The sequence below is a fragment of the Elephas maximus genome, chromosome 2 (genome assembly GCF_024166365.1).
Source record: "Elephas maximus indicus isolate mEleMax1 chromosome 2, mEleMax1 primary haplotype, whole genome shotgun sequence".
NCBI classification, from domain to species: Eukaryota; Metazoa; Chordata; class Mammalia; order Proboscidea; family Elephantidae; genus Elephas; species Elephas maximus.
In genome coordinates, this window is record NC_064820.1 from 27,608,628 (window position 1) to 27,752,806 (window position 144,179).

Consider the following 144,179-nt stretch of genomic DNA (forward strand, 5'->3'; position numbering starts at 1 on the left):
GAACCAAATGTGATATTGACAATCTCCTATTTATATCTGTTCTGGTGGCACAGTGGTTAAAGCACACTGTTGCTAACCAAAAGGTCAGTGGTTGGAACCCACCAGGTGTTTTGGGAGAGAGAAATGGCAGTCTGCTTCCTTAGAGATCTTGGCTTGGAAACCCTATGGGACAGTTCTACTCTGTCCTATAGGGTAGCTAAGAGTTGGCATCAACTTGACGGCAATGGGATTTTTTATGTTAACAAGGCAAACTATTAGGAAGTCTAACTACCAAGATTAGAAAGAAGACGCTGACAGTGGTAATAATAATAGAATTTTACTTTAAAATCAAGTAGGTAGTGAAAGATAATCTTAAACTTGGAGAAGTAAAACTTGAGTTTAATGGTATTTGTAGAAAAACATGTCTTCCAAGTATAAATCCATAAGGACTATGCTTCTGGATCAAAGTTGATTAAAACAATAGAAGGAAGCCAAGAAACTTCAGGGTAAGAATGATAACATTGCCTTGAGATTTTCAAAAATTTTTATAATACACTTATTTATGAATAATAGGAACAAAGCATGCTACAGCTGAACATGACCACCAAAATGTCAGTGTCTCCCAGAAGCAATGTAGTTGACTGTGGTTAAATACATAAGTGGTTTTCTTTCCTGGGAAGGAATTAGATGAGCAAGGAACTAATGGGACCCTATCTCCTTTTCCTGATTAAGTAACTTTTATTTTTTATCTTTTTTTACTTTATTTCAATTAACCCAATACACCTAAAAAACCTTAGGACTTGATATGGGGAAAATACTCCCATCACTGCCTCTTTAAAATGACTATTCCATGTAATATCCAGGGGTTCTGAAATGTGGGTAGATAAGACATTAACTAAATTGTAATGGAAAATATTTCATACACTAAGCAAAGATTTTACCTGTGGTAGTTAACCTCCAAAATAGCTTTCCATCATTCCTGATGTCCGGTATCACACCCTGGGTAGTGTGTTCCCTTCCAGTGTTGTGCTAGGGTTAGTATATGTGGTCAGTAGAATACAATAGGAATGGTGGTATGTTCCTTCTGAAATTAGGTTATAAAACAAACTGCTGCTCCATTCATTCTCTTTCTCTTTTATCCTCTACCAGGCCAGCTGACATGTAATAAGCAGGCCTATGGAGAGACCAATGTGGTTAGAGATTGACATCTTTTTCATCAACCATGGGAGTGACTTCGAATGTTGATCCTTCAACACAGTTGGAACTTCACGATTGCAGCCATCAGCAACATCTTGACCGCAACTTCATGAAGGGCACTGATGCAGAACCACCCATCTGAACCATTCTAGATGTCTAACACTCAGAAACTGTGTGATATAATAAGCATTTGAGATTTTAAAATACTAAGTTTTGAGGCAATTTGTTATGCAGCAAGAGATAACTAACTACAGATTTTGGAATTGATAAGTATTGATAAGGGGGTCTGTTGTAACAAGAGCCTAAATATGGGAATAGCTTTGTAACCAAGCAGTGGGCTTTAAGGATAGTGTCACTAAAGCTTAAACGTTTTTGAAAAAGACTATTAATAGAAGCTTCATACTCTTTGAAAAAGCTATAGGTGAGGGCTTGCAAGAAAGTGTGGCAAATGTTATTGGAAACTGGAAGAAAGGAGACCCTTGCAATGTAGTGCCAGAAAGTTTGGTGACAATATCACTTGAAATTGTATGTAAAGTAGAAACTATGTCTAATGAATTTAGTAATCTAGCAAAGATTTCCAATGAGAGTGTTGAAGATGATGCCTGTTTTCTTTTGTTACTTATAAGAAGTTGTGGAGCACAGAGACAAGCTAAAGGAAAAACTGTTAAAAAGGAGCAAGCACATGCTGCTTTAGAAGATTCTAAATCTTTCATAAAGCAAATGATGCTAATATTTATAAATGGCTTTTGAATAATGATCAAACCCAAGCAACTCTCAGAAAGGATGTTCTATATGTGAAGCAGACGGTCTGACTATAAAATCCTTTTTTATGATCTTAGAGAGATCAAAGCTGCTGGTTAAGAGTGTTGTTCAGTCAGACAAAGGCTGTCTTATGAATTTAAGAGTACCCCACAGAACCATATAACATAACATATAACAGAATTTCTAAGAAATTAGAAGCTTTGTCACTTGGCAGTCTCAACAGAAACCCACGGTAAAGAAGGGGATAGATCAAAGCAATTTTGAGGTGTGGCTTCAGTATGAGAAAAAAAAAAAAAAAACATTAGAGAACATTTTAAGAAAATTGTATCAGCAGAAACATTGCCAGATTAGACTGAAAAATGTGGGAGAGTAGAAAACTTTGGGGTCCCCTAAGTTCCCCAGGCAGGAAGCAAACTGGGAAGACTACAATTCAGACTCCATCGTGTATTACCTATAATGTCAAAGGAAGGATGGCTCAGAGAACAAATCAAAGCCCACAGTGTGGAGCCAAAAGCCATGGAATATCATTAGTTAGCCTAGAGGCCTAATCAAAGGACTTCTGTCATTTGCCTGGGTGGTTTTAAGAATTGCTGTAGATAAGCTGGAAACCCTGGTGGCGTAGTGGTTAAGTGCTACGGCTGCTAACCAAAGGGTTGGCAGTTCAAATCCACCAGGCGCTCCTTGAAAACTCTATGGGGCAGTTCTACTCTGTCCTACAGGGTTGCTATGAGTCGCAATCGACTCGACAGCACTGTGTTTGGTTTTGGTATAGATAAGCCACCCCTGTGTACCACTCATTTTCCTTCTGTTTAAAGAGGGGTATTTAGGGCAGGCATCTTATGCCTTTCTACCTTTACATGTTGGATGGTGGGAAGGAGGGGTGGTAACCTATCTCTTCAGTTTATTGCTCTTCAGATCAAGAGAAACTGTAACTGAGGAGCTATACTTAAGAAGGAGTCTCCGGGATGTGTAAATGTTACTGCAAATCATGGATTTGAGCCACCTGCTGCGAAACCAATACTGAGACAGGAGGGAGGTAAACAGCAAGAGGGCTTGATTGAATACAGGTATCCAAGAGACAGAGGGGATAGGTTCCTCCCAAATACTGCCTGCCCCAAAAAGGCCAACTGGAGGGTTTTATAGGGAAAGAAAAGCTAAGTTCGAGCAATCTGGAGAATTTTTAATTCCCCTTTGACGTGGTCTTGCAAAACACCTGCTAGAAGTGATGATCTTTTCAAGGTGTTCTTAGGGTCCATTCTGAGGTCATTGAAGTTTGGTCTTCTGATACCACCATCTCCTTACTCCTCAGTTCCCAGAGCCTATCACTTTTTTTCATCTCTAGAGAGAAAACACGGGTGAATCTTAAACCTTTACAACTTTAAGAGAGAAAAATCAGAGAGAAAAGAATCACAAGGCATGCTATAACGCACAGGTGTTTCATCAGTTCCCATAAACATTAACTATTCTACCACCTGGATGTTCAAACAGTATTTTCCCATTTCATATGCCTACTAACTAAGAGGTTGGCCGTTCAAACCCACCCAGAGGCATCTCCAAAGAAAGGCCTGGTGATCTGCTTCTGACAGTTCCCAGCCTTGAAAATCCTATGGAGAGCGTTTCTACTCTGACATATGGTGTCACCGTGAGTCAGATCAGAATTGACTCAAGAGCAGCTGGTTTTTTACTTAAGGAATGGCAATCAAGGAGTCTTTTCCATATCTGACCAAAATTAGATGATTAGACTCTAGATTTTGAGCTGACGAGATAATGGGATGAGACATGAGACTTTTGGGGACCCTAAAGGGGAGTGAGTATATTTTGCATATGGGAAGGATATGATTCACTGGTGATCTAAAGGAGGATAATTGTAACCAGCCTCCAAGGTTACTACCAACGATCCCTGGAATCTGGTATCCAAGCACTTCTCTGTTGCCCTGTAACCGATATACCACAGCAGTAGTGATGGCTTGTCACCTCAGAGAAGAAATCCCAGAAGAGACTCTAAGCCAGAAAAGCCAAATAAGTTTCAACAGATTTTCTGAGCTTCCAAGATTGTCTGAGGTAATAAATGTCTGCTGTTTTAAGCTGGTACTTTCTGAAATAATTTATTACGCCGCAATAGAAAACTCCCCTTCTCAGTCTCATTCTGTGCCCCAACTAAAATTTGACTTAATTCTAATTCCCACTGATATCCATAACACAGCTTTAGAAAACAATTTTGTGATATTAATACTCTTCATGATACATAAAGTTCCCCAAAATGTGAACTGGAGCAATATAGAACCCTTCTCTTTGTCAAGACTTCATTTTTCAAGGAAAAGACAAGGTCTCAGAGAACAATTAAAATTCATCAAGTGAAAACTTATTTTCTTTTTCCTAAAGAAAATCATAACAAAGCATGAAAGCTCCTCTCAGTTTCAGATGTATTCAAGTTTAGGGAAAAAAAAAAAAAATTCTCTCTCTCCTACATTTTTAATTCAGCCCGAAAATGGAGGAATTTTCTTCAAGGCCTCCACAGTCCTATATATTCTAATTCAAATCTCTCATGTGCCCTACATTTCTAAATTTCTGGAGCACTGATAGCATAAACAACATTATCACGGATAAGCCTTGTAGTCATAATGTTATAAAAAGAAAAATTCCAGGGCGACTGCAGCAGCTATAGCTTAAAACTAAGGCAAAAAATGTCCTTAATCAATATCATTTCTTGAGATAAAGCAGTATCCCCAGAGTGTTACACGTGTTATAACCTAGGCCCACGTTGCTCTTACCTGACTTTTACTAGAGTAGATACATGGGAATATTCAAAGAAAGGAAATAGACTGATGAAAACAGAACATCAAATACTTCAAAAGGAGCACAAAAGAAAAGTGCTTTGTTTCAGCTTTGTTAGAAGGCTGAAAGAAATAAATCCATTCTATTTATTCTTGGGTCTGTGACTTCTGTTCTTAAAATCCCCAGGCAAAGTTCCTTTATAAAGTAAATAAGGGAAATTTTAAAATTATTTAGAGTAACCCTATTTGCTGTAACCAACCCAAAATGTCACTGGATTAACACAGTGGAGAGTTATTTCCCATCATATTATAGTTCAATGGCTGCTAACCAAAAGTTCAGCAGTTTGAGCCCACCAGGTGCTCCTTGGAAACCCTGTGGGTTAGTTCTACTCTGTTCTGTAGGGTGACTATGAGTCAGAATCAACTCGACAGCAACCGGTTTGGTTTTTTTGATTTTATATTCTAATGTCGTTGTTTCTAATCCACAGACAGCTTTTCCTTCCATGGTGATTTGGCGATCTAGGCTCTTTACATCCTATAACAACATAGCACCATGAAACCTCAAAGTATAAGTCAAAAACGGAAATATGACAGTGGAGAGGGGTAACTCAGTTTTTATCTGTCTGGTTTGTAAAGAGACACAATTCATTTCCAGCCACATGACCCCATCTAGATGCCATTAAGGACTGGGAAAAATATTCTCTACTCCTTAGCTGGGCAACTTTTTTCTCAATGACAGTACTTAGGTGTGGAAAGGGAAGCATTAATATTGGTAAATATTTGCCATTCTCTGCTTCTCTATGCTTCTCATGTTGTAGTAAGAGGTGACCAGATGTTCACAATTGCCAGTTTTTTAACCTCTGCTTTGTCTTGACCAAATTTCAGTCAGGCTTCTCCCTTCCTGCATGCACCTGAACTCTGCTTCCCCTAAGACTGTACATTTTCTACCTAGCAGTTTACCCTGACCACAGGGAAACCCTTGTCCTGTCAGGTCTCATTGGCCATTTCCACTGCTTCTTCCCCTTAGAACTTTCTGCTAATCTTTGCTAATCCTTCTTTATCTAATGGATAAAAAGCCTGTTCATGTTTGATTTTGAGAAGCTTCCAGATATATGAGATCAGAGCAGTCTCCCTATTGCAGTTGTCTTTAATCTAAATCAAGTCTCTTTCTAAGTCATATTTATTTTCACTTGGCATAGTAAAGAGGGACTTTCTTTATTCAAAGGATTATTGCGAAGGGTAGGGAGAAACTGTTGTAATAGGAGAGGAAGACTATCTTGCTGTTGTTAGGAGCTGTCAAGTTGCTTTCCACTCACAGCAACCCTATATACAACAGAATGAAACACTGCCGTTTCTGTGCCATTCTCAAGGCTGTTGTTGTTTGAGCCCCTTATTGCAGCCACTGAGTCAATTCATCTCATTGAGGGTTTTCCTCTCTTTTGCTGACCCTCTACCTTACCAAGCATGATGTTTTTCTCCAGGGACTGGTCCGCCTTATAACATGTCCAAACTATGTAAGATGAAGTCTTACCATTCTCACTTCCAAGGAGCACTCTGGCTGTACTTCTTCCAAGACTTGTTGTGTACTTCTGGCAGTCCGTGGTACATTTGATAGTCTTTGCCAACACCACAATTCAAACTCATCAATTCTTTTTCTGTTTTCCTTTATTCATTGTCCATTTTTTGCATGCATAGGAGGCAATTGAAAATACCATGGCTTGGGTCAAGCACACTTTAGTCCTCAAAGTGACATCTTTGCTTTTCAACACTTTAAATAGGTTCTTTGCAGCAGATTTATCCAATGCAACACTTCATTTTATTTCTTGACTGATGCTTCCATGGGCGTTGATTGAGGACCCAAGTAAAATGAAATCCTCGACAACTTCAATCTTTTCTCCATTTATCATGATGTTGCTTATTGGTCCAGCTGTGGGGATTTTTTTCTTTATATTCAGTTGTAATCCATTCTGAGTATTGTAATCTTTGATCTTCATCGGTAAATACTTTAAGCTCTCTCTTCATCTTTAGCAAGCAAGGTTGTTTCATCTGCATATCACAGATGGTTAATGAGTCTTCCTCTTACCTTGATGCCGGGTTCTTCTTCATATAGTCCAGCTTTTTGGATTATTTGCTCAGCATACAGATTGAATAAATATGGTGAAAGTGTACAACTCTGATGCACACCTTTCCTGATTTTAAACCATGTAGTATCCCCTTGTTCTGTAATAGGGGGAGTGAGACTATAGCAATAGGGAAACACTCTGACTTAAGATCATGAAGCACCTCAAGGGTTAGAAAAAAAAATTTTTTTTTTTTTTTTAAATAATGACAAGGGTAAATGAAACTAGAAAGAACAGGTGTGGAAAAATGATGAATGGGTGGCATGATCGAATAGTAAACCTGAGAAAGGTTTACACGGAGACCCGTCTATTTTCAGGAATGGCTCTAACTCAGGGGTTGTGTGCTGGCTCAGGCTGAGGATGAGCCAACCTTCAGGGGTTTGGAGGAAAGGGAAGAGCTTAACCAAGTTTGATTAACAAATATTATTTTCTGATTTATCCGTTGGGACAAACATGTCAGCTAATCATTTATGAGGCAAAGAATGGGTATTTGAAGAATCTATTTCTTGTCATAGGTAAGCAAAGAGCTTTCTAGAATCTTATCTAAATCATATAGGAAAATGTGGCTCTTTGCAGTAAGCCATTTTCCGTAACACAAAATGGAGGGAAGTTTTCTTAGCCCTTGCTGTTTTCCAGGAGCATATATGTCTTAGTTATCTAGTGCTGCTGTAACAGAAATGCTACTGTTGGATGGCTCCAAGGAACAGAAGTTTACATTCTCATAGTTTAGGAGACTAGAAGTCCAAATTCAGGACAACGGTTCTAAGGGAAAGTTTCTTCTCTGCCTGGTAGGCGAGAAGGTCCTTGTCTCTTTTCAGCTTCTCTTCCTAGGTTCCTTGGCAATCTTGGTGTGTATTTTCCTTTCCCTTTGTGCTTGCTTGTTTAATCTGCTCTTTCTTATCTCAACAGAGATTAATTTATATTACACCTACACTAATACTTCCTCATTAACATAACAAAGAAAGCCCATCCCCAAATGGGATTATAACCACAGGTATAGGGGCTAGGACTTACAACATATATTTTTGGGGAACATAGTATGGTTGGGGTAAAATTCAACAGTGTCAGAGGTAATGTTTACTGAACACATATTTTGTTAAATGTTATATATTTTAACTAAGTTAATGCTCATAACAACCTCAGAAGTTTTCACATATTATACTTGTAAATAAACTACAGCACAGAAAAATTATGTAAACTACCTAATGGTCAATGTCTTGTAGATGGAAGAGCTGGGAGTCCAAACCCTGCAGGGTTCCAGAGGGAAAACTTCCCTTACTGTCCAATCTATATAATTAAAATTTGATGTCTGTTTCTCTTTGTATCATCATCTTTCTAGAATCTCAGGGTGGTGTAAAGAGTTAAGTATTTGACTACTAGCTGAAAGGTTGGCAGTTTGAAACCACTCAGCTGCACCTCAGAAGACAGGCCTGGTGATCTGAAAAGTCAAAGCATTGAAAGCCCTACGGAGTAGTTCCACTCTGCACACATGGGATAATCATGAGTCGAAACTGACTCCAGGTCAACTAACAATAACAACAACGTTTAATTAAGACTGGCCTACTTAAGGACAATCTCTCCTCTTACATTTGTGAGTTGTGTGCTCCATATTTGTAAGGGAGAAACTCTTCAAGCAAAGTTCACATATGCGTTATCTATCATGTCAGTCTTTCAACTATTATTTTCTGCATCACTTGAAAGATTGTATAGGATTTGCTATTATAACTTTTTTCTAATTCCTTCCAGTGGGAGATTCTCCCTTAATCGATTCCTAAAGTTGAGCAGCCTTTGTTGTTGCTCCCAAAACATTCTTCACGTACCCAGTAAGAGCAAAGAAACCTCAGCTCTGAATCTTCTTGGTTCTTAAAAAAAAAAAAATTTCAGAAATGTTTTTCACTTTGTTTATTCAAGGACTGGGTTCAGGTTTTGAATTTTTCTTTCATGTTTGTTTATGTTATTTTAAGCCCACAAGAGTTTTAAAATTCCATGTATTTTGCATTGGTTCTATTGCTTCTGAAATAAAGGTTGTTGTTGTAACCTGGCATTAAGTCAGTTTCTCCTCAGCAACCCTATCTGTGTGTTATAGAGCAGAACTGTCCCATAGGGTTTTCTAGGCTGAATCTTCACAGGAGCAGATCCCTAGGCCTTTTTTCTCAAAGCTGCTGGAAGGGTTTGAACCCTTTCAGTTAGCATCTCAGTACTTAATCATTATGCCACCAGGGTAGGTCTAAGATTTTTGTTTACTCTGGAGGTTGTCCTCCATTCTTTCAGTTTCCTTTTCTTCCCCTTCACATTTTTTTTTTTTTCACTTCTACACTCTTACAAAATTTGCCTTGTGGGTTTTCATTGTGAGTCAGAGGAGGTCAATGAATATTGGGTTCGTTTTTTTAAAAAAATCCATTGTTCTAGCAAACCTGGCCCATTTTCAATCCCTTTTATAGGGTAAAATTCAGCCTGGAGGAATTCTTTTCACATTAGTGATTTTTTTTTTTTTTTAAATGCCAATCTTATCACATGAATCTATGCTTCCTATTGCCTTAAGATTTTTAATACAAGTTTAAAATTTTCATGATTAGGTCTCTGCCTACTTCTCCCGCAATGCTCTGTTATTTTCTTCTCTCTTGGTCACTCACTGTGCTTCAGTCACAATGACTATGTCTAAGTTCATGGAACTTACAACAATTGTCATACATCAGGGCCTTCTTATCTGTGGTTACTTCTGAAAAGAATTCTTCCTCCACACCCTCCAACAAAGACACACATGCACACACATACACGCTAATGCATGCAATCACACATTTTTACACAGTTAAATCCCACCTAATGTTCTCTTTTCAGCTTGAACATGTCTTTCAAATTTGACCAGTCTTCTACCATGCACGATCTAAATCAGAAACTTTTATTATAATCTTTTCACACTATAATGAAAATTAAAAAAAAAAAAAATCCCTTTTTCATGTGATAAATATCTCTGTCCTCAGTATTCCACATGCTTTATGAGGCTATGAGCCATGGCTATTGGGTTCCTCACATGTAACATCGTACCAGGCCTGAGTGAAAAACTGTATTAAAAGAACTATTTCATAAATACAGTACACTGTCTTTATGAGTTGGTGTGGACTGTTTCTTCAACAAACCCACTTCAATGAGATGGCCACAGATGGAAATGATAGAGCTGGAGTTCAGCAGAAGTCTTTACTGAAGTCCCATCATAGCATCACTTGGTGAAATGCTGGGATTGGATTTGCACACCCAGAAGATAGGAGAAATTGAAAGCAGTACTGAGGAAGTTACCATAAAACAAGATAAAGCAAGAGTAATAATAAGGACAGAAGGAAAGTCAGAAACAATTACTTGGGTGGAAAAAAACCTGTGAAGAGTGTGGAGAGTGATATAGGGAGGCAATTGAGATGAAGAGTGAAAACGACCATGGGTACTAGCAATTTGAATATTAAATGTGAACTTTGTAAAAACAATATTGGTGGACAGAACTGGGGGTGCAAAAGCCAGAGGTAAAGAACTTTTAATCGTAAATATTAACATAAATGCATATTTTAGAGTGTAAAATCATTTCCACTCATCTACATATATACTTTCACCAAGGAAGCTTGTGTCATCTGCATATCACAGGTTGTTAATAAATCTTTCTCCAATCCTGGTGCCACGTTCTTCTTATAGTCCAGCTTCTCAGATTATTTGCTTAACATATTGATTAAATAAGTGTGGTGAAAGGATACAACCCCAATGCATACCTTTCCTGACTTTAAACCTCACAGTATTCTCTTGCTCTGTGGGAACAACTGCCTTATGAACTGTTCCTTGTGAGCACAATTAAATGTCCTGGAATTCTGATTATTCTTAATATTATCCATAATTTGTTATGATCCACAGAATCGATGCCTTTGCATAGTCAATAAAACATAGGTAAACATCTTTCTAGTATTCTCTGCTTTTGGAACAGACTGCTCAGCCATATCTTGAACAGAACCTGTGTCATTTTTCCTTCCCTAGGCTGTCTCTATCTTCAAGTATGATTTTGCTGTTTTTGTAGTTCAGTTCCTCTAAAAGTTAAAAATTAATGGACGGTCCCCTTAGGACTGTGGAAAGACAAGTGATATCGATCTAAGTCTGTCAGACAGGACGATGCACCCATCTTGTGACTAAGAACCAGGATGGTGCCAATCACCCCCTGGGCTGATGAGATAATGATGGAAATAGGTCAACATGTCTGAGATGTGACCACTGCAACCACACAGAAGGAGAATGGACATTCCACAAGTTCCTAAAACCCATGGCCCCTTTCCTATAAAGCCTTAAGCTGGCCGCCAGTTCAGAGAGGCAGGTTTTAGGAGGAGATCATTCCCCTCTGTCTCCTATATAATAAAGTTCTTGCTATCCACCTCACCCATATCTCAAGAACTGGCTGTTTGCAGCAGGCAGCTCTAATTGTAGTAACACTTTCAGCCAGGATCCAGCTGACATCAGCAATGATATCCCTGGTTTCACATCCTCTTCTGAATTTCTGGCAGTTCCCTGTCAATATACTGCTGTAGCTGCTTTTGGGTGACCTTCCACAAAATTTTATGTGTGTGTTATATTAGTTATATTGTTCAATAATTTCTACATTCTGTGGTATGATCTTTCTTGGGAATAGGTATAAAAACATATCACTTCCAGTTGGTTTGCCACGTAACCGTCTTCCAAATTTTTATGCGTGGATGTATGAGCACTTCCAGACCTGTATCCATTTGTTGAAACATCTCAGTTGGTATTCTTTCAATTCCTGGAGTCTTGTTTTTTGCCAATGCCTTTAGAACAGCTTGAACTTCTTCCTTCAGTGCCATGGGTTCCTTATCATATGCTATTTCCTGAAATTTTCGAGCATCGATCAATTCTTTTTGGTATAGTGACTCTGTGTATTCCTTCCATTTTCTTTTCATGCTTCCTGCAGCATTTAATATTTTCCACATGGAATCCTTCAGTACTGCAACTCGAGGCTTGAATTTTTTCTTCAGTTCTTTCCACTTGAGAAATGCAGAACATGTTCTTCCCTTTTGATATTCTATCTCCAGGTCTTTGCACACGTCATTATAATACTTTACCTTGCTTGCTAAAAGAGGATATGAAGCTCTTACTGATGCAGATCAAAGACCACAGGCTTCAGCATGGGTTACACCTCAACATAAAACAAAATTCCTTACAACTGGGCCAATAAACAACATCATGATAAATGGAGAAAAGAATGAAGTTGTCAAGGATTTCGTTTTACTTGAATCCACAATCCAAACCTGTGGAAGTAGCAGTCAAGAAATCAAAGGACACGTTGCATTGGGCAAATCTGCTGCAAAAGACTGCTTTAAATTGTTGTTAAAAAGCAAACATGTCACTTTAAAGACCAAGGTACAGCTGACCCAAGCCATGATGTTTTCAGTTGCCTCATATGCATGGGTAAGCTGGACAATGAATAAGAATGACCAAAGAAGAATTGATGCCTTTGAATCATGGTGTTGGTGAAGAATACTGAATATACCATGAACTGCCAAAAGAATGAACAAATCTGTCTCGGACAATGTACAATTAGACTGGTCCTTAGAAGCAAGGATGGAGATAGCATGTCTTACATATTTTGGACGTGTTATCAGGAGGGATCAGTCCCTGGAGAAGGACACCATCCTTGCTAAAGTAGAGGATCAGTGAAAAAGAAGAAGATCCTCAATGAAATGGATTGACCCAGTGGCTGCATGAATGGGCTCAAGCCTAACAAAGATTGTGAGGATGGCACAGGGCTGGACAGTGTTTCATTCTGCTGTATATAGGGTTACCATAAGTTGGAACTGACTTGACACTATCTAACAACAACAAAAGCAACATGTATACTCATGTCCAGAAACACTTTGTGGAATCTTTGATCATTTTTTTAAGACATCCTTGTGTCTGTTCGGAGTTAATTGACAAAGCCTTCATTGTGTCTGTTAAGTGCTAATTTGCCCCTTGTGTTTGGAAACACTTATTACCCCAGACTCTCCCTTGACCATTTCAAATGTTATTAGGTCATCAAGCAGAACTCTTCCTCTTGAGTCATATTCCCCAAACCTTGGCACCATAATTATACAAAAGCCCTATGCCACCTAAAGAGGAAGACCCTCAGCCAGATGGATTGGCACAGTGGCTGCAACAATGGGCTCAGTCATAATAATTATCATGAGGATGGTGCAGAACTGGACAGTGTTTCGTGTTCTGTTGTATATAGGGTTGCTATGAGTTGGAACTGACTGGACAGCACCTAACAACAACATGCCACCTTTAACTTTCTTTTACAGCCAGTTAAGACATTTATATAGTGCATTGAATTTATCATTTTTAGTGATATAAGCAAATAACATTGATTTCCTCAAAACACAATGTGCGGAGTAAATAGAAACTGATATTGAGAATTATAAAACTGTTTAAAAGCATACCTGCATGTGAACTGAAGACTATCCATCCTCACAGGTCAATTTTGAAAACATAATTGAGGCCAAAATATGGGATATATTAACATTTCACCTACTTGATTTCCTTCATAAACTCTCATTTTCTCATATAAACCATGGAGATATTAGCTGTTGACTTTTATCTTGTAAAAATATTAGCTTTCTAAAACTGATCTTGTAAAAATGCACTAAAAATCAATTCAAAACTCTTGAATAATTCTCATCAAAGACATGCAACTTTTGAAATTTTATGTTGTCTAAAGGATATTTCTAGCATCTGCTCTCTCATGCAATAAATACATTGCAACGACTCATTTCTTTGTTTTTAAATATCCCTTCAGATGAAATTCTGTATTATTGTAATAGTAATTTCCTGGCTAAGGTATTTTAATGGAAAGAGAGAAAGCAAATGGCTAAAGGGCCTGTCTTAAACTAGTGAATAAAATAGTCTGTCAGTGGTCTAAATTATTTTCACGTATTTTGGCAGGTCTCTCTGTAAAAAAAAAGAAAAAAATGATTCTGGTCCAGAGAGTTTCGGCAGATAGAATCATTTGTCAAAATGTAAGAAAACTGTTTCACTTTTTATTACAAAAATTATGATGCTGAACTTCAGGAGTCACTTGCACTAATCTGTTGGTTAAGAGAGATCTGGGGGAGTGAATGCCTTCTTCTCTCTGTGCAAATGTAAGCATACGCTCAGGAATGCATTTTAAGCACCATTAATGCCGATACAAGATGGCACTGCAGTCATTTTTCATGAGCGGTGGTTTCATTGACGCAGTCCCTCTGAACAACCCTCTTTGGCTCTCACTGTTCATCTGTCTTACAAAAATGGCTCAGTATGTACATTCATCATTTGAATGATGGGTGATAAAGTCTTCACTCTTTGTTTTCTCCCATAGAGGACAAGTATAATTTTATGAACTGTGTTTTTTTAAGCTCATTAATGATAATGATGTTATACAGTTCACTCAAGTTCTTTCCATGGGCTGATGATCACATGACAGAGAGCAGCAAAAAAGGGTGGTAGAATAAGGAAAAGGATGGGAATCTTGGTGGGGGGGGCGTTGAATGAGGAACAACCACCACTTCACATTATTAATAAGCCAAGAAATACACAAAGAAAGGATGAACCAACTTTTGGAAACAGACAAATACAAGTAAAATTCTCTCTCTTTATCTCTCTCTCTCTCGCTTTAGCGTACTGTATAGCTACCCTGAGTAGTTTTTTGTGGCACAGAAATCATTGCAGGTGGGACATTATTTTCAGCACTCCAGACTAGATAGCTGCAATATGCTCTATTTGGAGTTCCCTTGGAAGACCTCCCAGAAGCCTCAGATAATGCAGAGTGCAGCTGTTGGAGATCGTTAGCATAAATAGATTTGGCTTAACTGCGAGCCTAAAGCCTGGAACTGAAATGCATAGCTGAGCTCCATGCTTAACTTAAATGCTCTAAAACAAAAAATAAAAATCATAATAAATAATTAAAAATTTTAGAGAGTATATTTTGTTGATAGAAGGCTTATGTTGTGCCGCTGAGTCAATTCAAATTCATAACGACCTATGGGACAGAGTAAAACTGTCCCATAGAGTTTTCTAGGCTGTAATTATTAAAAGACCGGATCCCCAGGTCTTTTCTTCCGTGTAGTGGCGGGTGGGTTTAAATCACTGTCTTTTCAATTAGCAGCCAAGCACTTACCCATTGTGCTACCAGAGCTCCTTGATAAAGGCTTAAAAAAATTGCCTTCAAGTAGATTTCAGGTCTTAGTGACCCTATAGGACAGAGTAGAACGGCCTCCATGTGGTTTCCTAGGCTGCAAATCTTTAGGAAAGCAGACTACCACATCTTTCTCCTGCAGAATGGCTGGTGGGTTCCAATCACTTACTTTTCAATTAGTAGTCAATAGCACCTGTGTAACCATAGCTCCTGGTAAAATGTTTAGGGACTATGAACTTTGTTTCTAAAATATACAGTAGAATTCCTTGGTAAAGATGGCAGTTTTATCCAGTGGGTTCAGTCAGGTTGAACATTCTTCCAAATTGTAATCCTTTGTGTCATATGTGTATACGTATATAGTTTTAGATTTGAGTAAAACATGTATACACATAGATATGCATAGAAATTGTCAAAAAATGATAATTGTAATAACATTCTTACTGAAAAAAGAATAAGTATTTTCTTATTCTTTTAATTACTCTAAAACTGATAATATTTATGTTAAAAAAATCACAAAGAACATTCTGTTGTGCTTTTGAGTTTTAAGCCTTTTAAAAAGATCTCATGGAATGAAATAATTCTACAATAAAAAGAGCATAACGAGGTCTTTAAGGTGAAATACAGAATCCTTAAGATCCTAATGCCATCAATTCCTTTACACTAAATTAATAAGAACAAATATTATTTAAATACTATTTAGTGCTGAGGATGCATTAAAGTGATTAAAAGCAGGAGTTTAAAAACAGACAAAGCAGGACCCAACAAAATATCCAGGTCTTGTTCTTAAATTGCTGAGATAAGGAAAAAAAAGTGGACTTCTTGTTGTGTTAGGTGCCGGTGGAGTTGATTTTTGATTCATAGCGACCCGTGTGACATAATAAAACTGCCCCACAGGGTTTTCTAGGCTGTAATCTCTGCAGTGGTAGATTGCCAGGTCTTTCTCCTGTAGAGCCACTGAGTGGATTTGAACCTCCAACCTTTTTGTTAGCAGCCAAGTGCTTAACCACTGCCCCACGAGGGCCCTTTGAAAGTGGAGTTAGTATTGTGAAATTCCAAAGCCTAATTTGAAACATCTATAATTATGTGGAAACGTACAGAAAACTAATTGATGCTTACTTTCTCACTGTTTGCAAAATCTGTACTAAAGTTTCTCTCCTCTCTATAGCCCAGACTTATTTTGTTATTTTACGAGTCTATCCAGTCCATGAAAAGGGCCTAGGTGGCACAAACAGATAAGTGCTTGACTACCAGCCAAAATGTTCGAGGTGCAAATCCACCCAGAGGAACCTCGGAAGACAGTCCTGGTGATCTGTTTCCAAAAGGTCACAGCTTTGAAAACCCAATGGGGCAGTTCTACTCTGCACACATGATATTGCTATGAGTCGAAACTGATTCCATAGCAACTAACAACAAAATAATAATAATCCAGTTCATTATCTTGTGACTATTTTGAGAAAGAAAACAGTTTTTTAAATCAATACTTAATAATTAGCACATACAATTAAAACTGGAAAAAAAAAGTGTTTAAATAAGCTTATTTTCTGCAACGTAGAAGCTGTATATTTATAAATATATAAGTAGCCACTCACAGTCAGTTTCTTCTACTGTGGTGGTTTGGGTGTTGCTACGATGCTAGAAGCTATGCCACTGGTATTTCAAATACCAGCAATGTCACTCAGGCTGGACCTGTTTCAGTGGAGCTTCCAGACTAAAACAGACTAGGAAGAAGGAACTAGCAGTCTACTTCTGAAAAAAAATTAGCCAGAGAAAGCCATATGGATAGCAGCAGAACATTGTCTGATACATTGCCTGAAGATGATCCTCTCAGTTTGGAAGGCACTGAATAACACCAGGGAAGAGCTTCCTCTTCAAAGCTGGGTATATCGTATTGATGTGGATGGAGTAAATTTTCCTGGACCTTCATTTGCAGTTGTGGCACAACTCAAAACGAGAAGAAACAGCTGCAAACTTTTATTAGTAATTGCAACATGGAATGCACAAAGCATGTACCAAAAAAAAAATTGGCAGTCATCAAAAATGAGAAAGAACACATGAAGATCAATACCCTAGGAATTAGTGAGCTGAAATGTACTGTTTTCCATTGTAAATCAGACAATTGTATGGTCTACTATGCAGGGAATGAAAAATTGAAGAAAAATGGCAAGGCATTCATTGTTAAAAAGATCATATCAAGATTTATCCTGAAGTATAACACTGTCAGTGATAGGATAATAAATATATTCTTATAAGGAAGCCCAATTAACATGGTTATTATTCAAATTTATGCAACAACCACTAATGCCAAATATGAAGAAATTGAAGATTTTTACCAACTTCTGCAGTTTTAAATTGATCAAACATGCAATCGGTATGCACTGAAAATTACTGCTGATTGGGATGAAAAGTAGAAATCAAAGGAGAAAGATAAATAGTTACAAAAATACGGCCTTGATGATACCAAAAAAACACTGGAGATCACACAATAGAATTCTGGAAGACCAACAGCTCATTCATCAGAAATACATTTTCTCAATAACATAAATAATGACTATACATGTGGACTTCACCAGATGGAATACACAGGAATAAAATTGACTACATATGTGGAAGGAGATGTTGGAGAAGCTCAGTAACATCAGCCGGAACAAGGCCAAGTGCAAAGTGCGAAACAGATGATCAATTTCTCATATGCAAGTTCAAGGTGAAGAAGAAGTAAAAGGAGTCCACTAAACCAAAGTATGGCCATAAATATACTCTGCCTGAATTTAGAGAATGTCTCAAGGACAGATTTGATCCACTGAACACTGATGACTGAAGACCAGATGAGTTGTGGGATGACATTAAGGACATCATACATGAAGAAAGAAAAGACAAGAAGGAAAGAAAAAAAAAAAAAAGGATGTCAGAAGAGATTCTGAAACTTGTTCTTGAACATAGAGTAGCTAAATTAAAAGGAAGAAATGATGAAGTAAAGGAGCTGAATGAATATTTCAAAGGGCAGCTCAGGAATACAAAGCAAGGTGTTATAATGAATGTGAAACAATTATTTTTAGCACAATGGCTCTGTATGTTTCTTCCATCTTCATTTGATGGTTACTGCGTGGTTCAATATTTTGCCCATATTAGTCGATGTTCAACCATTTCAGGAGGTAGCATATAATCAAGGACCAATGGTACTAAAAGAAGTCCAAGCTTCACTGAAGGCATTGGTGAAAAATAAGACCCCAGACATTCATTGAATACCAATTGGAATGTTTCCACAAATGTATTCAATGCTGGCTGCAATGCTCATAGGCTCAAGGGCACCCAACAACACCAATAAATTTGGAAGACAGTTACTTGGTCAACTGATTGGAAGAGATCCGTACTAGCACCATTCCAAAGAAAAGCCATCCAATGGAATGTGGAAATTATCTAACAATATCATTAATATCACATAAAAGCACAATTTTGCTAAAGATAATTCAGAAAAAGCTACAGCTGTACATCAACAGAAGATTGCCAGAAATTCAAGCCATATTTGGAAGAGGGGGTGAAAAGAAGGATATCACTGCTGTTGTCAATTGGATCTTGGCTGAGAGCAGAGAATATCAGAAAGATGTTTCCTCATGTTTTATTGGCTAGAAAAAGACATTAGACTGTGTGAAACATAACAAATTATGGATAACATTATGAAAAATGGGAATTATTAAACAATTGCACTCATGAGGAACCTGTACATAGACCAAGAGGCAGTCATTTGAACAGAACGATGGGTCACTGCATGGTTTAAAATTGGAAAAGGTGTAAGCCATGACTGTATCCTTTCACCATACTTATTCATTCTGTATGCTAAGCAAATAATCTGAGAAGCTAGACTATATGAAGAAGAATGCAGCATCAAGATTAGAGAAAGATTAATTAACTGCTTGCTATATGCACTTCCTGATGAAGATCAAAGACTACAACTGTCAGTGTAGAGTGCACCTCTACAACATAAAGAAAACAAAAATCCTCAGCAACTGGACCAATAAGCAACATCATAATAAATGGAGAATGTGTTGTGTTTCTCATGGATTTCATGTTACTTGGATCAACAACCAATGTCCATGGATGTAGCAGTCAGGACAACAAATGATGTCTTATAATGGGCAAATCTGCTGCAAAAGACTTCTGTAAAGTGTTAAAAAGCAAAGAAGTCACGTTGATGATTAAGGTGAATCTGACCCAAGTCACGGTATTTTTAATTGTGTCATACACATGTGAAAGCTGGAGAATGAAAAAGGAAGACTGAAGAGTTGACACATTTGAATTATGGTACTCAGGGAGAATACTGAATACACGATGGACTGCAAGAATAAGGAGCAAATTTGTTTTGGAAGGAGTAGGGACAGAATGCTCCTTAGAAGCACAGATGACAAGGCTTTGTCTGGCTTATTTTGGATATGTCATCAGGACTGCCATATGCCTGGAGAAGCATGTCATACTTTGGAAAGTAGTGGGTCAGAAAAAAAAGGAAGAGCCTCAGTGAGATGAACTGACACACTGAGCAACAATGTGCTCAAACATACCTACTATACTGAGGATGGCGTTCTTTCTGTTATACGTGGGGGTGCTCTGAGTTATAACAGATTCAATGCCACCTAAAAATAACAACATATAGGGTGGGGCCAAGATGGCAAAATAGCCAGAGGCTTCCTGCAATCCCCCTAACAACAAAGACCCCAAAAATCAAGTGAAATGATAATATTTATTACAAGCTTGGAGCCCTGAACATCAAAGGCAAAGTTAGAAAACAGACTGAGTGAAAGGGAGAGACAGATGGTTCAGAAGCGGAGAGGAGTTGCCGGGATCCATCAGGCACCATTCCCTGGAGTAGCTATGGCAGGCTGGTAGTAGCATTTGGCTACTGTTTCCTTAGGAAGTAGCAGCAGCTGCATAGCCAACTCACACCTCTGAACCAAAGAAGAACAGTGCTCTTGCAAAAGCTAAGAACTTGCACATATGTTAATGTGCCCCAGACCCCAAGCTGGCTTCAGTGGCTGTTGATTTCCCTGGGCCTGAGATAGGCCGAATTCAGTGCCTTGAGCCATCCTCTCGGCCTCGGTATAGGAATAAATTCATATCTGTGGGAAAAGAAAATTTGCCAGATCCACTAACTGGGGGACCTCAGCACAGAGGTGGCACCTGTCCAGGCATAAATGGTCTGTAGACTCTGAATACCTTTCCTCCCTGCATGGACCTACGTGGGCCTATTTCAGGAGAATAGACCCTTGTTGACAGACTGTAATAATTTCAGCTGTGCAATAAACAGGTGGGTGTTTGATATTTGACATCCCTTTGCCTATTAAACAGGGTCCTCACCTACCCACATCAGGGGCCTAAGGACTGGTGGCTCCACTCAGGTCACCCAGTCACCCCCACCAGGGGTCCAAGGATAACTGGTACCTCTCAGTCCTTACAGCCAAAACCATTCAGTGCCCATGATCCCTCTGCAGAACCCATCCACCTGTATGCTCTAGGGAATAGGGCCACGCTGTACTCACAGCTCCCTGATCTTTACAGAGCATGACCCCCTGCTGCAACCAGATACCGGTACCTACACCAATCATGCCTGCCCCTCTAAGACTGTAGGACAGAGCCTGTACCACACGCTTGATGATCAGCTAACTGGACCCACGAGCTGACTTCATACAAGAAAACTGAATGGACTCCTAGACTGATATACTTGAAAACAGCTCTAGCCTTCTGGTGACAGGACTTCAGAGCTTCAAAGGTGAAAACAATCAAGCTAGCTCACTCAAGCAACCTTTTTGGGCATATCAAAACAAAAAAAGCAATAAGCCAAGATACAGTAAGCAAACATAAAATAAACTAATATAATAACTTATAGATGGCTCAGAGAAACAGTTGATATAAACTCACATAAAGAAAAAGACCATGGTTGCCTTAACAAACTCTCAAAACAGAGAATCAACAGATCTTTGGGATGAAGGTGTCTTCCTGGAATTACTAGATGCAGAATTCAAAAGATTAATTTGCCAGAACTCTTCAAGACATCAGGAACGAGATTAGGAAGGAGATCAGGCAATATGCAGAACAAGCCAAGGAACACACAGATAAAGTAGTTGAAGAAATTAAAAAGGATATTCAAGAACATAATGAAAAATTTAATCAGCTGCAAGAATCCATAGAGAGACACCAAGCAGAAATTCAGAAGATTAACAATAAAATTACAGAAGTAGACAACTCAATAGAAAGTCAGAGGAGCAGAATTGAGCAAGTGGAAGGCAGAATTGGTGATCTTGGAGATAAAGCATTTGGCACTAATATATTTGAAGAAAAATCAGATAAAAGAATTAAAAACAAAAACAAAGAAACTTACGAATCATGTAGGACTCTATCAAGAGAAATAACTTACAAGTGATTGGAGTACCAGAACAGGGATGGACAACAGAAAAGGCAAAGGGAATTGTTGAAGATTTGTTGGCAGAAAACTTCCCTGATATCATGAAAGATGAGAAGATATCTATCCAAGATGCTCATTGAACTCCACATAAAGTAGATAGTAAAAGAAAGTCACCCAGGCATATTATAATCAAATGTGACAAAACCAAAGATAAAGAGAGAATTTTAAGAGCAGCTAGGGATAAATGAAAAGTCACCTACAAAAGAGAGCCAATAAGAATAAGTTTGGACTACTTGACAGAAACAATGCAGGCAAGAAGGCAATGGGATGACTTACATAAAGCAGTGAAGGAAAAAAAAAATTACCAGCCAAGAATCATATATCCAGCAAAACTGTCTCTCAAATACGAAGGTGAAATTAGGACATTTCCTGATAAACAGAAGTGTAGAGAATTTGTAAAAACCAAACCCGAACTACAAGAAATACTAAAGGGATTCTTTGGTTAGAAGATCAATAACATCAGTTATCAACTCAAGACTGGAACAATGGACAAAGCAATCAGAGGTCAACCCAGACAGGGAAATCACAAAAACAAATCAAGATAAAAAAAAATGCTCAAAACAGGGAAACAGTGATGTTACTATGTAAAAGAAGACAACATGGAAACAATAAAGAGGGACTAAAAAATGTAGCCATAGATCTTTCATATGGAGAGGAAGACAAGGCGATATAAAGGAACGAAAGTTAGGTTTCAACTTAAAAAAATGGGGTATATATTAAGGTAACCACAAAGGAGACTAACTATACTACCACTAAAAAAAAAAAAAAAAAAAAAAAGAGAGAGAAAAATAGAGACTCAGCAGAAACAAAACCACTAACAAGGAATAAGAGGAAAAGACAATATATGAAGATAAACTACTCAGCACAAAAACTTATGGGGGGAAAAAAACTGTCAGCAACACACAAAAAAAGACATCAAAATGACAGCACTAAACCTATCCATAATTATGCTGAATGTAAATGGACTAAATGCACCAATAAAGAGACAGAAAGTGGAAGAATGGATTAAAAAAACATAAACTGTCTATATGCTGCCTATAAGAGACACACCCTAGAACTAAAGACACAAACAAAATAACACTCAAAGGATGGGAAAAAAAAAAAAAAAAAAAACACATATTAAGCAAACAACAATCAAAAAAGAGCAAGAGTGGAAGTATTATTTTCCGACAAAATAGACTTTAAAGTTAAATCTACTACAAACGACAAGGAAGGACACTATATGATGATTAAAGGGACAATACACCTGGAAGATGTAACCATATTAAATATTTATGGACCCAATGTCAGGGTTGCAAGACACATAAACTCTAACAACACTGAAAAGTGAGATAGCTCCACAATCGTAGCAGGAGACTTTAATACACCACTTTCGGTAAAGGACAGGACATCCAGAAAAAACCTCAATAAAGACAAGGAAGTACTTACTAATGAAGATCAAAGACCACAGACTTCAGTATGGATTGCACTTCAACATAAAGAAAACAAAAATCCTCACAACTGGACAAATGACCAACATTGTGATAAGCGGAGAAAAGATTGAAGTTGTCAAGGATTTCATTTTACTTGGATCCACAATCAACAGCCATGGAAGCAGCAGTCAAGAAATCAAAAGACACATTGCATTGGGTAAATCTGCTGCAAAGGACCTCTTTAAAGTGTTGAAGAGCAAAGATGTTGCATTGAAGGCTAAGGTGCACCTGACCCAAGCCGTGGTATTTTCAATAGCATCATATGCATATGAAAAGTGGACAATGAATAAGGAAGACTGAAGAAGAATTGATGCCTTTGAATTGTGCTGTTGGCGAAGAATATTGAATATACCATGGACTGCCAAAAGAACAAAAAAAATCTGTCTTGGAAGAAGTACAACCAGAATGCCCCTTAGAAGCAAGGATGGTGAGACTGCATCTTACATACTTTGGACATGTTTTCAGGAAGGATCAGTCTCTGGAGAAGGACGTTACGCTTGGTGAAGTACAGGGTCAGCAGAAAAGAGGAAGACCCTTAAAGGGGGGGAATGACACAGTGGCTGCAATAATGGGCTCAAGCATAACAACAATTGTAAGGATGGTGCAGGACCAGGGAGTATTTCAGTCTGTTGTGCTTAGGGTCGCTATGAGTCGGAACCGACTCTTATTAAACCACTCTTATTAAACATTGTGCTGGAAGTCCTAGCCAGAGCAATTAGGCTAGATAAAGAAATAAAGGTATCCATTTGGTAAGGAAGAAGAAAGAGTATCTCTATTTGCAGATGACATGATCTTAGAAAACCGTAAAGAATCCACAAGAAAACTTCTGAAATTAACATAAGAGTTCAGCAAAGTATCAGGATACAAGATAAACATACAGAAATCAGTTGGATTCCTCTATAACAACAAAAAGAAAATTGAGTAGGAGATCACCAAATCGATACCATTTCCAGTAACCCCCCCCAAAAATAAAATACTTAAGAGTGAATCTTACCAGGGATATAAAAGAACTATAAAAAGAAAACTACAAGACACTGCTGCCAGAAACCAAAAGAGACCTACATAAGTGGAAAAACATACCTTGCTCATAGATAGGACAACTTAACATTGTAAAAATGTCTATTCCACCAAAAGCCATCTATAGATACAATGCACTTCCAATCCAAATTCCAATGACAGTTTTTAATGAGTTGGAGAAACAAATCACCAAATTCATATGGAAAAGAAAGAGGCCCCAGATAAGTAAAGCATTACTGAGAAAGAGGAATATAGTGGGAGGCCTCACTCTGCTTGATTTTAGAACCTATTATACCTCCAGAGTAGTCAAAACAGCCTGGTACTGGTACAACAACAGATACATAGACCTATGGAACAGAATTGAGAATCCAGACATAAACCCATCCACATATGAGCAGCTGATATTTGACTAAGGCCCAAAGTCAGTTAAAAGGGGGAAAAGACAGTCTCTTTAACAAATGATGCTGACATAACTGGATATCCATCTGCAAAAAAATGAAACAAGACCCATACCTCACACCAAGCACAAAAACTTACTCAAAATGAATTAAAGGCCTAAATATAAAATCTAAAATGTTAAAGATCATGGAAGAAAAAATAGAGACAACGTTAGGAGCCCTCATACATGGCATAAAGAGTATACAATGCATTACTAACAATGCAGAAGAGAAGCTAGATAACTGGGAGCTCCTAAAAATCAAATACCTATACTCATCCAAAGACTCTTTCCAAAAGAGTGAAAAAATTACCTACAGACTGGAAAAAAGTTTTTAGCTATGACTTCTCCGAACAGAGTCTGATCTCTAAAATGTACATGATACTGCAAAAACTCAACTACAAAAAGACAAATAACTAAAAAATGGGCAAATGTCACTAAAGAAGACATTCAGGTAGCTACGAGGTACATGAGGAAATGTTCATGATCATTAGCCATTAGAGAAATGCAAATCAAAACTACAATGAGGTTCCATCTCACTCCAACAAGGCTGAGATTAATTCAAAAACACAAAAGAACAAATGTTGGAGAGATTGGAACATTTATACACAGCTGGTGGTAATGTAAAATGGTACAATCACTTTGGAAATTGATTTGGCACTTCCTTAAAAAGCTAGAAATAGAACTACCATACTATCCAGCAATCCCACTCCTTGGAATATATCCTAGAGAAATAAGAGCTTTTACACAAACAAATATATGCACACCCATGTTCATTGCAGCACTGTTTACAACGGCAAAAAAAAATGGAAGTAACCAAGGTGACCATCAAGGGATGAATGGACATATAAATTATGGTATATTCATTCAATGGAATACTAGGCATCAATAAAGAACAATGATGAATCTGTGAAATATTTCATAACATGGAGGAATACAGAAGGCATTATGGTGAGTGAAATTAGTTGCAAAAGGACAAATATTCTATAAGACCACCATTATAATACTGGAGAAAAAGTTTAAACAGAGAAGAAAATATTCTTTGATGTTTACAAGTTGGGAAAGGGAGGGAGGGAGTGAGAGGGGTTTTCACTAATTAGATAGTAGATAAGAATTATTTTAGGTGAAAGGAAGGACAACACACAATACAGGCGAGGTCAGCACAACTGGACTAAGCTAAAAACAAAGAAGTTTCCTGAATAAACTGAATGCTTCAAAGGTCAGTGTAACAGGGATGGGGGTTTGAGTACCATGGTTTCAGGGAACATCTAAGTCAACTGGCATAATAAAACCTATTAAGAAAACATTCTACATCCACTTTGGAGAGCGGCGTCTGGGGTCTTAAATGCTAGCAAGCGGCCATCTAAGATGCATCAATGGGTCTCAACCCCCCTGGAGCAAAGGAAAATGAACAACACCAAAGACACAAGGTAATTATGAGCCCAATAGACAGAAAGGACCACATAAACCAGAGAGTGCATCAGCCCGAGACCAAAAGAGCTAAATAGCGCCTGGCTACAATGGATGAGTGCCCTGACAGGCAGCGCAATGGAGAGCCCATGAGGGAGCAGGAGAGCAGTGGGATGCAGACCCCAAATTCTCGTAAAGAGGCCAGGCTTAATGGTCTGACTGAGGCTAGAAGGACCCCAGAGGTCATGGTTCCCAGACCTTCTGTTAGCCCAAGACAGGAGCCATTCCCAAAGCCAACTCTTCAGACAGGGATTGGACTGGACTATGTGATGGAAATGATATTGGTAAAGAATGAGCTTCTTGGATCAAGTAGACACATGAGACTATGTTGGCATCTCCTGTCTGGAGGGGAGATGAGAGAGCAGTGAGGGTCAGAGGTTAGCAGAATGGAGACAAAAATAGAGATTGGAGGGAAGGAGTGTGCTGTCTCATTTGGGGGAGAGCAATTAGGAGTATATAGCAAAGCATATATAAATTTTTGTATGAGATACTGACTTGATTTGGAAACTTTCACTCAAAGCACAAAAAAATAAGATAAAATACCAGTAGAGTCACCCATGGTGGACAGGTTTCAGCAGAGCTTCCAGACTGTGACAGACTAGGAAGAGAGTCCTGGTAATCTACTTCCAGAAATTAGCCAATGAAAATCTTATGATCACAATAGAAAATTGTCCGACTCTCTCGCTTTGAACACATCATCAGGAGGGATCAATCGCTGGAGGAGGACATCGTGTGTGGTGAAGTAGAGCGCCAGCGAGGGCAAAGAAGTCCTTTAGTGAGGTGGACTGGCACAATAGCTGCAAGCATGGACTTGAACATGCTGGTGATCATGAGGATGACACAGGGCCAAGCAATGATTTGTTCTGTTGTATATAAGGTCACCATGAGTCAAAGCCTACTTGACAACAGCTGTTTAATCTATGTTTAAATAACTATATATAATTATGTAACTTAATTATGTAATGAATTTCTATACAATTATTCACACAATCTAAAAATCATATGCATCATAATATACACAGTAGAGTGGTAAAAAAATAAATAAATAACAACATATATCTGAGTAAGAGATAGAAGCCCTGGTGGTGGAGGGTTAAGCATTTTGCTGCTAACCAAATGTTTGATGATTTGAACCCACAGCCACTCTGCAGGATAAAGAGCCAGTAATCTGTTTCTGTGAAGACTAACAATAAACCCTGTGGAGCAGTTTTACTCTGTCACAAAAACCCTGTTGGACAGCTCTACTCGTTCCATTTGATTGCTGTAAGTCAAAATCAACTCAGTGACACCCAAGAACACCAACAATAACTAGTAAATGCATACAAAAACAAACAAACAAAAAGACTCAGGGAATCTGTGTTCAATTTGTTTATCTGACTGATCAAAATTGTGGGTAATATTGTAATCACATCTGTGTGGGTTATGAATTGATGTACAGGCTAGCAGTGTGGGGAATTAGAGTTATTAAACTAATCTTATGATATTTAGGTTAGAATAAACCCAAAAAAACCAAACCCACTGATGTCTAGTCGATTCCAGTTCATAGTGACCCTGTATGTGGAGTAGAGTAGAACTGCCCCGCAAGATAGTTCCTGTTATATTGTTATTGATTAACAACAACAAGATAAAAACCAACAAAAAATTGACTAGTATATTGTGTTTCAGAAACTGTAAAAATGATATATTTCACTTGCATCAAAAATTTTGGGGGAATTTTAGGAATTATTTTCCTTTCAAATGTCTTCAAAGCTTTCATACAGTCTTTTTCTAAAAGCTTGCTATCATTATTCAATATGTATTAAGGGAAAAGAGATATTTTCAGGGGATCTTTATTAACTAGTATTTTGATACAGATACTTCAGTGACTGATGAAAAAACATCTTCCTAAACCTTATGAATAGCAGCAGAACACTGATTTTATTTAAAAAAAAAAAAAAAAAATTTTTTTTTGTAATGAAAATCGGTGTTCTGCTGCTATTCATAAGGTTTTCAATGGCTAATGCTTTTCCAAAGTAGACTTCCAGGTCCTTCTTCCGTAATGCATGCTGAAAGTGAAAAGGACTTGAACCACTTACTAATGAAGATCAAAGACCACAGACTTCAGTATGGATTGCACCTCAACATAAAGAAAACAAAAATCCTCATAACTGGACCAATGAGCAACATCATGATAAATGAAGAAAAGATTGAATTTGTCAAGGATTTCATTTTACTTAGATCCACAATCAACAGCCATGGAAGCAGCAGTCAAGAAATCAAAAGACACATTGCATTGGGTAAATCTGCTGCAAAGGACCTCTTTAAAGTGTTGAAGAGCAAAGAAGTCACCTTGAAGACTAAGGTATGCCTGACCCAAGCCATGTTTTTTCAATCACATCATATGCTTGAGAAAGCTGGACAATGAATAAGGAAGACTGAAGAAGAATTGATGCCTTTGAATTGTGGTGTTGGCAAAGAATATTGAATATCCCATGGACTGCCAAAAGAATGAACAAATCTGTCTCGGAAGAAGTACAACTAGAATGCTCCTTAGAAGCAAGGACAGCGAGACTATGTCTTACATACTTTGGACATACTGTCAGAAGGGATCAGTCCCTGGAGAAGGACGTCATGCTTGGCAAAATACAGGGTCAGCAGAAAAGAGGAAGACCCTCAATGAGGTGGATTGATACAGTAGCAGCAACAATGAGCTCAAGCACAGCAATGATTGTAAGGATGGGGCAGGACCTGGCAGTGCTTTGTTCTGTTGTGCGTAGTGTCGCTGAGTTGGAACCAACACGATGGCACCTAACAATGACATTAAAATTAAAACTTAAATCTTATTTTTTGTAACTTCTTAAGTAACTAAATTCCAGTCAGCTTAACCTACCATCAAAATGTACAATTATTTTTCATATTATCAAGAATCAAAAATCTTAAGGTTGGTTATGATCAACATAAAACAAAACCTGTTGCTGTCGAGTGGATTCCGACAATAGTGACCCTATGGGACTGGGTAGAACTGGTCCGTAGGGTTTCCAAGGAGCACCTCGTAGATTCAAACCTGCCAACCTTTTAGTAAGCAGCCGTAGCTCTTAACCACAATGCCACCAGGTTTTCCATGATCAACATAGAAGGTCTCAATTTTATTTTTCCTTAACTGTTATTGACGTGGTTCATGTCTTTAAAGTTACCTGGTTAAAATAATCCAACTATGCCTCAATTGATGGATTGACACAGTGGCTGCAACAATGGACTCAAACATAGCAACAATTGTCAGGATGGTGCAGGACCAGATAGTGTTTCATTCTGTTGTACATATTTTCGTTATGAGTTGGAACCCACCTGATGGCACCTAACAACAACATACCTCAATTGATTATCTTCTAAATAACTCATATTTAATGTCATATGTATTAGTCCTTAGATTTTTAATGTTAGAGTCCAATTAATCATAAATTAAACACAGAAATATAATTGTTTTTCAAACATGATCTCATTTCTTAAAATAGTACTCACTTTTGAGGTCCAAAGAAAGTTCTAAATTCTTTTTTTAAAATTCAAAATGTTGAAATAAACTGATTAAAAAAAAGACATAAGATTTTGCATAAGTACATTTTTGATATTATTTCAGAAGATACAGTGTCTCATTCTTCACTTATCTGATGAATTTATGCAATTTCTTACCAATTTCAATATTTTTGAAACATATTTCCTGAAAATTTCAACAACCTAAATTTAGAGTGTTAGTTTAATGAACTAATCAATCATGCCCAGTGTTTTGAAATAGAAGAGTAGAGAAAAATCTGAATAATTGAAGACAATGTATTCCTCCATAAATCTCTCAAATTTGAAGACTAATCTGTCTGTAAGTATTAAAAATAACAGAAAATAAGAATACAGACATTTGCATAAGGTGTGAAACAACTGATTCTGGTGGGTAGTTTTATGCAGGTTGTTACCCCAGAATATATTAACAGAATACTGAATACTATATGAGTTCCATTATTTTATTATACAAGAAACTTTTGGATTAGATTCTATACACGGAATTTTTTTTTTATTCCTTCTTAATGAAAACATATTTTATTGTAAAAAAATATGGATAGCTATTTGTAATTTCATAAAAATTAGGCTGAGCAGAAAACATATTCTCTGGGATAGTGGGACTACTAATTAAAATAAAAATTTTAACTCCGAAGAATTTGTGTGGGACCTCTTGGGCTATGTTTACTCACCAGTGTTAGTAAGCAAGTAAAGGTATTATAAATAATTGTTGATTGACAGAATATTAAGATTATAAGAAAATTTGAGTCTCTTCCAACAGATATTTAATGAATAAGATGTGTTCCCTAGGAGTATATTGGTCTTTTTTATCAGACTCTAATTTATAAGAACCGACATGTGCTCTTTTCCCAAGATGGTAGGCTTCCTACAATGATTTCTGCTTTTTCGCTGACTTAATTTCACTAATATAACAACCTCTATGTTTGTCAAATCCCAAGGAAGTTTATTTGGTAGGCTTCACCATCATACTAATAGAGCAAACCTCATTTAACATACAACTCTAGGGTTATACATAGGAAAATGTAGAATCACTACTAATCAAATTGTAATGGGAGAAGTTACATATGAGCTTCAGCTAATCTACAAGTCAATAATACATGAATTTAAATTTAAATTTGAACATCAGTAATCCCTAACATAGTAAATGACACACAGAATGAAAATTAAAACTACAAACACACACACATAGTTTTGCTATAATATAATCAGGCATTACTGTTTTTCAGAACTGCCATAGCTTTAGAGAGAGAGAGACTGCCCTGGTGGCACAAAGGTTAAGTGTTCTGCTGCTAAAGGAAATGGTGGTTCAAAGCCACCCAGTAGTTCCATGACAGAAATACCTGGTGATCAACTATTGTAAAGTTCCACTGCCTTTGAGTCAATTCTGACTCATAGCAACCCTATAGGACAGAGTAGAACTGCCCCACAGGGTTTCCAAAGACTGGCTGGTGGATTCAAACTGCTGAACACAAAGGGCTTGGTTTTTCTCTGTAAAGATTACAGACTAGAAAATCGTATGGCGTAGTTCTACTCTGTCACGTGACGTCACTATGAGTCAAAATAGACCTGACAGCACCTGTATGTGTGTGTGTATATATATATAATCACGATAAAAGGAGAAATGATTGGAGTTGTCAAGGATTTCATTTCACTTGGTTCCACAATCAAAGTCCACAGAAGCAGTAGTCAAGAAATCAAAAGACACATTGCATTAGGCAAATCTGCTGCAAAAGACCTCTTTAAAGCATTAAAAAGCAAAGATGTCATTTTGAGGACTAAGGTGCACTTGACCCAAGCCATTGTATTTTCAATGGCCTCATATGCAAGTGAAAAGTCGACAGTGAGTAAGAAAGAATCAAGAAGAACTGATGTGTTTGAATCATGGTGTTGGCAAAAAATATTGACTATACCATGGACTGCCAGAAGAATGAACAAGTCTGTTTGGGAAGAAGTATAGCTAGAATGCTCCTAAGAAGCAAGGATGGCGAGGCTTCCTCTCACATACTCTGGAAATGTTATCAGGAGGGATCAATCCCTGGAGAAGGACATTCAGCTTGGGAAAGTAGAGAGTATGTGAAAAAGAGGAAGACCCTCAAAATGATGGATTGACATGGTGGCTGCAACAATGAGCTCAAGCATAAAAACGATTGCGAGGATGGCACAGAACCAGGCAGTATTTTGTTCTGTTGTACATAAGGTTGCTGTGAGTCCGAATCAGCTAGACAACACCTAACAACAACAACAGCATGAATTTTAATGTTTAATATCAGATTTTAAAATGAAATCCTTGACAACTTCAATCTTTTCCCTGTTTATCATGATGCTTCTTATTGGTCTAATTGTGAGGATATTTGTTTTCTTTATGTAAAGGTGTAATCCATACTGAAGGCTGTGGTCTTTGATCTTCATCAATAAGTGCTTCAAATCCTCTGCGCTTTCAGCAAGCAAGGTTGTATCATTTGCAAAACGCAGATTAGTAATGAGTCTTCCTCCAATCTGGAGAATTAATATGGAAGACCTGAGAAGAATTGATGCCTTTGAATTACAGCTTTGGCTAAGAATATTGAATACACAATGTACTGTTAGAACTACAAACAAATCTATCTTGGAAGTACAGCCAGAATATTCCAGAGAAGCAGGGATGGTGAAACTTTGTCTCATGTACTTCGGCTCTGTTATCAGGAAGGACAAGTTCCTGGAAAAGGATATCATGCTTGGTAAAGTAGAGTATCATCAAAAAAGAGGAAGACCCTCAAGGGATGGATTGACACAGTGTCTACCAACAATGGGCTCAAGCATAATGATGATTATGAGGATGGTCCTGGATTGGGCAGTGTTGTGTTCTGTTGCACATGGCGTCACTGTGAGTTGGAATCAACTCAATGGCACCTAACAACATAACATATATACAGGCATACAGACATACAAGTTTTGGGTTCTCTGACTGGAAGAATCTTTGATAGCATCATGGAGATTGCATATAAATAGGGCCTCCTTAAAATAGACAAGCATAAGCCTCAAATAAGTATGTTTTTAGTAATCTGGATAATCTTGTACGCATGCTACATATGTACACCTCAATCTTACTCTTATATTGAGTGTATTCTGTCTATATTATTTGTGCTATTATTTGTGCTTTCATTCTCTCTTCATGGTAGGACTTTGGCAATTTTCCTTACCTTTCTAATTCTTAAAAAAAAAAAAAATTGAACCCAAACCCCTTGCCTCCAAGTCAATTCTGATTCATAGTGACTCCACAGAATAGAGTAGAACTCCCCTATACGTTTTCCAAGGCTGTAATCTTTATGGAAGCAGACTGCCACATCTTTCTCCCTTGGAGGGGCTGGTAGGTGTGAACCACTGACATTTTGATTAGCAGCCAAGAACTTAACCACTGCTCTACCAGGGCTGCTTTCTAAAAATTCTTAGTTATACATTATATGAAATGAAGACTATATACATTACCTGATACATTGAAGATTAAAGTAAGTGATTGTTCTTGGAGTGGAAAAAGGATATTTTAAAAAACATACTGTTTAGCTGTCAGTAAGGAGGCACTATTCTTAAATACTTCCAGCTTCTTTCTCTACCTCTCATTCACTGCCATGTAGGAGCAGTGAACACCTGATTGGTGAGTTTTATCATGGATGGATAAGATTTTCTCCCCTTCCCATTGTTTGGAAACTGTCAGCCTATGGAGAAAACAAATTTATATTCTGGTTGTTCCTCTGCCCTGTGTGATTTATCAGGGCAGGCTTTTCTTTGGAGGGACTATAGATTTCCAAAGTTGCCTGTAACAAGTGGCTAAGCCTATATATTTTAGGATTTTACAATGAGAAGCAACAAATATATCAGCTTCATCAGTAATTTATATTTGAACTCCTACAATGTGATACTCTCTGTTATGTAGATGCTCCACAAATATTTGTTGTGAAATAATGAAAGAATAAAAGTATTCCCTTCAAATGCAGATGAAGGAAAGGAGTGTCATTCGTTGGGATCCTTCAAATAGCAATAGCTGACACACCGTAAGTGGTAATTCTACACAGTAAGTGGTAGTTCTACCCTGTTCTAGCTATGAGAACCAAAAAAAAAAAAACATTGCCATAAAGTAGATTCTGACTCATAGTGATCATATAGGACAGAGTAGAACTGCACCATACAGTTTCCAAGGAGAGGCTGGTAGATTCAAACTGCTGACTTTTTTGTCAGCTGGCGAGCTCTTAACCATTGCACCATGCTATGAGAGGGAGTACGAATAATTAAAAATGCAAAACATAGCATTGCATTTTATTTTGTCATTATTTTCATTAAATACTGCCTTAAAAAAAACTTTTTTTTCTTTAGAAACTTGCAAACTATCTTTACGTATTATTGTAAAAATTACCTTTTCCCTAGAGTTCAGTCCTTTGTTAAGGAGAAGGCTCTTGAATATTTTCTAATGATTATTTTGTCTTCCCTATGCTGAAGAAGGAGGTGTGGTAGTTCTGAGACCTTCATGTCTTCACTTGAAGAATCTTGGTGAGTTTCCTGGAGAAAAAGCCCAGGTCACCCACAAGTTTCTCATTGTCATAATAGTCTACACCCAGACCCCAGGAATTGATCAAAATTATCAGTTAATTGCCAAAATCACCATTTAGGTGAAATCTGCTTTCAGAAGTTCACAGCCTTGAAAGCCTTATGGAACAGTTCTATGATGCACACATGGGGTTGCCAGGAATCATCACCAACTAACAACCACCACCAGTCTATGGATCCAGTGTCTTATGCTCCAGGTAAGGTAGACTCTCTGGATGCAATTATCTCCAGATTTCAGGAGACCATTTTGATTGTGATCTCAGCTTCTTTTACGTATCCAAGAAAAGTTGATTTTAAAAGTTTGTCCAACTTTTGCTTGTTGTAAGGACAGAAGTGATAATTTCTAAGTCTTTACATGTTGGAGCTAAAACTGGAAGTTCCAGGTCATTTATTCATAATGCTTTCTACTTTATACATTAGTGTACTTTCAATCTTATGCTTTCAAAGACATGCATATCCTCATCTGATAGTTTTGTTTGTTTTTGGTTTTGTAACACACGTACTAGCTTGAAATAAGTGGGGAAGGATCTAAGTTTTAATGAAGTGTTAAAATTCAAAAAAGTAGTTATTTACATCTAATGTGTTTTTGAAACTCTCTCAATGCACAAAGTAACCAACTGAGATCATTCATCTTCAATTTTGAAAATTAATAGCATCACCCTAGCATCCAGGTATTGTTCTTTAATACCATTATCCAATAAAAGGAATCAGGGTTCCTTGGAGAAATGGTAGGTTCCAGAAATGGGGCCGTGAATGTAGAAGACGATCCTAGAGCATCCAGTAGTGTCAGACAATAAGAAAGTGCTCAAACACACATGCGCATACCCACTCCCCCCAAAAAAACCTGAAAGTAATGGTGGCATGTCAAAAGAGACAGGACCCAAATGAAAGCACTATCCATGGCCAAAGCTGGAAAAATTTGAGTAACATTATAAAGTAACATTGGGTTACAACACAATTTATAAAATAAATATCCATGATCCATACGGATATAAATAATTGATTGAATAAACAAATGAAGGGGAGTCAACAAATTCCCCATGTAGAATAATCCCAAATAATTCTTGTAGATTCTTCACCCTCAAGGAGGTGGAACATAACTACCCATGCCTTAAGTGTGGGCTAACTTAGAGTGACTTCCTTCCCAAATAGGGAAAGGAGGAAATATGTAACTTTACAGTGAAGAAACCTGAAAGACACTAACTCAGTCACATGATCAATGTTAACATCCACGTTGATGAGTCCTATTTGTAGCATGTACCATTTATATGACGCAATGAGAATGGCACTTTACTTCTTTGTTCTTCTTCCCCAACATATAACCCCAATCTAATAACAAGGAAAACATCACACAAATCCCAACTCAGGGACTTTTTACAAAATACCTGACCAGCACTCCTCAAAACTGTTAAGGTTATGAAAAAGAAGGAAAGGCTGAGAAACGCTCACAGCCCAGAGAAGCCTAGGAGAGATGGTGACTAAATGGATTGTGATATCCTGGGTGAAATATCAGAAGAGAAGAAAATATTGTGTAGGGAATCTGAATCAAGCATAGACTGCAGTTAATAATTATGTATCAATATTTTCTCACTATTCATAGCAAATGTGTCATACTAGTGCAAGATATTAATAACAGGGGAAGTCAACTGTGGGATATATAGGAGCCTATTAACACTTTTTCTATACATCTAAAACTAATCTAAAATACAGCTTTATTAAAAAAATAATATATTAGTATGATTTCTTCTAATTTATATATAAATAAGTGCTTCTAGAAGGTAGGAAAGCTGTTCTTACTGTTCAATTAATCATTACATTAACTATTGTTGAACAATCATTGCTGCAGAAAAATAGTTACTGCAGAAAAGATACTGCAATAAGGCTGGAAACTGGAGATGAATAAGAATTTCCTTTGGGAATCTCACAGTGGAAAAAAATTCCATATTTTTACTATGAAATATATTTTTATTATACTTAATTCTTAGTTCAGCAGCCTTTCTACCAAACTATAAAACATGGGAAATGCATTCTTTCACTTTCAGTATTTTACAATTCACTTAGAGAGGAAAAAGCAAACATATCCATCACAGTTGATTCATCTGTAAAATTAGAGGGTTGGGTAGATAAGCTCAAATGGAATTTCCAGCTATAAATACTATAATTCTTTACAGGATTAAAGATCAACAAATAGAATGGTACAATAAAAAAATGTTTCGTGTTTTCTCATTTAAGAAATGAGCAAAATTAGTATTCTGTAGCAAGTCTACAGCAAAATGTCATCCTACGCAGAGGAAGTGTTCAGAGAAATAAAGGGACTAATATCTCAGGGATCTTTTGCACGTGTCCTCCCATAGGCCTAAATATAATCAACCTCTCCAGTTCAAGAAAATCCAGTTATGAATATTTGAAGTTTCACATTTATGGTTTCAACTGAAAAAATAAAAAATGCCTACATTCTCTTAAATATGCATTCGCAGACAAGTATAAAAAAAGACTCATTTAACTCTAAATATATTTTGTATTTAATCCTAATGACTTGAAGGTGATTTTATACAACCTGCATAAACTTTAATCATAAGATTGGTTAAACTACCCCACTGAATTCTTAAATCAGTTTTATAATTTGCTGGCTGTTTTTAGTTGCAGATGGGAGATGATGTCATGGAAACCACCCAAAATTCCTGCAGTGAAAGGTCAATTTTTGTTGTTGTTTGTTTTTTTTGCAAGTGAAATAATTCAAGTCATTTGAAAAAGATTGTCTAAGCACAGTTAACTTAGTTATGTATGCTAATGATCTCCTAGCTGCTGTGTCTCTGAGAGTAATTCACATGTTATAGTAAGGAATCTCTGAATTAGGAGATAAACATCTTTACCAGGCAGCTACAGACAGGATCTATTTAGCAAGAATTGATGGCGACCTTCTTTGACCAAAGAGAAAAAGTAATAAGATTTTGTAGCTAAATCCCCAAGGCACTGAACATGGCAATTTTTCCCAGGGCCAGGGAGGTAAAGATATCATGTGTTTTACTTTAAAAACCATTCTGTTTGACTTGGAGTGTTGGTTTCATGGTTAATGATGTGGCAAGATAAAAATAATTTCCAACTGGACATACAGAAAAGCAACTTTCTGGATTTGAAAAGTCATTTATTTCTAGAAACAAAGTTTGAATCAAACACCACTGTTTCCCTCATATAATACCTTATACATATTCACAAATAACAACAAAATCTTTCCATCTTCAATGATTAGTGAAGGGAAAAGGAATTACTGGCGAGGAAAGGAATTTTGTCTCCTAAAGTTACAACTCTTTCCACCAAGAAGAGAATGGAAATCTATTCACGTTGCCACCCTCTCTTTCATTCCCTTTCTACCCTTGCAGCTCAATGGAGAGAAATAATGATAGGCCATATTTAATAGTGGATGGACTTATAAAACTTGCTGTAGACTGATTCTGACTTACGGTGACTGCATGCGTGTCAGAATAGAACTTTGTCCCATAGTGTTTTCAGGAGCAGTAATCTTGTGGAAGCAGGTTCTTAGTCCTTTCTTCTGTGGCACTGCTGGTAGACTCAAACCTTCAAACTTTAGGTTAGTAGAAAAAAAAAAACAAACAGATAGCAAACGGCACCACCTGGATGGGATTATGTCCTAAAAAATCAGGATGGTATGCCATTATTCTCTTGTCATTTTTTCCGCTATAAGTTTACCTGAAGTTGCACCAACTATTTATTAGAAATTATGAGCTCCTTAAAACTGAAACTTTATTTCCCAAATGGGTTTCTAACACAGATGCCAGGCATTGAAAGACAGGATGTATGTGTATCTATACAGATCCTTGTATATCCATAGGTTTACCAGTGGTTTCCTGGTATTCATGAAGTAAAACTTACTCTTTCATTGGTTTCCCCTGGGTTTCTAGTCTCCTATTAGCCAACTGTGTTAATCATCCAGTGCTGATACAACAGAAGTGCCACCAGTGGATGGCTTTAACAAAGAGAAATTTATTCTCTCACAGTCTAGTAGGCTACAAGTCCTAATTCAGGGCATCAGCTCCAGGGGAAGGCTTCCTCTCTCTGTCAGCTCTGAAGGAAAGTCCTTGTCATCCATCTTCCCTTGGTCTGGGAGCATTTCAGCACAGGAACCTCTGGTCCAAAGGACACTCTCTGTTCCTGGCACTGCTTTCATGGTGGTATGAGATCCCCAAGTCTCTCTGATTGCTCCTCTCTTTTATATTTCAAAAGAGATCCGCTTAAGATGCTATCTAATCTTGTAGATCTCATCAATATAACTGCTGCTAATCCATCTCATTAATATCATAGTGATAGGATTTACAACACACAGGGAAATCACATCAGATGACAAAATGGTAGACAATCATACAATACTGGGAATCATGACCTAGCCAAGTTGACAGATATTTTTGGAGGACACAATTCAATCCATGATGCCAACTCAAGTGGAGAAAGAGTAAGTGAAAATATTAATTAAAAACACACTCCAAAATACTCCAAACTCCTAAGAGATTGAATTGCCAGGCAGCAGAGTAATATATAGTTATATACAGTGCTATTGCCTATGTTTTTAAAATATATTTGTTGGTAAAAATCAAAATATTACAGGAAAGTATAAAATAAAAATAAGTCTTACTCTTCTAATTTCCAAATTGTAATCAACTTCATGGCAACAGGTTTTTGGGTTTTAATTCAGTTCAAAATTATGCCTATGCTTATCTTTGTTCTTGTTGTTACCTTCTTGAGTAGACAGATGATGCCATTCATTTCTCTATCACTAGCCATTAGCATGGAGGCCAATGATATTACAAGTTCAAAATATTTTAGGGAGTTCATGAATGAATAAAAGAATACTTAAAAGATAAACACATTACATCTGTGTGTGTCAGCTAAGCTAACATTATCACCACAAGAGAAAATATAATGACATTCCCTATCTTAATAGGGAAACCAATAGCGAGACAAGGCTTGTGTGAAGAGACCATGAGTTTTGTCTGACTTTTCAAACCATGGATCAAGTGTTAACGAGAAATTAACTAATGTCAAATTTTCACAGTTAATTTATTAGTTATCCACCATCCACAAATCTTCCTTCTGTAGTCTCAATTCTGTCACACACAGCTGACACTCTCACCTTGTACTTCATCAATCAGAAAGTAATTACGAGTTCCTAACTGCAGACTTTGGATGGTAATGTCAACAGAGTGCCAAAAATGTAGACTATCAAGAGACATCATCAAGATGGACCCAGGGAATACAACAAGAATGCTCTTTTTTCTCAATCCTCCAAAGAAACCATCACAACTACCACCGCCCCACCACCATCCAAGCTGTTATTTTCATGACCCATCTAGGAAAGTACAAGAAAGGAGAGTATACTTGACAGACACATCTGTTCAAAAGATGTTAAGCTACCGCAAAGTGATTTTCCAAACATGAGGAAACTTCTGTCACTCTTATGCCTTCTCACTCCATGGATCTAGCAAGGTTAGGATTCATGAGAAATATTAGTCAAAAATAAAAAGAAAATGTAGGTTTCCATAGCACATCTGAGTAATAAGCAGTCAAGTTTTCCACTTGGGTTTCAATACCCACGCTTCTTGAAAGACTTAACCTTGCACATCATCTCTTCCCCCTCACCTATCATTCCCTCTTCAGTCCTCTCCACGCAGACTGCACCACTGTGTTGAAAATATCCTTAATACTGTCACCAGCCACCTTCGTTTGCAGTAGATACTTATAAGTCCTCCTCTTTCTCAACTTCACAATAGATCTTGCCAGAGGATATTATTCCTTCTTGAAATATTTTTAGCCTGGTTTTCTGATACCATGTTCTACTTTCTTCCTTTACCTCTTAAATCATTCCTTCTCATTCTCTTTGTTTGTAATTCCTCCACTACCTGTCCCCTAAGTGTTAGCTTCTCAGACCTTGGAATTTTTCCTTCTTCTACAGCTTCTCCCCGGTGATCTCATTAATTCCCAGAACTTCACTTACCCTTCACATGCTAACAGCTCCCCATGTACAGGCTGCACTGCTCTCCAGGCACATATTTCAAACTAACTGTTTAACATTTTTATTTGACAGATCCACAGAATGTTACATGTCAGTAATTAAACATAATGTAATATGTCCAAACGTAACATTTCCAAACTAGAACTCTTGATCTAGTCCCTCCAACAATTCAATTCATTCTACTGTATTCTTTTCATTAACAAATTATCTTTCCTCCAGTTACAAGAGCTGAAGGCTAGAAATATTATTTAATACCTACCTGTGATTAGGCCACTAGATACAATCCATCATGAAGTCCTATAAATTACAACTCCTGCTTGTACCTCAAAGCTGTCTATTTCTTTCTAGGTCTGTGACAACCACGTGAGTATAAGCAAACATCTGTCATACGGATTACTGTAAGATTTTCCAAATTGTTCTTTCCTTCTCCACTATATACTCTGGCAAATCTTTCTTCATACAGCCTCCAGAACTATATATACATGCATATACGTATATATATACACACACATATAAAGTTTATGTATATATGTATGCGTATATTTATATTTATATATACATGTAAAATCTAAATTGGTTTATTGCTCTCTCCCGTGATTAGGATATAATCTAAATTGTGTGTTATTATCAACAAGGTCCTATATGATTGAATCTCTTCTCTATGCTCTTGCTACACTGTAGTTTATTTTTTATGTTATTAACCAATTTGCACCCTCAAAAAGCACTGTTTCTTCTTGAAATAACAAACCATAACTTACTTACCATGTTTAACTTTTTTTTTTAATTAGAAAACATGTAATTCACAAGGACACACACACACACGCATATGGTCTGAGTTGAGGGAGCACTATTTGTTCCCCAGTCCATCACTTGGCTTCAAATAGAACCACTGGAGCTCTTGACAATCTCTCCCAATTTACATCACTGGTCCTGGCAAGTTTCCTACAGGAAACCACTATCATGTTAGCAGTTTTCTTGCATATCTTTATAATTTTCCACAAATGTATAAGACTCTAAAAATGTGTTGCTTAGTTTTCTGTTTTACCTAGTTTTGACTCCCCTAATTGTGTCATGATACAGTGTAAAGCCTGAAAAAGCCAAAACCTTTGTAATGCAGAAAACTGTCAGAAAAGGAAAACTAAAATATTTTCCACCAATATAGAGTGGTAGAAAAATGGTAGAAAACTTGTGAGGGCTGAAAAAACAAGGCAATCTCATCGAGTTCTGGCTCTCACAGGTTTTGCTGTATATATATTCTACTATGACTGACTAAGGTGCTCCTGACCCAAGCCATGGTGTTTTCAGTCACTTCACATACATGAGACAGCCGGACAACGCAAAAGGAAGGCCGAAGAAGAATTGATGCCTTTGAATTACAGTCTTGGTAAAGAATATTGAATACACCATGGACTGCCAAAAAAAAAAAAAAAGAACAAATCTGGCTTGGAAGAAATACAGCCAGAATGCTCCTTAGAAGCAAGAATGGTGGCAAGACTTTGTCTCACATACTTTAGACATGTTATCAGGAAGGCTTAATCCCTGGAAAAGGACATCATGCTTGGTAAAGTAGATGGTCAGTGAAAAAGAGGAAGATCCTCAATGAGATGGATTGGTACTGTGGCCACAACAATGGACTCAAGCATAACAAGATTCTGAGGATAGAACAAGACGGCGCAGTTTCCTTCTATGGAGCACAGGGTTGCTATGAGTCAGAATTGACTCAACAACACCTAACAACAACAACATGACTTTTTATGTTTAATATCAGGTTTAATATAATTCCTTTATTACCTGAAATTATAGTTAATCTGTTTTCCTGTTGTACATTTTTGGTTGTATGAATATAACATAATGCATATGATATATTCTATTAATGACAGATAATTGAGTTATGACTACTAAGGAAATTTAATTTTTGTACGTGAATCCTGGTGTAAAAACACAGGGATTTATATGTGGTAAATACCCGGGAGAGAAATTTCTAAATCATAGGGTATATATAAAGAAACAAACCAAACTCATTGCTGTCGCATTGATTTCCACTCATAGTGACCCCATAGGACAGAGTAGAACTGCCCCAGAGGGTTTCCAAGGAGCATCTGGTGAATTCAAACTGCCAACCCTTTGGTAAGCAGCTGAACTCTTAACCACTATGCCATCAGGGTTTCCAGTGTATATATACTTGTCTTAATTCCTAGTGCTGCTGTAACAGAAATACCACAAGTACATGGCTTTAAAAGAACAAAATTTATTCTCTCACAGTTTTGAAGGCTAAAAGACTAATCAGGCTGTGTTGATTCCTTTATTGTAGATATTCCTGGGTAGTACTTGGTTACTTGGTTTGTAGACAATTCTTACACGGTGTCTGTCTTGAGGATTTGTGTGTGTGTGTGTGTGTGTGTGCGTGCGTGTATGAGTGTATGTATATATTTGTCTCTAACCTACTCTTTATAATTCAGAAGAGATTCAATTTAGAACCCACCATGCTGGAGTATGATCTAGTCAAAAGAATAAAGAAAACTATTTCTAAACAACACTATATACACAAGTATATGGGGCAGGATTCCAACACAAATTTGGGGGGCGACAGCTTAATTCCGATTTAATCCATAGCAATAATGTTTAGACGTGGGAAATACACAAGGTCTGATGATTTAAAATGCACAAAGTTTTAATTTCATATGGTTCAAACTTTGGATAAATTTGAATAAATAAGTCAATATCAATTGCAATGTACATATACCAATTTATTCCAGGATGCTCCAGTTGTCTTTCTCCATTCTGGGGCTTGTTTTTTCATGGCATGCTTCCATGAAAGAAGTCTATAACGTTAATGCGTTCAAACTTACTATCACTTACCTTTTTTATATTTTCTTTAATAGTACTTTTTTTAATGATAGGTCAGGAAGATATTGTTTTATACTCTAAAACTTTTAATGTGTAGTCAGTCACATTCTAATTTTTAATCCATGTGTATGAGGAGGTGTAAATTTAAAAAAATACTAATTCATTTTTGGTTTTAAAATAGGATAAACTATTTGTCTACCATCATTTATGGAATGGCCCATCATTTTTTTTACTAACTTAACAAAGATTTTATTTATATCAGATTCTGAATTCTCTATTATACCAATACAAAATTATTTCAATTACTGAACTTTCTAAGAAATCAAAATATCTGTTAGATCAAGTATTCCAATTTTATTTTTCTTCCCAATCTGTACAATTCTGAAAAAATATATGCTGCTTTCAGTCTTCAATTCTTGCTGTTGAAAATTCTGATATTGATTTTTATTCTTGTTTCTAAGTTATGAGAAGTTCTTGGGAGCTCTTAGAATTTTCTCAGTGTCTTTGATAATCTTAAATTTCATTGAAATATTTCTCAGTGAAGACTTTCCTTACTTCTTCTACTTGACATTCTATGGGACTTTGTTTTCTTTTGAGAAATTCATCTCTGTCATATGTTCAAACATTTCTACTTGACTCTTATTTTTCTTTAAGTCTTTAACTCTTTTTTACTCAGTTATTGGTCTATTTAAGTATTCCACTTAAAACTTAACATTTGTTTCTGTGTTTTTTCAATATATTGATCTTTTCATGAATATTTATGCAAAGTATTTACATTTGTTCTTCCAACTTATGTATGCTTTGGATATACCTGTTTTTCTATTTATATATTTTTTAAATTCAACTATATATTTTAAATATAAATGCCTATTTGTAAAATGATTTGTTTGCTTTGTTTCATACGATATTTTATTTGTCATTTTAACATTGATCCCTTTGTTCTAATATGTAAACACTCGAAGGTATTTCCAACGTAGGTTTTCAGTTTTTGTTGTCACAGAATTGTTTTTTTGTCTCAGAGTAGCTTGTTTCGTCAGATGTCTTGTTATTTTAGTGTCTGACTACATACGGACAGGGAAATCCTATCAGAAAAACACATTAACACAATTTTCTTTGCCAAAACCTCAGCAACACTCTTTGAGGTCAGGGTTTCCCTTTCCTCAGGAGGAGATGATTCCGGCAGTGAGCTCTGAGCCACTTTTGATAGATTGGAAGGGAAAAGGGCATGGAGGTTAAAACCTGAAGCTAGTCAATTTTTCAACTATTTTCTGCAAACTTTGAACAGACCAAGGCTCCTGAGTTGCTTAAGATTAAAAGTTTTTGCTAAAATTTGTGCTAACACTGCTAATGCTTTTAATCTATGCAATGAGTGAAAAAAAAAATTGATTTTCTCAGGGAGATAAATTGTTTCATTCTAATTTGTTCTTCTGGCTGCTTTCTGCTCCAGGTTAAATCAACCATTCTTCACTCCATCGAATAACGTAGACTTCAATATTTTCTCATAGTTTTCCCAGTTGTTGTTTTCTAGAATCCTGGATGTTTCATGCTTATTTAGTTGATCTCATTGGACAAAGAGTGTAGCCTGATTAATTCACCATCCTGGAAGAGACAAAGCTTAGCATCATGTTATTATCTTTCTTTAAATATTATTTTAGTCTAGTATTTTAAGTGTATTATATAAGGAAACATTCTCTAGATATATATTTTTATCTATCATGAGAAAAAGAAACACATTCAGGCCTCTTACACACACCACTGTTTTTCCAGTGTCTATCATAGAACTTCCACTTGCTTTAGCTATTCTATGTTCAAGAGCAAGTTTCAGAATCTCTTCGGGCATACATTTTGGTCTTTTCTTTCTCTTTTATCTTTGCAGTAGCCTTTTGCTTTCTTCACGTATGATGTCTTCCTGTCATCCCACAACTCATCTGGTCTTCAGTCATTAGTATTCAATGCATCAAATCTATTGTTGAGATGATCTCCAAATTCAAGTGGGAGGTGAACAAAGTCAATTTCGACACTCATGGACTGGTTTTAATTTTATTCAACTTCAACTTGCATGTGAGCAATTGAAGGTTTGTTCTGCATTTGGCCCTGGTCTTATTCGGAATGATGATATTGAGCTTTTTCATTGTCTCTTTCCACAGGTATAGTCAGTTTCATTCCTGTGTTTTATATCCTGTGAGATTCACCTGTATAGTCACCCTTTACATTGTTGAAAAGAGGTATTTGCAATGAATAAGTCATTGGTCTTGTAAAATTCTATCAAAATTCATGACATTTCAGATACCAAAGCCAATTTTCCAAGTACTGATCCTTCTTCTTTGTTTTCAAGTTGCACATTCCAATCACCACTAATTATCAATGATTCTTGATTGCACATTTGATCAATTTCAGACTTCAGAAGTTGGTAAAAATCTTCAATTTCTTCATCTTTGGTGCGTAAATTTGAATAATAGTCATATTAACTGGTCTTCCTCATAGGCATATGGATATTATACAATCACTGATAGAGTTGTACTTTAGGATAGACCTCAAAATGTTCTTTTTGACAATGAACGTGACACCATTCCTCTTGAATTTATCATCCTCAGCATAGTAGACCATGTGATTGATTGTCTAATTCAAAATGGTCCATACAAATCCATTTCAACTCTCTAATGCCTAGGTATCAAACTATATGCATTTCATTTCATTTTTGATAACTTCTAATTTTCCTGAGTTCATAGTCCTGGACACATAGTTTCTACATTCCATGTTTCTATTATTAATGGATGTTTGCAGCTGTTTCTTCTCATTTTGAGTTGTGCCACATCAGCAAATGAAGGCCCCAAAAGCTTGACTCCATCCACATCAATAAGGTCCACTCTACTTTGAGGAGGAAGCTCTTCCCCAGTTGTATTTTGAGTGCCTTTCCACCTGAGGAACTCATCTTCCTGCTCTCTGTCAGACAGTATTCTGCTGCTGTTTGTAAGGTTTTCACTGGACAGTTTTTTTCAAAAGTAAACTTCCCGGCCCGTGGTAGTCTGTCTTAATCTGGAAGCTCTACTTAAATCTGTCCACCATGGGTGATCCTGCTGGTATTTGAAATACTGGTGCCATAGCTTCCAGCATCTCTGCAACATGCAAGCCACCACAGTACAACAAACTGACAGGTAAAAGGAAATCAAAGACTGCTGCATTCAGTATGGATTACAGCTCAACAAAAAGAAGACAAAAACCCTTATGACTGGACCAATAAGCAACATCGTGATAAACAGAGAAAATACTGGCGTTATCAAGGATTTTATTTTTCTTGGATCCGCAATCAATACCCATGGAAGCAATAGTCAAAAAAAATCAAAGTATTGCATTTGGCAAATCTGCTGCAAAAGTCCTCTTCAAACTGTTGGAAATGAAAAGATGTCACTTTGAGGACTAAGGTGCACCTCACCCAAGCCATGGTATTTCCAGTCAACTCATATGCATGTAAAAGTTGAACAATGACTTTGGAAGACCTAAGAAGAACTGATACCTTTGAATTATGGTGTTGAAGAATGTTGATTATACCATGGACTGCCAGAAGAACAAACAAGTCTGTTTTGGAAGAAGCACAACCAGATCTCCCCTTGGAAGCGAGGTTGGCGAGACTTCAGTTCATGTATTTTGGACACGTTATCAAGGGGAAACCAGTCCCTGAAGAAGGACATCATGCTTGGTAATGTAGTGGGTCAGCAAAAAGAGAAAGACCCTCAACAAGATGGATTGACACAATGGCTGCAACAGTGGGCTTACACATAGCAAGGATTGTGATGGTGGAGCATGAGGAGGCCTTGTTGTGTTCTGTTGTACATAGGGTCACTGCGAGCCAGAATCGACTCAAGGATACCTAACAACAACAACAGCAACATCATAGTACAGTAAAACCTGTGAAAACTGGAACCTGTGTAAGGCAGAAAGCGGTCAGAGTAGGAAAACAAATAATTTCCACTAATACAGAATAATGATAAGATCGCAAGCCATCAAAGGCAGCAAACTTGTGAGATCCAGACCATCGAGGAAGTCCCATTAGAGTCCCAACTTTCATAGGTTTCATGGTAACTAGTATTTATTAAGAAGACTTGGTGGTGCAGTGGTTAAAGCACTCAGCTGCTAACTGAAAGGTTGGCGGTTTGTGCCCACCAGCCACTTTGCTGGAGAAAGATAGAGTAGTATCATTCCGTAAAAATTCATAGCCTTGGAAACCCCTGGGGCGGTTCTACTCTGTCATACAAAGTCAGCAATTGACTCTATGGCAGTGAGTTTTGTGTTTAGTATTTATTAAGTGGTGAATAATATGCAAGGTAATAATTAATTATTATGGAATAAGAAAACTTGGAATATCATCAATTCTAATTTATATGAAGATAAATGCTGTATTTAAGTATTTCATTTTGCATTTTGTCCAGCTACTGACTACAATCTACTCTTGAAAGTGAGGCATAATTTCTGATAAATGCTAGGGATTTGGCAGACATAGCTATTAGAAGATTTGTATATTATTTCCATAAATGTTATGTAAATACTTAAATGTAAACTATTGCATACGTTTATATCCCCTACTGGACTATTACATCCCCTATCAGCCTATTAAAACTGTGAGTTAATTCTCATTCAACAAATGAATACATTAATATCAAATATGTACTCAAAGTTTTTCACATGCTAGGTGTATTTTTGGTTGAGATAAATCAGATTCAATCCTGTCTTCGATTAAATCTTGTCCTATAAAGGATAAAGAACCATGAAAACAATAATGTATAAATAATAAAGACTGAAGATTGTTCTAATGGAAACATTTAATGAGGCAACAGGACTGCCTGTCTAGGTAGGACCATCTTGTTATGAAGATTTAACTGAGTCTAAAAAGAGTCTAAATGCTTAGCTAATCAAATAGTATGTTGGGAAGAAGAACCAGTTTAAATATTTAAAAACACATTAGACATGAATCAAAGTTAAACTAGGAGGCTGTTAATTTATAAATGATTAGTCCCCAAACTTCTTGTCTCTTTCAGCTTAAAGTGTTCAGGAGGATAAATTGTTTGCCTGATCAGGTAGTAATGGGGGAAAAAAAAAATTACATGGGTAGTTGAGATAAATGAAGTCCACATTTAAAAAAAAAATGCATTGGGGGTATAATAGAATTTGTCAGAGAATTGCATTTTGAAATAAGACTCTTCAGTGAAATAAAGGAGTATACCTTATTTATGTGCTTCTCAATGTGCCCACCTAGAATCTAACAATGTATGTTGTTAATTGCCTTCAAATCGATTCTAACTCATGGAGACTCCATATGTACAAAGTAGAACTGCTCCACAGGGTTTTCAAAGCTGTGACCTTTTCGAAGCAGATCACCAGGCTTGTCCTCTGAGGCACCTCTAAATGGGTTTAAACCATCAACCTTTCAGCTGACAGTCAAGTGCCTAACTATTTGCACCTCTGTGTTAAAGCCTTCTGATGATTCATTTTACATGTCAACTTGTGTAGGCCGTGGTGTCTAATCGTTTGGTCAAACACTAGCGGAGATGTTGCTGTGAAGGTATTTTGTAGATGTGATTAACATTTACAGTCAGTTGATTCTAAGTAAAGGATATTATTCTACATAATGTAAGTTTCATCAAACAGTTGAATGCCCTAAGAGCAAAAAAATTAAGTTTCTAGGAGAGAATAAATTCAAACGTAAGTTTGTAGCATGGGTATCTGCAGGATTTCCCATCTTGCAACCTAGCTTATGAATTCTGGACTCAAGACTACCAGAGTTTCCAGCCTGACACTTGACTCACAAATCTTGGACTTGAGAGTTCTCACAATTGCCTCTCTGTTTCTTTCTGTCTTTCTCTCTCTCTATCCATCTCTCTTTCTCCCTACCTTTCTCTCTCCAGAGCATAACAATTGGTCTCTATCTTCTTGGAGCAGCAGAAGAAGAATGAGCATCAGGAATAAGAGGAGGAAATGGAACAAGTGACTAATTGCTTCCATGAACAACTGGCTCCTTTGCCATGAGACCAGAAGAACTGGATGGTGCCCAGCTACCATTATTGAACATTTTGATCAAAAATTCTATACAAGAATCCTGATCAAAAGGGGGGAAATGCAGAACAGAATTTCAAATTCTCATGGAATCTAGACTTTCTGGAGCCATGGAGGCTAGATGAATCCCTGAAACTATTGCCCTAAGATAATCTTTAAACCTTAAACCAAAAACATCTTCTGAAGTCTTCTCAAAACCAAACAGTAGATTAGCTTAGCTAGTAAAGAATGCCTGCCTTGAGCATTACATTTTTTAAAAATCTATCTATATAGGATCAAACTGACAACAGGAACTCCAAAAATTATGTGGGAACCTTAGCAGGTAGTGGGTTCATGTTAATGGGGTAGGAACAGCTTAGAAAATGAGGATGAGAATTGTTGCACAACCTGAAGGATGTAATTAAGGCCACTGAAATGTACATATAGACACTTGAATTGTGTGTTTTCTCAACAACAAAAAATAAAATTTTAAATAAAGAAAAAGAAATAAGAATTATCCTTATTGTAAAACTTCATGTCAGGTTTCAAAATGCAACAAATATTTAAATGGGAATTCATGTCTAATAGCAGATTGTTTTCCATTATTATTATGCTCTTCCAGTATCTGGTTTTATTTGTCTTTTTAATAACAGCGAGAGTGGGTGTGCATGGATCAGAAAAGCACACCATAGCTTTCACACTAAATGAGAACTACCACTGACGTTGATAGAAAATAGTCATGTTGCTCCATTTGAAAGCTGAGTAGAGAGTGGGATGTTACAGGAACTCTTCTTGGTGCTGGGAACAAAGCACTTTGGGGAAGCTCTTGCTTTTATGGACCATATCTTTTGTTAACAGGACCTAACTAATTAATCTGTCTATATAATACGTTCAGTAGCCATGAAGTTTAGGAAGAAAAATAATGCATTGTAAGAGAAAAGCGAGAGCTGAAGGAATACAGCGCTGTTTAAGGTAGAGGAGTTAGGGAAGGCCTCTCTGCTAATGCGATGTTGGGAGTGATACATGTGGTACAAATCACTTCAGGCCATGGGGGCAACGAGTAAACACTGCAAAGCACGTATGTATTTGGTGTGTGAGAAATAACACAATGGTTGATATTACTGAAGCAAAATGATGAAATAGAGAGTGCTACATAAGAAGAGCAAGGTAACAAGGGCTAGATGTGTGTTTAGGGATAATATAGGCCCTTGCACATCATGAAAAAAATCAGAAGGAAGGTTTTTTAATATCGATGTAACATTATATGACTTATATTCAGAAAAAAATGTAAAGATTCTAACCTCTGTATGGGGAATAGGATGTAGGAGGGTTAGGGAAGGTGTAGGGAATCAAATAAGAGGACATAGGAATAGCCCAGATGGTAAATGATGCTGGATTTTTCTGGGGCAGTGGATGAAGGCAACGAATAATGGTCAGATTAGAGAGATATTTCAAAGGAAGAGATAATAGGATTGGTTATGAATAGAGAGAATAAAATCAGAAGTCTTGGTAAAAGACAAGCAGCCCCATGGGGCAGCCTGTGAGATCAGGAAGGAGAGCCTCCTGCAAAAATCCAGCAAAGAACTGACACCTTCAGACAATAGCCAAGTGAGTGAGTCATTTTGGAAGCAGATCCTCCATTTGCAGTCAAGCCTTGAGATATCTGCAGCTTGGGCTAACATCTTGGCTGAAACCACCCGAGATCCTAAGGAAGAACCATCCAGCTAAGTCACTTTTGTTTCCTAATGCCCAGAAAGTGGAAGAGAATCAGTATTTAATTTTCTAAGCTGTTAAATTTTAGAATTATTTGTTATGTAGTAATAATTAATCAAGACAAATTTGGATTGAAAATGTTATGCTGTGATAACAAAAACCTAAAACTTGGGGTGACTTTGAAACTAAACAGTGTGTAAAAGCTGGAAGACCTTTGAACAAAGGGTTAGTGAAAGCTGGAAGGCTTTGAAGAAATGGATTGTAGTAGTATGATGATATTCAATGAGATCATTTAAAGTGAAAGGATGGCTTAAAATCTCTAAACCCAAATGTTTTAAAATTCCCTTTATGAATTAAGACACCTACTGTCAGTCTGAGCTGTAATCAGATTCAAAGCTGTGAGCCCCATCTCTACCCAGTCATTGGCATTGGCAGCCACTAGCTAAATGCTTCTTTCTAATAGTGCCCTAGTCCCTACTTGGTATACAATTTGTCTAGGAAAAAAATTCAGAGCATTTTTGTTTTGTTAGCTCAGCTGGTGAGGCAAGAATGAGTTCCCTCTAGATACTTGATTTGGGCTCCAAATTCAGCCAGATCCATCTACTGGCTTATACCCTAAATCCTTATATTTACATTTTTTTCCTTTTTGCTTGTTGTGATGGATATGAGGACAGGGGTGTGGAGCTATATAATTGTGCAAAATTTGCCTGGCCTGGATGTCTTAATGCATTTAACTTGGAATTTTCAAAAAATATAAGAAAAAGTATTGAATTTTTTTTCATAAATAGTATAATCCCACACATATAAAAAATAATCATGAATAATAAACAGAGTTTTACAATCAACTGCATTTTGCAAGGGAGATGCCAGCAAATTGATGATTATAGAGAGCATAAATACGCAGACAACATAAATAAGGAGAAGTTTTTATGTATATCCACACTGCATTTATTTTTTCCTAGATTCTGGACAACGACTTCTGTGCATATTCACTGTTCTATGAGAAGGCACAATGTTTTCTATATGTATCTAACTATTCAGCACCTGTGTTCCAACTGCCACGTCCGACATTATTTCCAGATACACTTTACTGTGTTGTGAATGGCGCATTCTACACGTTGTTCAGGAGGAAGAATTAATTTCTGCTGGGATTCTGAAATTCAAATGGAATTCTGTTTTATGAAGTTCCCTGGTACTTCTTCCCCAACAATAGCAATCCTCTTCTGGTCAACCACAGCTCAGAAATGCTGCCGGAAAATAATAAGCAGAATACTTATTAAATAATAAATATTATTATTATATTACATTAATATAATTATAAATGAATAAGCATTAATAATATTTAATGATAAGTATGCTAATTATTGGAAACCCTGGTGGCATTGCGGTTAAGTGCTATGGTTGCTAACCAAAGGGTCAACAGAATCCGTCAGGTGCTTCTTGGAAACTCTATGGGGCAGTTCTATTCTGTCCTATGGGGTCACTATGAGTCAGAATCGACTCGATGGCACTGGGTTTGGTTTTGGTTTTGGTATCCTAATTATTAGTTTATCGGGGGCATAAAGGAGTGAGAGCCAAGAGCAGTAAAGGAAAAAATAATTAAGTTTCATCACTAGGTTTCAAACTCTCTTTTTGTTCTTCTCATAGATACATTTTAGATTATCAAGGGTTTTACTTAAAAGCAATACAAATAAACTCTTTCCTACCAACTAAAACAAATGGATTTTGTCTTGATCCCTGAAGAAGAATTTCTTCTTTAGTATTAGAGTGTTACGTCTAGAATTATGTCTTGGCAATGGAATTTCATATGATATAGTAAGTTGAGAAACCTAAAACCCAGTATGGTTAAACTGGTCATAAATGTGTATCTGTTTCTATCCATATGTATTTATTAGTGAGCTTTGTCCTGATGATGATATTAAAAAAAAAAAAAAAATGGCTATCGAGTGGATTCCAACTCATAGTGACCCTATAGGACAGAGTAGAAACGACCCTTTGAGTTGCCAAGGAGTGTCTGGTGGATTCAAGCAGCAGACCTTTTGGTTAGCAGCTGTAGCTCTTAACCACTCCTTCACCAGAGTTTCTGATGATGATATAGATAACGCTATTTTTTCTTCAACTTTATGTGGACTATTTTGGTTACATTTTTCCATTCCATTGAAATGCATCCAAACACTGACTTAAAGCGAGAAGTGATAAGTAAATAACCTGCTTCCCATTCACTTTGCTGACAAAGGAAGCTCACAAAAGGAAAGTAGACAGTATTCTTATACTCAATTTCTTGAATTTGTAATCAATTCAGTTATTTAAAGTATACTTCCTTTGGAATGTATTACATTTTGTTAACTAGTTTTTGTTAAATACCTGTCATTCATTTCTTTTTTTTGTTTGTTTTTGTTTGAAATACAGTATTAAAAAAAACCAAAACCCGTTGCCATCGAGTCAATTCCGACTCATACCGACCCTATAGGACAGAGTAGAACTGCCCCAAGGAGCACCTGGTGGATTCGAACTGCCGGCCTTTTGGTTAGCAGCCATAGCTCTTAACCACTATACCAACAGGGTTTCCGAAATACAGTATAGTTGGTATTTAAACTTATTCATACAATTTGCACAAAACTCTAGAGTATTTCTAATCTTCGTGTTTTGATGAAAAAAATAGTGTGCTTTTTATGTACCAATGAACCAATGGGTCCAAGAATAGTCAATTGAAACAGATAGATAAATAGAAGAAAACAGGAAAATATTTGTAGTGAAATTTAGATGTGCAAACTTCTAAAAGAGAGTAAACTTAATTGGAAATGCATAGCTCAAGTGACTGAGTTTTGAGCTCTTTATTTTTGTTATTTGCATCCCAAAGCCATAGAGCCTTAGCAAACTATGCTGCAATCTGGCGTAATTGCTGCATCAACGTAACTCTCATGTGCCATGGCTCTACTTGTATACAAAATAGCTATGATGCTGGCATAGCAGAGAAATAAAAGTTTAAGGCTGGATTTTATTTGGTAGGGAAGGGAAATCAAAGACATAATGGAAATCTGGTAGTGGTTTTAATATCCTTGTCTTCTTTCAGGAGCTACCAGCTGCTAGGTTCACATAAACAGATTAGTTGAAAAATACATTAAAATGTACAAATTATGCCTTTACAGTCAAATTAACGACCAGTTCATTCACCATAAAAGATAATTTTATACAGGAAATACTGCGTCACTAACGTTAGCATTTATACAACCCAAATGTGCAGAATAAAATGACAGCAGCTTTCTGAAAATGATGTTATATGCTACTAAAATGCCTATCTTTAAAATGAAAAGCAGTAACATGATCCCACTTGTTATGGATTAAATTGTGTCTCCAAAATTATGTATCAACTTGGCTAGGCCATGGTTGCCAGTATTGCGTGGTTGTCCACCATTTTGTGATCTGATGTGATTTTCCTATGTGCTATGGTTAATGAGTCAAGATTAGGTTATATTAAAGAGGATTAGGGTGAGATACAACACCCTTACTCGGTTCGCAGCCCTGATCTAAAGTAAGGGGAGTTCCTTGGAGTGTGGCCTGCATCACCTTTTATTTAAAAAAAAAAAAAAAATTGCTATTGAGTTGATTCGGACTTATAGCAAACCTGTAGGACAGAGTAGAATTGCCTCAAAGGGTCTCCAAGGAGCAGCTGGTGGATTCACACAGTTGTGGTAGAGTCAATTCCCTGTGTGTTTCAGAGTAGAAATATGCTTCTTAGGATTTTTCATAGTTGTGTTCTTTCAGAAGTAGATAGCTAGGCCTTTCTTCAAAGGCACCTCTGGTTGGATTAAAACAAACAACCATTTGGTAGTAGCTGAGCGTTTAACTCTTTGTGTCAATCAGGAATTTCTAATTGTGTGGTACATACACTGTTCCGACTCATACACTAGAACTGTTTAATTTTTGGATGTTGCTTTTGTTGTTAGATGCCGTCAAGTCAGTTCTGACTCATAGCGACCTTATGTGCAATGGAATGAAACACTACCCAGACCTGCGCCATCCTCACAGTCATTGCTGTGTGTGAGCCCATTGCTACAACCACTGTGTCAATCCAGCTTGTTGAGGGTCTCTCTTTTTTGCTGTCCCTCCACTTTACCAAGCATGATGTCCTTTCTCCAGGGACTGGTTCCTTCTGATTACACGTGCAGAGTATCTAAGAAGAAGTCTTGCCATCCTCCCTTCTAAGGAGCATTCTGGCTATACTTCTTCCAAGACTGATTTGTTTGTTCTTCTGACAGTCTGTAGTATATTCAGTATTTTTCTCTAACCGCGTAATTCAAAGGCCTCAATTCTCTTCAATCTTCCTTATTCATTGTGCAGCTTTTGCAGGCATATGAGGCAATTGAAAAACCATGTCTTGGGTCAGGTACACCTTAGTCCTCGAGGTAACATCTTTGCTTTTTAACACTTTAAAGAGGCCTTTTGCAGCAGATTTGCCAAATTCAATATGTCATTTGATTTCTTCACTGTTCCTTTTCCTTGTGTTGATTGCGGATGCAAATAAACTGAAATTCTTGACAATTTCAATCTTTTCTCCATTTATCATGATGTTACTTATTGGTCCAGTTGTGAGAATTTTTTTTTTCTTTATGTTGAGGTATAATTCATACTGAAGGCTATAGTCTTTCATTTTCGTAAGTGCTCCAAGCTCTCACTTTCATCAAGCAAGGTTATGTCATCTACGTATCACAAGCTGATAATGAGCCTTCCTCCAAATCCTGGTGCTGCTTTGTTCTTCATGTAGTTCAGTTCTTAGATTATTTGCTCAGCATACAAATTGAATAGGTATGGTGAAATGATACTAGCCTGCCCCACATCTTCCTGATTTTAAATCATGAAGTATCCTCTTGTTCTATTCCAACAACTGCCTCTTGGCCTATGTACAGGTTCAGCAGGAGTACAATACACTTTCTGGAACTCCTATTCTTTGCGGTGTTATCCGTAATTTGTTATAATCCACATAGTCAAATGGCTTTGCATAATCGATATTTTTAGATATGTTGGTATTTATTTTTTTTTAGACTTAAATCTTCCATCCTAGTTCACAATTAGTTGAATAAGCTCTAGCAAACCATCTCCAAGTGTGTTTTCAAGATAAAAAACATATCTGTTTTGAAAAAAAAAAACCCTGTTGCCATCCAGTTGATTACATCTCATAGTGACCCTAGAGGACAGAGTAGAACTGCATCATAGAGTTTCCAAGAAGTGGCTGGTATTCAAATTGCTGACATTTTGTTTAGCAGCTGAGCTCTAAACCACTGTGCCACGAGGGATCCATGTGTTGTGAAGTAGAGAAATTTTATAGCCAATTTATCAAGAATTTTGGAAAATAACACGTGGCTATATTTTTGTTTTGCATCAGTGCTATAACCACAAAGGTGATAAAAGGGCCATACTGAGTGTTAGATTACCCAATACTCAAGGTAAGCACAGGTTTTCTTGTGCTTACTTATGAACCTATAGTGAACAATTTCACATTTTTTCACCTCATCAAAGATTGAGCTTCTAGGTATGGCTGGCATAAGTCTCTCTCCAAACCCAACAGCATCTTTCTGCTGAATCAAAGCCTCTTTTCAAATTTACAATCCCTGACAGAGATGGAGTACCCAGTAAGCAAGGTAAGCATTGGCTTAGTTGTTCTGATTTACTAATTCGTAGTGAACAAGTTCACATGGTGAAAAACATGTGAACTTGTTCACTACAGATAGGAAGTATTGAGTAATCAGCCCCTGGTCATACCTAAATATGACTACAATAAGTGATTCTTCCTTTAGTTTCAGAGAGTGAACTAGTTAAGAAAACCCATCTTATTTGCCCTCTTGCCAGTTCACTAGTCACATACAAGACACATGAAATTATGCCTTCATATTTCTTTGTTTTCCCTTCTATTGTGGAGGATGATGGGATTTAAATTTATCATGCATTTTGACTCTTGACAAAAGAAGGCAGTAGTCAACTGTAAGTAGATGAGTAGTGTGAAAACTTTTTTTGATTACAGATGAAAAAGAAAAAGGCAAAGATTATAATATTAAAAGTGATTACACTTTGATGGGCTGTTTGTCTATAAACGCTCTGGCTTATCCCTAATATTCACACCCTAACTTCTTCTGTTCAGGATAACCACTTTCTACCATTTATACAAATAAGTTGCCATGTATGTCCTGGGAGCATTTCTTGTAAATATATACTAAGTGATACAGGTACTACGGATACAGGAGAAGGACTTAGGGAAACTCGATGTTTCAAAAAGAGATGTCCTTATTTATGTGGATTTATAAGGACTCACGTTCCTTCTGCATAGTGGCATTGTTGATGACCTGTGACAATTGAGACAAGTAGCTTCAAGCCTTATTTCTGTTAAATTCTACCTCTTTACAAAATGAATCAGTGAGAACTTACAAAAATACGGACCATCAAAAGTATCAAATAGATACAGGCATCAGAAAAAGAAAGAAAAGAAACTGAAAGTGAGTAAAATGAAAGCCTTAGTTCATCTTCATGCAACAACGTACATCTTAAATTTCTACCCTCTTGATGAAAGCCTGTAGCAAAATCAGATTTGAATGTTACACTGATGAAGCAAAGAAATAATATGTATCTCCTAGTTACAAGATTAGAACAGTATATGTATTCATATGAATTGCTGAATGAAAACACTAAAATATTCCTCCTAAAAACCCTGGTGGTGTAGTGATTAAGTGCTACGGCTGCTAACCAAGGTGTTGGCAGTTCAAATCCACCAGGTGCTCCTTGGAAACTCTATGGGGCAGTTCTACTCTGTCCTATAGGGTCGCTATGAGTCGGAATTGACTCAATGGCACTGTTTTTTTTGTTTGTTTGTTTTATGTACGTGTTATGGATTGAATTGTCTTCCTCCAAATATGTGTTGGAATCCTAACACCTGTATCTACAGATATGATCTCTCTTGGGAATAGGGTTTTCTTTGTTATGTTAATGAGGCCATATCAGTGTAGGGTGTGTCTTAATTGTGTTAGAGATATAAAAGAGCAGTTTAGGCACAAAAACAAGCCAGTAAAAATGGGGAAAAGACAGATGCCACACGGAGATCCAAGCAATCATGAAATGCTGAAAAGAACACTAGAGAAACTGAGCGAGGACTTTCCCTCAGAGTGGCCAAAGAAATAACCTCCTCCTACAGCTGTTACCCTAAGTTTGTACTTTTAGGCTTCTCAACTTTGAGAAAACAAATTTCTGTTCCTTAAAGCAACCCCTTGTGGTATTCCTGTTATAACCCACCCACTGCCGTCGAGTCGATTCCGTAGAGACCCTATAGGACAGAGTAGAACTGCCCCACAGAGTTTCCAAGGAGCGCCTGGAGGATTCAAACTGCTGACCGTTTGGTTAGCAGCCGTAGCACTTAACCACCTTGCCACCAGGGTTTCCTCTGTTATAACAGCACAAGCAAACTAAAAGAAAATAGAAATGTCTAGTTTTTAAAGGACTATCAATGCAAATTGAAGTCACATTACTGAACAGCCAATGGCCAAATGGATACTTATTACAGTACTCTGATTATTGATAGAGGGCATAATCCAATTATAAGATGAATATCTATGAAAGGAATATACTTTACATTTTGCGAGTAGTTCTTATTTCTCTCTCTCTCAACCCTCACCCTGAGGAACTTTTTTTGTAATAGTTGTCAGTTGATAGTTCTATTTCCTGGAATGAATACACATTACAGAAAAATCTGTGCTGAATATTAAGGCTACATCTCTAACCCAAAATATGGAAAATATTCTTAGGTGACAGATAAAGCTGATGCCCCAGGGTAGCACAAAAGGTTAAGCGCTCAGTTAGTATCCCAAAGGTTGGCGGTTTGAACCCACCCAGAGATGTCTCAGAAGAAAGGCCTGGTGATCTGTTTCCAAAAGGCCACAGCCTTGCAAACCCTATGGAGCCCAGTTCTACTCTGACGCACATGGGACTGCCTGAGTCAGAATCAACCTGATGGCTACTGGTCTAATGCAACTTAAATGACTGTTTTTTAAGTTACTACAATGGCCTGTGATTCTCATGGCAGCTGACTAGGAGTTACCAGCATTGTTAAAACGGTTGCTCTAAAATGACTAGCAGTGCAGAGAGAATTTCATGTTCTGTTTTAGTTTATTAGTGATTCCATCAAGTAATTATACATGTCAAGTGTTGGAAAAAATTACAGCATGAATAAATGCTACAGAATTTTATTGCATTTTCACATAACGGTATACTTTATTAAAGCATAGCTGTATATTGTAATGGACACTTTCTATATTTTAATTTTACATTTTTGTATCAATCGTATTTATAACATTAAGTTAAATGTTTAGAACTGTACTCCACTCTGTTTTAGTTCATACGAATCACCATTACACATGAACAGTTACGTTTCTATTGCTTAATAACAACAACAACAACAACAACAAAAATGACCCATTGCCATCCGGTCAATTCCAACTCATAGCAACCCTATAGAACAGTGTAGAACTGCCCAACAGGATTTCCAAGAAGCAGATGGTAGATTTGAACTGCCGATCTTTTGGTTAGCAGCCATGCTCTTAACCACTGCATCACAAGGGCTCTTTCATTTGCTTAGTATTGCATACTTTTAATGGAATAGCTCATTATGTTATATTTTGTTTTAATAAGATTTAAAACTTACAGAAAATTTGTAAGATTAAGACAAGAAGCTCCAAGATAGCCTTTACCCAAATTTACCAATTGTTTATATTTTGTCCCACTTGCTCTATTTTCTTCTTTCTGTCCCTCAGTCTCTCTCTCCCTCTCTCAGTATGTATGTGTGAGTGAACCATTCAAGAGTAAGTTTGAGATATTATGCCCCTTTACCCCTAAATGGAGCACCTGGTTGTTGCAAACAGCCAACATATGCGGTAACTAACTGAAAGTTCGGAGGTTCCAATTCGTCCAGAGTTGCCTGGGAAGAAAGGCCTGATGATCTGCCTCCAGAAATCAGCCACTGGAAGCCCTGTGGATCACAGTTCCACTCTGACGCACATGGGATCACCATGAGTCAGAATCAACCCAATGACAACTGCAGTTACAGTACCCCTAAATAACACTTCAGTGTGTTAAGTCTCAGAACAAGGGCATCTTCTTACACAACTACTGTATAATTATCAAAATCAGAACCATTGTTTAATCCATAGCACATAGTAAAATTTCAATAATAGGTTAAAAAAAAAGTCTTTTATAGCTATTTTTCCCTCAGCCAGGATTCTAGCATGTTTAGTTGTCAAATTTCTTTTTAGTCCTCTTTAATCTTCAATTTTAAGATACATAAGAAATTATTAAGTGAGTATCCCTTAAATATTTGCATATTTTCATATAAGAATATTTTGTTACATGAAGATTATTTAGGAACAAAATTTTTACAAACATGTTAAGCCACCATATCACCCCCAAAAATAAGATTTTCAGTAGATCCTGGAAATTACATTTGTATAGAAAAGCCTTAAACTTCTCTGTCTTTAGGAAGGTTGGGTTTTAGCTAATGATTACTGCATACTTCCATCTGTTTGAGGCTAGTTTCTTGATCTCGTCATATTGCCTCATTTACTTATATCACCAGCCTTTTGAGTTATATGCTATTCATTTAAAATATCAAGCTAATATACAATGAAGTTACCAATCACTAATTTTAAATGTGCATACTTAATAGCTATTGAAACTCCAATTTTAATCCAGGTCTCCAGAACCCCAGTTAAACAAACTGGTTTAAAATCAGACATAAGTAACAAAGGTCAGGATACAGATTAAGTTCCTGGAGGGTGAGATCACATTTAGTGGCGTCACTAAGGGGTATGGGGCTGCAGACCACATCTGGAGACACTGTCAGAGTGGGTGATACCGAGATGGCTGTAGAAGATTTTCATACAGTGTTTCAGCCGAAATTTATTATTTTTTGTAAAAAAATATTTCTGTAGTTAGTTATAATAACAATTTCTTTTTCATAAACCCAGCTTACTTTAATCAACATACCTACAAGGTGAAAACTCTATGCTAATTTAATTTTGAACCTTCTAGTGCACTCTGGTCAGAGCTGTCATTATTACCCAGCTACAATGACACTTCCAATGACAGGCTTTCATTTCAGGTGCTGCAAGTACACGCTGCTGTTTTTGCTGCTGCTGGTGTTTTTTATAGTCCCCGATTTTGTCAAATTTTCTGGTGTTTTTGCTACAATATTGTAGTAAGTAGTGTTTATGAACTTATATTAGTAACTTGTTTGAGAATGAAGTAGTAATTAAAGGAAAAGGAGAAAATTTTTAAAAACTTCCACCTAGTTACTACTAATGTAATTCAACACAGACATGTTTTACAAAACAATCTTGTTAGTATTCACAGAATCTAAGAAATATTACATTTAAGGAATTTATAACTATGTTACATATTTTTCTCTGATTAAAATTAATAACAAATATTCCTAAGGACTCTGTATGGTAAAGGTGACACCATAAGTCACCACACTGGGTGACACCAACCCTAGTGAAGCTACTGATCACATCAATCCGGAACATGGGAGGTGAATAAGAGTTTGGCTTTTGAATGTAGATGTTCATATTGATATATAAACAGAAATGTTTATCAGAAGCAATAGTTCAGAGTGTGATACAGCCCATCCATAAATTATACCTGTTCTGTCTTTAATGATTACATATCTGAGTCTCATCAGAGATAGTTTTATTCTTTTTTTATTTTTTGGCTGAGAATTTTCTGAAATGTCTACTTCTAGAGAAGTCATGTTTATGTGGGTGAGAATGCTACTACACAAATTTGGGATAATTTTGTGCCTTAAATATACACGGTGTATTAGTTTTTTACAGCAGCCTTAACATAAAACAAAAAACCTCAGAAACTTAGTGACTAAAATATATATATATATATATATCTCTTAGTTCACAGTTTTGTAGTTCAGGTATGTTGGCAGGCATAACTGGACTCTATGTTTAGGGAATCACAAAGTGGATATTAAAGTGTTGACCAGGTTAAATCTTATCTGATGGCTTTGAGAAAGAATTAGATCCCAGGCTCACCCAGGTTGCTGGAAGATTCCAGTTCCAAGCAATTGTTGGTCTGAGATTCCCCTTTCCTTGTTAACAGTCAGTCAGGGATTGCTCTCTGCTGCTAAAAAAAAAGGTGACTTGTATTCCTTCTCACATAACGCCCTCCATATTCCAAGCCAACAACTGCATGCTTAGTCCTTTTCACACTTTCAATCTCTCTGAATTACCCTCTTGCAACTAGCCAGAGGAAACACTTTGATTTTTAAAAGTTCATGTGATTACACTAGGCCAAGATTATTACTCTATCTTAAGGTCAACTGACAGGAGCCCTGGTGGAGCAGTGGTTAGGAGCTCAGGCTGCTAACCTGAGTTAGCAGTTTGAATCCACCAACTGCTCCTTGGAAACCCTATGGGGCAGTTTTGCTCTGTCCTATAGGGTCACTATGAGTTGGAATTGACTCGCCAGGTTTTCTTTTTTTTTAAGGTCAACTGATTAGTAAACTTAATTACGTGTGCAAAGTCCCTACAGCCATGGAAAGTAACCTATATATATCATTTTACTCATTATATTTATAGTCCCAGAGATTATGGGGAAATTTGAGGGGCTGCATTGTTTCAGTTCTGCTTACCTCACAGGAGACATTAAAATACATCTAGGCACATTTCATTTTAACCTTACCTCCTCAGATCAGCACTACCATTTTCAAAATGAACTGCGTACTTGGGATGACTGTCTTTGTAATCTACATGTGTAAGGCTCCCCTTACACCCACCATGAGGATCCTACTTAACTTGATAAAAAAAAAAAAAAAAAGATAAACTCTACCTTAAATAAATTCCTTCCTTTCTTGATTTTCATAAAACTATTTTATTCTAATTTAATTATACCTTTTGGCCACATTTCAGACTTATTTTCTTTGTTGTTGCTTTTCATTTGCATTTTCATTTTGTTCCCTTTGTTTATCCTTCAGTAGTCACAAAATACCCACCCAGCTTTGGTAATTTGTTCTCTCCTCATAATGTAGTTTCTTCCAGTTGAGTATTTGCTCTCATGGATCCTATTATCATGTAAGAATGGAATACTTCAAGATACATTTCTAATACTGAGTTTCATTTTGATATCTAGCCTTCTGCTTGTATTTCAAAGAGACTGCCACACACATCTACCTCAATTGCCCAATTAGTTTTCTTTCCCCTGATAGGTTTCAGTTATAAAAATCACAACATACCCAGCCACCCAAGTCAGAACTCTCAAGTTCATTTTTTTTTTGAGTTTTCTTTCTCATACTTTCTTGTTAATTCTAACTAAAAAAAAAAAAAAAAAAATCCTGAAAACTGTTTTTGTACTACTATTAGAAAATTTGATTATAAACCCTTTATCTCCAAAGGTAAATTATTCAAAATTTATTTTGTTTAATTTTCTAGACTCTAAGTTATCTTTATACTCCACTCTCTCTAGAGATTACAAATTGTCACCTAAATTACTATGTTCTAAGTAATAGACTTTCAGTACTGAAGAAAATGGACAATTACTTTGTTCATACCCATTACACTGAATAAGTATTCTTATTAAAAAAATTGAGATTATTTTTCTTTAATTTCAAAATAACTATTATAACTATTATAACACATGTCAAAAAGTAATTATACTTAATATTTATTTCGTATTTTAAAATATACTAAACCAGCAACATAGATTGTGAGAGCAATAATAAATAAATTCCTAGAACTACATATTGGTGATATTGATAGTTCTCAGATGGAACCCTCTCCCGGGACTCCCATAAACCAGAAAACCAAACCCACTGCTGTCAAGTCCATTTTCATAGTGAACCTGTAGGACAGAGTAGAATTGCCCCATAGAGCCTCCAAGGAGCCCCTGGTGGATTTGAACTGCCAGCCTCTCAGTTAATAGCTGTAGCACTTAACCACTACACCACCAGGGTTTCTGGAACTCCCATGGCCAAAGAAAACTATTTTGTCCAATATCACTCCCCATTTCTAGGCAACTACCCATAGCCAATGACTTGAGGATGAGAAGATACAGCAGTCCAGCACATTTGTCTCAAGGCAGGACAATTCTGAAGGCTTGGACATACTCCAGAGCTCCCTGTGATCAGCTATGGGCTTGGCTACAATTGTGCCACTGCTTTGCAGTCCAACAACTCCCTGTAACCAGGGTTACTTCTTTCACTCCCCCATCAGTGTTGAGAATCTTTTGCTGCTATTTTAGAGGTGCATTTGTTTTAAAAATTATTAAATGCTCTACTAGGGCTTTTCTATGACCACCTCAGAACACTGGCATGGAAAGAAATCTACTTTAATGCAACCTGGTACTTTGGTTGTTTCTATTAAATTACCATAACCATCAGAAACAGTGCTTCTAAATAATTTTCAGTGGACTGTATGATTTTTGGTTTTATTAAAAAAACATTTTGACATGTAATATCTCTGTGTTATGCCATTATTTAATCTACTGGTAACCTAGAGCATTCATTGTGTCTGTAAGATTTTAGTTTATTATTTTATTTTTCTTTGAAAAATGGATTCTCTAATACAAATTATTTGAAAGAAACACCATCTGCCTGCCCTAAGGTATAACATCCTGAGGAAGGCAAAGTTTATTGGGAAAATTTCTACATGGATTTCAGTTGAAAAGATAAGCCTTCCTATCTGCTTGTCTGTCTTCTGTGCTTTGGAAAGTGGAGTAATCCTCAACACAGCTGGCTAAAGATAAAAAAAAACCTAGTGCCATCGAGTCGATAAACAGCTAGGCAATTCTGACCTCCTGGATTCTGGCCAGCACCTGTCCAATCTGTATTTTGCAGCCAAGGGACTCAAAGTTTAGGCATTGCCCCCTAAATTACCAATTGTACCCTAATTTTGCTCAATCTTCCATAACCCAAGGTTTTTCCATCAGGATAACTTAGACTGCTTTTCTGCTATCAAATCAACAGAATTTATTTAATACTAAAAAGCTAAAGGAATACCTTGAATTCTAATATTCATGATTTACTCAGAAAGTATATTGTCAACAAGTATATTACATATTTATATATACATTTGTAATTAAGAACAATCTGACACTATGCCAGTAAAGAAAAATAGTAGTAGGACATAGATAACTAATGGCTTTTGGAAGTTTTATATTTACTTATTGAGTGAGAGTAAAAGAGATATAATTACCTTTATCTTTATCAAGTGTTTGATAATTTTGATTAATAATTTTAACTATAACATTCTTTCAAAAATTGGCTGAAGGAACTATTTCAAATAAGAAAATTTTGAACTGAATGGACTTGATTTTTTGTCCAGTGCACTTTCTAAAACATCAGATTTCTATTTAATGTGTTGAAGACAGAAGAGTATATTTGTTTATACGGTTATATTTTAAATACATTTGATGTCTCATATTGTCGAGTGTTTCTTAAGATCTTAAATTATTTTCAGTTTTTTTTTTCCCTTAGGGTCTCCTCACAATGCATGTGCTGCTTTTCAGCAAGGAAGAAACAACTAGAAAATTTTTTTTTCCTTTTTTTCTAGTAGTAACAATGAAATGAATATGTTCTGCTCACTCTTCCCCACTGTCCCCATGTGATGAATAACATTTGTTGCATTGTGAAATAAAATCATGATAACGGAATTACATATATATTTAAATTCTTACTTTGAAGTAATTAATCCTATATTCTACCATATTCTGATGTATAAACACAGTGGTTAAGTCCTTGGCTGATAACCAAAAGGTCAGCAGTTCGAATCCACCAGCTTCTTCTTGGAAACCCTGGTGGGCAGTTCTGTTCTATCCCATAGAATAACTATGAATTGAAATTGACTCGATGAGAACGGGATAATGTATAAGTATATTAATTTAGCCTTAACATTTCCCTTGTCATGCACTGGTTAAGAGCTTTGCTGTTAATCAAAAGGTGGGTGGTTCAAACCAACCAGCTGCTCTGTGGGAGAAAGATGTGACAATCTATTTCCGTAAAGATTACAGGCTTGGAAAGCCTATGGGGGCAGTTCTACTCTGTCCAGTAGGGTCACTTTGAGTCAGAATCAACTCCAGGGCAATGGGTTTGGGTTATCAGCTAAAAATAGGCAATTGTTATCGGATGTTTAAGTTAGTTAGAACAGGGTAATGTTTTGGTCAAGCTGTGTTCTTGATGAAAACTGAGTTTTTACTATTTCCAAAACAAATATGGGCCATAATAATTCGGTAGGTTTTCCCAGGTAACAGACCTGGGGATTCAAATTTACACACAGGAATTATACTGGGGAGTGGCCTCAAGATTAACACCTAGAGAGGCATGATGGAATCATTGTTAGATGCTATTGAGTTGATTTTGACTCACAGCAACACCACGTGAGAGAGTAGAGCTGTCCATAGAGTTTTCTAGGCTCTAATTTTATGGGAGAAGACTGCCAGGTATTTCTTTCATGGAAATGCTGTGTGGCTTCAAACTGCCAACATTTCAGTTAGCAGTCTAGGCTTAACCAATGCACCACCAGGGCTCCTTATGAAGGAATTAGAGTTGGACAAAGGGAACATTTGAACTGTGACGCAGTCTTGATGGAGACCTTGGTCAATCCTATGGGCAGCTTTACTGTGAGGTTTCTTAAGAGTTGTCCTGGCTTAAGGTAGGGATCCAGGCAATTATCCCATTAAACCAACCACCATTGGCTTCTGAGTATCCCCACCAGATAGGTGACCTTGGCCACAGGAGTTCTCCTTGATCGAGGAAGATATCATAAAAAGTAAGGCTCTGTAGAAAGCTGTTAGGTATCAACACACTTACTGGCATGTGAATGAGTGTTTCAGATTTGGATGGTGAATCTTGCTACTACACCACAACATCATCATATTACAACTCTCACTCACTTTAATTCTACATGCTTTGTGTAATAAATGTTGGGAACTCTCAAGAAAAGTTTGTGTTGATCACTTTTCCTAGGGTAAATTGCAGCAGGGAGTTTAGTAGAATAAACTTCAAGCCCACCGTTGTAGTAAAAGCCCACTCTGCCGTGGCCTCACCCTGCTTCACCTCAGCTCCCTCCCCTTCCATTCCCAATCCTTGCAAGTGGAGGTCTCTACCGCAGTTTGCTCCAAGCCCATTGCCCTTGCAAACCCCGAATTCTGACTGGGGTTTGTACTTGGTGCCTGATCTTTGCACATGCATGTGCCAGGATCTTGGTGCATATTCAGACCTGGAGAATCGTGTCCTTACCTAACACTAGAACTGAGCAGCACCAGAGGGGAGGATATTCTAGACACGCAGTTCCACTTGAGCCCCTTTGCAAAGAGAGAAGTCCCACGATGTGGAATTCCTATGAAAAGTGAGAGAGACAGCATGGCTTAGCACTTTGGATCTCCAAATTTGGTTATGGGAGGCCTCAGGGTGTAGGGTGTCAGGCACCAATCCCTGCCCTTTGGGGGCTGGAGGACATAATAGTTTCCCAATCCCCTTCCATGGAGAGTGAGTGGTCTTTTGGATGCCAGGGCCCACGTTGCTCCTCGTCTGCTGGGACAATAAATTGCCACTTCCTGTCTCCCTTGCAACTGGTGTCTGTCTTATTTCCATCCACTAACAGGACAGGACATGAACCCAAGGAATTCAGTTACAGTAGCTAGTCTTAAAGCTGTAAATGAAGTAAATCGCCCTCCGTTATTTAACTAATTCTGGAATACCCTTGCTTTCCAAAAGCATGTCTGTTGTTTTAGGTTAGTCCAGAAATACTCCTCAGTGGAAACTGAGCTTTTAATCATCATGTTCCTCTCAGGTTGCTGCACTTGTGCATTTAATACCAAAATTGGGCTAGGAAATAACAACAACAACAAAATCCACAAGGTATTACCTGGGTAAAAAAACATGTTCTTTTCTGTCCTAATTTGTGTAATAATAACTCTACCTCCTTCCGATGATTAAGATAGTGACTTCTTTCCTTGTCTTTTGATCTTTTGACAGTAGGAGCCTGAAGTGAACAGATGGCAGCCATAGCTGAACGGTTAAAGGGATTCTTGCTGTCCTCTGGTGAATGTCTTCCCTTCAGGAATCCAGATCTTTAAAGCTATAAAGCAGCAAAATCAAAAATTTCTCAGGTGAGTCAAGGGGAGTAACAATAGGCAAATCCACTCCTGCTTCCAACCCTCACCTCTCAAATTCATGTATTCTACTTTCTGAAGGCAGAGTGCCATGTTAGAGTTTGGGATTTAGAGTGTATTTTGCATCCTGGAGAATATTCCTAGACCCTAGAAAGGTATTTTCCCCAAGCTGACACCTTAATTGCCACTTCCAAGGGCTGTTATACCACTTTCTATGACCAGTAGCATCTAGGTAGTACATGAGTGATAAACAACCAAACAAACAAACAAAAAACAAACCTGTTGCTGTTGAGTCAGCTCCAACTCACAGCAACCCGACAGGACAGAGAAGAACTGCTGCATAGAGTTTCCAAGGAGCACCTGGTGGATCCCAATTGCCTACCTTTTGGTTAGCAGCCGTAGCTGTTAGCCACTGCACCATCAGGATGTCCACTATATGTGTGATAGAATCAGTTTATTCCAGGGTAACCTGCATACTGATACATTGTGTGGCTGTAAAGTGGGCTCATAAAACCCACTGCTGTCGGGTCAATTCTGATTCATAGCCACCCTGTAGGACAGAGTAGAACTGCCCCATAGAGTTTCCAAGGAGCGCCTGGTGAATTTGAACTGCCAACCTGTTGGTTAGCAGCTGTAGCACTTAACCATTATGTCACCAGGGTTTCCAAGAGGGCTCATAAAAAAAAAAAAAAATTATAGGCAATGCTAATTCATTATCAGTTTTATGTCCTCAAATAGCAATACTGATAGAGGCCCTGCTGGCAGAAACTGTGTCTGGAATATGCTTTGAATTCCAGTCAAGAAGAATTATTTCTCTTTTAGCACACAAGAATTCCAATGTAATTAAATTACCACCAAGGGTCCAGATGTTCTCTTCATAGTGTGGTACTATATCAGGAGATCAGCATTGGACTTTTTTTTCTTGCAGATTGGACATTCTGAGTAGTAATAGCTAGGTAAGAGTTAGTGACTAAGAGGCTATGCTGGTGGCCTCCATCTCTGTCACCACAGCTACTCTACTCAGTCACCCATTGTGCCAGCAATAATGAGGCCAATAACAGAGTCAGAGCCAAGCAAAAACCTCTGAAGAAAACTATGGTACAATATCACTCAAAAACATAGATGTAAATATTCTTAACTAGATATGCATAAGCAAAATTATACATCTTAACAAATGATTTATCTAAGAATTTGTTGATTTTTTTACATTCACAAATTAATCAATACAACATACCATATTTATAAAATACAAACCCCCCTCCAAAAATAAACAAAGTATGATCATCTTAAATGAAAAAAAGATAAGATTTGAAGAAAATTTAATTCATTCATAAATTCTCCAGAAATAATAGATGGGAACTTCCTCAATCTGAAAAAGGGCGTACACAAAAAACAAAAACCATAACAATAGACTTAGCTCCTATATTGAAAGCTGTTCTTGTCAGCTTCTCTTGCAAGCTATATTAAAGGATGTAGTAGATGTTTTAGCTAGTGTCATAAGGCAAAAATAAAATGCTCAAAATAAAATTATATTTTAAGCATGCAAATTGGAAGGGAGAAGTAAAACTGTTCTTATTTGGAAAATCATAATCCTGCACACAAAAAGTCCTAAGTAATGTACACAATCACACTCACACATATACACACAAAACATACAAACACATAAACTGCAAAAATGGAGAAATGAGCTTTACAAGGTCACAGGATACAAGCTCAATTGTTTTTCCAAATATTGGCATGTATGCTCCATACAAAATTAAAAAAATAATAATTCACAACTGCATCAAACATAAGAACATATTTAACAAAAAAAAGAGAGGTATTTACATAGTAAAAATTACAAAAAAATTTGGAAGAAATTACAGAAACTATAAATACATGATGAAATTTTCTGTTTATTGAATGGAAGACTCAATATTGTTAAGATAGCAATTCTACTCAAACTGGTTTGTAGATTAGATCAAATACCTACCAAAATCTCAGCAGACTTTCTTTTTTTTTTCATATTATAACTTGACAAGTCAATGCTAAAAACCCAGGGTAGCTAAAATAACTGGAAAAGAGAACAGTGTTGGAGGATATATGACTTAAAATCTAAATGTACTATTAAGTTCAGTACTTGAGACAGCATTTTATTATCAAAATGATAATAATGCAGGTCAAGGAACATAAATGAGAGTCCAGATAGAGATCCCCACAATTTTGGTTAATTAATTAATTTTCTACAACACTGCCAAGGCAATTCAATGGAGGGTCATGTGGCCATGGATTACTCAGATCTGTTACATATATCACAAAAAACAAGATCTATGAAACAAAAGTGTTCACCAGTTGTATTCTGTCAAAATTAAGAACTTATTCTTTTCAAAATACACAGTTAAGAAACTGAAAGGCAAGCTACAGATTGAAAACAGTCTTTGCGAAGTATATATCTGATAAATAACTTTTATACAGAACGTATAAAGAACTCTCAAAATTTAACAGAAAACAAACAACCCAAAGAAATGCTGGCCAATCATTTCAATATGTACTTCACTGAAAAAGATATGCAAATGGCAAAAAGTTCATGCTAAGACTCTAACAATCATTAATCATTCAGGAAATACAAAGTACAACCACAGCTTAACACCCCAAAACACACAGACACATACACACTAGAATAGCTAAAATTACAAAAAAAAAAAAAAAGGAAACAAACAAAAAAGCAGTAACAACAAAAAAAGGAAAATATGTAAAGGAAGAATACCTACAGTATGATTACATTTCTTTATATTTTTTAATAATTTCAATGTAATCTATACAGAGACTGAAATTAGATCAGCGATTGCCTGGTGGTTGTTGGGCTGGAAAGAAGGAAAAAAAAATGTGGGGGAGAGAACTGCAAAAGGAGGAAATGGTTTTGGCCAATGGATATGTTCATTATCTTGATTGTGATGATGGTTTTACAATATGCATATATAAAGAAAACATTAGATTGTACGCTTTAAATGTGTGCATTATATTATATGTCAAAAATACCTAATATAGCTGTTGATAAAAGATGTTGTTTTATATACTGTGTTTCACCAAATCTATGATGTCTTTCTTTGTAATATGGGCAATTATTTTCTGTAACACTGAGGAAAATAAATGCTACTAATTGAATTATATAATCTGTTTCAGCTATCTAGTGCTGCTATAACAGAAATAGCACATGCAGATGGGTCTAACAAACAGAAGCTTACTTTCTCACACTAGGATTCTAGAAGTCTGAATTCAGGGTGCCAGCTCCAGGGGAAGGTTTTTTCTCTCTATCAGCTCTGGAGAAAGGCCCTTGTCATCAATCTGAGCTTCTCTGCACAGGGACCTTGGATCCAAATGATGTGCTATTCTCCTGGCTCTTGTTTCTTGGTAGTATGAGGTCCCTCTGTCTCTGCTGGGTTCTCTCTTTCATATTTCAAAAAAGACTGGCTTCTTGTACATGAGTCCTGCTTCATTAACCTAACTGCCTCTAATCCTGCTTCATTAACATCATATAGGAAAAATCACATCAGATGATAAAATGGTAGACAATCACACAATACTTTGAATTGAGGCATAGCCAAGTTAACAGATATTTTTCAGGGACACAATTCAATCTATGACATCTATTTCAATTTAGAAATGTTAAAACAGATGAGTGTGCTCATTTTAAGCATATGAAATCCAAAGCTTTATAGATAAGTTTGTTCAAATATTTGTTTGATAGTCACTTTTGAAAACTAATAACTTATTTTTCATTTTTTCAGCACTTAGTCCTGGGTATGGAGTTTGTTCTAGAATATGTATTGCTGAACAATTCCTCCTGTCTTTTTTTTTTTTCTGTGCACAAAAAGGCTTACTGATATGATTTTTGCTATCCCATACTATTTTTTTTGGTGGGTACTGTATCACCCTACTTATTCAATGGGTATGCTGAGCAAATAATCTGAAATGTTGGACTATAAGAAGAAGGACATGGCATCAAGATTGGAGAAAGGATCATTAATAACCTGAGATATGCAGAAGGCACAACCTTGCTTGCTGGAAGTGAAAAGGACTTGAAGCACCTACTGATGAAGAACAAAGATTACAGCGTTCAGTATGGATTATATCTCAGAACACAGAAAACAAAAACCTTCACACTTTGACAAATAGCAACATTATGAAAAATGGAGAAAGGACTGAAGTTGTCAAGGATTTCATTTACTTGAATCCACATTCAATGCCCGTGGAAGCAGCAGTCAAGAAATCAAACAATGTACTGCACTGGCAAATCTTACGCAAAAGACCTCTTTGAAATACTTGAAAGTAAAGATGTCACTTTGAGGACTAAGGTGTGCCTGACCCAAGCCATGGTATTTTCAGTTGCCTCGTTAGTATGCAAAAACTGGACAATAATAAAGGAAAATGGAAGAAGAATTAATGCCTTTGAATTACGGTGTTGGTGAAGAATATTGAATATATTGTGTACTGCCAGAAGAACAAAGAAATCTGTCTTGGAAAAAGCCAGATGCTGTTTAGAAGTAAGGATGGTGAAACTTTTTCGTACTTACTTAGGACATATTATCAGAAGCGACCACTCTGGAGAAGGACATTATGTTGGGTAAAATAGAGGGTCAGCGAAAAAGAGGAAGACTTCCAAAGAGGTGGATTGACGCTGTGGTTGCAACAATGGGCTCAAGCATAACAACAATCATGAGGATAGTGCCAAAGGGAGCAGCTTTTTGTTCTGTTGTACCTTACCTAGGGTCAGTATGAGTTGGAACTGACTTAATAACAGCAATAACATATTTTTTTTATCAGATATGTGAACATGAAGAAAAAAACCATTTTCTTTTAAATGCTGCAGAACAAAAACCAAAAACCCACTGCTGTCCAGTCAATTCGAACTCTTAGTGACCCTATATGACAGAGTAGAGCTCCTTCCATAGGGTTTCCAAGGCTGTAAATCTTTACAGAAGCTGACTGCCACATCTTTCTCCCATGGAGCAGCTAATGGGTATGAATCAAACATCTTTTGGTTAACAGCTGAGTTTAGCCGCTGTACCACCACGGCTCGTATGTTGCAGAATGTTGTTGTTGTTGTTAGGTTCCATCAAGTAAGTTCCAACTCATAGTGACCCTATGTATCACAGAATGAAACAGTGCCCAGTCCTATACCGTGCTCACAACCGTTTATATGCTTGAGTCCATTGTTGCAGCCACTGTGTCAATCCATCTTGTTGAGGGTCTTCTTTTTTTCTGTTGACCCGATACTTTACCAAGCATGATGTCTTTCTCAAGGGTCTAATCCTTCCTGACATATCCAAAGTAATCTCGCCGTCCTTACTTCTAAGGAGCATTCTGGCTGTACTTCTTCCAAGAGAGATTTTGTTCCTTCTTTTGGCAGCCAATGGTATATTCAATATTCTTCACCAACACCACAATTGAAAGGCGTCAATTATTCTTCAGTCTTCCTTATTCATTGTCCAGCTTTCCCATTCATATGATGCCATTGAAAATACCATGGTTTGGGTCAGGTGCACCTTAGTCTTCAAGGTGACACCTTTGCTTTTCAACACTGTAAAGAGATCTTTTGCAGCAGATTTGCCCGATGCAACAAGTCTTTTGATTTCTTCACTGCTGCTTCCATGGCTGTTGATTGTGGATGCAAGTAAAATGAAATCCTTGACAACTTCAATCTTTTCTCCGTTTATCATGATGTTGCTCATTGGTCCAGTTGTGACGACTTTTGTTTTCTTTATGTTGAGGTGTAATCCATACTGAAGCCTGTGGTCTCTGATCTTCATTAGTAAGTGCTTCAAGTCCTCTTCACTTGCAGCAAGCAAGGCTGTGTCATCTGTGTAACGCAGGTTGTTAATGAGTCTTCTTCCAGTCTTGATACCCCATTCTTTTTCATATAATCCAGCTTCTTAGATTATATGCCTGGCATACAGACTGAAAAAGTATGGTGAAAGAATACAATGCTGATGCCCACCTTTCCTGTATTTAAACCACTCAGTATTCCCCTGTTCTGTCTGGACAATGGCCTTTTCATCTATGTACAGGTTCCCATGAGCACAATTAAGTGTTCTGGGATTCCCATCCTTTTCAATGTTATCCATAATTTGTTATTATCCACACAGCTGAATGCTTTTGCATAGTCAATAAAACACAGATAAATATTTTTCTGGTATTTTCTGCTTTCAGCCATGATTCATCTGACTTGAGCAATGATGACCCTGGTTCCATGTCCTCTTCTGAATCTGGCCTAAATTTCTGGCAGTTCCCTGTAGATACACTACTGCAGCCACTTTTGAATGATCTTTAGCAAAAGTTTGTTTGGATGTGATATTAATAATATTTTTAGATAATTTCTGCATTTGGTTGGATCACCTTTCTTGGGAATTGGCATAATATGAATCTCTTCCAATCGATTCACCAGGTAGCTGTCTTCCAAATTTCTTGACGTAGATGAGTGAGCAGTTCCAGTGCTTCATCCATTTGTTGAAACATCTCAATTGATATTCCGTCAATTCCTAGAGGTTTGTCTTTCGCCAATGTCTTTAGTGCAGCTTGAACTTCTTTCTTCGGTACTGTTGATTCCAGACCATATGCTACCTCTTGAAATGGTTGAACATCGACTAATTCTTTTTGGTATAATGACTCTGTGTATTCCTTTCATCTTCTTTTGATGCTTCCTGAGTCATTTAACATTTTTCCCATAGAATCCTTCACTATTGCAACTTGAGGCCTGAATTTTTTCTTTAGTTCTTTCAGCTTGAGAAATGTTGAGTGTGTTCTTCCCTTTTGCTTTTCTATCTCCAGCTCTTTCCATGTCGATATAATTCTGTACTTTGTCTTCTCGAGCCACCCTTTGAAATCTTCTGTTCAATTATTTCACTTCATCATTTCTTCCATTTGCTTTAGCTGCTCGACTGTCAAGAACAAGTTTCAGAGTCTCTTCTGACATACATCTTTGACTTTTATTTCTTTCCTGTCTTTTCAATGACCCCTTGTTTTCTTCATTATGATGTCCTTGATGTCATCCCACAGCTCATCTGGTCTGAGGTCATTAGTGTCCAATGCACCAAATCTATTCTTCAGATGCTCTCTAAATTCAGGTGATGTATACTCAAGGTCGAACTTTGGGTCTCTTGGATTTGTTTTAATTTTCTTCAGTTTCAGCTTGAACTTGCATATGATTAATTGATGATCTGTTCCACAGTAAGCCCCTAGCCTTGTTCTGACTGATGTTATGGAGCTTTTCCATCAACTCATTGCACAAAAGTTGTCTATTTTGTTCCTGCGTAATCCATCTGGCAAGGTCCATGTGTATAGTCGCTGTTTATGTTGCAGTGAAGAAGTGTTTGGTATTGCAAAATTCTAGCATGTGATTTCCAGCATCATTTCTATCACCAAGGCCATATTTTTCAACTCCTGATCATTCTTTGTTTCCAACTTTCACATCCCAATCACCAGTGCATCCTGATTACAAAGTGGATCAATTTCAGGCTGCAGAAAAAAAAAAAAAAAAAAGCAGAAGCTCGTGAAAATCTTCAATTTCTTCATTTTTGGCCTTAGTGGTGAGGCTGCTGGTATCTGAACACTGGTGGCATAGCTTCCAGCATCACTGCGTGTTGCTGTTGCACAATACTGGTCTAATAATATCTTTATATTTGCATTACTTGCTTAGAGGTATTGGTTCTCAAATTGTTATTGACATAGGGAATCTTGTGGTAAAGATATTTATCAAGAATAGGTATAGACAAGTGTCATGTGATTGTCATTGAAAATGGAATAAATATTGTAAAGGCTATGGGTGATTTAGTAAGCAAAATATACTATGATTTTGTTCCTTTCATTGTTCCCGCCCCTCAAGTGTTTGTTCAGGATGCAATTGTAGCACAGATTAATGTTACAGAATTACTGGCTGTGAAAAGCCAATAAGTAGCCAATTGCATTATCTCCAGCCAAAGAACAACTACATGACATACAAGCTACTTTAGAACTCTCTTGTCTTTCTTCACATTGAAAGTAGACACAATAGCATCTATTAGACTTGTGCAAGTAATACCATTCAGAACTTAAAAACACCTAAAAGTAAGTTGTAAGGAAGTACTTTTTTAACCAGAAAGACCATCTGGATAGTTTACCAGAAAGGTATTCTTTGAGATTACAAGTGTTTACTACATGATTCCACGAGTAAAGATTTTCCTTATGCAGAGAATATACTGAAATTGATGTTTATGCAATGGAAGGTAAAAGGCTGCTGGAGATTTAGTTAAATTTTGTAATGTGTGTCTGGAAAACTTAGGGCATTCTTATGTTGCCATATTTCCAGATCCAAGATTTAAGAACATATTTTTTCTCAAGTAAATTATTTTAGTAACAAATATTTGAGACATAATTATGCATTAATGTATGTGTGTGTTTCAGAGAGAGAGAGAGAGAGATCTGGTTATCAATACCAATATAACAAAGCAACCCAAATCTAATGGCTTAAAGTAACAATAGCAATTTGTTTTGCTTAGGGTTTGGCTAAGCAAAGTTTTGGTGGGAATAGCTCATCTTTCTTCCACACGGTGTCCATTTGCTGGCAAGTTGGTGATTTGCATTGGTTCCTTTCCACATGGACTTTTCCATACAGAACTTGTGCTTCCTTACAGAATGATAGATGGATTTAAAGAGCAAATCTCTTTAGACACATGAAGTAGAAACTACCAGATTTTTAAGTCCTGTGGCCAGAAACTGACACAGCACAGTAGCACTTCTACTTTATCCTATTGGCCAAGCAATAAGAGAACCTAGGTTCACAGGGAGGTACACAGACCCCTTTTTCAATAGGAAGAGTGCCAAAGAAATTTAGGGCCAAGTGATAAAACTCCTGCAGTCTGATTGTAAAAAATTTAATCCTGGTTATCAATACCAATAGAACATTCTGAAATATTCTGAAAATATTCCAAAGATTCTAAAAGAATCTTTATCAAACATTGTATGTACCTTCTCATTGTGAGGTTTCTTCAAAGACATTGCCTCAATATGTTAATCACTGCAAGTGGTTGAAGAGAATTTAAGTATTCAACTTTATTGTTATTAGAAAGAAAGAAAAGCTTTTAGCTTGGTGGCTCCGTATGGGCAGAAGCAGTCAAATTTTGTTTTCTTCTCCACCAAACTCAGATGAAAGTGTATTTCTATGTAGTACTGCAAATTTAGAGAATAGTGACCTCAAGAGCAACCTAGAAGGTAGAAAGCCTGAAAAAAAAAAAAAAAAATTTTTTCCACACTTGAATAAAGCAACAACCTACAAAAAGAATAAAGCTGTAAAAAAGTGCCAAATTTTTAATACCGAACTTATATACTTAAATATTTATTTTTACTAAAAATTTTGGTTTATATTTGTATCTCATTCAAAGAAGCTGCTAAACTAATTGTAGACAACTTCATTTTTTTTTTTTTTTTAACTTCATTCTGGATTTTTAGGAATGGTGTCATTATATTAGCAATATACATACATGATTGATGCCATATAGAAATCCTGAGGAATGTTGTTAAAGGCTGAATTTTTTCTCCCAAAATATCTTTTGGAATCCTAACCCCTATGGATGTAATATTGTCCAATGTAACGTAATCACCTCTCATAATGTAATCTAATATGATGCAATAAAGTAATCGGTTGAAGTCATAACAATGCATGGTGAATTCTAAACCTAATTACTTCTGATTTACATAAAGAGTTGCGTATACACGCAGACACAAGGTAAAGACAGGCTCTATCTGTCAATGATGGAGGCAGATGAATTTACAAACCCAGGAACTCCAAGGATTGCTAGCTACTAGAAGATGAGGTAAACAAAGAAGGACCTTCCCCTAGAGCCACACCCTAAACTAAGACTTTTAGCTTCCTGAACTTTGAGAGGAAACCCTGGTGGTGTAGTGGTTAAGAGCTATGGGTGCTAACAAAAAGGTCAGCAGTTCGAATCCACCAGGCACTCCTTGGAAACTCTATAGGGCAGTTCTACTCTGTCCTATAGGGTCGCTATAAGTCAGAATTGACTTGACAGCAATGCGTTTGAACTTCGATAAAATGAATTTCTGTTCTTTAAAGTCACCCATTTTCGGTATTTCTTCTACAGCAGTACTAGGAAACTAAGAAAAATATTCTTCTGTTTCATTATTTGCGTTACTCTCTGACATACTGAACCAATTAACCACTCATAGAAAACTAAAACCGCAACCCTTTGCTGCGGAATCAGTTCGGACTCACAGTGACCCTATAGTAGGGACTTATGTTAAGGTAAAAGGCATGCACAATCCCCTGTGTAGTGGCAAACCCAGATGATAAAGCAAGCCACAGCTCCGTTTAAAAATAAACTCCCCGCATTTGTTAAAGTCCTAAGAGAAATATATTAGTCTGTATGAGTTTTTATTCCAATTTGACGAAGTCCCAAAGAAATCAAAACATAAACTATTTCATTTTCTTATTCTTCTCAATCTCAGCAGTTTAGACTCAGTCATTTCCTTGTGATAGAAGGATGCAAGAGTGACTCTGGGTTCATTCTTTGGAAACTATGGTTTTGGTAGTTGAAGCTCCTTCTGTACCTCAGAAAGTGGATAAAATTGGATGGTATTGCTGAAGATGCTGTAAATCTAAACTTCTCATGCCCTAGTTTCCTAAAACTCCAAATAATAAATAGGACAAGTAATAATAGGCCTTAATTGGAGGAAGTTGAAAAAGAAGTCACTAATGTAGCATGCCTCATCTTTCTTTCTCATCTGTGTATATATATAGGATTTCTGTGCACGTGTATATTTGTCGTGTGTACATATGTACATATAGTTACCAAATATATAATTTCCATGTAGTGAGCATATGCCATTCCATCCAGTATACACAAACTGGGAGAAGAGGAAGTGACTATTTCAAATTTGCAAGAGCATCCTAAAGAGATCAGGAGGTAGGTAGGGGCTTTTAAACCTGCCATTGTACATCAAATATGGGCAGGGTTTCAAGAGAAGATAATGGGAGTCTACCAAAATTAAAGATTTTTAACTCGGGAAAAAAGTAGTAAGGGATCGCAACAAAAATGTAAGCTCCAAAGACACATCCCTTTGTAGAACCACAAACACACACACACACACACAAAGCAAAAACTGTCAGAATCAATATTGTTGAAACTGTGGAAAATTGTCACAAAGGTTTACAGCAATCAAGTGAATGATGAATCAAAAACTGGCAACTTAAATATGGAATTGAAACTCAGCAGCATTTATGTTTGTCTTTACCTCACCCTCCTCCCTGGATCACAGCGATCTTGAAGACGATAGCCTGTGTTCTTAGAATGGGATCCTTGTTCTTGCTTACAAGAGACATAAACCTTCTTCTCAAAGAGTTGTCTGTTTTGACCTGTCTGAGGGCTGCATGAAGGACTGATACAAGCAACTTGCCTTCATTTCACCTAATGCATAACTCTCAGGACAGAAAAGCACCTGCACAGAGGGCATTCCTTGGAAATATTAAAAGGCAAATGAATAACTCTTACTGTCTGAAACAAACTATTACACTGTGGCAAACAATTGGTACCCTGAAAGACTGAGAGAAGATTGGGGAGACAGATTCTTTGGATAATTAGAAAATTATAAAGCACACATGTATACCAGGTCATTTAGGAAACTATGGACATTACCAGGGCAGGAAGGAAGTTCAGAATAATCCTGCATAGACCATAGGCTTCCACCTACAGTTGATCTTTAAGCTCAACACAAACAGGAAGTGAAAGCTAAGGCAAAGTTATAAACAGCTTGGCTAAGAGTTGGGGAGTGCACCAAAAAAGGGGCAATCTGCAGAGACTGGAACATCCATCCATCCATCTATCTATCCATCTATCTATCCATCTATCCATCCATCCATCTATCTATCTATCTATCTATCTATCTATCTATCTATCTATCTATCTATCTATCTATCTATCTATCTATCTATCTATCTATCTATCTATCTATCTATCTATCTATCTATCTATCTATCTATCTATCTAACTATCTATCTATCATCTATCTATCTATCTATCATCTATCTATCTATCTATCTATCTATCTATCTATCTATCTAACTATCTATCTATCTATCTATCATCTATCTATCTATCTATCATCTATCCATCTATCTATCCACCCACCTATCCACCTACCTATCCACCTGTCTATCCACCTATCTATCCATCATCTATCTATCTATCTATCATCTATCTATCTATCTATCTATCTATCTATCTATCTATCTATCTAGCATCTATCTATCTATCTATCTATCTATCTATCTATCTATCATCTATCTATCTATCTATCTATCATCTATCTATCTATCATCTATGTATCATCTATTTATCATCTATCATCTACCTATCTGTCTATCTATCTATCTAATCTATCATCTATCTATCTATCATCTACCTATCTATATCTATCTATCAATCATCTATCTGTCTGTCTGTCTGTCCATCTGTCCGTCTGCCTGCCTGCATGTCTGTCTGTCTAGCTATCTAATCTATCATTTATCTATCTAATTTGGTTACAGACATTCAAAGAAATCTCTGTCTCACTAGCTGACCTAAAGATAAAGAGAGACATTAGGTACCACATATGACAAAGAATAGACTCTAAAAATGTTTTTTGTAAGTCACTAAGTAATGAAGCAACTACATTGCATATCAAACAAGGAAAAAAGCAAACAAAATGAGGAAAGGGAAGAATCTTTTTTTTTTCCAAAGTTATCTTTTGAACAAAATTTTATAAAATAAGCAAAGTATTGGGAAAGTTGCCTATTGAACAGCCTTACCGCCCTCTCCTGGGCCATGTAATCAGAGCCTTGGGCCTTAAACATTTCTTGATAATGGAGGTTGGTACTGTGCCTTCCTCTGTCCCAGTTTCTTCTTCCTTATCAGGGAAAATCTTTCCTGCTCTGAGCACAAGTAAATCTTCTTTGTACTGCTTACTTTTTAAGCATGTGCATCAGGTGGCACCTGGCCAATCCCACTGCTATATCTATTCCTGGTAGGGGGGAAAGAGGGTCCTTTGCCTAGACTATGGAAGAGGGATGCACTCAGACCACTAGCTCTGCATCAACTGTATTGTGAGACCTGCTGGCCATGGAAGACCAATACCCACAGATGGAATTGATCCTTATATGTCTCTTCTCTATGTGAATAAAGTGTTATTCCAAAGAGTGCCCCTGTGAGTCATGTCTTTCTTGGTTACTTTGGACTTTGGCTCAGCACAAATAAGCAAGAAAATGTAGTATATTCACTGGAGAAAATTACAGAAATGATCCCTGAGGAACCCCAGACATCGGACTTACTGGAAAAAGACTTTAAAGACTTTAAAATAATTGTCTCAAGTATGTTTAAAGAGCTAAAGAAAAATATGGACAAAGAACCAAAGAAAATCAAGGAAACAATGTATTAACAAAATGATAATATCAATAAAGCTATAAGAATTATAAAAGGAATGAAACAGGATTTCTGGAGCTAAAAGCTATAATAACTGAAGTAAAAATTTCACTAGAGGGGCTGCACAGAAGATGTGAGCAGTGAAAATAAGAAATCAGTAAGCTTGGTGATATAATAATTGAAATGATGTAGTCCAAAGAGTGAAGAGTAGGGAAAAAAAGAAAAAGAAGAAAGCACCTAAGTGTACTTTGGGGCACCGTCAAGGAAAACCACATAAACATATGGGAATTACAGAATAAGAACACAGAGAAAGCAAGCAGAAAAAAAGTTGAATACACATTGGCCAAAAAATTCTTAAATTTTATGAATGGCATGAATCTACACATCCAAGAAGTTTATCATACTCCAAGTAAGATAAACTAAAAAATGGCCACATTAAGACATTATAATCAAACTGCCAAAAGACAAAGACAAAAAAAAATTGAAGGAAAAGAGAAAGGGAACTCTTCAAGTACAAGACATCCCATGCTGAGTCCACAGGTATGCTATACTATAATTGCACCCCCCCCCATTTACGTAGCTACTAATGGGCTTAATAGCTACTAATGGACATAAAATAAAATATGTTCCTTAGGGGGAGATGATGGTCTTCTGAAAACACCCAGAATTCCCTTAAGCTATATTAATGGGGTAAAGGAAGAGGGGTTGTACTCTGATTGCAGTTAGTCTAGAACAGCTGATCACAAAATGGTCACCCTCCATGAACAGAAGCAATGCCTAATGTCCATTGCCCACAGGGGACCTCCCACTTTTATTACCTGTTTTACTTTTTATTACCCCTTCCCTTTACTTGCTCTCTATACAAGATGTTTGGCATGTAACATGGCTGCCTGCTAGTATATTTGCTCCAAGAAAGAGGGGTTTTGGAATTCCTCTCCCTTGGTATGAAGTGGGGTGTGCATCGATGCAATGTAACATAACACCCTGGGACTGGAGCCTAACTTCAGGGAACCTTGGCTGATGATGACATATGTTGTTCTTTTCTTTCCTGTCCTGTTTATTCTGTGAACAGTTATCACCTGTTGACCACGTCCTTAGAACAATGTCTGGTCTTTGCTCTTCTCCAACCGGTGTTCTCTAAGAACTTGTGAATACAGTACATTTCACCCCAAATAAGAATAACAGCCAATTTCTCCTCAGAAACCTCAGATATCAGAAGGCAGTATGGTGACATATTTAAAATGTTGAAAAGAAAAAGCTGTAAACCAAAAATTTTAGTAAAAAAAAAAAATGTACTTCAAAAATGAAAGAGCAATTAAGATATTCCCAGATAAACAAATACTGAGGAATTTAGTTAACACTAGACTCGTCATACAAGAAATGATAAAAAAAAGTCTTTTGGATTGAAATGAAAGGATGCTAGAAAGTAACTGGAAGCTGTAAAGGAAACAAATGTCCAGAAAAGGTAACCACATGGGCAAATATGAAGTCTAGTATTACTGAGTCTTTTATATGTAATACCTAAAAGCAAAACAAAAAGAATCTGTGGTCATCGAGTTGATTCAGACACATAGAGACCCTCTAGGACAGAATAGAACTGTCCCACAGGACTTCCAAGGAGCGGCTGCGAATTCAAATCAGGAACAAAGTATTACAGATTTTATTATTTCATTTATATGCAATATCTCAAATAGGTAAATCCAAATGGAGAAAGTAGATTAGTAGTTGCCAGGTGCTTTTAGAGGGGGAGTGGGAGTGACTGCTTAATGGGTAGGGTTTTTTTTTGAAAGGAAGAAGTGATAAAATGTCTGGAATTTAATTGATGTAGTAGTTGTTCTACATTGTGAGTATTTGGGGAAAAAAAAAACTGAATTGTACTCTTCAAAAGGTTAATTTTATATTACGTGAATTTTGCCTTCATTAAAAAGAAAAAAAAGTGATTGGGAGACCTGTGCTACCAAGTAAGATTCAGTAGGTAGCTGAAGGTAAATGCTTTATTGAAAAAGCTAAAATTACAATGTCATATAAATGACAAACTTAAGTTTGGGGAGTATCAAAGAGCTGTAGAAGCAATGATGACTAAGTGAACAAAAATTCCAGAGACTTTCTGAGAACTGATGGTTTCTGGCTAGTTTTCCCCATGAGAGGACACTGCTCAAATATGGTTTGGAGCTGAAGATCAGGTTTGTCTGAGACAGAGTCCATCACCAGGGGAAAGTGAAGCCAGAAAATCTGCAGTGTTGAGCAGTTCTGGAGGAAAACCTGAAAACCTCAGGGCGTTCAAATACAGCCTGGAGTACCCACGGTGATTTTCTGAATTGAAGTACGGAAGAAGCTGAACAATAGGCTATCTCTTCAAAAAGGCACGATAAATCTTCCTACAGTCTTTAGGTGCCTAGAAAACAGATTTGCTGGGGGTAGTGCTTATTGCCAGTTCGTCATTGCCTCCCTTGTAAGTTATCTGTCAGATTTTTCAGAAATGTGTGGTGAGAAGAAGGAAAAAATGGACTGGAAATGCTAAAAGGCAGAGCTGAATATTCCCTTGTGGAAGAGGTGAAGGAAAACTTCACATTCTCAATCAAAAATCTAGGAGGGCTTCACTCTGGAGAGAACAGAGCAAACCAGAGGTAGCTGGGTTCTTACTAAGGCGGCAACTCATCCTGACCCAGCTCTCTACTTAGTGGGGTTGAGTTGATCATCCTGGTGATGCCTCAGAGAGTCAAGGCCCTGGCTGTTGTGATAAAGACAAAGAGGGAAATAAGAGGCATAAAAATTGGAAAAGAAAGTATAAAATTGTCTTTTTTCATAGATTATATGATGGGAACATAGAAAACCAAACCAAAACCAAACCCAGTGCCGTTGAGTCGATTCCAAATAGAGACCCCCAATAAATATTGGAATTCATAAGTGGATTTTACAAGGTCACTGACACAAGGGCTATATTAAAAAATGCACATTTTTAAATAATCTATGGGAGAAAATCTAAAATTAAAATTTTAAAATATTTTTTGAAGTAATGATAATGAAGATATTTTATCAAAATTATGTAGTAAATCCAAAATAATGCTGATAAATTTATAGCTATAAATCTTTATATTAGAAAAAAAGCTAAAAATAAATGGCATAAGCTTTCATACTAACCTCCTATGAAAATATCAGAAAAACATAAAAATTAGAAGGAACAAAATAATAAAAGAGCAGAACAATTAAATCGTATGCAGATTAAAATGATACATATACAATAAAAAAAAAATACGATAGCTCAGAAAAGTAGAACATGCAGTGAAATGTATTTAATAAAGTGCTTCATCTTGACAAGTACAAAACAAAATTTCATAAATTAAGAATACTCAAACAAATGGAGTATATATATCACACAAATAGATGGTAAGATTTGATATTTTAAAGATGGAAATTAACCACAAGTTCAAGTATATATTAAATGCAATTATAATCAAAATCCTAGCAGTTTTCAGTTTGAATTTGTCAGTGTGTGTATGTGTGTGTAAATTGTCAAGCTGGTTCTTAAATGCTTATGGTAATTCAAAAAGCAAATAACAGTTACTGCAGTATTACAGTGAGAAAAGAATGGCCTTCTTAATATATGGTGTTTGGTCAACTGGATATACATATGGAAAAACAAATCTCCCCAGCAATTCTATTCTTGGGTATACGTCCAACAGAAATAAAAACATGCTCACACACACAAACACAAACACTCACATGAACAGAACACACGCACACAGAATATTGTACAAAAATATTCTCTGAATCTTTATTCATACTAAATCAAAAAGCTAAACCCGTTGCTGCTGAGTAGATTCCAACTCATAGCAACCTTATAGGACAGAGTAGAGCTGCCCCATAGGGTTTCCAAGGAGCAGCTGGTGGATTCCAACTGCTGACCTTTTGGTTAGCAGCTAAGCTCTTAACCACTGCACCACCGGGGCTCCTTAGTCATAATAGTCAAGGAAAATGAAACTTAAAATGCCTGTTTATAGTGCACAGATAAATACATCGAGTTATATTTCTAGATTGCAATACTAAGCATTAACAAAAATAAACTGCACCCACAGGGAAAAATGTGGATGAATGTCATAAGCGTCAGAGAAAAAAAAATACAGATGAAAAAAGCACTGACCATGAGCTTTCATTGATAGAAAATACAACAAAAGGCAACACCATTCAGGGTTGTTAGAAGTCAGAACATTACCTCTGTAACGTGTAGAGGAGGGTAAAGTCAAATTACTTGTGTATTATGTTCTATTCCGTATCTCGGTGCTGGTTTCCCAGATGCGCTCAGTTTGTTAAAATTCATCAAGGAATATATTGAGTATATATACTTCTCTGTAATGTATATTGTTGTTGTTAGTTGCGTTTGAGTCAGAGTTCAACTCATGGCAACCTTATGCCTAACAGAAATTTTTTAATTTCTATGAACGTTATAAATCGTTCTAGAAATTTAAAAAATGATTGACAAATTGTGCTGTCGAGTGGTTTTCTTCATACCTTCGGAAATCCAAGGCTTGTTCATTTTAACTTTATTTATGAAGACCAGTAAGAAAAAAGGAGAAAAAGTGTCTCTTTTTTGGGGGGAGGAGGATTGTCAAACAAGGGAGATTATTTTATGTGGCAATGACTGAAGATTTTTTTTTTTTTAATAATTTTTATTGAGCTTTAAGTGAACATTTACAAATCAAGTCAGTCTGTCATATATAAGCTTATAAACACCTTACTCCATACTCTCACTTACTCTCCCCCTAATGAGTCAGCCCTTCCAGTCTCTCTTTTCATGACAATTTTGCCAGTTTCTAACCTTCTCTACCCTCCCATCTCCCCTCCAGACAGGAGATGCCAACACAGTCTCAAGTGTCCACCTGATACAAGTAGCTCACTCTTCATCAGCATCTCTCTCCCACCCATTGTCCTGTCCCTTCCATGTCTGATGTGTTGTCTTCGGGAATGGTTCCTGTCCTGGGCCAACAGAAGGTTTGGGGACCATGACCGCCGGGATTCCTCTAGTGAAGACATTTTTTGATTGTCTCTATCACAGGCAGAAAGAAATGGGTCCATTGGTATCTAGTGGGTAGAGGTAAGGCATGGGGTTAAACACCCTACAACACACAGAACAGCCCCCAACAATAAAGAATTATTCAGTCTAAAATGTCAATAGCTCCAAGGTTGAGAAATCTGGACTTAAACTATATGTTTTTACTAAACGCGTGTTTAGTAAAACAATGAAGCTTTCTTTAGCTCTATTCTATTGCTGATGGCAATTCCCAGGCTGCTATGGTTTGAGACCCAGCGAATGTCACATGTTCTTTGCCATATGCTTCTTGACAAAATCTTGCCTCTCTTCAGCTTTTAATTCCCTGAATATTAATTAACCTTTGCAACTGCTAGTTAATCTCAAACATGCATTAACACCATGGATTTTTTTCTCCTTTCTCTGCCCTGATTTTATCTCCAAAAGCTTATCATTTCCTCAGGCTCAAACAAAAGTCAGATTATGGAGCAAAACAAGGAAAGATTTATTCATAACAAGATAAAAAGACATAGAGGCTATTTCCAGCTACCAGAAACCTAAAGGACCAAAACCTTCTCAAACTTTTATCAATTATGCTGTTCTATTTCCATCACTGTAGGGAAACACAAAAAAAGCTTAGGAAGATTTTCCTGAAATTGTTCTTTCTGAGGTTCACAAGAAGTGTATCTTGTAAAAGTCAGGTAGTAATGTGCAGTTTGATTTGGAGAATTAGAAAACTTACAAGACAGACTAGATCAGCAAAGGTATTACGGAGAGAGGAAGAGCAAATGTCTATTTCTCAAAAATGCCATCACTTGCCACCCAGTGGTGGCAAGAGAGACATAAATGAGTGTATGCCTTACAAGGCTCAATGATCTCAACTAATTCCCAAGGTGGCTTAGGCCATTGTCCTAAACTTCAATCATTTAGGCTTCTCTTTAACTTTTCTAATGCAATTCATTTTGGGTATCTTTCCAATATAATTGTGGTAGGTTTTTGCAAACATAGTTGCAATTGACTAGATGATGCCTGGCTACCACCACTGACTGCTCTGACAGGGGTACAATAGAGGGTCCCAGACAGAGCTGGAGAAAATGTAGAACAAAATTCTAACTCATAAAAAAAATCAGACTTACTGGCCTGACAAAGACTGGAGACACACCAAGGGTCTGGACCCTGGACACTGTTTCAGCTCAGTAATGAAGTCACTCCTGAGGTTCACCCTTCATCTTTGTTTTATAGACAGGCCCATAAAACAAAACAAGACTAAAGGGGCACACCAGCCAGGGGCAAGAACTAGAAGGCAGAGGGGGACAGGGAAGCTGGTAACACGGAGCCCAAGGTTTAGAAGGGAGAGTATTGACAGTCGTGGGGTGGTTAACCAATGTCATAAAACAATATGTGTACTAACTATTTAGTGAGAACCTAGTTTGTTCTGTAAACCTTCATCTTAAATACAATTAAAAGAAAAAAAAAAACTTAAGTAACTTAATTAAGATCAGAGTTGGTGGGCCATGCTTTGCTGATTTTAATCCAAAACATGTACTTGTAAATTCCATGCTATACTTTTCATCACTATACATGTGCGAGGACTGCATTAATAGATGCCTGAAAATTCTATTAGATTTTTAACACATCATTATTTATACATTATTTCAAGAATTCATAGCAACTTCTTTGTAGGATATTTGTACTCTTCCTCATTTACTTGCTTGTAAATACGTCTTTATTCTCCAGCAATTTGGGACATAGATTTTATACACCCAGTAACACCATAAAACCCTTGAAATGTAAGGAAAAAAAAAAAAAGTTGCAATTGGTAAAGCCACTCAGGGGCAAGAGCTGAGATGATTTTACCAGCAAGGCTGAGCCTGGGCAGAGGAAAGATCCCTTAGGCCAGTTCTGGCTAAATACTGAGGGGTCAGAGGAGAATATGGGGCAGCCATGGGGATGGATCATGTTATAACCTGCCCTCCTGGAAAAAACAGAAAAGATACAATTGGGCCTTATTGAAGGTGTTTGAGATGGAGGACAAACTTTGGTATAACCTTCAGATCTGCCACCAAGACCTCCAACAAGATCACCAGCTTGCTACTAAGCATGGACACACATTACTGAGTCAGACATGGAGTTGGAGAATTCTCTACAGAATTCTGCAGCCACTCAGTAACGGTTATAGGAAACTGAGTAATTGATCAAATAGGTGGATCTTCTGTGGCAGATGAATGAACTATATGCAAAGCTTTATTAGCAATTAAGTGTTATACCACAGTACGTGGAAAAAACAACTGCAAAACTGGTTGCTGACAGCAACACCTCATGGCAAATGTTCTTAGACTGTCTCAACTCAGTACCTACACATCTACACTAATAATATCCAGGTACAGGTGGAGGAAATTAAAGTATTTTATGTAGGAAAATACACTAGGAAAAACATTGCCAACAGAAATTAGTGCACAGTTCTCTTGTCTATGGCCACATGCCTATAGGCAAATAAACATTGCTCCATTCACATTTCTCCTTAGGAAAAAGAAAGATCTTTGTAAATGAGATTATTTTAAGATTATTTTAAGATTGTTGAAGAAGTTTACATGGAAGAGTTGGGAGAAACTGTTACCAGAAACAGCCAAAAAGCTTTTGAGGGTCAAAACTTGTTTGATCAAGATTTACTGGTCTGATAGAGACTGAAGAAACCCTGAGAGTATGGTCCCCAGACACCCTTATAGCTCAACAAGGAAGTCACTCCTGAGGCTCACTTTTCAGCCAAAGATTAGGCAGGCCCATAAAACAAAATAAGACTCAATGGGTACACCAGCCCAGGGGCAAGGATGAGAAGACAGTAGAGGACAAGAAAGCCTGTAATAGGGAACCCAAGTTTGAGAAAGGGAGAGTGTTGACATGTCTTGGGGTTGGCAACCAGCGTCACAAAACAAGAAACTAGTTTGCTCTGTAAATCTTCATCTAAAATACAATTAAAAAAAAAAAAAAAAAAAAAGACTTGTTTAGTCAGTGAGATGACTGAGGTCTGATAGATACCTGATTTGCTTTTTTGAGGTTTACCTTGGAGTTCAAGTTCGTAATGACTTGTCTTAGTCATCTAGCACTGCTATAACAGAAATATCACAAGTGGATGGCTTTAACAAAGAGAAATTTATTCTCTCACAGTCTATGAAGTTAAAATCCCAAATTTAGTGTGACAGCCCCACTGGAAGGCTTTCTGTCTTTGTGGACTCTTGAGGAAGGTCCTTCTCATTAATCTTCCCCTGGTCTAGGAGCTTCTCATCACAGGGACCTCAGGTCCAAAGGACGTGCTCCTTTCCTGGCTCTTCATTCTTGGTGGTAGGAGGTCACCCTGTGTCTCTGATTGCTTTGTGCTTTTATATCTCAAAAAAAATTGACTCAAGATACAACCTAATCTTATAGATCGAGTCCTGCCTCGTTAACATAACTGCCTCTAATCCTGCCTCATTAGCATTATATAGAGGTAGGATTTAAAACACATAGGAAAATCAGATGAGATCACAAAATTGTTAACAATCATGCAATACTGGGAATCAAGTTCTAGCCAAACTGACACATGTTTTTGGTAGACACAATTCAATCCATAAAAGTGACTCATCCTGAACAGGCCAGTATCACAGAGGTAGGCAATATTAAGAATGTTGATTTAAAAAAAACAAAAAAAAAACAACTTCCTGGATACTGGATAATAGTCTCATGTGATTAGATGAGGCCACAGAAAGAATACTGGTAGCCTCACATACAGGTAATGAATTTCCCTATATGCCTCTAGGCACACAAACTATTTTGAATTTTTCCTCATTTCACTACAAATTGCCTTAGGATTCAAAAAGAAGTCATTAAACCTGGTGTTTTTACTGCCTATTCCTTTAGTCCACCACTCATCTGTCCGTTTCCAGTATTGTGGTGACTTGCACGTTGGTATGATGCTGAAATCTTTGTCACCAATATTTCAAATACCAGCAGGGCCACCCATGGCAGACAAGTTTCAGTAGAACTTCCAGGTTAAGACAGACTAGGAAGAAAGGCCTGGTGATTTGCTTCCAAAAATTAGCCAATGAAAACCCTATAGCCCACAACAGAATATTATACAGTATAATGCTGAAAGATAAGTCCTCTAGGTTGGAAGGCACTCAAAATACACAGCAACTACAACAATGAATTTGAGCATGCCAATGACATTGAAGGTCGTGCAGGGCTGGACAATGTTTTGTTCTACTGTACATGAGATCACCACAAGTCTGGGCCAACTCAAAGGCAATTAATCACAACATTCTTTTAGAATTTATGTGGAGTAGTGACAAAGTCTCCTATACTCATCTTTAATAGGCTAGTTTTCTGGACTCAGGTGAAACAAACACCTTCTTAATTAATATCATTAATGTCAACCACAGTTAACCTTCAGTCCAGGGATGAGGACTCATTCATCGTGTCATACCCTGCCTTGATTCCATAGCTAGTTCCTTATGTACTTAGAGCAACCGTTCTATTAAGTCCTGCTATGAATGGCAGCTTCTCTCTGTGTGAGTTTCTATTAATTATAAGAAAAAAAGTACTCATTTTAGGAAATTATAATCTATATAAAGATATAGAACTTTTTCTGAGGATGTAGTCATTCAGGATCTAAACCAACTCCAGGAACTAGCTGTTTTTTTTTTTTTTTTTTTTTCTTTCACTTAACGTCTGTTTCTGTAGAAAAGTTTACTCTCTCATTGGCTTATTTTAACAGGTAAACATCCTTTTGGTATTCTCAGCTTTCAGTCAGGATCCGTCTGACATCAGCAATGGTATCCCTGCTTCCACGTCCTCTTCTAAATCCAACTTGAACTTCTGGCAGTTCCCTGTCAATATACTGCTGCAGTTGCTTTTGACTGATCTACAGCAAAATTTTACTTGCATGTAATATTAATGATATTGCTCAATAATTTCCACATTCTGTTGGATCACCTGTCTTTGGAAAGGTCAATAATAAGGATTTCTTCCAGTCGGTTGGCCACATAGCTGTCTTCCAAATTTCTTGGCATTGACGAGTGAGCACTTCCAGTGCTGCATTCATTTGTTGAAACATTTTAATTGGTATTCAGTCTATTCCTGGAGTCTTGCTTTTTGCCAACGTCTTCAGTGTAGCTTGGACTTCTTCCTTCAGTTACGTCCGTTCTTGATCATATGCTACCTTCTGAAATGATTGAACACTGACTCATTCTTTTTGGTGCAGTGACTTTGTGTATTCCTTCCGTCTTCTTTTGATGCTTCCTGCGTCCTTTAATATTGTCCCCAGAGAATTGTTCAAAATCACAACTCAAGGCTTGAATTTTCTCTTCAATTTTTCAGCTTAAGAGAAGCCGAGCGTGTTCTTCCCTTTTGGTTTTCTTACTCCAGGTCTTTGCACTTGACTTTATGTTTTACTTTTTTTTTGAACTGCCCTGTGAAATCTTATGTTCAGCTCTTTTACTTCATCCTTTTTTCCTTTCCCTTTAGCTATCCTACATTCAAGACCAAGTTTCAGAGTCTCTTTTGACATCCATTTTGGTCTTTTCTTTCTTTGCTCTCTTTTTAACGACCTGTTGCTTTCCTCATATATGATGTTTTTAATGTCATTGCACAAGATCCGATCTTCCTTTATTAGTGTTCGATGTGTGAAATCTATTCTTGAGATGAGCTCTAAATTCAGGTGGTATATACTCTAGTTCATCTTTTGGCTCTTAGGGACCTGTTCTAATTTGCTTCAAATTGAACTTGAACTTGCATACAGGCAATTGTTGGTCTGTTCCACAGTCGGTCCTGGCTTTCTTCTGAGTGATAATATTGAGCTTTTCCATCATTTCTTTCTACAATGTAGTCAGTTTGATTCCTGTGTACTCCATTTGGCATTGCCCATGTGTAGAGTTGCTGTTTATGTTGTTGAAAAAGGGTATTTGCATTGAAGAAGTCATTGGTTTTGCTAAATTCTGTCATGAGATCTCAGACATTATTTCTGTCACCAAGGCCATATTTTCCAAATACTGATCCTTCTTCTTTGTTTCCAACTTCCACATTCCAAACATCAGTAATTATCAGTGCATCTTGATTGCATGTTCAATCAATATCAGACTGCAGAAGTTGGTAAAAATCTTCAATTTCTTCATCTTTGCCCTAGTGGTTGGTGCATAAATTTGAATAAGAGTCCTATTAGCTGTTCTTCCTTGTAGGTGTATGGATATTAACCTAACACTGACAGCATTGCACTTCAGGACAGATCTTGAGATGTTCTTTTTGATGATGGATGCAAAGCCATTTCTCTTCAAGTTGTCATTCCCGGCATAGTAGGCCATATGATTGTCTGATTCAAAATGGCCATCACGAGTTCCATTTTAGCTCAGTCATGCCTAGGATATTGATGTTTATGCCTTCTGTGTCATTTCTGAAAATTTCCAATTTTCCTAGATTCCTACTTCAAACATCCCAGGTTGAAATTATTAATGAATGTGTGCAGCTGTTTCTTCTCAGTTTGAACTGTACCACATCAGCCAATGAAGAATCTCAAAAGCTTGACTGCATCCACATCATTAAGGCTGACTCTACTTTGAGGTGGAAGCTCTTCTCCAGTTGCCTTTTATAAGGTTTTCACTGAACTATTAACTTCCAAGTTTTTTTTTTTTTTTAATTAAATGAATCTGTGTTTTGATCACCAAAAGGCATATGAATTCTGCAAGGCTCCCCAGGCTTATATCACTTTAAAGCCAAAAGAAAAACAAACCTGTTGCCACCTAGTCGATTCTGACTTGTATTGACCCTATAGGACAAGGTAGAATCGCTCCATAGATTTGAACTGCTGACCTTTTGGATAACAGCTGTAGCACTTAACCACTATGCCACCAGAGTTTCCTATATCACTTTAGCACTTGGAAACTTTCTTCCTTTGTGAAGCCACATAAAAGGAGATATTCCATATTTACACGAAAACCCTATAAAAATGTGACTTCAGGCATAACTCATTTTATTGCACTTTGCAGAAATTATGTTTTTTAAAAATTGAAAAAAAAAAAAAAAGGTTGTGGCAACCCTGCATCTAGCAAATCTACCAGCACCTTTTCCAACACCATGGGCTTGCTTTGTGTCTCTGTGTCACATTTTGGTAATTCTCCCAATATTTCAAACTTATTTTATTATGTCTGCTATGATGATCGGTGATCAATGATCTTTGATATTACCATTGCTATTGTTTTGGGTCTGCCACCAATCATGCCCATATAAGAAGGCAAACTAAACCAATGAATTGTGTGTCCTGACTAACCCACAGAGAGGCCATATCCTTGTATCTCTCTCTCTCCTCTGGCCTCCCTATTCCCTCAGGCATGACAATATTGAAATTAAGCCGACTGATTACAGTGGCCTCTATGTTTTCAAGTGAAAGGAAGACTCCCATGTCCCTCACTTTAAATCAGAATCTAGAAATGATTAGGGTTAGTGAGGAAGGTAAGCTGAAAGCCAAGATAGGCTAAAAGCTAACCTATGAGGTTGGCAGTTCAAATACGCCAGGTGCTCCTTGGAAACCCTATGGAGCAGTTCTACTCTGTCCTATAGGGTCACTATGAGTTGGAATCTACTCAGTGGCAGTGGGTTTGGTTTTTGGTTTTGTTTTGCCAGACAGTTAGCTAAGTTATGAATGTGAAGGAAGAGTTCTTGAAGGAAATTAAAAGTGCTACTCCAGTGAACACCTGAATGATAGGGAAGCAAAACAGGCTTATTGCTGATATGGAGAAAATTTTAGTGATTTGGATAGAAGACACAACATTACCTTAAGCCAAGGCTTAATCCAGAGGAAGGACTTAACTGTCTCTAATTCTATTATCCCTGAAAGAGGTGAAGAAGCTACAGAAGGAAAATTTGAAGCTAGCAGAGGTAGGTTCATGAGGTTTAAGTAAAGAAGCCTTCTCCATATCATAAAACTGCAAGGCGAAGCATCAAGTGCTGATGGAGAAGCTGCAGCAAGTTACCCGGAAGTCCTAGCTAATTCATGAAGTTTGTTACACCAGACAACATGTTTTTAACATAGACAAGACAGCCTTATATTGGAAGAAGATGCCATCTAAGACTTTCATAGATAAAGAGGAGAAGTCAATGCTTGGCCTCAAAACTTCAAAAGACAGGCTGACTCTCTTGTTAAGGGCTAATACATCTGGTGAATTTAAGTTGAAGGCAATGCTCATTTACTATTCTAAAAGTCCTAGGGCCCTCATAATTATGCTAAATGTACTCTGCCTATGCTCTATAAATGGATCAACAAAGCCTAGATGACTGCACATCTAATTACAACATGGTTTACTGAATATTTTAAGTCCACTGTTGAGACCTACTGCTCAGGAAAAAAAAAAAACATTTCAAAATATTACTGCTCATTGACAATGCACCTGGCCACCCAAGAGCTCTGATATAGATGCACAGGAGATTAATGTTGTTTTTATGCCTGCTAACACAATTGTCATTCTGTAGCCCATGGACCAAGGAGTAATTTTGACTTTCAAGCCTTATTATTTAAGAAATTCATTTCATAAGGCTATAGCTTCCATAGATAATGATTCTTCTGATGAATCTGGGAAAAATAAATTGAAAACCTTCTGGAAAAGGTTTACCATTCTAGATGCCATTGAGAAGCTCCTTATTCATGGGAGGAGGTCCAAATATCAACATTAATAGGAGTTTGGAGGAAGTTGATTCCAACCTTCATGGATGACTTTGAGGGGGTCACGACTTCAGTGGAGGCAGTAACTGCAGATGTTGTTGAAATAGCAAGAGAATTAGAGTTAGAAGTGGACCCTGAAAATGTTACTGAATTGCTGCAATCTCATGATAAAACAAATAGATGAGGAATTGCTTCTAAAGGATTAGTAAAGACATTGGTTTTTTGAGATGGAATCTATTCCTGGTAAAGATGCTGTGAATATTGTTGAAATGAAAACAAAAAATTTAGAATATGACATACATGTATTTGATAAAGCAGTGGCAGGGTTTGAGAGGATTGACTTGAATTTCAAAAGAAATTCTGTGGGCAAAATTCTGTCAAACAGCATTGTATGCTACAGAGAAATCTTTCATGAAAGGAAGAGTAAATTGATGTGGCAAACTTCATTGTTGTCTTAAGAAATTGCCGCAGCCACCCCAACCTGCAGCAATCACCACCCTAATCAATTAGCAGCCATCAACATCAAGGCAAGACCCTCCTTCAGCAAAAAATTATGACTCACTGAAGGCTCAGATGATGGCTACCATTTTTTAGCAATAAAGTATTTTTTAAATTAAGGTATGTGCATTGCTTTTTAGACATAATGCTATTTCACACTAAATAAAATATGGTATAGGGTAAACATAACTTTTATATGCACTCGCAAACCAAAACATCCTGTGACTCACATTATTGTGATATTTGCTTTATTGCAGTAGTCTGGAACCAAACCTGCTAACTTACTTTTTTCTTTTTGCTTTTGAATAATGGTGCTGAGCCAAAATCAAGGGTTATACCAAGCCCTCTAAGATAAGTGTTAAAAATAATTGAATAATAATTAAAATTTGGAAATTGTGCTCTAAATATATAACTGCATTCTTCATAGCAACATATTCTACTTTAACTTACAAAGTAAATATTTTAATTCTGTTAACTTTTTTTTTTTTTTTAATATTCCTGCAAGGAGGATACGTTAATCAGAATCATGACTTATCTGAGAGTACCGAGAAAGCTTGTATTTGTGTGCTTTCTCTAGACTATAAAAATGTGACTATTTCTAATAAATAAAACAATTGTCTTCATCTCACTTGTTTTATTTTTTTCAGCTTAATTATAAAAGGAATAAAAAGTATAAGGAATTTACTTGTATTTATTCAGTGACCTGTCTAAAATTAAATTTGCTGTAATTATAGTTACAATTTCATTACCAGGATAAAATAATTCTTATTCATTTATCTGTATGTCAGAATAGAATACCTTTCATGTAATTGGGAGAAGCTGGAGCCCTGGTGGGGCAGTGGTTAAGAGCCTGGCTGCTAACCAAGAGGTCAGCAGTTGGAATCCATCAGCCACTCCTTGGAAACCCTATGGGGCATTTCTATCCTGTCTTGCAGGGTTACTATGAGTTGGAATAGACTCAATCGCATTGGGTTTGATATTTTTGGTTTGGTCTTGATTGGAGGAGGCAGAGTCAGTTGGAGGTGCTGGTTTAATAAAAGAATAAATTATGCCTTTTGTCATGAGTTTAATTGTGTCCCCCCAAATATGTGTCAACTTGGTTAGGCCATGATTTCAGTCTGGTGTGGTTGTTCTCCATTTTGTGATCTGATATAATTGTCCTATATGTTGTAAATGTTAATCCCTGATTATGGTTAATGAGGCAAGATCAGGTTGTGTGAAAGAGGGTTAGTGTGGGATGCAACACTCTTACTCTGGTCACAGTCCTGATCAGATTTAAGGGGAGTTTGCCTGGGGTATGACCTGCAGCACCTTTTATCTTGTTGTCGTAGGTGCCTTCAAGTTGGTTCCTACACGCAGTGATTCTATGTTCAAGAGAAAGAAACACTGCCAGGTTCTATGTCATCCTCACAATCATTGTTATGCTTCAGCCCATTGTTGCAGCACAGTGTCATTTCATCTCATTGAGGGCCTTCCCCTTTTTCACTGACTCTCTGCTTTAACAAGCATGATGTCCTTCTCCTAGAACTGATCCCTCCTGGTAACATGTCCAAAGTATGTGAGAGGGAGTTGCATCACCCTGGCTTCTAAAGAGCATTCTGGCTGTACTTACAAGACAGAATTGTTCCTTCTTTTGGCAGTCCATGGTGTATTCAATATTCTTCATCAATACCATAATTCGAAGGCATCGATTTCTTATTCATTGTCCAACTTTCACATGCATATGAGGTTATTAATAACACTATGGCTTGGTCAGGTGCACCTTAGTCTTCAAGGTGACATCTTTGCTTTTTAACACTTTAAAGAGGTCTTTTGCAACAGATTTGTTCCATGCAATGTGTCATTTTATTTCTCTTTTTTTTATTAACTTTTATTAAGCTTCAAGTGAACGTTTACAAATCCAATCAGTCTGTCACATATAAGTTTACATACATCTTACTCCGTACTCCCACTTGCTCTCCCCCTATTGAGTCAACCCTTTCAGTCTCTCCTTTCGTGACAATTTTGCCAGCTTCCCTCTCTCTCTATCCTCCCATCCCTTCTCCAGACAAGAGATGCCAACACAATCTCAAGTGTCCACCTGATACAATTAGCTCACTCTTTATCAGCATCTCTCTCCCACCCGCTGACCAGTCCCTTTCATGTCTGATGAGTTGTCTTCAGGGATGGTTCCTGTCCTGTGCCAACAGAAGGTCTGGGGAGCATGGCCGCCGGGATTCCTCTAGTCTCAGTCAGACCATTAAGTATGGTCTTTTTATGAGAATTTGGGGTCTGCATCCCACTGATCTCCTGCTCCCTCAGGAGTTCTCTGTTGTGCTCCCTGTCAGGGCAGTCATCGATTGTGGCCAGGCACCAACTAGTTCTTCTGGTCTCAGGATGATGTAGGTCTCTGGTTCATGTGGCCCTTTCTGTCTCTTGGGCTCTTAGTTGTCGTGTGACCTTGGTGTTCTTCATTTTCCTTTGCTCCAGGTGGGTTGAGACCAATTGATGCATCTTAGATGGCCGCTTGTTAGCATTTAAGACCCCAGATGCCACATTTCAAAGTGGGATGCAAAATGTTTTCATAATAGAATTATTTTGCCAATTGACTTAGAAGTCCCCTTAAACCATGGTCCCCAGACCCCCGCCCTTGTTCGGCTGACCTTTGAAGCATTCATTTTATCCTGGAAACTTCTTTGCTTTTGGTCCAGTCCAATTGAGCTGACCTTCCATGTATTGAGTGTTGTCCTTCCCTTCACCTAAAGCATTTGTTATCTACTGATTAATCAATAAAAAACCCTCTCCCTCCCTCCCCCCTTGTAACCACAAAAGTATGTGTTCTTCTCAGTTTTTACTATTTCTCAAGATCTTATAATAGTGGTCTTATACAATATTTGTCCTTTTGCCTCTGACTAATTTTGCTCAGCATAATGCCTTCCAGGTTCCTCCATGTTATGAGATGTTTCAGAGATTCGTCACTGTTCTTTATCGATGCGTAGTATTCCATTGTGTGAATATACCACAATTTATTTAACCATTCATCCATTGATGGACACCTTGGTTGCTTCCAGCTTTTTGCTACTGTAAACAGAGCTGCAATAAACATGGGTGTGCATATATCTGTTTGTGTGAAGGCTCTTGTATCTCTAGGGTATATTCCGAGGAGTGGAATATCTGGGTTGTATGGTAGTTCTATTTCTAACTGTTTAAGATAACGCCAGATAGATTTCCAAAGTGGTTGTACCATTTTACATTCCCACCTGCAGTGTGTAAGAGTTCCAATCTCTCTGCAGCCTCTCCAACATTTATTATTTTGTGTTTTTTGGATTAATGCCAGCCTTGTTGGTGTGAGATGGAATCTCATCGTAGTTTTAATTTGCATTTCTCTAATGGCTAATGATCAAGAGCATTTTCTCATATATCTGTTGGCTGCCTGAATATCTTCTTTAGTGAAATGTGTGTTCATATCCTTTACCCACTTCTTGATTGGGTTGTTTGTCTTTTTGTGGTTGAGTTTTGACAGAATTATGTAGATTTTAGAGATCAGGCGCTGGTCAGAGATGTCATAGCTGAAAATTCTTTCCCAGTCTGTAGGTGGTCTTTTTACTCTTTTGGTGAAGTCTTTAGATGAGCATAGGTGTTTGATTTTTAGGAGCTCCCAGTTATCGGGTTTCTCTTCATCATTTTTGGTAATGTTTTGTATTCTGCTTATGCCTTGTATTAGGGCTCCTAGGGTTGTCCCTATTTTTTCTTCCATGATCTTTATCGTTTTAGTCTTTATGTTTAGGTCTTTGATCCACTTGGAGTTAGTATTTGTGCATGGTGTGAGGTATGGGTCCTGTTTCATTTTTTTGCAAATGGATATCCAGTTATGCTAACACCATTTGTTAAAAAGACTATCTTTTCCCCAATTAACTGACACTGATCCTTTGTCAAATATCAGCTGCTTATACATGGGTGGATTTATATCTGGGTTCTCAATTCTGTTCCATTGGTCTATGTGCCTGTTGTTGTACCAGTACCAGGCTGTTTTGACTACTGTGGCTGTATAATAGCTTCTGAAATCAGGTAGAATGAGGCCTCCCACTTTCTTCTTCTTTTTCAGTAATGCTTTGCTTATCTGGGGCTTCTTTCCCTTCCATGTGAAATTGGTGATTTGTTTCTTTATCCCCTTAAAATATGACATTGGAATTTACATCGGAAGTGCGTTATATGTATAGATGGCTTTTGGTAGAATAGACATTTTTACAATGTTAAGTCTTCCTATCCATGCGCAAGGTATGTTTTTCCACTTCAGTATGTCCTTTTGAATTTCTTGTAGTAGAGCTTTGTAATTTTCTTTGTATAGGTCTTTTACATCCTTGGTAAGATTTATTCCTAAGTATTTTATCTTCTTGGGGGCTACTGTGAATGGTATTGATTTGGTTATTTCTTCTTCGGTGTTCTTTTTGTTGATGTAGAGGAATCCAAGTGATTTTTGTATGTTTATTTTATAACCTGAGACTCTGCCAAACTCTTCTATTAGTTTCAGTAGTTTTCTGGAGGATTCCTCAGGGTTTTCTGCGTATAAGATCATGTCATCTGCAAATAGTGATAACTTTACTTCCTCCTTGCCAATCCGGATACCTTTTATTTCTTTGTCTAGCCTAATTGCCCTGGCTAGGACTTCCAGCACGATGTTGAAAAAGAGCAGTGATAAAGGGCATCCTTGTCTGGTTCCCGTTATCAAGGGAAATGCTTTCAGGTTCTCTCCATTTAGAGTGACATTGGCTGTTGGCTTTGCATAGATGCCCTTTATTATGTTGAGGAATTTTCCTTCAATTCCTATTTTGGTAAGAGTTTTTTATCATAAATCGGTGTTGGACTTTGTCAAATGCCTTTTCTGCATCAATTGATAAGATCATGTGGTTTTTGTCTTTTGTTTTATTTATGTTATGGATTACATTAATGGTTTTTCTGATATTAAACCAGCCTTGCATACCTGGTATAAATCCCACTTGATCAGGGTGAATTATTTTTTTGATGTGTTGTTGGATTCTATTGGCTAGAATTTTGCTGAGGATTTTTGCATCTGTGTTCATGAGGGATATAGGTCTATAATTTTCTTTTTTTGTAATGTCTTTACCTGGTTTTGGTATCAGGGAGATGGTGGCTTCATAGAATGAGTTGGGTAGTATTCCGTCATTTTCTATGCTTTGAAATACCTTCAGTAGTAGTGGTGTTAACTCTTCTCTGAAAGTTTGGTAGAACTCTGCAGTGAAGCCGTCCGGGCCAGGGCTTTTTTTTGTTCTGAGTTTTTTGATTACCATTTCAATCTCTTTTTTTGTTATGGGTCTATTTAGTTGTTCTGCTTCTGAATGTGTTAGTTTAGGTAAGTAGTGTTTTTCCAGGAATTCATCCATTTCTTCTAGGTTTTCAAATTTGTTAGAGTACAATTTTTCATAATAATCTGAAATGATTCTTTTAATTTCATTTGGCTCTGTTGTGATGTGGTCCTTCTTGTTTCTTATTCGGGTTATTTGTTTCCTTTCCTGTATTTCTTTAGTCAGTCTAGCCAATGGTTTATCAATTTTGTTAATTTTTTCAAAGAACCAGCTTTTGGCTTTGTTAATTCTTTCAATTGTTTTTCTGTTCTCTGATTCATTTAGTTCAGCTCTAATTTTTATTATTTGTTTTCTTCTGGTGCCTGATGGATTCTTTTGTTGCTCACTTTCTATTTGTTCAAGTTGTAGGGACAGTTCTCTGATTTTGGGTCTTTCTTCTTTTTGTGTGTGTGCATTTATCGATATAAATTGGCCTCTGAGCACTGCTTTTGTTGTGTCCCAGAGGTTTTGATAGGAAGTATTTTCAATCTCATTGCATTCTGTGAATTTCCTTATTCCCTCCTTGATGTCTTCTATAACCCAATCTTTTTTCAGGAAGGTATTGTTCATTTTCCAAGTATTTGATTTCTTTTCCCTAGTTTTTCTGTTATTGATCTCTAGTTTTATTGCCTTGTGGTCTGAGAAGATGCTTTGTAATATTTCGATGTTTTGGACTCTGCAAAGGTTTGTTTTATGACCTAATACATGGCCTATTCTAGAGAATGTTCCTTGTGTGCTAGAAAAAAAAGTATACTTCGCAGCAGTTGGGTGGAGAGTTCTGTGTAAGTCAATGAGGTCAAGTTGGTTGATTGTTGTAATTGTTGTAATTAGGTCTTCCGTGTCTCTATTGAGCTTCTTACTGGATGTCCTGTCCTTCTCCGATAGTGGTGTGTTGATGTCTCCTACTATAATTGTAGAGGTGTCTATCTCACTTTTCAATTCTGTTAAAATTTGATTTATGTATCTTGCAGCCCTGTCATTGGGTGCATAAATATTTAATATGGTTATGTCTTCCTGATCATTTGTCCCTTTTATCATTATACAGTGTCCTTCTTTATCCTTTGTGGTGGATTTAAGTCTAAAGTCTATTTTGTCAGAAATTAATATTGCTACTCCTCTTCTTTTTTGCTTATTGTTTGCTTGATATATTTTTTTCCATCCTTTGAGTTTTAGTTTGTTTGTGTCTCTAAGTCTAAGGTATGTCTCTTGTAGGCAGCATATAGACGGATCGTGTTTCTTTATCCAGTCCGTGACTCTCTGTCTCTTTATTGGTGCATTTAGTCCATTTACATTCAGCGTAATTATAGATAAATAAGTTTTTAGTGCTGTCATTTTGATGCCTTTTCATGTGTGTTGTTGGCCATTTCATTTTTCCACATACTTTTTTGTGCTGAGGCGTTTTTCTTAGTAAATTATGAGATCCTCATTTTCATAGTGTTTGACATTATGGTAGTTGAGTCGTTATGTTTTTCTTGGCTTTTATCTTGAGTTATGGAGTTGTTATACCTTTTTGTGGTTACCTTATTATTTACCCCTATTTTTCTAAGTAAAAACCTAACCTGTATCGTTCTATATCGCCTTGTATTACTCTCCATCTGGCAGTTCAATGCCTCCTGTATTTAGTCCCTCTTTTTGATTATTGTGATCTTTTACCTATTGACTTCCATGATTCCCTGTTATGTGTATTTTTTTTAATTAATCTTAATTTGTTTGTTTTTGTGATTTCCCTATTTGAGTTGATATCAGGACGTTCTGTTTTGTGACCTTGTGTTGTGCTGCTATCTGATATTATTGGTTTTCTGACCAAACAATATCCCTTAGTATTTCTTGTAGCTTTGGTTTGGTTTTTGCAAATTCTCTAAACTTGTGTTTATCTGTAAATATCTTAATTTCGCCTTCATATTTCAGAGAGAGTTTTGCTGGATATATGATCCTTGGCTGGCAGTTTTTCTCCTTCAGCACTCTGTATATGTCGTCCCATTCCCTTCTTGCCTGCATGGTTTCAGCTGGGTAGTCTGAACTTATTCTTATTGATTCTCCCTTGAAGGAAACCTTTCTTTTCTCCCTGGCTGCTTTTAAAATTTTCTGTTTATCTTTGGTTTTGGCAAGTTTGATGATAATACGTCTTGGTGTTTTTCTTTTTGGATCAATCTTAAATGGGGTTCGATGAGCATCTTGGATAGATATCTTTTCGTCTTTCATGATGTCAGGGAAGTTTTGTGTCAGGAGTTCTTCAACTATTTTCTCTGTGTTTTCTGTCCCCCCTCCCTGTTCTGGGACTCCAATCACTCGCAAGTTATCCTTCTTGATAGAGTCCCACATGATTCTTAGGGTTTCTTCATTTTTTTTAATTCTTTTATCTGATTTTTTTTCAGCTATGTTGGTGTTGATTCCCTGGTCTTCCAGATGTCCCAGTCTGCATTCTAATTGCTCGAGTCTGCTCCTCTGACTTCCTAGTGCGTTGTCAGATTCTGTAATTTTATTGTTAATCTTTTGGATTTCTACATGCTGTCTGTCTATGGATTCTTGCAACTTATTAATTTTTCCACTATGTTCTTGAATGATCATTTTGAATTCTTCAACAGTTTTATTGGTGTGTTCCTTGGCTTTTTCTGCAGTTTGCCTTATTTCTTTTGTGATGTCTTGACGCATTCTGTAAATTAGTTTTTTATATTCTGTATCTGATAATTCCAGGATTGTATCTTCATTTGGGAAAGATTTTGATTCTTTTGTTTGGGGGGTTGGAGAAGCTGTCATGGTCTGCTTCTTTATGTGGTTTGATATGGACTGCTGTCTCCGAGCCATCACTGGGAAACTAGTTTTTCCAGAAAATCCGTTAAAAAAAAAATGCAGTCAGATCCCTATCAGAGTTCTCCCTCTGGCTCAGGCAATTCAGATGTTAATGAAGCCGCCTGGGGAGGGTGGGGGAGGGATCAGAGAGATAGGAGAGTAGCACCTCAGAATATAGCCAGAGTTGCTTGTCTTGCTTGGAATGACTATTATATCTGAGATTCCCGCGGGGTGCATCGCCTATGTGTGCTGGCTGTGTGGAGATTGCCCCCGGGGGGTCTGGCCGGTTGAAGTCACGGTCAGATCCTCTGCTGCCAGCCCCACGCCCAACGTCAAAGTTCCCCTGCTGGGACGGTGCACTTTCAACTCCAAAGTCAGTTGCTGCCTCCCGGGGACTTCTCGTCCCGCCAGCCGCATCGCCGTGCCGCTCCCGCGAACTGGCTGGGCCCCCTCCCGGGGTTAGTTCAGGTGAGTGGAGCAGCTCCCCAGTGCTTGTGCCATGACCGTGTGTCCCGGTTGGGACGCTGCTCTCCCCGCTCCAAGACCAGTCGCTGCCTCCCGGGGACTTCTCCCACCGGCTGCGTCGCCAGGTTGCCCGCACGAACCAGCTGGGCCCCCTCCCGGGGTTATTTCAGGGGAGTGGAGCAGCTCTCCGTGCTTATGCCATGCCTGCACCCGGTCAAAATCCCAGCAGGACGGTTCCCCGGCTGGGACGCTGCTCTCCCCACTCCAAGACCAGTCACTGCCTCCCGGGGACCTCTCCCACCAGCTGCGTTGCCATGCCGCCGACACGAACTGGCTGGACCCCCTCCTGGCATTAGTTCAGGGGAGTGGAGCAGCTCTCTGTGCTTGTACCGTGCCTGCGCCCAGTCAAAATCCCGGCGGGACGGTTCCGCAGCTGGGACGCTGCTCTTCCCGCTCCAAGATCAGTCACTGCCTCCCGGGGACTTCTCCCTCCGGCTGCATCGCCACGCCACCCGCGCGAACTGGCTGGGCCCCCTCCCGGAGTGAGTTCGAGGGCTAGGGCTGGACCCCTTGTTTGTGCCATCTGCTCCCCTGGGCTCTGCCCTAAATTGGGCACCAGAGGTTACCTGACTGGTACGCTGGCTCCAGGCTGTGAAAACAATCACTGCTTCCCCGTACTTGTTTGTTCTCCGTCTCTAAATCTGTGTTTGTTTTTCAGGGTTTGTAGATTGTTATGTATGTGATCAATTCACTTGTTTTTCTGGGTCTTTGTTGCAAGAGGGATCTGAGGTAGCGTCTACCTAGTCCACCATCTTGGCCCCGCCCCCATTTTATTTCTTGATCACTGCTTCTATGGGTGTTGATTGTGGATTCAAGTAAAATAAAATCCTTGACATCTTCAATCTTACAAGAGATAAAAGGAGAGAGAAGTGAGCAGAGAAGGACCACCTACCACCAAGAAAGAAGAGCCAGGAATGGAGCACATCATTTGAAATTGGGGTTCCCGCACTGAAAGCCTTCTAGTTCCAGAGGAAGGTTAACGCCAAGGCACATGGAGTTCATCAACGAACACTGGGCCCACAGGTGAAGACTGATGGCAAGGACCTCCCCTAAGAGCTGACAGAGAAGGCTTTCCCCTAGAGTTGGCTCTCTGAGTTCAAACTTTTATCCTCCTTAACTATAAGAGAGAATAAATTTCTGTTTGTGACAGCCATCCACTTGTGGTATTTCTGGCATAGCACCACTAGATAACTAAGACACCTTTATAAATTATTTTGAGCATACATTTAGCACACTTCATATGGATGCTGCTGTTATCAATACTATTTTTCAAAGCTCATAATTGATTGGAATACAAATCATTTTCTTTTTATGTTTATGTGTTATATGTAATATGCGAGAAAATAACTCACCGTAGGCACAACAGTGCTGTTCTGGGCATACTCTAAAGACATGAATGGTTTTAAATGGTGAATAGTTTCCTTATGGTCAATCATGGTGGAGAAATTAAAACTCAAAGAGTGATACAGAAGAGTCAATTTATAAATCAAATAATGACAAAGAATGTTGAAAGCAAACTGATTTCTAGGGTTTGCTTTGCTTTGTTTGACATTGGTTTGTAAGCTTGCGTGTTTGTTTATGAGTGGTAATGTTTGTATGGGTGTTTCTTCTGTAGGCATGCTTGGTGGAGTTAGTGTTCAAAGAGCCAAATATACCTGCATATTACAAATAGAAGATTTTAAGAATTAAAATCTCAAGTGTCAGCTTTGCTCGGAATGCCTACTTATTATAGCTGCTGCAAGGGATAAAAGGTAAAGGAGCCAGTTTCATAAGCCTTTGGTGACTAGTTTGGATATTATTGCTGAATTTTACAAAGAAAACAATATGGAAGGATTTTTTTTTTTAATGCTAAATGGAAATGAAATGCGCAATCAAAAAATAATTGGGTATCTATCTAAATGTTTTTTTTTTTTTATCTAAATGTTATTTACTGATTTAAAAAAAAAAAAAAAAACTGTCAATTGCCTTAAAGAACTATTGTGAGAATTAGTTGGAATTTCATAACTAAAGAGTTTGTCATGGCTTAACTAGAGTTTCCTAATATTTAATGATCTTTATTTTACATAAGCTAACTTATTTTTTCTTTATTTGAATCTTTTTTACTATGTTTCTTATACAGACAGTGGAAGTTATTGGAAGCCTTATAAAGGATTGCTTTTTTTCTGTTGCTGAAAAAACTAAGATGGTCATATATTTGGCTCTTTCTAACCAGAAATGCCAACTCACCACTTTGAGTCATTAATCAATTAGATTATATATATATGTGTGTGTGTGTGTGTGTGTGTGTGTGTGTGTGTGTATAAACCAAACCTATTGCTGTCAGGTCGATTCTGACTCATAGTGACCCTATAGTATACAGTAGAACTGCCCCATACAGTTTCCAAGGAGTGGCTGGTGTATTCCAACTGCCAACATTTCCAACTCTTAACCACTGAGCAACCAGGGCTCGTATACGCTATATACATATGTATGTATATATAAAACTTGTTTTTCTACTTTTGGAACATACTCATCAGGGTCATGCTACATGTTTTATTTATTTAATGAAAAAATTATAAAACACATCTTGAAAATTTGGACATTTAAATTCTGATAATATCAAAACACTTTATCTCCATAAAAGCACTTAAAAAAAAAAAAAAAAAAAACCATTGCCATCCAGTCAATTCCGACTCATAGTGACCCTATAAGACAGGGTAGAACTGCCCCATAGAGTTTCCAAGGAGCTCCTGTGGACTTGAACTGCTGACCTTTTTGTTAGCAGCCGTAGCTCTCAACCACTATACCACTAAGTTTTCCATAAACACTTTACTTCAGTACAAATAGATGTTTTTGGAAGTGTGTTAACTATATGAATGCATAATAAGTGCAGTGGATTTTTTACTAACTCTTATTTTATAGGTGACAAACTCTAAAAGATTTTAAATAGCTAGCATAATATGACATACAGCCCTTTCGAAATTGTTGTGTTTACAAATATAACACTTTGACAACTGACAACAAAGGCCTGGTTCTAATTGTTTGAGAACAAATGTTACTTGTGTCTCTTTTTCACTCCACACACCCCAAGAAGTGGCATCCCCGGTACATAGTAAGTGCTCAATAAATTTTAGGTGCCTAGATTATACAGAAAATCCTCTTGAAGATTAAATTCATTACTTGAGTTATTGACTAACTGAGATAGCAATAAAATAATCAAAATGTAGTGTCTCTTACAGGAATAAATAAATCAAAACTTGAAGAATACTCTTAAGCATAGCAGAGATTAAGATCGATGCTCCTACCTGTGGCAATCTAATTTCTAACAGCCATCTCTTCAGTTGCGGTTGAATGGGAGAAAAAACTGACAGTGATGTAGTGGCAAGAGAGGAGAGGGTGAAGTAGCACTCGGCAGTTCGGGAAGACATTTCACTATGTGACTGAGAGGCTCCAGTTTCTCCTTTATCTCTGTAGTAATATACTGTCATCTTAATGAAAACCTGATCTCCATATTGATGCATGTGCAGTGACTGGTCATCCAGCTACAGACCTAGATGGAGCTCAAAGAAACAGAAATAAGTAATCTCAAGAGTGAAGACGTTATCTTTTTTTTCTCTTTAATTCAAGCTTTCTTCTGCTTCTATGTTAATTTGAATCCCCTACCCCTTTAAACAACTATATACAGTATTAGTGGTCTCACTGGATTTGAGATTTTGACAACATGTATTTTGAAGAACATCTTTCAAAAATAGAGTGGTTTCACAAGTTAATCATGTTAGAACAGTTTATAATGGTTTTGTAGTGTTCACACATCTTAAACTATTACCCAGTGGCACAGCAGGATCTATTACCTTCCTCAGGGACTATAGTAAGTAATCATTTGTTGTTCATTCATTTGCAGACAATCACAGAAGAAATCACATAACACTGGATGGAAAGAAACCAGGACCTAACAAAAAGGAGAAAAGAAAATGATGTAATGAATTAAGGAAATCACTTAAGCTTTTGCTGAATTGTCTTTATGTTAAGGATTTGATGAAAGACATTGCAAATTAGGGGCTTAATAAAAGTTTTGCTAAGAGTTGCCTAGCAATCATTTACCATATCAATTTTCAAGCCCTTTCACACGTCACAAGTTAGTATCTGATTTGGATTTTGTTCAAACTGTGAAGCAATGTTTTGACTAAAAGGAATTTTTAAAAAATATTTTGCAAGTATTTATATCTTTTTTTTTTATTATTATTTTTTATATCTAAGACCACCAAGTAAGAAGACCTGGCTGAGAAAATGTTATCACTGGTAGCCCAGGAAGAGAGGAGTAACAGAGGGCTCTATTCAATTCTATGTGTCAGTCAGTTTTCTGGCAAGAACCAGAAGGCATACCTTGCCTGGAATTTGAAAAATATTTAATGAAGGGTCTTTTTACAGAGGCCTAAGTGGTATCAAGGAAATGTTGTGGACGTAGCAGTTAAATGCTGCAGCTGCTAACCAAGAAGTTGGCAGTTCAAATCCACCAGGTGCTCTTTGAAAACTCTATGAGGCACCTCTACTCTGTCCTATAGTGTCGATATGGGTTGGAATTGACTCAGTGCCAGTGGGTTTGGTTTGGTTTTGTTTTAGGCGGTTTTAAGGGGACCAGCAAGGATGTTGAAGTCTCCAAGTCTTACTAAGAGTGAGAAGTCTTTTAAACCACCCCTAGGCCTGCAGGGGAAGAAATGAAAACTTGTTAGCAGAACATGGAACCATGTAAGTGGGGATGCCCAGCAGACAGATAGCACCATATAGCTGGAGGGTGGGGGGTAGGAGGAACATATTCTGAAAGTTCTCTTCTAGAGTCTCTGATCTGTGCTCCCCTTGGCTGAAACCAAGAAGAAGATAGAGGGCAAGAGAGTATGGGGTGATATTCTCTGAAGAGGTCTGAATGCCCCTCTTCACAGAGCAAGGCAGAGTAAAATGAGTAGGTCTGAAGAAAAACAAATGGGGATTAATAACCAATACAAAACTATATTCTGTTCTTCTGTACAAAGACATATTGTTACAAAATTGCAGTTTTCATCAATATATCTCATTGAAACTGAAAATATCTTATTCGGACAAGCATACCAAGGATGGAAGTGAAAAAAAATTAAAAAACAAAACAAAACAAAAACACTGATTCCTCTATCTTTAAATTCACTAAGAAACCACTGAGAATAAGTAAAATCTTTTTTGCATTTCATGATTATGTTGTTGTTGTTAGGTGCCCTCTAGTCTGTTCCAATTCATAGCAACCTTATGTACAACAGAGCGAAACACTGCCCAGTCCTGCACCACCTTCACAAACACTGTTATGCTTGAGCCCATTGTTGGCAGCCATTGTGTCAATCCATCTACTTGAGGGTCTTTCTCTTTTTCTCTGACCCTCTACTTTACCAAGCAAGATGTCCTTCTCCAGGGATTTTCTTTATGATAGTGAATACTATATGAAAATGAAAGGTTTCAAGACCCAAGAAAATCAATGATTAATATTGTGTTAAATTAAAAAAAAAAAAAAAAAAAACTGCAGTGGCAAGTTTTTTTTAGCTGTGTCATTGGAGTGATCAATGAAATATGTGATGACACTTTTCAGGTTCAAATACCTGATGTGGACTGTCCAGTTTTGTTGCCAAAGTATGGCAAGAATAACAAAAATGAGGTGTTTGGATTAGAATAAACTAAAATTCCCTTCTAACTTTTGCAATATAGAATTCTCATATCTATAAAGAAAATTTCTTAAAGATAACTGTAGATCACTTCATTCTTAATATTTCGACTTATTCAAATCCCCAAACTAATTTGTTGGAGAGTTATTATAAAGAATAAAATATGGATATGAATTTCCCAAGATTGTTTCATGAGTACCATCAAGCCAGGAATCAGAGAAAAGCCATTAAAAGTATTACAGAAAGTTGAAAGTTGTTTTCTTATTTTCATAACTCACTTCTCCCAAAATATTTGGCTTTACCCTTGTTATACTAACTATTTTGGCACTTAGTTAATAAAATAAAAATCTAGTTTCTGTATTGTGTCACTTTCCTATAAATGATTCTAGATAATCCACAAATGCAATAACTGTCATGATTTACTTGAGTGTTGTAAACTGAATTCTGATACCGTCTATATCAAAAGAAAAAATAACTTTCAGAAGAGACACACACAATTACAAAAACACAACTACTAAAACTGAAAAGAGCACTACAGGCTGAAATGACAATTCGTACTAAACTTGAACTGTTTTCAGGTTCTAAAAGTGACTGTTAACGTCTGTAAAACCCACTGGAAAGACATTAATCTGTGTAGTCTATTATTGAAGGCATTGAAGTGATAAGAAACTAAATCATACTCCTCATCTTTGTCATCTGTAAAATTGAGGGCTGCTTCAGTTCAAAATGTGTCATTCCAAGGGAAGAATGTAAACTTAAACTTTCTATTCAATTTGTTGGCAATTTTGTCACTGCAAGTTTTCAGATTTTCAATTTTTTTCCTAAAGTAAAATTATTCTTGAATTCTTTGCAGGAAAATATAAAATGTAATCTTGAATTATCCTGCAACTCCCACTCCCCATGAGGGAAAAATGCTATCTAAATTTTGAATGTAATAAGTATTGAACTATAGAGTAGCATTTAAAAAAAAAAAAAAAGTAGGAGTGCAGTATAATTTCTAACTTGACAGAGACAAAGAAAAGCAGAAAATTACTCATGAGGGTAGGAAAAACAAAACAAACAAACAAGCGAAACCAGAAAACATTAAGCACTGTGGAAAAAAAATAAGCATGGAAACATTCTCCACAAATATCAGTAATCACAATAAATACAAACATATGTAGTTTTCTTATAAAAAGATTTCCATCTTGATATGTAAATAACATCTATTTGTGCTCACACACACACCCACACAAACCAGTTGCCATTTAATTGATTCCAACTCATGGCAACCCACATGTGCAGAGTAGGCCTGCACCCCATAGTCTTTTCAAGGCTGTGACTTTTCAGGAGCAGATCACAAGGCTTTTCTTCTGAGGCCTTCTGGGTGGGTCTGAACCAAAATTGCCAACTGCATTGCAGTGAATTGCTTGTCTATGGCCTTTCTAGCCATGGTCTTGTAACTCCCACAAAATGATCAGTGGCACTACGCAAATAAGGTACATAAAACTCTTGCAGGAATTGGTCAGTTTTGCCATCCTTAACTAAGCTTAAGATGGCCAATCCTATAGGGGTTAAGAGGTACCTCACTACCATCAAGAAGAGTCTGGAGCAGAGCATGTCATTTGGACCAAGGACCCATCGTCCCTGTGCTGAGAACCTTCTAGGCCCAGAAGAAACAGCAAATGCTGAAGACAGTGAAAGATAGCAGCTGCTTGGTCCGCAGAGCTGAGCTCCAGGTAGAGGGCTTGCCAGGGTAGCTAAGAAAGAGCTGTAACCTTTGCCTGAATGTAACAGAGGCCTGAGTGTGCTCCGTGCAGGGGTTGCCTCAGAGGATCCTACGCAGGGGTCTTCCTAAAGCTGGACTGAGCCTGATGCCTCTGGGCAGGAGGCTTGCCAGTGGAGCTAAAAGAGTTGTAATGCTTGTTAGCACGGGGCAAGAGAAGTGTGAATGTGCCCTTGCAGGTATTGAATGCCTCCTCTGCCACACACAGGCGCCAGGTAGTTTGGCAGCAAAAGAGCCCTGCAGGACCAGGTAGAGAGTCTGTAGTCAGCAGCAGAGGCTCAGTACGTCTTGTGCAAGGCATATCCAGCCAGCAGTAAGATCCAGAGAGAACAAGTGGTGGAGAAGAAGCCTTGGGAGACATGCAGCCCCCCGGACATCGTAGTGGTAGCAAGAGGCAGCGGTGACAGTGACGTGAACACAGCATCTGACCTGACCACAGCACTGTGGTTCAGCGGTATAAGAATGCACATGGGTAATTTGGAGAAGGGTAAACGTTTCCCCTTTGGGGATCTGTTGTTATTGTTTAATGTTTGCTTTCTGTAAATAATAATTATGGCTTTCACTTTGCCATCACTGTGTAAGTGTCAGGGGTGTCCGGCTCAACCACATATGATCGTGGTGTCCATGGAACGGTTGATGCCAGTGGTTATACGTGTCTCATTCCTAGCAGTCTTATGGCTGCCTGGAAGTGTGAGGCGCAGCCTGTCTGCATGTGTGATGCACACAGACAGACGTGTACATACACTAATCTTTTGTTAGTAGTCTAGCACTTAAATGATTGCTCTACCGAGCTACACAAGAGACATTTAATAAAACAAAATAAAACAGAAAAGAGTTATTCGGGAAAGTTACAGTAAATTTTGAGGTAAGATTTGAATTACAATTTACTCAAGAGTTTTTGTACAAATGAAATGCTTAAAACTACTTGCAGACAGACTGCTTTGTGGACTTATGTAGCTGTGTAGATATGACAAAGTTTAGACAAAAGGAAGCAGATTTGGAGAGAAAGATGGTTTGTTTAGCTTAAGACCTGTTGAAAGAGCTCGGCTGCTAACCAAAAGGTTGGCAGCTCAAGTGCACCAGCTACTCCTTGGAAACCATATGAGGCAGTTCTACCGTGTCCTGTGGGGTCCCTATGAGTCAGAGTCTACTTGATGGACAATGGTTTGGTTTTGGCTGGGAATATTTAAGCCAGGGCTCCTCAAAATGTTTATTTGGGGTCAATTCTGTCAGTATCTTACTTAATACATTATCATGAAGGAGTGCTAGGTGGAAGCACTCAGGGCCTCTAATAATGCCCAGAGCACAAAAGTTGGAACTTAATAATTATTGACAGCAGAATTAGAATATGCTAATTATATCAGAACAGTACTATTTTCTTTATAAGCTGTTGCATCATAACCTATTGAAAAACTTAGTGGCTGAAAACAATCATTTAATTTTGCTCACAATGTATCAGGAATTTAGGAAGGGATTGGTCAACATTCATCTCTGATCTGCCTGGCATTACCCAGGGGAGGCTGGAGCTAAAGGTTCCACATTCAAACTGACATCTTTATTTACATGTCTAGTACCTTGATGTTCCTTGACTAATCACTCTTTCTAAACGGTGTGTGATACTCCGTGTCTTCTACACGTGACTTGGGCTTCACACATCATGGTGGTCTCAGGTTAGTCACACTTTTTATTTGGTGGCTGAGCCCTCAAGCTGCCTTAAGACAGTAAAAGGAGATATAATTAATACATAAAACTTTATTATATAAATATGTAACAAAAAATATAAATACATATGCAATATAGTATATAAAAAACTCAATATGCCTAATTTTAAAAACAGTTTGGGAGTCTAAACATTTTGACTAATATATAACCAGAGAATACAACAGGTGGAAACTCTAAAAATCAAAAGTGCAATTTTCTTTAACTGATCAACATTTAAACCTAACATTTTTTTTATCAGTCTCCAAAATGGTGTTAATGTTAAACTGAGGGTAATTTGTAAACGCCTGCCACTAGAGATCTGTAGCCTTTATATAAGAAAAAGGCAGATAGGTGAATTTCATATTGATTTATTTATCACTCCAAGTATTCCTCTGCTTGTTCAAATGTAATTTATTTCTTCATGAAAACTGATCAACCATTTTTTAACCTACTTCTGTTAGCCGGAAGAAGAAATGACAGTGTCTATCCAGCAATGGACTGAAGCCAGCGTATATGCAGTTATACACTAGATAATAAAACTTGAGAGTGTTCTACTGCGTCTCCTGTTTAGCATAAGTGCTTCTGCTGGGTTTTTGTTTTCATTGTTGTTGCTTTGACTTTGATTTTGACGCAGATGGTACGACTGAAATTTTCATTCTTCATCGGCTACAAAAGGTAATTTTTATTTACTTCAGGCAAATGATTTCACTTATGAAATTGATACCACAGAAAATTCCTTCTATTTCTTTTAAGGAGTGACAATGTCTTAGCTGCACTGAAAACAGCTCATTGATGTGAGGGAGATTTACATATGCAGTGGAAACCATTATTTCCCCAAGGTTATCTAGATGATAGCTGCCTTATTATTCCCTGACAACAGTATCCTCCCAAAGTGCTACTGAAAATACTGTCAGGTATGAAATAAACTGTTAACCATTGTTCTGTAACTGATTTCTAGGAGCTCCTGTCAGCAGTGACAGAGGATATAACATTATCTACATGAAGTTCCGCTCAGAGGCTTCACTAATAATAATTCATTGCGTTGTTCTATTTCTCACTATTGCATCTTGTTATTTGTGGCCATGAACACTTGTACATATTCTTACATCTATCTCAAACAATAAAATAATACATTTCAATAACATACAGGTGTTTTGTAATTCAAAGTGCCTCATTAATGATGCAAGTGTATAACCAAGAAAAAGCTGAGATTTTTTTAATTCTCAAAAACTCTTCTGTTTTATGATGAAATGAAAGTGAAGTCACAAGGAAACTTTGAGTGCTAATATATGCGACCAACTCATTCTATTTACGTATCGTTCAGCTCTGCCAACATATGATCAACCATAAATGCCGTAGTGAATTTTCTGCTTCTTTCCCTTTAGCAAAACTCTAGACATGAATTTTCTAAACTAAAAATGAAAATGTCACTATGCATTTATATAAGATAAATGTAACCCCTTCAGAAATGCACACACAACTTGTTATTTGTTGAATACAAGACAGGCTTAATTGTGTCCTAGGCTTTGTATGCAATACACATTTATTGAGGTTTCTATCAGTTGATGCTCTATATCTAGGGATTAAGAGAATACTAAATCAAAGCGTCTATCATTAAGTATTTCACAGTCTATTAGTCTACTAGACTAACGACACCTCACCACCACCTACGAACACTACACCAACACCATCACTATTTTCTATCCATATATACCTGCATTTTCATTAGCATACTTATTTTCATCTACTACCAGACTAGTATATTGCATATGTGTACGTTAAATTTTTACCTGTCCTTGCATCACCCTCATCTAACTTTCATGAGAACAGGAAATTTTGTCCAGACAATACTCCTTTATAATGTTATTTTTAGATATTTCAGTTTACCACTTTCTTGAAACTCCTGGGACGGAGTGAATTTAAAGGATGTAAAATCAGTGAAAGGGGTGGGCTGTAGCTAGTTCTTTTGGTATACCATATCATGTCTATTTAGCTTAACTCTGATTCTAGCTGTAGCTACGGTGGTCAGTTCTACATGAGTTCAGCCTCATACTAAGTGTGTCGGTTCAAGTACACACAGTGTGTCTCCCTAGTTTCTGCCCTAGGGGTTTCTTTGAAATGAAAGGAAGCCTACTTGTGTTGGCACAACATGGACTCTGTGTGACATTATATCTTTAGGGACAATCCTCAATTAATGGAGGCCAGAACAAAATAGGTAAATGCTCCCAGACTCTGTCTTTTGAATGAACTAATCTGAGAGATATTCAGCATGCCTCTGTGAAATTCTAGTAGAATGGAGTCCCTGGTACCTAGAGCAGTGACTTGAATGTTGAATAGTATAGTGGATTGAATAATGTCCTCCCAAAAATGTTTCAACTTGGTTAGGTCATGGTTCCCAGTATTCTGTGGTTATCTCCCATTTTGTGATTGTAATTTTATGTTAAAGAGGATTAGGGTGAGATTATAACATCCTTACCAGATCACATCCCTGATCCAATGTAAAGGGAGTTTCCCTGGGGTGTGGCCTGTACCATCTTGTATCTTACAAGAGGTAAAGGAAAGGGAAGCAAGTAGAGAGTTGGGGACCCCATACCACCAAAAAAGCAGCACCTGGAGCAGAGCACGTCTTTGGACCCGGGGTCTCCGCACCTGAGAAACTCCTCAACCAGGGGAAGATTGCAGACAAGGACCTTCCTCCAGAGCTGACAGAGAGAGAGTGTTTCCCTGGAGCTGATGCCCTGAATTTGGAATTTTAGCCTACTTTACTGTGAGGAAATGAATTTCTCTTTGTTAAAGCCATCCTTTTTTGGTATTTCTGTTACAGCAGCACTAGGTGACTAAGGCAAATAGTTATATAGGCTTTTTTTTTTTTCTTTGTATTTTGCTGTCCTCTTTCCTAGAATCACCTTCCAAATAGATTGCTAGTACCCCTGTTTTTGCTTGGTCTCTTCTTTGAATTTCAGAACTGTTTAGAGACAATCTAGTTGGTGAAAAGTAATTTCTGAGATCTGGAACTCATTCTTGACTTTTACCATTGTAAGATAAGTGTAGAATTTATGGTTTCTTTCTGAAATCTTGTACATAGATTTCTTTTTAATAATAATTTAAATCTTAGTATTTTATCTTAAGTATTATGAAGTTCACAGGGAAAAATCTAATTGGCTTTAAGTCATTTTGAAATGAGTTATTCCTTGCTAACTTATTTACTACTATTATGCTAATTTACTTGTTCATGCACTATGATATTTGATTTTTAAGGAAACTAAATCAGCTAGATGAAAGAACATTGAAGATTTGGTACTTTATGACTTGACAACTAAATTGGAAACTATAGGTTTCCATTTTAAATCTACAGCATATATACAATTAACCTCTATATTTTCGTACAGCTTAAACGATTTATATATGAGTAGGTTAAAATGGTTTTTGTAATATCAATTAATACCAGAATTAAGATTATGTATTGTGGTTCATTCAAAATAACCAAGTAACATGACTAAGCATATGTGGTTCATTCAAAATAACCAAGTAACATGACTAAGCATAACTGACCCTAACACAGAAATCAGAGGGAAACTGTTAGATCTAAGGAAGTGTGCATGCCCACTTGCATGTGTGTGAGCACATGTGTGTTCACACAGGCACACAGACACACAGTATTAAAATCCTCATGGTAGGTGGAGTGAGTTGTGACCCTGTACTCAACAGATAGAGGAAGTGTATTTTATATTCTATAGGGAATAACTAGGATAGGCTTGATTTATTTTATTGTTCTCTTTTTTCTTCAAGGATGGTTTTATCTTTATAAACTAGGAGCAACTATCAGCCTTCCTAGTTGGAATCTCAGGTCTGTGATTTCCCAGCTGGGTAAAACTAAGCAAGTTGTTTAATCCTTCTGTGTCTCACTGTTTGCATTCAGTAAATAAGGCCAATAACAGTAGCTTTCTTATAAGCTTGTTATAAAAATTACAGGAATTACGTAGAGTACTTAGAAAAATGCCCAGCACAGGCTTTTTTACTAATTAGAAATTGCTTATTACTTATTAGTTTAAGAATAAACCAGAAAAATAAAGAAACAAAATGCTTGTTTCAAAAAGGTTGAAAATATTCAGTCTGTCTAATAAAAATCAGGAAAGAGAAAAATAACAATAATGAATTGTGCTAATATAGAAATAAAATACATGAAGGAAGGATTAAGACTTAATATATGTTTGTACATAAAGCCCACTAACGAAACGGGGGCAAATGTAATTCATAAAACACAAATTACAGAAATTGTTGCTTAAATGACATGCAAATGAAATAAATTGATATAAATAAAATAAGAGTAGCAACTCTAATATCATAACTTTTAGAAGTAAAGATGAACAAAAATCATAATGAATCTGATGGATGTATAAAATTGTAAAATAAAAAATGTTTTAAAAAGACATATGGTTATGAATTCATTATTTAGTATAACCTTGAAATACATAAAAACAATTAATAGAATTACAGGGAGCATTATACATCAACAACTTAGATGAGAATTTTAACAAACTCAGAACTTATGGATCAAAGAGCTTAAAAAATAATCAAAGGCATATTAAGAAAAAGAAAAGCATCAGTTCAACCTAACTGAAAGATATAAATATTTATTTCCAACAAGAGGGAGAAATATTAATCTGAAAGAAAACATAGAATATGCGCAACGATAGAAGTCTCCAAAGAGAAAAAATAGAGTCACAGAGTACATTTTCTAATAATAGATCAAAATATTTTAAAATGGCTAACATATGCCATATCTTTACAAATGAGAAGATATATAATTAAATAAACAGTAGTAGTAAAAAAAAAAGGAAAATATAAACACTACTGAATATGTCACAGAAATCTCGGTGGGCATTATAAGAATTTTTTAAAAACTAAAAGATATAGCTGGTGGCATAGTGGTTAAGTGCTACAGCTGCTAACCAAAGGACCAGCAGTTCGAATCCACCAGGTACTCCTTCAAAACTCTATGGGACCATTCTATTCTGTCCTATAGGTTCACTATGAATCAGAATCAACTCGACAGCAAGAGGATAATGAGGGTAAAAGATAGATATGTTTCAAGATTGGATATTTTAATATATCCAGAAATCCCAACAGAGTCAACTCACAAGTTAATGAACTAAAAGAAAAAATCAGCAATTTCTTCAGAATAAAAAACGAAGTTACAAAAACCAACAAGGATTTCCAATCTCAGCCATAAAAAACAGCCATACTTGCTAGAAAATATAATATAAGCAAATACGCATTTATAAAGGCAAAAAACCTATATGTTATATGCAAATTAACTCTTAAACAATGTGCAGGTCTTCTACAAAGAAAACACGGATATCTATTAAATATAAAAAATAATTTTTGAATGATTAGATACATACATGGATGGGGTAGAAACAGTTTAACATTACAAATTTCTTCATATCAATCTAAAAACTTCATACGGTAACTAACAAAATTTACTCACATTTTCATGAATTTAAATGTGAATAAAAGTCTATGAATAAATAAGTTAGAAATAGTAGAGCAAAAGATGTGAACCAGGAGTACATGATATTAAAACATTTGTATAAGCAGTTCGATGAAAAATAATGTTATTGGTCCAAGAATAAATAGACCAACAGAACAGACTAGATTGCCAATGAAAACCACACATAGAGCAGAATCTAATACACAATTAAAAAAAAAAAAATTAAAGAAAGGTTGACTTACCATGGCCACCTCATGTGTGGAGAGTAGAACAGCTCCATAAGGTGTTCAAGGCTGTGTGAACTTTCAGAACCAGATTGCCTAGGCACCTCTGAGTGGGTTCAAACTGCCAACCTTTTGACTAGCACTGCAGCACTTAACTGCACCACACAGACTCCTATAGAAAAACTAGTTACTAATATTAAGTAATTTGCAGTGCAATAAATTATATATGATATACAGTAAACACCAGAAAGCTAACATAATTCGGGTAAACCAATAGGAAATAAACTTAAAAGGGCATGAATAAATACTCTGTAGCCACACGGGTCTATTTGCCTTCCTTTGAACATACAAGTATACTTCTATCACAGGTCTTTTGAAATATCTATTTGTAAAAATGGCGTGGAGGTAGTATCTGACCTCCATCCCCAAAAGGGGGAAAGAGAACCAAGATCAACACCACAAGGCTGATTCCCATGAGACAGGAGCCATACAAGCCTCCTCTCTTCACCATCTTCACCAATTCTGACACCAATTATCCCTCACACAGTACTCTCTACTTTTCTGCTGGGTTCGATAATTCATTGCAATGACCACATAAAACTCAAAGGCCATACTCATAATTATGGGGCTCGTTATAAAGTAAGTACAGTTACAATTCAGTCTCAGGAACACTCAAGATACAGTTCTTCCATCAGGAAAACTCTTCCCTGTCGTGCTCACAGGCGTGCCTCTCTGGGCCTCAGATTCTGCCCAAAGGCACTCAACTTCTTCTCTCCATGGGCAGAGTAGCTCACCACGCCATCTCTGCTGCCATGTCTCCACTGTCGGGTCTCTCCTGACACCGCTTCTCACCATCTTCAAGGTTAGAGTTTGCTCTCTCTCACCTGGTTCCCTGATTCCAGGAGCTTCTCAGTGCAGGCTTTCCAGGTCCAAAGGATGTGTTCTCCACTCCTGGTTGTTATTCCTTGGTGGTGGTAGGATCCTCCTGTCTTCTCTGGAATTGACTGTCTTTCATGGCAAAACTGACCAACCCCATTGACAGTCCACACTTCTTGGTTTCATGCAAAATATTTGGCAAAATGTGGGATTCTTGCAAAGACCATGAGTAGTTCTCTACGATATTTTACCTTCTATTTCACTCTGTTCTACTGTATTCCATTTCACTGTGTTATATTTACCCCAGTGTATTATATATTGCCGTATGCCACTGAGTCAATTCCAACTCTTAGCGACCTTAGTAGAATAGAACTGCCCCATAGGGTTTCTTAGGCTGTAACCTTTATGGGAATATATCACCAGGTCTTTTCTCTAACGAGCACCTCATGGGTTCTGTGGAAGAGCCCCCAAAATCTAGATGTTTAGCATAGGAGAGATTTCTGCCCAGGATACAGACTGAACTCTGTTCTATATTGTCTTAACAGACCTGAAAATTAAGAGGCATTTGAGCCAAGCTCACAGTAATGAGCTAATCTGCACTGACTCCGTGAGCATGGGGAGAAGGAAGGGCAGAACTGCAGCTGCTCTCAGAAAGAATGTTTTTTGCACAAAATATCTCTATCCTTGAAAGACAAAATCATTTTCACAAAATGCTTGCCCTGGCTAGCTCCAGGACAGGACATCTATAGATTAACTGATGTATGACTTATAATTACTGATGTATGACTAATGATTAATGTTTCCCATAACTTCTCTATACAAAACCCCTTCTCATTTTCTGTACTTTGGAGAAATTTTTAATTTTGCAAATTGTAGTCCAACTGCAGATGTAATATCCTCCAACAAATCTCTTTACTTTTATTTCAACAGAGTATGTGTTCTTACTCTATGACATTTTCTGGTGTTAGGTATGTGGTTTCCAAGGGCATATTACCTTTGGCAACCTCCAAGACATCAAGGGCCTGGAGCTTCGACACTGGCATGGGACTCTTGAGCCCTTCCCTCTCCATAGATTCCGAGGAGTCGCCCCAGGTAAAAAGCCTCCTGAGTTGAGCTCCACTTCCTTGCATTGACACCTTTTGAGATTTATTTTTGGACTTCCTTTATACTTTCTTTTTCAGCTTATACTCTAAACACTTTTACGAGTTTGTTGCCAAATTAATTTTGGTGAGGATAGGACCATAATACTCCCAGGTCTGATGTTCTGACCTTGGGAGAATCAAAATCTCAGCACATTAAGTTTAAACTCATCTTTTTCCTTAAAGTATACATTTTAGGTTTTAGAGCAGATTCAGATCTCAGTGCACATTTATGTTTCAGTACTCCTTCAGTTTTCAATAACATGTGTGTTCACTGGTTTAGTAGAATGGGGAACAATAGCTCTAAGGACTTGGCAAGACTGCCTTTGGACACTATGACCTCTTCCATGAACAAACACTTTGGCCCCTGTGTCTGCTTGTTTTTAGCTCACTGGCATGCTTTCACTAAATACAATCTAGAGAATCAGTGGTTACTGTTGGGCACTTTTGAATTAGATAAACTTTTTTTCAGTGCAGTAAATTAGAAAAGAAAGGCTCTTGGATTTGGCAACCACGATGAGATGCCTTTTGTGATTGGTATTTGGAAGCTTTAAAAGATGTCAGGAAAGTAAACTGGCATCCATGCAGGATGGCATTTCTAAATTAAGCAACAAAACAAAATGCAATGTCAGCTGCCAGCTCCCATTCCTTCTACTCCCACTCCTGCTCTTCCACTGGCCAACTCTTCTTTGTATCCATCTCTACCCTCTTATACCCCCACTAACACTCTTTCCAAGCTCCCTTTCTATCCTAAAGAACCTTCTACAAAATGATTAGAGAAAGCAATTACTGTTGTGTTCCCTGAAGTGTCTTTTAAAATAAAGTATTCAGAAGAAACAAATAAACCCCACAGGTTACATTTATTCCTTGGTCTAAAGGAGAACTTCATGCAATTATAAGAGAATTTCCTGATTCTTGAAAATATCTCCAAAAGTTCACCCAGGAGTTTAGAATTATAATAGAAACATATGAATATAATCTGCTAAACCTATATCAATTAATAAATATGCTAGTGGGACTAGGAGATGCTTGGAGGTGGATGGAAGAGGCCAACTGGAAACATTAAGAAAGACCTTTGGCTATAAAAGCAAAACCTCTCACAGAGAATTGCTAGGCCAAACACGAGCTATTACTAAATTAATTATAAATTCCATCCGCAAAGTTTTTCCCAGGAAAATAGACTGGGCTAAAGTTCAGGCCTGTAAACAAGAAAAGGTTGTGAATGTTTACAACCATAGGTATTACCTAAACAACTTTTTTGCTGAGTGCTCAGGCTTAAATCTATAGGAGCCTCCAGCTGAAACAGCTTTCAACTCCATATTCCTAAGTGGACTCCACCCTGAATTGTCTGAGCTAGTCAAATGCCATAGACTACACTGGGAAGCTGTTCCCAGCCCTGAATGAACTAGCTTGACCTATAGACTGGCCCAAACATTAGAAAAAAAGAAATAAGCTAAGCAATACAAATTAATGTCATTACAATTGCCGCAATTACAAATATCAGCCCATGAGATAATTCCAAGAAATAATAACAAATCCAGGACTATTGTTACTGCTGTGAAAAACCTGGACATATTAAGAAGGATTGTATAAAATGAAAAATTAAATTGAATAATTTGTCATTGGGTGGAGCCCAACCAAAATTGAAATGAAGGGGCTCTGGGGACAAAACAGGGGCTTTTCTGATGGTGGCTTTAAACTCTCAAGGACAAAAAATTATTCAAGTTAATGTTGAATGTTACAAATTTTTAATTGATACTGGTGCCACCCTGCTTACTATAAACCCCACGTTTACAGAAATCCCTCCTGGGAGTACCCAGATTTTTAAAGTTGTTGTTGTTATTGTTGTTAGCTGCTGTTTCATTGGTTCCAACTCACAGGAACCCTACAGAACGAAGTTCTGCCCAGCCTTGTGCCATCTGCACAATTGTTGCTATGCTCGAGCCCATTGTTTCAGCCACTGTCAATCCATGTCATTGTGTGTCTTCCTTTTTTCCTTAACCCTCTACTTTACCAAGCATGATGTCTTTCTTGAGGGACTGATAACCTCCTGATAACATCTCCAAAGTAGGTGAAACGTAGTCTCATAATCCCTGCCTCTAGGGAGCATTCTGGTACTTCTTCCAAGATAGATTATTTGTTCTTTTGGCAGTCCATGGTATAGTCAATATTCTTCTCCAATACCACAATTCAAAGGCATCAATTCTTCTTTGGTGTTCCCTTCCATTGTCCAGCTTTTACATGCATATGAGGCAATTGGAAACACTATGGCTTTGGTCAGGTGCGCCTTAGTCCTCAAGGTGACATCCTTGCTTTTCAATGCTTTAAAGAGGTCTTTTGCAGCAGATTTTCCCAGTGCAATGCGTCTTTTGATTTCCTGACTGCTGCTTCCATGGGTGTTGACTGTAGATCACAGTAAAATAAAATCTATGACAACCTCAATCTTTTCTCCATTTATCATGATGTTGCTTATTAGTCCAGTTGTGAGGATTTTTGTTTTCTTTATATTGATGGGTAATCATACTGAAGGATATGGTCTTTGGTCTTCATCAGTAAGTGCTTCAAGTCCTCTTCACTTTCTGCAAGCAAGGTTCAATTCCTGAAGCCTTGTTTTTTGCCACTGCCTTCAGTGCAGCTCGACCACCTTCTTTCAATATCAACAGTACTTGTTTGAGCTATTCCATTTTCTCTTTCCACAAAAGTAGTCTACTTGATTCCTGTGTTGTCCATCTGGTGAGGGCCACCTGTTATGTTTATGTTCTTAAAAAAGGATATTTGCAATAAATAAATCATGGTCTTGTAAAATTCCATTATGTGATCTCCGGCTTCATTTCTATCACCAAGCCCATATTTTCCAACTACCTATCCTTTTTTTCCAGCTTTTTCATTCCAATCACCAGTAATATTCAATGCATCTTAATTGCATGTTTGATCAATTTCGGGGTGCTGAAATTGGTAGTAATCTTCAATTTCCTCATCTGTGGCATCAGTACGTGGTGTGCAAATTTAAATAATAATTGTATTAACTGATCTTCCTTGTAGGCATAGGGATATTCTATCACTGATAGTGTTGTACTTCAGGGTAGGTCTTGAAATGTTCTTTTTGACTATGAATGAGAAATGATTCTTCTCCAATTTGTCATTAATGACTTTGTAGACCATATGATTGTCTGATTCAAAATGGCCAACCGAAGTCCATTTCAGCTCACTAATGCCTGGGATATCAATCTATATGTATTCCGTTTCATTTTGAAGATTTCTAATTTTCCTAGATTCATACTTAATACATTTCATGTTCTAATTTTTAATGGATGTTTGCAGTTTTTTCTTCTCATTTTAAGTCATGGCACATCAGCAAATGAAAGCCTAGAAAGCTTAATGTCATCCATGTCATTATGGTAGACTCTACTTCGAAGAGAAAGCTCTTCCCCAGTAGTATTTTAAGTGTCTTTCAACCTGAGGGGCTCAGCTTCTGGCACTATATCAGACAATGTTCCATTGCTATTCACAAGGTTTTCAATGGCCAATTTTTTAAAAAATAGACCACCCAGTCCTCCCTCTTATTCTGTTTTTTTTTTTTTTTTCTGGAAGCACTGCTGAAACCTACTTACCATGGATGATACTGCTAGTATTTGAAATACTGTTGCTATAGCTTCCAGCATCACTGTAATACACAAGCTACCACAGTACAACAAACTGACAGATGTGTGATTGGCTAACAACTCTAATAAAACAAATTTATTTTTTTAATAATTTTTATTGTGCTTTAAGTGAAAGTTTACAAATCAAGTCAGTCTCTCACACATAAACCCATATACACCTTGCTACATACTCCCAATTACTCTCCCCGTAATGAGACAGCCTGCTCTCTCCCTCCACACTCTCTTTTCATGTCCATTTTGCCAGCTTCTAACTCCCTCCACCCTCTCATCTCTCCTCCAGGCAGGAGATGCCAACATAGTCTCAAGTGTCCACCTGATCCAAGAAGTTCCCTCCTCACCAGCATCCGTCTCCAACCCATTGTCCAGTCCAATCCATGCCTGAAGAGTTGGCTTTGGGAATGGTTCCTGTCCTGGGCCAACAGGAGGTCTGGGGGCCATCACCACCAGGGTTCTTCTAGCCTCAGTCAGACCATTGAGTCTGGTCTTTTTATGAGAGTTTAAGGTCTGCATCCCACTGATCTCCTGCTCCCTCAGGGGTTCTCTGTTGTGTTCCCTGTCAGGGCAGTCATTGGTTGTAGCTGGGCACCATCTAGTTCTTCTGGTCTCAGGATGATGAAGTGTCTGGTTCATGTGGCCCTTTCTGTCGCTTGTGCTTGTAATGGCCTTGTGTCCTTGGTGTTCTTCATTCTCATTTGATCCAGGTGGGTTGAGACCAATTGATGCACCTCAGATGGCTTCTTGCTAATGTTTAAGACCCCAGATGCCACTCTTCAAAGTGGGATGCAGAATGTTTTCTTAATAGATTTTATTATGCCAATTGACTTACATGTCCCCTGAAACTGTGGTCCCCGGACTCCTGTCCCTGCTACGCTGGCCTTCAAAGCGTTCAGTTTATTCAGGAAACTTCTTTGCTTTTGGTTTAGCCCAGTTGTGCTGACCTCCCCTGTATCGTGTGTTGTTTTTCCCTTTACCTAAAGTTGTTCTTATCTACCTGCTAATTAGTGAATACCGCTCTCCGACCCTCCCTCCCTCCCACCTCTCGTAACCATAAAAGAATGTTTTCTTCTCAGTTTAGACTATTTCTCAAGTTCTTATAATAGTGGCCTTATACAATATTTGTCCTTTTGCAACTAATTTCACTCTGCATAATGCCTTCCAGTTTCCTCCATGTTATGAAATGTCTCACAGATTCCTCACTGTTCCTTATCAATGCGTAGTATTCCATTGTGTGAATATACCATAATTTATTTATCCATTCATCCATGATGGGCACCTTGGTTGCTTCCATCTTTTTGCTGTTGTAAACACTGTGCAATAAACATGGGTGTGTATATATCTGTTCGTGTAAAGGCTCTTATTTCTCTAGGGTATATTCCAAGGAGTGGGTTTACTAGATCGTATGGTAGTTCTATTTCTAGCTTTTTAAGGAAACGCCAAATCAATTTCCAAAGTGGTTTTACCATTTGACATTCCCACCAGCAGCGTGTAAGTGCTCCAATCTCTCCACAGCCTCTCCAACATTTACTGTTTTGTGTTTTTTGGATTAATGCCAGCCTTGATGGAGTGAGAAGAAATCCCACTGTAGTTTTGATCTGCACTTCTGTAAAGGCTAATGATCATGAACATTTCCGATGCATCTGTTAGCTACCTGAATGTCTTCTTTAGTGAAGTGTCTATTCATATCTTTAGTCCATTTTTTAATTGGGTTATTTGTCTTTTTGCAGTTGAGTTTTTGCAGTATCATGTAGATTTTAGAGGTCAGGAGCTGATCAGAAATGTCATAGCTAAAACTTTTTCCCAGTCTGTAGGTAGTCTTTTTACTTTTTTGGTGAAGGCTTTGGATGAGCATAGGTATTTGATTTTTAGGAGCTCCCAGTTGTTTTTTTTTCTTCAGTTATCTAGTTTCTCTTCTGCATTCTTAATAATGTTTTGTACACTGTTTACGACATGTATTAGGGCTCCTAACGTTGTCCCTATTTTTTCTTCCATGATGTTTATCATTTTATATTTAGGTCTTTGATCCATTTTGAGTTAGTTTTTGTGCATGGAGTGAGGTATGGGCCTTACTTCATTTTTTTGTAGACGGATGGCCAGTTATGCCGGCACCATTTGTTAAAAAGGCTGTCTTTTCCCCATTTAACTGTTTTGGGGCTTCGTCAAATATCAACTGCTCATATGTGGATGGATTTATGACTGGAGTCTCAATTCTGTTCCATTGGTCCATGTATCTTATTGCAGCAGTACCAGGCTGTTTTGACTACTGTGGCAGTATAATAGGTTCTAAAATCAGGTAAAGTAAGGCCTCCCACTTTGTTCTTCTTTTTCAGTAAAGCCTTATTTACCTGGGACCTCTTTCCCTTCCATATGAAGTTGGTGATTTGTTTCTCCATCTCATTAAAGAATGTCATTGGGGTTTGGATTGGAATTGCATTAAACATACAGATCGCTTTTGGTAGAATAGACATTTTTATAATGTTAAGTCTTCCTATCCACGAGCAAGGTATGTTCTTCCACTTATGTAAGTCTCTTTTGTTTTTTTGCAGACGTGTACTGTAGTTTTCTTTGTATAAGTCTTTTACGTCTGTGGTAAAATTTATTCCTAAGTATTTTATCTCCTTGGGGGCTACTGTAAATGGCATTGATTTGGTGATTTCCTCTTCGATGTTCTTTTTGTTGGTGTACAGGAATCAAACTGAGTTTTGTATGTTTACCTTGTAACCTGATACTCTACTATTAGTTTCAATAGTTCTCTGGATGATTCTTTAGGGCTTTCTGTGTATAAAATCATGTCATCTGCAAATAGAGATACTTTTACTTCTTCTTTGCCAATCTGGATGCCCTTTATTTCTTTATCCAGCCTAATTGCTCCGGCTAGGACTTCCAGCACAATGCTGAATAACAGCGGTGATAAAGGGCATCCTTGTCAGCTCCCTGATCTCAATGGGAATGCTTTCAGGCTTTGTCCTTTTAAGATGATGTTGCCTGTTGGCTTTGTATACATGCCCTTTATTATGTTGAGGAATTTTCCTTCTATTTCTATTTTGCTGAGAGCTTTATCATTAATGAGTGTTGAACTTTGTCAAACGCCTTTTCTGCATCGATTGATAAAATCGTGTGATTCTTGTCTTTTGTTTTATTTATGTGGTGGATTACATTAATGGTTTTTCTAATGGTGAACCATCCCTGCATACCTGGTATGAATCCCATTTGGTCATGGTGAATTATTTTTTTGATATGTTGTTGAATTCTATTGGCTAGAATTTTGTCGATGATTTTTGCAACTACATTCATGAGGGATATAGGTCTATAATTTTCTTTTCTTGTGGTGTCTTTACCTGGTTTTGGTATCAGGGATATGGTGGCTTCATAGAATGAGTTTGGTAGTATTCCGTCCTTCTCTATGCTCTGAAATACCTTTAGTAGTAGTGGTGTTAATTCTTCTCTGAAAGTTTGGTAGCACTCTGCAGTGAAGCCGTCTGGATCAGGGCTTTTTTTTTGTTGGGAGTTTTTTGATTACCTTTTCAATCTCTTCTTTTGTTATGGGTCTATTTAGTTGTTCTGCCTCTGTTTGTATTAGTTTAGGTAGATAGTTTATTTCTAGGATTTCTCCCATTTCTTCTAGGTTTTCAAATTTGAGTACCGTTTTTCATAGTAACCTGATATGATTATTTCAATTTCAGTTGGGTCTGTTGTAATATCGCCCATCCCATTTCTTATTTGGGTTGTTTGCTTCCTCTCTTGCTTTTCTTTTGTCAGTTTGGCTAGTGGTTTATCAATTTTGTTGATTTTTTCAAAAAAACAGCTTTTGGTCTCATTAATTCTTTCAATTGTTTTTCTGTTTTCTATTTCATTTAGTTCGGCTCTAATTTTTAGTATTTGTTTTCTTCTGGTGCCTGCAGGTTTCTTTAGTTGCTTTCTTTCTATTTGTTCAAGTTGTAGGGATAATTCTTTGATTTTGACCCTTTCTTCTTTTTGGATATGTGCATTTAATGATATAAATTGGCCTCTGAGCACTGCTTTTGTTGTGTCCCAAAAGTTCTGATAGGAAGTGTTCTCATTCTCGCTGGATTCTCTGAATTTCTTCATCCTATCTTTAATGTCTTCTATAATCCAGTCTTTTTTGAGCAGGGTATTGTTAGTGTTTGACTTCTTTTCCCTGGTTTTCCTGTTATTGATTTCCACTTTTATGGCCTTATGGTCAGAGAAGATGCTTTGTAATATTTCAATGTTCTGGATTCTGCTAAGACTTGCTTTATGACCTAATATGTGGTTTATTCTAGAGAATGTTCTATGTGCACTAGAAAAGAAAGTATAGTTGGTTGGTGTTGGGTGGACTGTTCTGTATATATCTACGAGGTCAAGTTGGTTGATTGTGGCGTTTAGATCTTCCATGTCTTTACTGAGCTTCTTTCTGGATGTCCTGTCCTTCACCGAAAGTGGTGTGTTGAAGTCTCCTACTATTACTGTGGAGCTGTCTGTCTCACTTTTCAATGCTGATAGAGTTTGTTTTATGCATCTTGCAGCCTGGTCACTGGGTGCATATATATTTATATATCTTCTTGGTGTATTGTCCCTTTAATCATTATATAGTGTTCTTCCTTATCCTTTCTGATGGATTTAAGTTTGAAGTCTATTTTTTCAGAAATTAATATTGCCACTCCTGCTCTTTTTTGATTGCTGTTTTCTTGATATATTTTTTTCAATCCTTTGAGTTTTAGTTTGTTTCTGTCTCTAAGTCTAAGGTGTGTCTCTTGTAGGCAGAATATAGACAGATCTTGTTTTAAATCCATTCTGCCACTCCCTGTCTCTTTATTGGTGTATTTGGTCCATTTACATTCAGGGTAATTATGGATAGGTATGAATTTAGTGCTATCATTTTGATGTCTTTTGTGTGTGTTGTTGACAGTTTCTTTTTCCCACTAAATTTTATGTGCTGAGTAGATTATCTTTATATATTGTCCTTTCCTCATATTTGTTGTTGTTGATTTTGTTTCTGCTGAGTCTGTATTTTTCCCTTGTATTTTATTTTGATGAGTAGGATAGTTTGTCTCCTTTGTGGTTACCTTATTTTTTACCCCTACAAAAAAAAAGTATATATATATATATATATTTTACCCCTATTTTTCTAAATTTAAAACTAACTTTTATTTCTTTGCATCGCTGTATCTTCCTCTTCATATGGAAGGTGTATGATTACATTTCTTAGTCCCTCTTTATTATTTTAACGTTGCCTTCTTTTATATAATAACATCGCTCTTACCCTCTTTTGAGCTTTTTGTTTTGTTTTTTATAATCTCGCTTTGTTTCTTTTTGGATTTCCCTGTCTGGGTTGACTTCTGGTTGCTCTGCCCAGTGTTCTAGTCTTCTGCTGATATCTGATATTATTGATTTTCTAACCAAAGAACTCCCTTTAGTATTTCTTGTAGTTTTGGTTTGGTTTTTATGAATTCCCTCAACTTATGTTTATCTGGAAATGTCTTAATTTCACCTTCATATTTAAGAGACAGTTTTGATGGATATATGATTCTTGGCAGGCAATTTTTTCCTTCATTTTTTTAAATATGTCATTCCATTGCCTTCTTGCTTGCATGGTTTCTGCAGAGTAGTCCAAGCTTATTCTTATTATCTCTCCTTTGTAGGTGACTTTTCGTTTATCCCTCACTGCTATTATAATTCTCTATCTTTGGTTTTGGCAAGCTTGATTATAATATGTCTTGGTGACTTTCTTTTAAGATCTGCCTTATGTGAAGCTTGATGAGCATCTTGGATAGATATCTTCTCATCTTTCACAATATCAGGGAAGTTTTCTGCCAACAAATCTTCAACAATTCTGTCTGTATTTTCTGTTATCCCTTCCTTTCCTGGTACTCCAATCACTCGGAGGTTGTTCCTTTTGATAGAGCCCCACATGATTCTTAAGGTTTCTTCATTTTTTTTTTAATTCTTCTAGCTGATTTTCCTCAAATATATTATTGCCAAGTGATTTATCTTTGAGTTCAGAAATTCTAGGTTTTACTTGCTCAGTTCTGTTCCTCTTTCTATTGAGTTGCTTAATTCTGTAATTTTATTGTTAATCTTCTGAATTTCTGATTGCTGTCTGTCTATGGATTTTTCCAGCTTATTGAACCTTTCATTATGTTCCTGAATAATCTTTCTAATTTCTTTAATTGCTTTATCTTTGTGTTCCTTGGCTTGTTCTACGTATTGCCTCATTTCCTTCCTGATGTCTTGAAGGGTTCTGTATATTAAACTTTTGTATTCTGGCTCTGGTAATTCCAGGAATGCACTTTCATCTAGAAGATCCCTGGATTTTTTGTTTTGAGAGCCTGTTGAGGTTATCATGGTCTGTTTCTTTATGTGACTTGATATTTGCTGTTGTCTCTGAGCCATCTATGTTATTGTATTAGTTTATGCTTGCTTACTGTGTTATAGCTGCTTGCTTTGTTTTGTTTTGGTATACCCCTAGGGGTTGCTTGAGTGAGCTAGCTTGGTTATATTCACCTTTAGAGCTCTGATGTCCTGTCCGCAGCTGGCTCGAGCTGTTATCAGGTATATCAGTCTAGAAGCCCATTCAGTTTTCTTGTGTGAATCCAGCTCAGGTTTCCAGGTAGCTGATCATCAAATATGTGGTACAGGCTCTGTCCTACAGTCTTAGAGGGGCAGGGGTGATTGGGATATATACAGGTATCTGATTGCAGCAGGGGGTCACGCTCTGAACAAGGCAGGGGGCTGAGAACTGACCTCTGAGTGACTCTGAGGAAAACGTGTTCCTGTACCCTAGAACGTGCAGGTGGGTGGGATCTGCAGATGGACCATGGCACCCAAAGTTTTTGGTTGTAAGGACTGGGAGGTACCAGTTATCTTTGGACCCCTGTCGTGGGTGGCTGAGTGAGCTGAGTGTAGCTACCAGTCCTTACGTCCCTGACGTGGGTAGGTGAGGACTTTGTTTAATAGGCAAAGCAATGTCATACGTCAAACACCCACCTCTCCTCCGCACAGCTGAAATGGCTGCAGTTTGCCCACGAGGGCCTATTCTCCAGGAATAGACCCACGCAGGTCCATGCAGAAGGGAAAAGTGCTCGAGGTCTACCGATGGTTTATGCCTGGACAGGAGCCACTTCTGTCCTGAGCTCCCCTGCTTAGTGGAGCTAGCAAATTATTATCTTTCCCCCCAGTTGCCAATTTTTTCCTTCCCCAAGGCTGGGAGGATGGCTCTAGGTGCTCAGAAGGGCCTATCTCAGGCCCAGGGATTCCGCCAAAGCTGGCTCGGCGGTGGGGGGGGGGGGGGCACTGTAAAATATGCGAAAGTACTTAGCTTTCACCAAGAGCGCTGTTCTTCTCAGGTTCCGGAGTTATGAGTGGGCTGCGTGGCTCGCTGCTTCTCCCTGAGGAAACTGCAGCCGAACTCTAGTATCAGCCCCCTGCCACCACAGCTCTCGGAATGGTGCCTGAGGGCTCCTGACAATTCAGGTCCAAAAACCCCTTTGTGCTTCTGAACAGTCTCCCCCTCCCCCCCCCCCGCCCCTCAGTTCATTGTCTAAGCTTGCCTTTGATGCTCAGGGCTCCCATCTTGTCACAAATATACTCGTTTCACTTTTGGGGGGGGTTTTGTTGTAAAGGGGGCTCACCTGAAGAGTCTGTCTATTCCGCCATCTTGGTTCCACCTCTCAAGAATTTTTTTTTAATTTGATATTTTTAAAATATTTTTATGCATAGTAATTTCATTGGTAGCAAAAGGAATGAATAGTTTTTTAACTCTTTAAAAAAAAATCTCACTTTTTAAGTATTTATTACTCTGTATCTTGTATCATAAATGCTTTAAATACATTATCTTATTTACTGCTCAGAACCCAACTCTAAGGTAGTTTTTGTTAGGAATCATCCAGTGGGTTCCAACTCATAATAACCCTATCTGCAACAGGACGAAGCACTGCCTGGTCCTGTGCCATTCTCACAATCTTTGTTACTTTTGAAGCCATCGTTGCAGTCATGGTGTCAATCCATCTTTTTGAGGGACTTCCTCTTCTCTGATTGTTACTGAACCCTAGAAGGTGGCTCTTTGTCTGGTGTGCTCAAACTTGCCAATTATCTTGATGTTGGTCTTTGAGAAACAGAAAGTAACTTTATCGCAATGCACAGAGCAAGGAGACGGGAGGAAGTTCCTCAGATCTGGCTCCCTGAGCTACAGGGAATCAGGGCTTATATGTGATTTGGGCAGCAAGTTGATGGCCATGCAGGCATAAAGGGGAAGGAAAATTCTAGAAGGCAGCCAAGAAATAGGAGGTACCAATCCTGGTACCATGTGGTTTTTGTCAGACCTCTCACTTCAGAATAGAGTCTGGGTGCTGATTTTCCTTTTCATTCATTCTACCTGTTGCTGCATCCTCTGTTTAAGTCAATTAGCAGTCACAGCTGGCCCTTCTGTGCTTGCATGGTGGGTCAAATCTGGCTTAGGCTAGATAGACTATTGGAAATGTACTGGCATTGACAGGGTCGGGTTACCCGATGATCCTCTACTTTACCAAGCATGATGTTCTTCACCAGTGACTGATCACTCCCCATAACATGTCCAAAGTCTCACCATCCTTGTTTCCATTGGGCACTCTGGCTGTATTTCTTCCAATACAGATTTGTTGGTTCTTCTGGTAGTCCGTGGTATATTCAATATTCTTCACCAAAACTATAAGTCAAAGGCACCACTTCTTCGGTCTTCTTTATTCATTGTCCAGCTTTTGCTTGCATATGAGGTGATTGACAATATCATGGCTTGGGTCAGGAACACCTTATTCCTCAAAGTGACATCTGTGCTTTTTAACACTAAAAAAAGGCCTTTTGGAATAGATTTGCCCAATACAAGACATCATTTGACTTCCTGACTGCTTCTTCCATGGTCATTGATTGTGAATCCAAGTAAAATGAAATCTTTGATAATGTCAGTTTTTTCTCCATTCATCATGATATTGTTTTTTGTCTAGTTGCAAGGATTTTTGTTTTCTTTATATTAAGGTATAATCCATACTGAAGGCTGTGGTCTTTGATCTTCATCAGTAAATCTTTCAAGTACTTTTCACTTTCAGCAAGTAAGGTTTTATCATCTACAAATCACAGGTTGTTAATGAATCTTCTGCCAATCCTGGTACGACATTCTTCTTCACACAGTCCAGCTTTTCGGATTGTTTTCTCAGCATACAGATTGAATAAGATGGTGAAAGGATACAGCCCTGACACAAACCTTTCCTGACTTTAAACCATGCAGCATCCCATTTTCTGTTCTAACAGCAGCTTTTTGGCCTAAGTACATGTTCCACTTAAGCACATTTTGGTGTTCTGGGACTTCCATTCTTTGCAATGTTATCTATAATTTGCTATGATCCACATAGTACAACGCCTTTGCATAGACAATAAAACACAGGTAAACTTCTTTCTGGTATTTTCTGCTTTCAGCAGGATCCATCTGACATCACCAATGATGTCCCTCTTTCCACGTCCTCTTCTGAAACCAGCTTGAATTTCTGGAATTTCCCTGCTGATGTACTTATGCAACTACTTTTGAATGATTATCAGCAAAATTTAAATTGTATGCGATATTAATGATATTGTTAAATGATTTTCATATTCTGTTGGATCACCTTTCTTTGCAAAGGACACAAATATGGATCTCTTCCACTTGGTTGACCAAGTAACTGTCTTCCAAATTTCTTGACATAGAGTGGTGAGCACCTCCATTGCTGCATCTGTTTGCTGAAACACCTCAATTGTCATTTCGTCAATTCCTGGAGCCTTGTTTTTCACCAATAGCTTCAGAGTAGCTTGGACATCTTCCTTCAATACCATCTGTTTTTGATCATATGCTACCACTTGAAATGGCTGAACGTCAACCAGTTCTTTTTGTACAATGACTTGGTGCATTCTTTCTCTTGGCTTTTGATGTTTCGTGCTTCTTTCAATATTTTGCCCATAGAATCCTTCCAAATTGCATCTCTAGGCTTTAATTTTCTCTTCAGTTCTTTCTGTTTGCAAAATGCCACGTGTGTTCTTCCCTTTTGTTTTTTTAACTCCAGATATTTGGACATTTCACTATAATATTTTACTTTTCCTTCACAAGCCGCCCTTCGAATATTCTGTTCAGCACTTTAACTTCATCATTTCTTCCATTGGCTTTAGCTACTCTACGTTCAAGAGCAAGTTTCAGAGTGTGTTCTGACATCCATTTTGGTCTTTTCTTTCTTTCTTGTCTTTCTAATGACCTCTTGCTTTCTTCATGTATGATGTCCTTGATGTCTTCCCACACAACTTATCTAGTCTTTGGTCATTAGTGTTCAACGTGTCACATCTATTCTTGAGTTGGTCTCGAAATTCAGGTGGGATATACTAAAGTCTGTATTTTGGCTCTTGTGGACTTGTTTAATTTTCTGCAGCTTCAACTTGAATTTGCATATGAACAATTGATGGTCTGTTCTGTAGTTGGGCCCTGGCCTGGTTCTGATTGATGATATTGAGCTTTTCCATCATCTCTTTCCATTGAAGTGGTCAATTTGATTCCTGTATATTCCTTCCGGTGAGGTCCACATGTATAATTGAAAAAGGGTATTTGCAAGGAAGAAGTCATTGGTCTTGCAAAATTGTCTTATTTGATCTCTGGCATCATTTCTATCACCAAGGCCATACTTTTCAACTACCAGCTCTTCTCCTTCATTTCTAACATTAGCGTCCCAATCACTAGTAATCACCAATACATCTTGATTGTATGCTTGATCAATACCAGACTGGAGAAGTTGGAAAAAAATCTTGAATTTTCTAATCATTGGCATTAGTGGTTGTGCTGTAAATTTAAATAATAATCGAATTAACTGATCTTCCTTGTAGGCATAAGAATATTATCCTACCACTGACAGTGTTGACACTTCAGTATAGATCTCGAAATGTTCTTTTTGACTATGAATGCGATGTAATTCCCCTTCAATTTTGCCATTCCTGGCATAGTAGACCACTTGATTGTCTGACTCAAAATGGCCAACACCAGTCCATTTCAGCTCACTAAAGCCTAGGATATCGACCTTTATGAGATCCATTTCATTTTTCAAAAGTCCTAATTTTCCTAGATTCATACTTTGTACATTCCACTTTCTAATTCTTAGTGAATGTTTACAGCTGTTTCTTCTCATTTTTAGTCATGTGCTTCAGCAAATAAGATCCTGAAAGCTTGATTCCATCCATGTCTTTAATTTTGACCCCACTTTGAGGAGGCAGCCCTTTCCTAGTTGTATTTTGAGTACCTTCCAACCTGAGGGCCTTGTTTTCTGGCACAATATCAGCCAATGTTCTACTGCTATTTATAAGGTTTTCACTGGCCATTTTTTTTTGGGGGGGGGAGTAGACTACCAGGTCCTTCTGCATAGTCTGTCTTAGTCTGGAAGCTCAGTCGAAACTTGTCCACCAAGCGTGACTCTGCTAGTATTAAATTACTGGTGGCCAAGCTTCTAGTACCACAGTAACATGCAAACCACCACAATAGGACAAACTAACAGATGCGTGGTGGAACTATGAGGTAGGATCTCTTATTTTTTTTTTCCATTTTACAGATGGCAAAGTAACAGTAACCTGCCTGAGATCATCAACTTATAAATGACAGAATATGAAACTGAAAGCCCAGACTAATTCCAAAAACCAGGCTTTCAAAAATTTCTTTGCTATCTTAAAAAAAAAATGTTGATCTTTGATAGAAAGTAAAAATGAGTTATTTGATTATATTTGCTTGAAATAAAATTGTATAAGACTTTAGAGATGGGATGTGGAAATGACTCATAAGTTGAAACTTTCAACATCATGTAAGATTGATTCCTTGAAGTCACTCATAATTGGATTAACTCCCTCTCAAAATTAGCTGGATCAAATGAATCCACCGTAATCCATGGAGCTTTGTGGAAGCTTGAGCCACCTTCTTCAGGGACCTTCCCCCCAGATTTGCTGAATTAATAATCTAGAGAGGTGGTCCCCAGGAAGCCACCTTTGTTAATAATTTACTTATATAGATAATTCTTATCTAAACTCAAGTTCAAAAACTACGAGTTTATGCATGTTTTCTTTCTTTGTACAGGCAGGAATGGATTTTGTTCAAAAACTTAAGTTTAAAACAAAATTATTATACTAATGATAAGCCAGAATTTGGAAACTAGTGGCCAGTAGGGCAAATGTTTTTTAGTTTTGTCAACACTGTTAATTTTTGTTAAAGAGAATTTGGATGCCTTTACATACAGTGTGGTCTCTATTTTGCTGCATTTTCCGTGATTTTATAGCATGATCCTAAAGAAGGCTGGAAGAAATAGCAATCTCTTTAGCCATATCCATGAAATTCTGGTATAAAATACGCTCCTTTTGGAGTCCTATATATAGGCTGAATGTCCACAGTGCTCTTAACATCTTTACGTAATAGTCAGTCTCTTATTGGTGTTAGAAAAGAAGACTTAAATAAAACATATCATCCACTCCTATAATTCCTGGAAATTGCTGTGGAATTTATTTTTTGGGGTAGGCTTGTAAAATTGTACTTAACACACTGTAATGTTAATCTCAGGAAAAAGCTAGAAATGGCAATTAGCAATTTATCTTTGTTAATGGTGCAGGTGTAAAATTTTTAATTATTACAGTCTGAGTTAATTTAATGGAACATTTGCCTATCTCCTCATTGCTAGGAAATAATTCATATGTAAATTTTTATTGCCTATAAAAATCACAAGTTGATCTTGTACTTACCACTTTATCTCTATGTTTTTAGCAATCTAAGCACATTTTTGTGACGATATATAGTCGTACTACTTAATTAGTCCGTTCACAGTTTGAGAACGAAAGAATCTTATTAGATGGTACAAGAGTTCAGGGAACAAGGTTGATTTTGAATGTGGAAACAACTTTTTTTTTTAAAACAAATTGTTGTTTTGTTCTCCTGAGACATTATACATGTTCCATAAAACATACAGGTAACACAAAGTCCAAAGACTTATCATATTTATGGAATAAACACATGAAAATTAAACTACATGATAAAACTGTGGGGAAATATAAGTGACAGCTTATGAGTGCATGATGTGACAATCAGGGCTTAACAATCACGATCAACCTGTGCTCAGAATATTGCAACATTATGCAGGGAAAAATCTGTGCACATTCACCTTCTTACTCAGTATCAGATGGTAGGAAAAAATTATTTCTTTAAATACACTTGTTTATATTCAGGCATAACACATTTTAAAAAATTGAATGAGTAGATCACTGCCCCTTCTTTGTGATCAAATAATAATACTAATGAAGGAGAATCAAAAGAAAAAAAAAAGAGAGATTAAAAAACCCCAAATAAATACCAACACTTCTATACGGATTTTTTTCTTGTATACCCCTTGACCCAGAAACCTAGTTCTGAAAACTTAGCATCAATTTTTTGCCAAATCAGCATTTTGTGGTTTAAAAAACAGCAGCAGTTTGAACTCACAGCTTGCTAATAAACACATTTCTGCTGAGGGAAGGGGAAGAGAGAGGGAGAGTAAGTGCTGCATTTCCCCATTGGTCCCAAAAGTGCACATTTCACAAAGGGCTATATCCATAGCAAACATGCAATGGTTGTTTTAAAACTTTTACTGCAATATAACAATGAAGTAAACAGTTAATTATATACTAACCATTTTTTCCCCCAAACAAAAAAGTGTAAACAAGGAAATAACTCCTCCTATACATTTTTTTTTTTTTTAATACTTGTACAGCTTCTCAGATTATGTTAGAAGGGTCACACATTCAATGATCAAGAAATGTTAAAAAAAATCAGTAATTATTTTCATTTTAAGAAAAGGCTTCCCTTCTCCCTCCCTTCCCTCAAGTATTTAACATGAGAGAATGGGTTTCCTTGTACATTAATTTTACACTTATTTGAAACAACTACAGCAACCATCAATAATTTGGCATTTCTGTTTTACAGTTGCTCCAAATTTTTTTTCTAATTTCAACAAGCCATTATCCAGTGTTGCCATGAAATAAGAACTGTAGATTCTAGGTAGCAAAGATTCTTTCTGACACCAATGTGAGGTCAAAGAAAAACAAACCAGGGCTTTACACTAAATTTCTGGATTTATTACACTAAAAAAAGAGTGAAAGCTAGGAAAAGTTACCCACTGTTTTATAGAAGAAATAAAGACCAGCAAAAACTGATTTTTGGTTGTATAATATTTTATACAATTTGTGGATTTTGGCATCTGCTAATGTAAGCAGACATGTATTATATTTATCCCTGACCTATGTCCTATGGAAACCCCGGTGCTATAGTAGTTAAGAGCTATGGCTCCTAACCAAAAGGTTGGCAGTTTGAATCTACCAGGTGCTCCTTGGAAACCCTATGGGGCAGTTCTACTCTGTTCTATAGGGTCACTATGAGTCAGAATTGATTTGACAGCAACGAGTTTTTATGGGTTATATCCTATATTCCTCCCTTTCTACCCCCAGCAATCTCCTACCTTATACCAAGTATTGTGGTCAGATTTGGAGGTGAGCCCAAATCACCCCAGACAATCCAGTGAACAGAGATACTGTAATGCAGTGGAGTGAAGTGGGGGGGGGGGGGAAGAAGTTATTTTCACTCTTCATCAAAGTTTCGCTGTAGAAGAAAATTGGCACCCAAATTCTCATTCTTCTCACAAGCAAATATGCTCATAACACAAGTCCTTCAGGAAATCCTAACGTCTTTAACATTCTGTAGCTTTTTTTTTCCTGAGGTGTTACTTGGATGTAGTTCATATGAACACTTTCAGCTTCTGTAGTTCCTCCATGGCCAACTCCACCCCCTCCTCCCTGACCAGGAGCTTCTTGAACTGGCTCACTTAACATCTGAATAAAATGTCCCTGGTGTTGGCCCTGGTGCTGAAGTGATTAAGAACTGGACTGCTAACCAAAAGGTGGGCAGTTCAAATCCATCAGCTCCTCTATGGAAACCCTATGAAGTAGTTCTACTCTGTCCCTATAGGTCTCTATAAGTCAGAACCCACTGGACGACTGCAAGTGGTTTGGGTTTTTTTTTTTTTTGTGTTTTCTCATTTGCTGCAGTAATTGAGGATTCTTTCAACCTATCCATTGCAGCCGTACTGGAAGCAGAGAAGGATTCTATAGAATAATTTATGTCATCTGTCAGAACTGAGGTTGATTCCATAAAAATTCAAAGAGATTTCCTCCAGAACTTGTAGTCATTGCTGTCACACTTGCTGCAGTGCAGACACTGCTGAAGACTGAGGTCCCCCAGTACTAGCTGCTTGAAGGGAGTCAACCACATCCTGACTGTCAGGGATTCCTATTAAGAGATACTCCACTGTTCAGTCAGGGTTGTTGAAATTGGCTCTCAGAGCTGCAATTACTTGCTTTTGTTCAAAGCCCGTGGAGATGATCTCAGTTTCCATATTCTCATAGGACTGACCTATCTCAACTGCCCTTGGCGCGTGTTCAAAAAGGTTTGACCGAGAAGAATCTCCTGATTACTCTCCACTGATGTCGGACTAGTAGCCACTGATGTTTCTGCTGGCGTTTCAGCAGGCTGCTCTTGTTTAGTAGTGCTCGCAGGTTCAAGCTCAGAAGACGCTGTTGTTGACGTTGGAGTGATGGATGTAGGTGTGGAAGTGGGGCCCAAAGCAGGGCCAGGGCTGGGCCTGAACCACAGCTGCTGCAGCAGGGGAGCTAACTGCAGTAATGGTGGCAGAAAGTGATTGCTGAGTTGTCGCTGGTGCTGATGTTGTCATTGCTCTAGGTTTTGTCACTACAGCCACCACAAAAATTTTTCTCACCAATTTTATATTTGAGAATAGTATCAGTGAGGATTTTGCCTGTGTAAATTAATTTTTGGCCTGCACCAGAAAGGCATCTTTCCCGTTTTCAGATTTAATCTTCCTTTTCAGTGCTTTCACAGTATTCTCAGGGTTCGTACCTATTTTAATGGTCTGCTGCTGGAGGGTCTTCAGGGTGACCTGCATGGTGCCATTGAGTAGCCCCACTGCCAGGGTGACTCCTGGGCACTGGGCAGGGTCTGTGGCCTGGCCTGGCCCCAGGTTCACCAATGCTTCTTCCGCCCTCAGGAGGAAATCGGTGGGGACAGTGGTTAGTCACATTCGCCCTGTGGAGAGGCCTGTCCCTCAGCCACGGCGCAGGGCCATGCCACTGACTCTGCCCTGGAGCCTTCCAAGAGTCCAGCGTCAGCTACTGAGTCTGCAAGAGGCACGAGGGGCTCTGAGCAACAAGCCGAGGTCGCCGCCATTATCATGCCTAGCCCAGATACACCCCTCCCCAACCAAAAACCCTGGGGTGGGGATGGAAGCAATTTTTAACTGATTACATTCCTATATCCTTAGGACAGTAAATTATAAGACTGACAAGAACATCCTAAGCAAATTATTGTTCTTCAAGAACTAGGTAGTAAGAGAGAAGGACTAAATTTCTGTTAATGATAATTGTCATGGATTGAATTATGTCCCCCCAAAAATGTGTGTATCAACTTGGTTAGGCCGTGATTCCCAATATTCTGTGGTAGCCCTACATTTTGTGATGGTAATTTTATGTTAAGAGGATTAGGGTGGGATTGTAAGAGCACCCTTACCCAGGTCAACTCCCTGAACCAAGGTAAACGGAATTTCCCTGGGTATGGCCTGTACCACCTTTTATCTCTCAAGAGATAAAAGGAAAGGGAAGCAAACAGAGTTGGGGGCCTCATACCACCAAGAAAGCAGTGCCAGGAGCAGAGCACATCCTTTGGACCTGGGGTCCCTGCACGTGAAAACCTCCTCGACCATGGGAAGACTGAGAACAAGGACCTTCCTCCAGAGCTCACAGAGGGAGACAGAGGTCCCCTGGAGCTGACAGCCTGAATTTGGACTTGTAACCTACTAGACCGTGAGAGAATAAATTTCTCTTTGTTAACGCCATCCACTTGTGGTATTTCTGTTATAGCAGCACTAGATGACTAAGACAATAATGTTAACATCATTTTTATACTGTTTAAATTTGTTGTGTTTTTTGTTAGCTGCTCTCCAGTCAGTTCCGACTCATTCTGACCCTAGTATGACAGAATGAAACACTGTCTGGTCCTGAACCACCCTCATTAGAGTTTTAATGCTTGAGCCCATTGTTGCAACCACTGTGTCGCTCCATCTCGTTGAGGGTCTTCCCTTTTTTTCATTGACTTTTTACCAAACGTGATGTCCCTGTCCAGGGACTTGTCCCTTCTGATAACATGTCCAAAATATGTGAGATAAAGTCTTGCCATCCTTGCTTCTAAGGAGCGTTCTGGCTGTACTTATTTCAAGACAGATTTGTTCTTCTGGTGGCATAGTGGTTAAGTGCTACAGCTGCAAACCAAAGGGTAGGCAGTTTGAATCCGCCAGGCGCTGCTTGGAAACGCTATGGGGTGGTTCTACTCTGTCCTATAGGGTTGCTATGAGTCGGAATCAACTCGACGGCACTGGGTTTGGTTTTGTTCTTCTGGCAGTGCATGGTATATTCAATATTCTTTGCCAGCACCATAATTCAAAGGCATTAATTCCTCTTTGATCATCTTCATTCATTGTTCAGCTTTTCCATGCATATGAAAAAAAAGAGGCAATTGAAAATATCATGGTTTATGTCAGGTGAACCTTTAGTCCCCAAAGTGACATTTTTGCTTTCCAACACTTTAAAGAGGTATTTTGCAGCAGATTTGCCCAATGCAATACGTCGTTTGATTTCTTGACTGTTGTTTCCATAGGCATTGATTGAGGAACCACATAAAATGAAATCCTTGACATATTCAACCTTTTCTCCATTTATCATGATGTTGCTTATTGGTTCAGTTTTAAGGATTTTTGACTTCTTTAGGTTTAGGTTGAGGTGCAATCTATAACAAAGTCTTTGATGTTCATCAGTAAGTGTTTCAAGTTCTTTTCACTTTCAGCAAGCAAGATAGTGTCATCTGCTTATCATAGGTTGTTAATGAGTCTTCCTCCAATCCTGATGCTGCATTCCTCTTCCTATAGTCCAGTTCTCAGATTTTGTACTTGGCATATAGATTGAATATATATGGTGAAACTATACAACTCTGATCCACGCCTTCCCTGATTTTAAAGCACACAGTATTCCCTTGTTCTGTTGGAAGGACTGCCTTTTGCTCTCTGTACAGGATCCTCATGTGCACAATTAAGTGTTCTGGAAATCCCGTTCTTCCCAAAGTTATCCATAATTTATTGTAATCTACACAGTTGAATGCATTTTCCTAGTCAATAAAATACAGGTAAAATTTTCTGATATACTCTGCTTTTAGCCAAGATCCATCGGACAACAGGAATGATATCTCTTGTTCCATGTCCTCTTCTGAATTCAGCTTGAATTTCTGGCAGTTCCCTGTCAATGTACTGCTATAAACTGTTCTTGAATTTTCTTCAGGAACATTTTACTTGAGTGTGATAATAATGATACTGTTTCAATAATTTCTGCATTCTATTGGATCATGTTTCTTTGGAATGGGCACAAATATGGATTTCTTCCAGTCAGTTGGCCAGGTGACTGTCTTCCAAATCTTGGCTTAGATCAGTGAGTGCTTCTAATTTGCATTCATTTGTTGAAATATCTCAATGGGCATTCCATCAATTCCTGGAGCTTTATTTTTCACCAATGCCTTCAGCACGACTTGGACTTCCTCCTTCGATACTACCAGTTCATGTTTATATCCTACCTCCTGACATGGTTTAATGGTGACTAATTCTTTTTGGTACAGTGACTCTGTGTATTTCTTCCATCTTCTTTTGATGCTCTCTGTGTTATTAAATCTTTTGCCCATAGAATCCTTCACATTTCTACACAAGGCTTGAATTTTTTCTTCAGTTCTTTCAGCTCAAGAAATACCCTTTTGCTTTTCTAACTCCAGGTCTTTGCACATTGCATTATAATATTTTACTTTGTTTTTTGGAGCTTCCCTTTGAAATCTTCTGTTCAGCTTTTTGTTTCTTCATTTCTTCCTTTTGCTTTAACTACTCTACATTCAAGAGTACTTTTCAGAGTTCCCTCTGACATCCATTTTTGGTCTTTTCTTTCTTTCCTGTTTTTTTAATGACCTCTTGCTTTCGTCATATATGATGTTCTTGATGTTATCCCTCATCTGACTTTCAGTCATTGTTTAATGCATCAAATCTATTCTTGAGATCATCTCTAAATTCAGGTGGTATATAACCAAGGTCATACTTTGGCTGTCATGGACTTCTTTTAATTTTCTTCAGCTCCAGCTTGAACTTGCATATGAGCTATAGATGGTCTGTTCCATAGTTGGCCCCAGGCCTTGTTCAGACTGATGATATTGAGCTTCTCCAGTGTCTCTTTCCACAGATGTAGTCAGTTTGATTCTTGTGTATTCCATCTGGTGATGTTCATGTATACAGTCACCATTTACATTGTTCAAAAAAGGTATTTGCAATGAAGAAGTCATTCATCTTGCAAAATTCTATCACGTAATAGCCAGAATCATTTCAATCACCAAGGCCATATTTTTCAACTACTGATCCTTCTTCTTGGAGCCCTGGTGCTTTGAGGGGCTTTTCTTCTGGCACTATATCAGCCATCGTGGTCTGCTGC

The 144,179-nt window shown here is 37.5% G+C and overlaps 1 pseudogene; it reads right to left on the reverse strand.

Moving 5' to 3' along the window:
* Positions 1-139,179: 139,179 nt before the first annotated feature.
* LOC126061415 (UV excision repair protein RAD23 homolog B-like) lies at positions 139,180-140,560 on the reverse strand (annotated as a pseudogene).
* Positions 140,561-144,179: the final 3,619 nt, after the last annotated feature.